Source organism: Capra hircus, chromosome 3, assembly GCF_001704415.2.
Source record: "Capra hircus breed San Clemente chromosome 3, ASM170441v1, whole genome shotgun sequence".
Lineage (NCBI taxonomy): Eukaryota > Metazoa > Chordata > Mammalia > Artiodactyla > Bovidae > Capra > Capra hircus.
Window position 1 is genome coordinate 13649987 of NC_030810.1, and position 144179 is coordinate 13794165.

The 144179-nt window shown below is 42.2% G+C and overlaps 4 protein-coding genes, 1 long non-coding RNA gene, 2 other non-coding genes and 2 pseudogenes across 9 annotated transcripts; 4 read left to right on the plus strand and 5 right to left on the minus strand.

The window, feature by feature from the left end:
* On the minus strand, nucleotides 10942-25474 carry RRAGC (Ras related GTP binding C). Its single transcript, XM_018042008.1, has 7 exons — nucleotides 25067-25474; nucleotides 23141-23344; nucleotides 21986-22185; nucleotides 19397-19511; nucleotides 18297-18439; nucleotides 16464-16612; nucleotides 10942-12479 (listed from the first exon to the last, which is right to left on the minus strand). The coding sequence occupies exons 1-7, from the start codon at nucleotides 25301-25303 to the stop codon at nucleotides 12328-12330; spliced, it is 1200 nt and encodes a 399-aa protein (XP_017897497.1). The 5' UTR covers nucleotides 25304-25474; the 3' UTR covers nucleotides 10942-12327.
* Nucleotides 25529-29149, plus strand: LOC106501986. Its single transcript, XR_001295544.2, has 2 exons — nucleotides 25529-25884; nucleotides 26202-29149. It is a non-coding gene; the product is annotated as an uncharacterized LOC106501986 (long non-coding RNA).
* Nucleotides 28625-35749, minus strand: MYCBP (MYC binding protein). Its single transcript, XM_013962978.2, has 5 exons — nucleotides 35471-35749; nucleotides 35204-35276; nucleotides 31401-31449; nucleotides 31081-31210; nucleotides 28625-29863 (listed from the first exon to the last, which is right to left on the minus strand). The coding sequence occupies exons 1-5, from the start codon at nucleotides 35552-35554 to the stop codon at nucleotides 29819-29821; spliced, it is 381 nt and encodes a 126-aa protein (XP_013818432.2). The 5' UTR covers nucleotides 35555-35749; the 3' UTR covers nucleotides 28625-29818.
* GJA9 (gap junction protein alpha 9) lies at nucleotides 36235-41663 on the minus strand. The gene has a single exon (XM_018042017.1). It carries the CDS (start codon nucleotides 38332-38334, stop codon nucleotides 36796-36798), a length of 1539 nt encoding a protein of 512 aa, XP_017897506.1. The 5' UTR covers nucleotides 38335-41663; the 3' UTR covers nucleotides 36235-36795.
* On the minus strand, nucleotides 41759-103186 carry RHBDL2 (rhomboid like 2). 3 transcript variants are annotated; one of them, XM_018042057.1, is made up of 9 exons: nucleotides 102965-103186; nucleotides 97977-98045; nucleotides 77068-77333; nucleotides 74164-74312; nucleotides 71818-71930; nucleotides 51643-51743; nucleotides 49961-50021; nucleotides 43875-43936; nucleotides 41759-41880 (listed from the first exon to the last, which is right to left on the minus strand). In XM_018042057.1, exons 2-9 carry the CDS (start codon nucleotides 97999-98001, stop codon nucleotides 41866-41868), a joined length of 792 nt encoding a protein of 263 aa, XP_017897546.1. In that variant the 5' UTR covers nucleotides 98002-98045; nucleotides 102965-103186; the 3' UTR covers nucleotides 41759-41865. The 3 variants fall into 3 exon arrangements, with proteins under 3 accessions (XP_017897546.1, XP_005678728.2, XP_017897531.1); XM_018042042.1 differs by lacking the exon at nucleotides 41759-41880 and adding an exon at nucleotides 42532-43104; XM_005678671.3 differs by lacking the exons at nucleotides 41759-41880; nucleotides 97977-98045 and adding an exon at nucleotides 42528-43104.
* LOC102175458 lies at nucleotides 67770-71542 on the minus strand (annotated as a pseudogene).
* Nucleotides 111396-111467, plus strand: TRNAA-UGC. The gene has a single exon. It is a non-coding gene; the product is annotated as a tRNA-Ala (tRNA).
* TRNAA-UGC lies at nucleotides 114381-114452 on the plus strand. Its single transcript has one exon. It is a non-coding gene; the product is annotated as a tRNA-Ala (tRNA).
* Nucleotides 125332-125902, plus strand: LOC102187914 (annotated as a pseudogene).

Consider the following 144179-nt stretch of genomic DNA (forward strand, 5'->3'; position numbering starts at 1 on the left):
GTGTATAGTTATTTATAAAAAGGATACATATTCATTGTAGAAAAATTGGAAAACTATTAAAAAGGTTAAAAAAAGGAAGACTTTTCAAATCTGTTATTTTAAAGAAATACAATAATCAATCACTTTTAAACCATCCTAAAATGATCTGCAAAGAGATCCAACCAGTCCATCCTGAAGGAAATCAGTGCTGGGTGTTCACTGGAAGGACTGATGTTGAAAGTGAAACTCCAATATTTTGGCCACCTGATGCGAAGAACTGACTCATCTGAAAAGACTCTGATACTGGGAGGGATTGGGGGCAGGAGGAGAAGGGGACGACCGAGGATGAGATGGTTGGATGGCATCACCAACTCAATGGACATGAGTTTGGGTGGACTCCGGGAGATGGTGATGGACAGGGAAGCCTGGTGTGGTGCAGTTCATGGGGTCACAAAGAGTTGGACACAACTGAGCGACTGAACTGGGCTGAACTGAACTGACAGCAACACATGTGTGAAAGATCCCATTCTTAGACTCTCATCCAGCATCATCCCTTGGGAAAAAGTGCCCATTTGATAAGGAGAAAGGGAAGCCGGTTGTTATTTTAATTTGCATTTCTTTCTATAACTTGTTATGGGTTTTCATGTTTGGGGCCTCCTCTACTTTGTGCGTCTGTGTCATTTTTTCTCCTCACTCTATTTTGGAATGTGTTTCTTTCAATTTGTGAAATTACATGAAGAATATTAACATTATCTATTACACATTAGTGAACGTTTTCCCTGGTTTCTCCTGTTTTGTTTATAGTACATTTTGACATAAAAAGCTTTCCATTCTTATGGGGGGGGGGGTGGTATAGACAACAAATAGAACTCTGTTAAATTGCCTCTAATACCTTGCTTATTTCTCCTCCCTACACTCCCTGTGTGTCAACAAGCCCCTGGGACCCGGAGTCAAGAGATCATTTAAATAGTCACTTACCAGCGTTTAATTGAGGGCCCCCAGCTTCATGTCTATAAATCTGTTTTCCTTCATCAGCATCCCAGCTTTTATCAGGATGAAATTCAGTCACCACTCTAATGGCAAGAACTTGGCTATCTTGCCTACTGATACATCCTTAGAAAACAGAATACTCAGTAGGCACTCAACAAATATTTGTTAAATGAGTGGATAAGCATCTGGCCTGGACTCTGGCCCAAAGCAGCCAATCAGCACATTGTGGTCACTCACAGCAAGCCTAGATGCCACTATCTTAACCTGTCGGGTTAAGATATCTTGTAGTCCCGCCATTTACATCTTTGCCATGATTCCCCAAGTACAGTAATGTCTGTATTGACTGTCTAGTATGAGAATAGGCCTGTTCTGAGCATCCCTGGTGGATATGAAAGAGGGTTACTGCACAAACAATGCCTTCAGCCTAGTGATGGCTCTTATAGGATTTCATTGTACATACAGAATAATTAAAAGAGGAGATGAAAAGAGCCAGAATGTGGGCCAGGAGTCTCACTGAGAAGTGAGATCAAGAAGGGAAAAGCAGAAACACGGAAGGCTTGTTAAAGAAGGAGGCCCCCAGCAAGAGATTTGAAGGATGAAGACTCTTCCAACATGCAGAGGTGAGGAGGCTTCGAGGCCAGATGATAAACAAGGATCCAGGCTTGCTTTTGCTCTTAACACTATTGGCCTAATGTGCTACTTGACCACAAGACAATTGTATAATATATTCATGATTTCCCTCACCCAGACTATTTTACTTGCTCATTGGCAATCATTCCATATGCTAATGTACTAGTTTCTAGAAAAGCTCTCCTTTTCCTCTTAGGATTGGAAACCCCAGGGAAAAAATGTGAAATCAGAACATTCAGCCAAGTCAGGCTTTCATTTCAGTTCTAAATCAGCCTAAGTGGTTTATGTTCAGATTCACAACTGATTCTTCACTTTTTTGAGTGCAGACACACTGGAGAGTGAGAAGAAAAGTGGGGCTCCTTCTGTCCAATTGGTGCATGTAATTTTGCATACAAATATAGGAGCTCTCAGAACCCCTGTGGCCCATCCAATGACTCCTAGGGTCATACAGTGAACCCCTTGCATCAGAAGTTGACCCTGAAGAGTAGCCAGCAAACTGCAGCCTTCAAATTCTGTAATTATTATAATCTCCTTGGCCTGAAAAGGACTATTTTGGGCATTTTTCAACTGGCTACAAAATTTGCATCTTTCCTGTTTACTTCTTTCAAGAGATGATTTCCTTTCTCCTTCACTACCTGTCCAAGTTCCTACCTACAAATCACAATGGAAAGAGTGTGTAGGTGTATAAGTTAAGATAATACCAACTGCTATAACAAATCAAGTCTAAGGACTTCTCCGGTGGTCCAATGGTTAAGAATCCGCCTTCCAATGCAGAAGATGCAGGTTCAGGCCTTGGTCTGGGAACTAAGATCTCACATGCCCCAGGGCGACTCCTGAACCCTCACGCGCTGAAGCCTACGTGCCACAATTCTTGAGCCCTGCACAACTCAACTAATATCCCGCATGACGCAGTGAAGATCCTGCCTGTCTCAACCCAGACCCGGTGCAGTCAAATAAACAAACAAAAAACAAATCAAGTCTGTCATCGCGGAGACTTCACATCATTTATTCACAGCTTATGTAACATTCCAATGCAACTGTTCCTGGCCAGCAGATGAGGCTCTCACAGTCTGTCTGGGAATCCAGGCTCCATCCACATCAAAGCTCTGCATTTTCTGAAGAGTTGTTTTGCTCTTTTTTCCATCTTGAAAGAACGGATAATGAGTGAGAGGATTTTATGTGTTAGACTTGGGAGTGGTGTGCACCACTCCCTCACATTCTTACAGCCAGAATTCAATCATATAACCATCTGTAATTGCAAGAGAGGCTGGAAATTATACCCCTGCACCCAAGAGGAGAAAGCTTATTGGTGAACAGGTATCCTGCCTCGACCACAATGGATGACTACAGCTATTCTCAAACTGCTCTTGGGCAAGCCATTCAGAGTCCTCACTAGCCATTTTTCTTCCTCCTTTTGTAGACTCAGCCTCTAAGGAGTTCTGCCACTACCAAGAAGGAAGCCCTTTGCTCAGGCATCAGACAAGTGAGACTTCAAATCCAAGCTCTGCCAGTAACAAGCAATATGTTCCTGAAAGTTCATCACTGTACCTCAGTTTTCTCATCTATAAAGTGGACCACAACAATAGCTCTAACCTCATGATATTACTTATTTAACTTCTATGCAGAGTACATCATAAAACTGCTGGGCTGGATGAATCACAAGCTAGAATCAAGATTTCCCAGAGAAATATCAACAACATCAGATATGCAGATGATACCACCCTAATGGCAGAAAGTGAAGAAGAACTAAAGAGCCTCTTGATGAAGGTGAAAGATGAGAGTGAAAAAAGCTGGCTTAAAACTCAACATTCAAAAAACTAAGATCATGGCATCCTATTCCATCACTTCATGGCAAACAGATGGGGGAAAATGGAAACAGTGACAGATTTTATCTTCTTGGGCTCCAAAATCACTGTGGATGGTGACTGCAGCCGTGAAATTAAAAGACACTTGCTCCTTAGAAGATAAGCTATGACAAACCTAGACAGCATATTAAAAAGTAGAGACATTACTTTGCCAACAAAGGTCCTTATAGTTAAAACTATGGTTTTTCCAGTAGTCATGCACAGATGTGAGAGCTGGACCATAAAGAAAGCTGAGCACTGAAGAACTGATGCTTTTGAACAGTGGTATTGGAGAAGACTCTTGAGAGTCCCTTGGACTGCAAGGAGATCAAACCAGTCAATCTTAAAGAAAATCAACCCTGAATCTTCATTGGAAGAACTGATGCTGAAGCTGAAGTGCCAATACTTTGGCCACCTGATGCAAAGAGTCAACTCATTAAAAAAGACCCTGATGCTGGAAAAGACCAAGGATGGGGGGTGAGAAGGGAGTGACACAGAATGAGATGGTTGGATGGCATCATTGACTCAATGCACATGAATCTGAGTAAACTCTTCAAGATAGTAGAGGACAGGGAAGCCTGGTGTGCTGCAGTCCATGAGGTTGCAAAGAGCCAGACACAACTTAGTGACTAGACAACAACAGCAACATAACATTGGTGGACTACATGAGAAGGCACAAGCAAAGTTCTTAGCCTGATGGTTGATGAGTTGTAAGCACTCAAATAATCTAATGCCAATGCTACTGCTAATAATACTTATAACAAAAACAAAGCTATTATTATGGGGCTTCCCTGGTGGCTCAGACAGTAAAGAATCCACCTGCAATGCAGGAGACCTGGGTTCGATCCCAGGGTTGGGAAGATTCTCTGGAGAAGGAAATGGCTACCCATTCCAGTATTCTTGCCTGAAGAATTCCATGGACAAAGGAGTCTGGTGGGCTACTGTCCATGGGGTCACAAAAAGTCGGACATGACTGAGTGACTAACACCTTCGCTTTCACTTACACTTCCTTTCTTTATAGGCTAGTCCAGATTTTGGAAATCAAGAATCTAAGAGATAAGCCAAGGCTTCTGCAAGAATTTTGATAAAATGTGATAAAGGTTTGGCCTGGGGTAAAATGAAAAAGAATTCCAGTGTTCAACAAGTACTTTTATAACCATTAACTTGGATCTGACAGAAATCAAGTATAAATAATTTTGGGACTTCCCTGGTAATTCAGTGGCTAAGACTCTGTGGTTCCAGTGCAGGGAGCAAGAGTTCAATTCCTGGTCAGACAATTAAAATCCCACATGCCACGTGGTGCAGCCAAAAAAAATTTTGTTTTAATAACTGATTTCAAGATTTAACAATACATTAATGGGGAGAGGAAAGTAAAGAACCTATAGAAGTTGCAAATGGTCCAGATCTCCAGTTCAGAGGTTTTTCCAAGTCACCAGTACTTCTAGGTAAAATTAAGATCTATTTATTCTCACCCCTCAGATCTCTTGCTGCATTTCACATTTTACAGTCTACCTGGTTTTCTTCTCACAGTGAGGATCATTCTGACTTCTTCCTCAGCAAGCCTCCTTCCACTGATCAACCTTGGCCTTCACTCAGTGCTGCCCCGAATCCCTCCCTCAAACTTCAGCTCAGCCTCCAGCTCAGCCTTGTCACTCGAGTTGTCCAAGGAACATTTCCACTAAGATCCTGTGACCTTTGACACCTAAATGAGTTCCTTTTTGCCAAATAGGCTGCCTTTCTCAATTATCCGATTGCTATCAATACCCTGCCACAAGAGTTACGCAGTGAGAACACAGAGCTCAGACAACTTTCAGTCTTAACAACTAACCAGGAAGAGCTGCAATGCAGCGTTAAAGCATCCTCCAAGCATGAAATGGCAAACAGCTCTAATTTCCAAAGACAGGTATTAGAAAAAGTCAGTAGGGCTCTAAGCTTACTTCTTAGTTCATCTTGCAAAAGTGCAAAGCCAATACCTTGTCTGGGACAAGGCTCCAGTAGCGAGAGCTCCAGCACTTTTTAGAGTAAGAGAGGCTCAAATAAAGGCTTCCCGGGTAGCATTAGTTGTAAAGAATCTGCCTGCCAATGTAGGAGACACAAAAGAAGTGGATTCGATCCCTGGGTCAGGAAGATCCCCTGGAGGAGGGCATGGCAACCTACTCCAGTATTCTTGCCTTAAGAGTCCCATGGACAGAAGCCTGGCAGTTCTTAGGGTTGCAAAGTGTCAGACACAACCGAAGCAACTTAGCACCCGCACACTCAGGCTCATATAAATTTAACATGCCCTTCTCAGCTGACTCATTACCTAGAACACAGACTTTGCCTGCCTGTTTGAATACAGACAGGAGAGGACAATGAAAAGAAAGGAAGGGATATAGACAACTTACTAACATGAGTGTAACAGCACCTCTCGTAAAAAAACAAAAACAGCAAAAAGAACATTGTAGAAGATCAATATTCCATTTTTACAACCCAAGCTATCTATATTGTAGTAAACCAAATTTTAATTGTCTGCCATGTCCCTTCTGATATTTGATCACTTTAGCTCAAAAGATGCTTTTTTAAAAAAAAATTAAGTATAGTAGATTTACAACTTCGTATCAGTTTCAAGTATATAGCTTCCCTGGTGGCTCAGTCCATAAAGAATCTGCCTGCAATGCAGGAGACCTGGGTTCAACCCCTGGGTTGGGAAGACCCCTGGAGAAGGAAATGACAATCCCCTCCAGTATTCTTGTCTGGGAAATCCCATGGACAGAGGAGCCTAGCAGGCTACAGTCCATTGGATCACAAGACATGACTTAGCAATTAAACCACCATCACCATCAGGAATACAGCAAAGTGATTCAGTTACACAAACATATATATATTCTTTCTCAGATTCTTTCCACTACAGATTATTAGAAGATATTGAATATAGTTCCCTGTGCTATACAGTAGGTCCTTGTTGTTTATCTATTATATATATAGTAGTATGTATGTTACTCCCAAACTCCCAGTTTATCCCTGTCTTTCCTTCCCCTTTGTTAACCATAAGACTGTGTTCTATAGCAGTGAGTCTGTTTCTGTTTTTCAAATAAGTTCATTTGTATCCACTTTTAGATTCCACATTTAAGCGGTCTCCTTTGATACTTGTCTTTCTCTGATTTATTTCACTTAGTATGAAAATCTCTAGGTCCATCATGTTGCTGCAAATGGCATTATTTCATTCTTTTTATGGCTAATATTCCTCTGTATACATATCACATCTTTAGCCATTCATCTGTCCATGGACACTCAGGTTGCTTTCACGTCTTGGCTACTGTAAACAGTGCTGCTATGAACATTGGGTACGCGTATCTTTTCAAATTAGATTTTCCAGTTTTTCCGGCTATATGCCCAGTAGTGGGATTGCTGGCTCATATGGTAGCTCTATTTTTAGTTTTTTAAGGAACCTCCATACTGTTCTCATAGTGGCTGCACCAATTTACATTTCCACCAACATTGTAGGAGGGTTCCCTTTTCTCCACACCTTCTCAGGCATTTATTATTTATAGACTTTTTGATGATGGTCATTCTGACTGGCATGAGGTCATTGTTTTACATTTCTCTAATAATTAGCAATATTGAGCAAAAGGATGGTTTTTGAAGTGCAAGGGTCTTAAATGGGAAATTGCAGTACTTTTTGAATGACACATTGGTAGTGATGGGCACTGGGTGGTCAGAGGGTAACTAGTTTCCTTCTACTTATTTCCTCATTATAATTGTCCTTTTGCAATTTTCTCAGTTATATTTTAAACAGTGCTGAAGCTACATTGATGAATTTAGGTTTTTTTTACATTAAAATTTGTCCTTGTGGAACAAAGTCACAGCTGGGGATTGTAGAAAGATGATATGCCCATGGAAGGATAATGTGCTGCAGCCTTTTTCTTTGCAGTGTTTTAGCTCTCAAGTGTGAAATAATTACAACAAACCTCATCTGAGGCAAAAAAAAAAAAAAAAGTGATGAATGCAGAAATTATCATTCAAACATGTGGCATTTCCTTCCAAACGAGTGCCCATTACTACCCGCCCCCAGTGCCCTCACTACTGGGTCGTTAGAAAAGTACTGCAACTTCCACTTTAAGACCCTTGCACTTCAAAAACCATCCCTTTGCTCAACATTGCTAATTATTAGAGAAATGCAAATTTCCTTCCTTCCTTTAAGAGCACACTCATCTATGGCAGATGGCTCGGTGAGCAAATCGTTCTGCCTGCTATAGGCATAAGGACAGCATGCTCTTATTAAAGCTCCTTTGTAACCCATAGTCCAGTGAAGAAAAGGATGTTATAACCTTCATCCTACCCAACCCCTTGTTAAAAAGCTGATAATAAACAGAAAAAGTGAAAATCACAAACTACTTCGCCTCCAACACAGTGTCTCAAATCAGCACGGAGTATGATTTCAGGGGAAATAACTTCAGCAATTCTTTGACTCTCTAAGTTAGGTGTACACTTGGGTGATACAGGCAATTGAGAAACTTTCAGAACAGAGCCAACTTCTGGGAGCCTGAAAGCTTGAGTTTAAATGATACAACACCGCCACCTAGAGGTCAAGCAATGAGGAACTGGACACTGCAGCGAAAACCGGTAAAAAGCTTGACAAGCTTACTGCCCAGCCAGGAAAAGCATCATTGCCTTCTCATCAAAGCCGCAATGAGAGACATTTAAATGAGTCTGGGTTTTCCTCAACATATGGGATATTGGAGAAATTCTACACAGTAGAAAATATACTCCCCCCATCACTCCCTACAAAGACAGGTGCTGAGCAAGTCACCAAAAAAGAGGGCAGAGAACAAACCCACCCATGTCAAGGTGCTAGAGAGGCTCAGTGGTTAGAGGGCTTTTGTAGAAGTTAGGACAAATATTTAAGTTGACCTTGGTAGGATGAACAGAATTTCTATATGCCAAGGGAAGCAGATTCCGAGCTGAAGGAACAGCATGAACTACTAATTTCAATTATGAAAATATACAAGATTTACTCATCAGCAGTTCATTACAGGTTATATTAAGCCACTTGGAAAATGGAATAAAAAATCACATTTCCAATCCCACAGAAAACATGCCAGTAAAGTATCCTTCTGTGTATTTAACATGCTGTTATGCCTTTCTATCTGCAGCCCAATGAACTATAGCCCGCCAGGCTCCTCTGTCCATGGGATTCTCCAGGCAAAAATACCAAAGAGGGTGGCCATTTCCTCGAAAGGATCTTCCCAACCTAGTCTCCTGGACTGGCAGGCAGGTTCTTTACCACTGAGCCATCTGTGAAGCCCGTGCTCTTGAAAAGGCATTCCTTAAAACAATCAAAGTTAGGGACACGGGCTATAAACCAAGGTAATCAGACTTCTTTACTGCAGGTCTTCTCAAAGAATTTAGTATTTTACTGTACATAGGAAATCTCCGAGAACTAGAGAATGCAGTTTCCAAACCTTACAGAATTTGTTTTCTACACAATTTTCCATGAGCAAACCCTCCCTCCCTATGAAGGAAGTGAGGTAAACTGATGGTTGAAGGATGCAGGTTCTAGAATCGAACTGCAGGGACTTCAACTCTAGCTCCACCACGCCTCCACAGGGCTGTTTCCCCATCTGCAAATAGAACTAGAGGACCTACCTCGCCAGGTACTGTGAAGATTACATGAGGTAATACACACAAACACCTGAAATAATTAGTAGTTGCTACCCCTTCATGTCCCTCCCTCCACGCTCTTTATGGCTAGACCCTCAGCTCCACAGGACCAGTTCAAGCACTGCTAATGGAAATACCCTCCAGCTTTGCCCAGCTGCCGCCTACAGATCCTTGGAAGACTGTGTTCCTTCAAGGTCTCTGGGGGACAAAGGGGGAATGTTTCAAGTTACTGTGGTAGCTTAGATGAAAAATAACAATATTCACTAATTAACCTCTTCTGGATATAACTCCAAGAGCTGTCAGCATTTGCAAAACAAAACAGGACCGATACAGAACCTTAACAAAGCCCACGAATTACACACATTAAGCTTGTGAAAATCATTTTATCTTTCAAGTCATTTGTTTCTGTGTGTATACACAGAACCCTAAATGTAGGAGGTAAATATATACAATTCCAAATACCTTGAGCATTCGGTTATTGAGATATTATTACATGTGTCAGTACACATATGCACATGTATGTATGAATGAATGTGTGTACAGGAGAGGCAGTGTTATGTGAAACAGTTCCAACACCCTGCTGCAGAAGATGATAAGGTATGCTTCCACCATCTCTGCCAGCTGTCTGAGGTAGCCTGGTACATATAAACATCCACGGAGATGCAAAGCATTTCAGGCAAATCCTTAAGTTTTCTGACTTTTTTTTTTTTTTTAAGTTTCCTGACTTTTGTTTCCTTTTTCCTGAGTCTGTTTCACCATTTTCCACTTGTTCTCCTTATCACTCCCTGAATTTATAACTTCCCATAGTAGCAGAAAAATAGTATTTTATGGGCACCCGTGTCCCTCTTAAAGCATTATCTCCACTGGGTCAAAGGGAGCCTGAGGCTGGAAAAGCAGGCAGGCAGCAGAAGGCTGCCAGGTCTGGAGCACAGGCGCCCCTTCACCACTAACTAGATCTGTGACTGAGCTGCCACCTGGCTCACCCCGAACAGCAGAGTACACACCTGCTGCTCTGGTGGTGATTGACGACATCCCTTGTGCTCTCGACAGTACCCTGGACTGAGAGTTTAAGCTACAATGGTCATCCCATCTATTACCCTCGACAGGGCTCTTTATTCCTCTGGATTTCAATCTCCGTAATTTAAAAATGGATATAGGATTAGATAGTACTTTAAGGGCTTTTTTGTTTTAACCTGTTTTTGTGATTTCCATTTTTTTAAATAGCCCAATCACAAAATTAAAGATCTTTCAACCTCTACCTACCTCCCTCCTAATATACACATTTTCCCCAACCGAGATCCAACCTAACTATATAAGCGAAACAGACATTTAAGGGTCAATAATGAATATCTCTGGAGAAGGAAATGGCAACCCACTCCAGTATTCTTGCCTAGAAAATCCCAGGGATGGGGGAGCCTGGTGGGCTGCCGTCTATGGGGGTCGCACAGAGTTGGACATAACTGAAGCGATTTAGCAGCAATGAGTATCTCAGAAACTGGAAGAAATGACAACTAAACTGAAATCAATACATATTTTGTAAAATGCGTTCTATGCTTCCTGGCTTAGATATGATACATCAAATATGTGAGGCCCTGGATAGTCCCCACCATGAACCACCACAACCAAAAGACCCATCTTTACCTCAGTTTAGATCTCCTAAACAGAAACGGGCAAGAGAGAGATGCCTGGACACAAGGCATGAAATTCCTGCACCAGGACAGAACTTTAAGTCCTGAAACATAACCAGCATCTTAACCATACAAGGCAGCAAAAGAAGAAATGGATTATAAAATCACAGTGGGACGAGCCAATGTTTCATTGCCCCAACCCTCCATATCTTATGCAAATAAAAAACTGATTCTGGAGTAAATACATTTATTGATACCCATTTTATATAGTTCAATGAAATAACCTATAAATATAAAAGCATTTTTCTTTTGGATATCACTATGGTCCATGTAAATACTCATCAGTCGGAATCATCTGCAGGAAGCCCTCCAAGTCACAAAGTTGGGTTTACAGACCTGAATACACATATTTCATGTAACAGTGGTACTTATGTACTCAAGCGGTCCAGTGGCTTTGGAATATACGACAACTGGGCATGTGGAGTAAAAGTAATGTATAAGCTTAAGTCAATGGAAAGGGTATCAACTTTCAACAAAACAACCAATTATAAATCAATTTCCTAAGTGAAGAAAGTACCACAGTTGACACTTGGTGTCGGAACACTGGAGACGAAGTATGTTTAATGACACATGTCGTGGTGCCGTACGCTCTCAACCCCCAGTGGACAGTCCACCAGTGCCTTTGGGTCATTCAGGGGCAACAAAACAGCAATTCTTAAAAGAATCTCAACAGCTTAGAATAAAAGGTACGTGGAGACTGGTATCAAGTTTAAAGAAAAATGAGCTAAATATTTCAATGACATGATGAGTTTTTCTCCTAAGAGGAGGAAGAGATTATGGGGAAAACAACTTTTTTAATTCCCTTTTTTTCAAACAGTGATCAGAATCATTTATCAAATGTGAGGGAAGGAACCCAGGTATCTGGTATCCAAAACACAGGTGCAAAGATCTTCTGTCTCAAAGTTTGTTCCTCAACACTTCTGAAGGAACGAACGCAGCAGCCACTGTTGGAGACTTGCTCTTGACTTGATGCAGCATAAAATTTTCTCATTTCTTCAGAAACAAATACAGGAATGTCCTTTTTTGCTGCAGTCAGACCATGTGTCTTGAGTTAGCAAGCAAATGCGTTTAGAAGGTCTGAGGTGTGTAAGGTCCAAAACTGAAATCTGAGAGGCAGTGTTAGAACTCAAGCGAGGCAGGATTTTTAGAGACTACTCAAATGAGAATCTAAGTGAAGCATATAAAAATTCAGTTCTATTATTTTCAACTGGTATTTGATGGCGACATCCCCTGGTAAGGACGGGTTAACGGCTATTATCTCCAGGTCCAAGATGTCCCAACTACTTAAAGTAGGGCCCCCAAGAGGAGAAAGACACACACTTCTGTGGTCTCTGGAATTCTTTTTTGCCTTTTTTTTTTTTTTAAAGAAACAGTAGCTTCAGTTGCACACCACTGGCTGAAGGTGTTTGCATCCAAATGAGAAACTCTACCCCTTGTCTCTAGTGGGACAGGCACCAGGTTCTCACAAGCGGCAACTCCCATGTCCTGCAGCACGTGGCATCTGACCCTGGAGTGAAGAATAAGCTGGCACAGAGCCCCGATCACTGGCGTCCAGGCTAGATGGCGTTTCGTGGCGTGCCGTTGTGTGTCAACGCTTTCAGGCTGGGGGCACTGGTCTGGTGACTACAGCTCCTGTGAGAAGTCACACCCACCTCAAAAACCTCATGAATAGCTTTTCGGAAACAATGGAAGTTATAGTCTATTAAACCTGCAGGAGAGAAAAAGGAAGATCAGGCACCCTGAATGTCAACTATCTGCTAGGAAACATTTGGTGACGGAAAGAAATAATTGGTATGTATTTTAAAACATATATCCAATTGAGAAATTCTCTACAATGGAAGCATGATAAAGCATATGCCCTAGTTGCTAACACTGATTACCTCTGGGCCTGGGAATGAAGAGGGTAAATAAAAAAGCAATTAGGAAGACAAATTTGCTAAGGAAATTTACAATGAACTCTACAAAGTGAAAGTAAAATACTTCGATACATCAAGTTTTTCCTTTTACAAGTCTCTGGGGCAGGCAAAGAAAAGCTAAAGCAAACAGTTGGAACAATAGTTACACGAACTGCTCAGTAGAGCCATGGGGATGGGAAGTTATCAAGAAGGCCCATAGGGCAGAGCCTCAGGAAGCCAGCTCCCCAACCTCAGAGGGGAGGGAGGGCAACTCAGTCCTTTTCTGCTTATTAACTGGCTTCCAAATCAAATTTTAGTCAAAGGGTTCCTTGCAGGTACATATGGATATGTGACCAATTCCAGCCACCAAGAAAAGTGCAAGTGTATAAGACTTCCATGGAGTCTCCTTAAAAGGAAGACCTCCCTATTCCTCCCTCAATCCTCCTTAGTGCCCAGAATTTGGAGGAGATTGCTGGAGATCCAGAAGTCCTTCCGCATCATGAGAAGAACTTGAAACTAGCAGCTAGTACTGAGAACAGCAGAGCTGAAAGAGAAGCACCTAGGTCCTCGAGGATATCATGACACAAAGACAACACACAAGAAACAAACCACAAGCATCTGATGTCAAAGTGCCTACAGATGGGGAAGCAGCCAAAGGTGGGAGGGTCAAGTGCAAGGCAAAGGCAGCCAAGAAAACTTCAGGGTGCAGAGAAGACTCTGAGGATACGGGCAAGATTTTAATAGGCAGGAAAGAGGAGCAAAATCACAAGAAAACAGCAGGGAGTTGGCACTGCGAACGCAGCACACAGGTGGAAGACAGGAAAGAAGCTGGTCTGGCTGGAGACGGGAGCGGACGATTCTTGGGAGCAGTACTGGGAATGAGTCTGAAGAAGCAGGTTAGAGTCAAATTAAGGAGTTCCTTCAGATTCAGAAAAAAATACAGGTTTTGATAAGTTCAACTACAATAAAATTGAGTTCTCTGCAAATGGTGAAATTAAACTGACAATCAAGGAAATCTGAACAATGTGTGGATATGTGATGATGATATGAAATCACTGTTAGTTTTTTTTTCTTTTAACATCTATTAATGGTGATACCATCACGCTTTAAAAAGAGCACTATTGTTTAGAGATACCTGCTGAAATCTCTACAGACAAAATGATTTCATGTCAGAGATTTGCTTCAAAATAACCCAGTAAGAGAAAAGGTATAGAGATGAAATAAGAATGGCTACGATTTTGATAGTTGTTCATTCTGGATGACAGATAAGAAGGGCTTCCTTACTTTATTTTCTCTACTCTTTTATGTTTGACAGTTTCCACAACAAAGGATTTTTAAAAAATGAAGACATACAGGAAACAAAAGACTGACCATGGGTTCACGCAGGGACAGGTATATGGAATCGCCGTGCTGCTCAACTTCTGTGTTTACTTGAAAATTTCCAGGAACCAAAAGTTTTTAAAAATTTTTAAAGATTAGAATGGAAAAAGATAAGAAACTCCTAAGAGGCACAAAAAAGATAAAAGCATAGGAACAAATAAATCACTAGAGAAGCCGAAACAGACATGACCGAGTGCCTACAAAGAGAAAGACGCTGGCTCTAAGCAGTAACTGGAGAAATAAAAATGAGACCCCAACGAGACATTGCTTCGCACCTGCCAGACTGACAACCACTGAACAATCCGACAACATTAAACATGAGCAAGGACGTGAAACGACAGAAACGCCCACAAAGCTCTGTCTGGGGTGAAAACGATAAAGCCACTTTGGAAAGCAATTCAACAATGCCTAGTAAAACTGACATGAACTTGAGCAGGGGACATGAACTTGGGAAAATTTGGGGAGATGGTGAGGGAGACACAGGCCTGAGGGGCTGCAGTCCACAGGGTCACAAAGAGTCGGACTGGGCAACTGACTGAACAACAACAATAAAACCGAATACATATGCCCTCCATAAATTTCACTCCTAAATACTCACTATTCTAGAGAAATTCTCTGTATGTGCAAAGGCAAACTTGTTCATTAATTTCTTGCAGAACTATCTGTAATCTTAAAAATCATCTAAACATACAGTAAGAATATAAACTGTGATATACACATTTCACAGACAGTGACAAATGAGCTGAAGCAACATGCTGTTGATATGGATAAACCTCAAAACCAATCTTGAATGAAGAGAAGCAAGCAAGTTGCAGAAGATGACTTACATTTTGACATGGTTTACACAAAGATACATAATACCCTATATAGTTTAAGGATAGATAAGAACTAAAAGACTAATTCAGACACAGGAAAAAGAAAACACTACATTCAACAGAGCACAAGAGAGGGTTTCAACTGAGAAATACACACACAAAAAAAAATTGGTCACGTTTCAGATCTTAAGCTCAAAGGGGAATATATACATTTTCGTTTTATCAAAAAAACTTTGTATTCTAAAATAGTTCATTAATATGAGCATCAGAGAAATAATATTAACTCATTCAATATTAATTAATATCACAAACCCAGACAGAAAAAGAGGAACTTGTTGCATGAGTAACAGAGCTACCCTAGGTCCTTGAGTAGTTAAATAACATGATAAAAGGAACATTCCGGAAACTAGTCTGCCCTGAGAATAAAGGACGACACAGACTGAGCCCTCGGTGTATCTGCTGAAGGCAGCCCCTTAGGCCTGGAATGGGCGAGGACTTGTACTGGAGACACCAACAGTGGGAAAGGATAGGAAGTTCCACAAGAAACAAACGTGAAGAGTTGGTGAAGATTCAATGAAAACCACAGAAAACAATGGAAAAAGGAGAACAAAGAACACCCTCTGTGAGATGCTGTGCAAGGGCCTTGGAAGCAATTACACCACACGATTAGCAGACTGCACACAGCTAAGCGTGGACACCAGGAAAATGGCGTAACTAGTAACAGAAGCAGAGCAGCCAGGAGAGTCACGAAACAATGGGGAAATAGTCACTGGTTTTTGACATCATGGAAAGGTAAATATTTAGGTAAAGATGCCTTACTAACAGCGTCAAACACGGGATGGAAACAGCCCCACGTCAGAGCTGGAGAGGCGAATTTTTCAGTCAACTACACGGAGATTAACTGAAGCCATAGATGTGATGTGCTCACCAGGAGAATAAGTGAAGAAGTGAGCCAGAAGCCCTGGCTCCAAAGGGCACTCAGAACTGAGAAAAAGAAGAGTAGTTAGAAGAAACGGGTGGTCAGAGAAACAGACACACAAAGAACCCAAAGAGCTCTGCTTTGGGAAAGCAGAGAGAAGAGCGCTTGAAAGAGGACTGGATGACAGGGTCACATGCTTTGGAAGGCTGAAAAGGAAAGGCCACCAAATGTGGCAAGAAGGTGACCTGGTAACTTCTCAAAACACCTCAGCAGATTGGTTCAGGTGGAAGCCAAACGGAGGCAGACAGGTAACAGAAGGATGTAAAATCAGAGGCTGGAATAAAAAATGTGATTTAAAAACCAAAGACCAAAAGAAGGCAGAAGAAAGCACGGACTGTTCATGGAAGGAAAGGCACAAAAGTAGTTGAAAACATCATGAAAGTGAAAGTGTTAGTCACTCAGTCATGTCCAATTCTTTGTGACCCGATAGTAGCCTGCAAGACAACTCTGTCCATGGAATTCTCCAGGCAAGAATACTAGAGTGGGTTGCCATGCCCTTCTCCAGGGGATCAAACTAACTGGTAAATCCTCTAACACTGCAACAATGTTTTCTCTTGTTTTCCAGAACCTAAGAAATTATGACAAAGACCTTTATATAAAGATGGGTTTTAAAATGTCATTACCTTTCCTTTCAAAACTTTCTTCCCTAAGGATGCAAACCAGTGCCAAAAATTTAGTCACCTCCTTTAAATACAGGACAGTTGTGTTATTCAGCTTGATGATGGCCATGGACTCTTTGTCATAAGCACTTCCACTTCCATCTTCCTTTAACCTGTTTTAAAACAAAGTATCGTTCATTATAGGTTTCCCAACTCAGCATTTTGTCACATTTGCACAACAAGGCATTCTACCCAGTTTCCTAAATGTCTTTTGAGAAAACAGGCTGGCTCGACCCCAGTGGAACGGAAGCTGTGTTTAGCTGTGGGTGCCCAGCCCCTGCTGCATAATCATTCCATGTGCTCACACCACCTTGTTGACCTAGGACGCATGGAAAACAGCAGACTTCTAATTTTCCTTCACACTGATCAGTGCTGACACCCTCCGCAAATAAAGAAGGGCCTGAAATATGAAAACTATCAGTAGTGAAAAAGGAGTGAGTACAAAAACTAAAGTAAGTGCGGTCTAGCAGAGATACTGTGGAATCCTGATGCCTGCAAAGTGAGCCTGACAGGGTCTGAAAGCTATTTCATTTATCAGATTAGACTGTCAGAATTACATGGCGCCCCCCTCAAAAAAACACAAATCAAGAGCCAAGTAAGCAACAAACTGAACTTCAATAAAGCATACCAAGATTCACACACAGGTTAATAATAATGAAATAATGGCTGTTTCTTTTCTTTTTTATAATGTACTTTATCATGTGTAATGTAGTTTACAATGTGCCTTATACTGAAAATAAAATTTACAACTAAATTTGATTCTTTTATTATAAAAAATACATTCTATTCATCTCTTTTTAAAATTAGGAATGGGAACATGAAACTTTTCTGTACGATGTACAGACAAAAATCACATTTTCGCTGGGGAAAGAATAAAAACAAAGGCAAGCGTGTAATCACAAAACTGACAGGAATGGAAAACAAGAACAGACAGGTAAAGAAGAGCTAAGACCAGCGCATTCTCCTACCCCGAGGCAGCCAGAGAAAGACACTGACAAGCGAGGCAGAAAGACCAAAGCGCCGGGTAGAGACAGAGAGATGAAACAGGAATTCAGACTAGGTGGAACAGAGGAACAACAGATCAAGGACAGAGGTATCAAAAAGCAAAGGTACTGTCAGAGCTCAGGACAGCGCTTGGGAGGGCCGACATTAACATACAAGATGAACCATCACCATTAGAGGCTGCAGAGGCTACTGGCTTTTCAAATAACTATTAGTGAATCCACCAACGTTTTCACTTGTCTTCTGGACTATTCTACAAAACCCTTTCTTTACAAATTTCTGTATAAAGTGTGGTGAATTTAAATAAAAGGTTTATATTTTAGAGACTTCTTAGCAACTGAGATGCATAGGTCAAACATTCCTTGTTTCCGTGCTCTCTGAAAGATTAAGGACTCCTCAGTTCCACAGAACCTAAATCAAATTAGGAACCAGTACATACTCTTGTTATTCAGTGTTTTAAATAAATTAGTCTAGTTTATTGATCTAACGGTAGTGAAAAGTCGCGGTAGTGAGAAGACATAGTACAAACCCCTGAAATTAAAGCAGGTGAAACTTTCACTGATACAAGTCTGGCACTAGTCATACCTTTTCAACCGCTCTTGTCCATCCACTCAGAAGGAGTAACACCCAGCAGTCCACTCACAGAGAAATTATGCTCCAAACTGAAGCACTATGGTCAGTTCTACTTCATACAGTACTTGCTAGATGCCTCAGAAATTAATCCCCCTAACAAGTCAAACTCGTGGTTTTCCACTTGTCTGAGATCTTACAAAAACATACACGAACACAACTTACCCATATATACAAGACACATCAATTACAACATCAATCATGTCACAGCAAAGTTCATATGACTGCATATCCACAGGAGAACTGTCTGTTGCAATGTAGATTTTGCTGACAACATCGAAGAGAAAAGCTTTTTCAATACCTGAATTCTTGGAAAAAACAAAATCAAGTGTTCATTTTCTACAGAATCACAATTTGTAAACTTATCAAAGATCCTAAATCATTAACATCCAAGAGCATTTTTAACGATACAACCCAATACCAAGAGTAAACAGTACTTTGCTTAGGAGACACTTCTCTTATCCAAAGAAGAAAAGTCAAATTGTTTCTCTGCTCTGATTTACTGACATAATAGCACTCAAATTTGTTCTTCTTTCATTCTCTTTACTTAAATGAATTATTTTCTAAGACACCACAAAAAACAAACAAAAAAAGTCCTCCAAAAATCAATCCATGCTACATTTCTGATAATCCTTTTCTTGACAATAATCAATCTCTGATTCAAATGATCCTGCTACCAGAAAGGTTTGATGTGGCACTTAGCAAACAATGTTTCACATCAACATCTAGCATAGTGCAAAAGCCCAAAGAATCGGGGATCACGACACACTGAGTCCTTCAAAGCAGTGTTTGGAAAACACAGTCGCTGAATGCTAAACTGATGGGAAGAATATCCTCTTTAATTAAGCTGAATCCTCAAAATAAGAAATGTGAAATATGACACTGAGATTACAGTTAACAAGGATCAATTTTTCAGTGTGACCTCCAATAAACCAGAGATTAAACTGAGTCTAATTCCCAACACCCAGTATATCCTAGTTTCTACTCTTCCTTCAGGAAAAAAGATCACGAAGATATTTTTTATTAAGAAAAGCATGAGAAAATTTTTCACCAGAGCCTTTTAAGACAAAAAAAGGTAAGTATTAAGGAAAATTTCAGAAAATAACACAAGCCATTTTTTAAAATGTTCTTATTATTTATTTAATATTTAACTGTGTGTCTTTAAGCTTGACTCGGATTAATTCAAGGCATTTTTGGGAGAATTTGATAATACAAATATATTCAACAAAAACCAGAAACAACACTGAATTAAATAGCACACTTACTGATATAAAGATATTTAATAGGTTTTCCAAGGTCGGTAGCTGTGGGATAAGTTTCTGCACCACCTTACTAAAGGCTTCAAATATTGAATGGTCATAGATACTAGTCAAATAAAAGCTGAAAGACATAACATAGTTTGATTAATTTGAAAAATATCTTAAAAGTCCAACAACAATTATCACAATACATAAAATTTTTAAGTTTCTTCACATTTGATTTTAGTACGTTCAAATAAAGCCTATTTTGTGCACCATCTCCCTCACTCAAGATGACACATGCAATATCCCCACCTGGCTTGTAGCTCTCCATCCCTTTAATACATTTACACAGAGGGCAACTGAAGGAGTACTAGGAAAACATTTTCAGATACGGAAACCTGAACATTCACCTAAGTCCTTGCAATCTGATCCAAAAAGCTTGGGTTCTTAAGCCCACAACTGACCAAAAAAATAAGAGAAAGCTCAGAGGAGACAGGTGACATTTATTAAATAAGAACACAGTACAGGTTTTTGCTAAAAAGTTACCTCCTCAGAAAGTTCCTTCCTGACCCCACCTGAAATGGTACTCCTGTCCCCTCTGCTTTCAACCTCTTCCCCCTTTGTTTTCCTGCATAGCACTGATGAGTACTTAAAATTACATTATATGTTTATTTATGTGCTTTTGAGCTGTCTCCTTCATCAGAATGTAAGCTCCATGAGAATACAGGCCGTCGGCCTTGCTCACAGCTACGTGCCCACTGCCCTGTGGAGTATTCATGAATATTTGTTGAGTAAAAAAATGAATAAAACTGGCACTTAGAATTTATGTAAATAACATGCTAAGGAAGATGAGAGCAGGAGCTCTAGAGAGAAGGGACAGCTATCTGGGGGCCCAAAAAGATACACAAGGGAGTAAATTTGTAGATTTAACAAAACACATACTTGAGAGAGAGAGAGAAGCTTTTAACAATTTAAACAGTGTGGTCAACTATACCTGCTTTTTCATTCAGGAAGTATACTCTTAGTTACACAGCTGTATCCATTATGTAATTATAAACACAGATAACAAAGTCAGAGACACCGAACTGTTTATATCACACTTTTTATCAAAATTCAAAGATACTTTCAATGAGTGCACCTAAGAACCTAACTTAGATGGGGCTCTAATCTAGATGTTAGAACAATGGAAGAGGTAAGACCAAGATTATCCCCCCACAGGCACTAAGGTAAACGTATATTTTAGGTTAGCAATGTAAGAAGGCCCTGCAGGAACTGTGAGATTTGGAGGTGGATGGGGACAGGAAGAACCTCCAAAAGCACAGGGCATTCTAGGAAGCTGAGTTTCTGGAAACTGGAAATGAAAAGAACCTCATCCATAGATCTGCTAGTAATTAATAAAAGTTCAATGCTGTTAACAAGGCCCAGGGCCCCACAGAGAACTGGAAAAAGTGATAGTGTATACCAATGAAGTGGGTGCTCTGGAAAGGGACACTGACATGGTGCTAAGAGGATCAGAAGGGTTCTTATGGGTCCTGGAGAACACAGGACAATCATGGCTTAAAACCCATCATTCATGGTAGAAAAATAAGACTGAGGAGTTTTATTGGAATATACTTTCACTTTCTCCTACAACTGAATTTTTTTAAAAACATGAATTACTTGCACTTATTTTAATCCAGGCTAAAGGTCAATGGGACTTGTCTATGTGGTTTCTTAGGAGAGTAACAAAAAGATCTTATAGCCGGAGGCCCTAGGGAATATTACGGTAAGGATAGGGGCTGGCTTGAGGCTAGAGGGAAGTCATTATAACAAGGCAAGGATAAGGAAATAGCCACGGTTGTCTCTCTGCTGCTTCCCCTTTAAGTTGTTTGCACCATCAAAAGAACATTTTCTTGGGTACTTTTTATTACTCATTTCTACCTAAACCATAAAAAAAGATGCAGGAAATAATTCTCACGTATTTTTAAAATACAAGCATATAAACCACTGAGTTTATCTAGTAGGTGTTCTTTAATATTAATTTTGCAATGAAAATTACAAATCAGCAGTTGTTTAACTTGATAGCAACCCTAAGCAGATTTAATGGATACAATCACTTCACCCAATTTTTAGAGGTTTATAAAAGCATAAAGTGTTTTAAAAAACATAAACAAGAAACATTAGAATCCAAACTTAAAATGTGCCCTCTTCAAAAGGCTCTTCTTACTGAGAAAGGTACTGTGAAAGATTAAGCTACAGAGTTCTACAACAAATGTGAGATTCCTTGAACTGAGGTGGGAGGGGGGGGAATGTAACCAAGAGAGGGGAATCCCAAAGCAGATTTGATGCCATGAGGCAACAGCCTGACTCCAGTCTCTTGAGATGAATTTGTAAACACACCTACAGAAACAGACCTCGCATGACTTCAACCTCTGGGAATATGCAAAAAAGCAGGGGAAGTAACTTCTCAGTAACATCAGGCTCCCAAAACTGCTTGAATTCAACAAAGATCAAAAACATTACACATTTGGGAAGGGTATACCAGTAACAGAGAGCTACGTGTTTGTAATGACAGAGATGGGAATACATTTACACACTTTTCAGGGCTCCCATATCAAACACACAGGTTGTTACCTAAGGTGGAGTTTTTCTAGCCCAGCATCTGCAAGGTCATCATTGGCCCTTTGATGAATGTCCCTCTGTGTTTCTATTTTGTGATCATCAGACAGACCATCAACTTTGTGAATAAAAACCTCAAAATTCATGTCTGGGTTAACTTTGTAGGCTTTAGAAACAGTAATGTGAAGTCTTGTTAAAGCCTCCATGTAGTCATCCTGTAAGTCAGAACAAAATATTTTTTAAAAAGAAATCTTACGTTAGGAAAGCCTCAAACCACCTCTTTCCCCAACCACAGAATATATATTACCCTAATCATTCATAAGTATTCAAACAACTACATTAACTTATACCACTAAATAGATCTTCAATCTCTCTTGTTAAGAATTCAACTACCAAGTTAATGCTTGTAATTTTTAATACTGATAAGAAAAGGAAATGGAAATGGACACTTATTCCCAATAAAAAATTTTTTAAGTAATCCCAGCTCTGCCATTTATTAGATGTGTGACTCTAAGCAGATTGCTTAAATTCTGTGATCTCAGTTTACTCAGCCATAGAATTGTAGTTACAATACCTACCTTACAGCACTGTGAAGAAGAAATTAAATTAGGTCATACGTATGAACGCACTCATAACAGAGTCTGTACCTCAGAACTCATTCCTAGCTAATGCTTAAGCTTAGAAAAAAATTAAGATTCTTAAGGATAGAGACATGTCCCATTTATCTGAGTGTCTGCCACATGCTAGGCCCTCAGTAAGTGCTAGCTGAGCTAAATTGAATTTGGACAACTAAAGAAACTATTCACTTAATATTTACTGACTCAGTTCTCACATTCCTCATTACAGACACTGATAAGAGCTTTTCAGTGGGTGACAACATTACAACAGTTAATAAAAATATAGCAATATCTACTATTAACAAAAATGGAACACTGCTCACTAACTAGAACTCAGAGATATAAACCCTATCTCCTAGTCATCTCATATCCTGTACTTGCACAAAGGCATGCCTGCTCCTAAAGCACCTCTGCAGGTACACCTCTCAGAGTTAGGAAATCTAGTGGCAAAGAAACAAACTGCAAGCAGCACATGACAAGATAAACAACTTTCCTTTGTTCCTACATCTTCCGCCATCAGAGAAGAAAAGTAAACATCGTCATGTCCAACTACCTGTGCATCAATGACGTATATCAACGCTCCCGTTCCCCTGAAGATCATCTCGTAGTCAAAAGTTGGGTCAAAAAAGTCCATTTGCCCAGGAAAATCCCATATTTGGAAATTCACAAAGGAGCTATTAGAAATATCATCTTTGTAAATCTTGTTGGTACTTTCCAAAAAGAGGGTCTCATTGGGTGACATTTTATGAAACACCACCTGTTAAAAGAAAAAAGGACAATTTAATGACTATTCCACTTTTTACTTAAAGTACAAAACTCCACCCAGAATTAACATAAAGAATGTGACCCTACAGCAAAAATTTTAAGAGAGATGAAAAGTGAATGGTGTATCCATTGGTACTCACTATCCTCTAACTTGTAACAGAACAGAAAATACCAAATTACTAAAACCAAATCACCCAGAAAAGCTAAAGCTTTTCTATTTTCTCTGTCTGTATACAATACTAGCAGTAGCAATGTCTCTCCTCAGTCTTTTTTTTCTCCTCATTGTATAAACTCTGCCAAAATCTGCTCTAAGATTACAAAAATTTATAGCTAAAGTTTAAGTAGTTTTGTTCATTAAAATTTTATCAGAATGCCCACATCAGGTTCTAACAAACAATTAGAAAATAAACTGACTGGACTCTGTCCTTCATGGGTTTGCAGTCTTGTGGAAGAAATAAAACAAAGGCAAATTATACCAAATAGGAAAAGGCATATTGGTAGAGAAGGAATATTTGTGAGAAGGGGAAGAATGGGACTTGACAAGGAAAAAGACAGCTCCCATGAGGGAAAAAAAAAAAAAGGTAAACGCAATTGTTAATCACAATTATCACAATCCACACAATTCCAACACAAAACCAATTTCCCTCTCTCTACTCGCTGGATGAGAAAAATGGATAGTTACTCCTGAGGTTTAGACGGTGAGTAACACTGTAACGAATCAAAACCAGTTTGCTAAAAACCTGCCATCAATGTACTCAGATTTTGCTGTAACGGTGAAAAGATAATAAAACATAGTAATCCCGTAAATCTGGAAGGCTACATTTTAAAATTATCATGTCTACAGAATATCACGCAGAGATTTATTTTGGAGAGATCTTTGCCACAGAATGAAAAGCGCAAAAAGCCAGGGATCTGGCATTTTATCGCCAGCTCACCTTGTGTTTAAGAGGAATGGCTGATGGAGGTCGTCAACCCTGCCTCTATTCCCCCTTACTAAAAAAGCGAATAGCCCTCCATCCTCTCCTGCCATTTCCCAAGTAAAAGCACATGTACAAAGGTCTGTAAATATTCTCCAGGTCTCAAGACTTTTGCAGCTACACACACACAGAGGGGAAATCACTACTAATTATACTCACCGGGCTAAAAGTACTAAAACAGGTGGAAGAACAGCCCCCATTCCCACTAAGAAATGTCACAGTGAAGTCTCCTTCGTACTAGCAACAAGAGCAGGCATTACAAACACCAAGGAGTTAGTCACAACTGTTTCTGACGCTGCTCCCTGGGGCTCACCTGGGAAGCCCTGCAAACTCAGGTCACCTGAAGTGAGAGGCGCACACACAACCGGGGTCGGGTAAGGAGTGTGGGAAAGTTAGAACCGGGGAGCAAGTCTCAGTTTCATGAATGGCATGGGGGCTGGGTCCCAGGAAGTGAGGGCCCAGGAGGTGAGGCCACGGGCACCTGCCTCGCTCCGGCCACTCAGGGAGTGCGGGGATCCGCTCGGCCTCGGCTGACCTGGGCGTGGACTCCGAGATCGGGGTCCCGGCGCGTACTGCGCCCGGGCTCTGCTTCCCAGAGAAGAGAAAGAGCGCTGGGACAACCCAGCCGGCCACCCCGGCCGCCGCCCTCCTCAGGGCCTCCCCTCCCGGCTGGCCCCCGGCGCCCCCGAGGAGGGGAGGGAGGGGGAGGGGCGGAGGGCCCGAACGGCCCCACTCACCTTCTGGATGGAGGACTTGCCGCTGCGCCGCAGGCCCATGAGCAGAATCCTCGGCTTGGAGCTGTCAGCGCCCCCCGGGCCACAGCCACCTCCGGCCCCCGCCCCAACCCCGCCGCCCGCGGCTGCCGCCTCCTCTTCCTCCTCCTCCACGCCGTAGCCGAAATCCTTTGGGAACGAATCCGCCGCGCCGTAACTGCCGGCGAGGGGCGTCTCCTCCGCCCCGTACTGCAGGGACATGGTGCTGGAGCCGCCGCCGCCCGCGCCCTGACAGGCCAGGCCAGGCCAAGCCAGGCCGCCGCCTCCCCAGTCCGCCGCCGCCGCCGCCGCCGCCGCCCCCGGCAGCCGCCGCCGCTGTGCGGCCCGCCCCCCGGCGCCCGGCTCTCATAGGCTCCCCGCCCGAGCCTGGCCCCTCATTGGTCGCCCGAGCTGCCACTCGGGAGCAGCAAGGTAGGTGGTGCCCGTCACGTGCCCGGAATCACCTGACTCGGAGCCGTGGAGGGGGGAGGAGGAGTCACGAGGAGGGTGGCCGGGCCGAGCCCTCTGCCCTCCGCCCCAGCCCGCACCTCGGTCCAAGCCAGCCACGCGCCTTGCTCCTCACCGTCCTCCTGCCTTCTTCGGGACTCCGGAGGCCAACGCAATGAGTGACGCTCTCTGGGCACTTGGGAGAATTGATTGTCCTCCTCCTACTATTGTGCTTGCCCAACCAATACTTACTGATGCCCGCGAAGTCCTGGGGCACAAGGGGCACAAAACTGGAACTACCTTGGACCCTGCCTGCCCTCAAGTTGCCCCAAGGTTAATGGAGATCGGACCTCTGAGTAAGTAGCTTCTGTATGAGATAGAAGTGGGAAGGTCAAAGGTGCAGATAGAAATGCTCAGCATGGGTGGGTGAGAGCATCTCTAAGGAGCTGGCGTCTGAACAGGTCTGGAAGGATGGCATTGGTTGAGGTGTTCAAAGGTAGAGACGAGCTAGCCAGAGGGCAAAACCTCAAACGAGGCAGTCATCGGTGAGATAGTTCGTTCTAGCAGGTAGCTGGCCCCTGATAGGAAAGCAAATGCTAGTAAGCTAGAATGTCTTACCCACTTTCTTCAGCAAATCACTGACAATGAATACTGCTACTGTTTGACTTATCAGGATCTGACGACGACTCCTCCCCACCCAGTATCTACTTCTGTAGTAATTCCATCACCCCATGAAACATTGCATCTTGTGTGATTCCTTCAGATCAGAGACCAAAGGCATTAATAATGAAAGCTGACCAGAACAAATGCTTGTCACCAAAATATGGGAAAGCTAGAGGAATTTTACTCTTCACAGGGCAGCTTTAGAATTGGAAATTTAACCAATTTCCTCCTCCAGGGTCCTCCTAAGGGGACATGGGTGGTGATATTGATCTTTCAAGGAAACTTTCTTGATTATGAAGGGAAAGCACGTATGCACATCTAGAAGTTGGTTTTGTCTGAATCTCAGAGTTAAAGGTAGGACATCCTTAGAGGTCATCTAGTGCAACCTCTCACCTAAAAAGAATCTACTGTACAGCGTCTCTGACACTGCATGAAAGACTTGCAGCATACATTTCAGTAGAGCCCAGGGAAGAGAGCTCACTATCTCAGTAGGAAACAATTCCGCTGTAGTAAAACTTGGCTTAGAAGTCTCTTATTCAGGCCAAAAATCACACTCCTTGGAGCTTATACACCACAGTCTATTAGCAGTGGTCATCTTTTTTATGACAGCACCTCAGATACTGGATTACAGTCTTCATTACCCACTGTCTTCTCTGTTCCACATTAAACATACTTCAGCCCAGCCTTCTACAGTAATGTCCAATAGCACTTCGTGTGATGACAGAAATGTTCCACATCTATACTGCTCAACATAGTAGCCAGTGTGGATTGAGCACTTAAATTGCTGCTAGTGTGACTCAGGAACTGAATTTTTAATTTTACTTGCCAGATGTGGCTAGCAGCCACCATGTTGGACAATACAGCTTTGTGGTTTCAAATGTACTCTCCACATTTATATGCAATTGAGCTTGTCAACATCCATCAAATGTCTGACACCTACAACACAATAGGACCAATAGAGACTTCAGGGTGATTGTTTAGCACCTGGACAGTATTTCTATTAGTGCTTTCCAGAATGGAATTTTTTAAAAAAATATACAGACTGTAAGTGGTTCACACTAACAGTCACTGGACCCAGCACATTGTCAGCAATCCCTAAGTGCCTAAACTCGTACAGCTGCATTTTTAACCTCAGTGTAAGACTTGATATTTCAACTTTTTCATTTAGGCCGTGAAGTTTAGGCATTCCCAAGTTGTGAATCATTTTCAAGCTCATCTCAGTATCGTCTACCAACCAGCCCTTCCAACTCTGTGGCAAATAGAGAATTAGCATTACTACCATCTGACCCATATGTAGTCCTTTACAATTTGCAAGGTACTTTTTACATCCGTTATATTTAATCCTTATAACACCTTGTGAGATAGGCAAGATATGAAATCTACATTTTACAGATAAGGCAGCTGCAACAGCAGGAACTGAACAGATCGGATCCTTTTTTTACTCCATTGAGCATCATGTATACTTGTCTTCATCCAGATCCTTGATAGAAACGTTGAAGAGGACCTGCAGAGGCCAGGCTCACCCTGAATTCTTACATAGCACTGACTGATACAGCAGTGTAAGCATGTCATTTCCCCCCAAAAGTCTGATTATCCAACTCACAGGTTGCCATTTTTCAAAAGGATGGTACAGGAGACAATCACCTGATTTACATAAATATTAATACCAGTCTTATTAGGGAAAAAAATAAGTGCTGGCTGCCAGAAAAAATTTCTACTTGCCTGTCCACAAAGGGACTATCACACTAACTGCTTAAAGAAGCCATGTCTCCTCTTCCAAAACCCCCCATGAGGCCATGTTTTATTATCATTTACCATTCTTAGCACATCCTATCCCACACTGTGATTATATACATGTCTTATAGTTAACTTCAAGTCATTCATCTTTGTAATACTCAGCCCACTGCTGTCCCTGTAGGAGGCACTCAAACTGGTAAAAGATAAACCAATTCAAGTAAATGTTCTTCCAGCCATATCTGCTCCTGCTGCTAACTCGCCTCAGTCGTGTCCGACTCTGTGCGACCCCCGAGACGGCAGCCCACCAGGCTCCCCCGTCCCTGGGATTTTCCAGGCAAGAGTACTGGAGTCGGGGGCCACTGCCATATCTGATTCCCCTACAAAAACCAACCTGGGACTGGAAGAAACAGACCACTGCCACATTCCTGCCAATGTGACTGATGAAGATGCCCTTATAATTGGCTTGGTCACAGCTTCTAGCAGGTGCTAAGGCTTCTGCTAGTTAAAAACCAGCTTTCATTGTATTGTTTTCTCTGTGTGTTTTGACCAAAAAATAAGGACATTTGTGTAACACTGGGGATAAAAAAACATGAAATAGGGCTGCTACTTAATAATGCTAGTCAATCAATAAGGAAAATAAGTGAAAAGTAACACAAAAACATCTGACTGTAGGTCTTCCAAGAAAGGAAAAAGGACTAACAAACAAGAATATAGTGCTTTACCATTTACAAATCTTTCACATACATTCCATTTGACCCTCACAACAACCCTGTGAGGTAGGCAGCACAGATATTTTCATTTAACAGGTGAGGAAAGTGAATCTTGGAGCAATTAACTAATGTGCCCCAGGTTCTACAATTGGTGAATAACTGGTATTCACATCAGTCTTTGGCCTACAGATTCAGCACCCCACCTCCCCTCACACTTGCCTACCTACTTCACAGGGATAATGAAGATAAAATGAATTCAAAGCTAGAAAAATACTTTGAGGGAAAAAAGCACTGTATAATTATACCCACGAACTATAATTTTCCACAATATATGGCTCATTCCCCTTGTCATCCAGGCTTGTGCGTGAACCCAGAATTTTATATTGCCTCTGTTCTGTGTCCCGCTAAGCAACTAAGTAAGGCAGGGGAACAGTGTGATCCTCTTTAAGTTTATATAAATTACAATCAGGGTAACTGCTATTACAGGAAATTGAAAAACAACACAGAAAGGTCAATGTGCAACTGGGACCCAGGGAAGCACAGTAAAGCAAGGCAACATTATCAGATAGGGCATGATTGCATAGAAGGAAAGGTGGTGTCAGAGTTCACACTGGCACACACAGTTATCTAAGGCAAAGTGGTGGCAAAGAGTCATTCGTTCCAGCTAATATAAACGAGAGCAGAAGATTCATGAGACCCCCATGAAACAGCATCGTGTATCACACAGATCTCTCCAGCTGCCTACAGAGAATATAAAACAACAGTGTCATCTTCATTTTAAAGAATGACTGTACCTGTGCTCATAATCCTGAGCTAAACCAAGGAATAGCTCTGTACTAATAAACTTCCTTGGCTAAAATACAACCGGTACCATCATTCCTAGTCAGACTGATAGAATGTCTTTTAAGGTAATGAATTCGATGGCTGTGTTTATAGATTTTTTTTTTCTTTCCAGGATTCACTTTTGATTCTCCTGCTTTTTTAAGACCCAAAGAAAGTTATACTGAGTTTTTATTGGTGATTCTAAGTATATGTGTTTATAACAGTTAACGTGTGATAGGTGAATTTAACATATTTAAAAGAGTGCTATAGCATCTGTTCAGAAAAGATTATATACTGTACAAACTATTCGAGTCATACAAAACCATTGTTTTCAGTGTCTTTTCAACTGAGAAGAATCCTATTCAGCACGTTTCTCCTCCTGAGGTGGTTCATACTGAGCAAGCTATGGGGGCAAAGACAGAGGCATTTAGGTGAATTTTATTCTAAATTGGGTTAGAAAAAAAACTTAACAGTAACAAAACAAGTCAACTACTTTGTTCAATGACTGAATCAGTTTATAAAATCCTAGCCTTTTTAAACCAGTGATTTTTTAAATATTTAATACAATCAAACCTACTGAAAGTTTTTTTGTATAAACCTTAAAAATTACTGGTAAACTAAAATTTAATTCCCATTCATGACTGCACTGCACAAACATCTATGCAATAATCCGTATCTTCCCAAAGATGCTGTGGCTTATATAGTAAAGGTACTTTCTTCCTCTCCACCATAAGTTTACTGAAAACTTTCTTCTAGAAAGTATAAAAAAAAAAATCATGTGACATATATTAATCTAGCCAGTTAATGAAAAAGCAGCTAATGTCTTTGACTTTAAAAGGTGTCAAGAAAGTTATCTAGCATTTATACACTGGAATCTTGGATAATTTAAGATACTGAATGCTCTCTTATGCCGAACTGTGGTTTACTGCAAGAACACTTAGATATGAGTTGTTCCAATTAGCTGTCAGATTTGAGAAACTAGACTTAACTGTGCTTTAGTTTCCTCACCTATAAAATGGTCTCACAGAGTCATTGAGAAGATAAAAACACATTATGAGAAATGCCTAGAGTCATGTGAGATGCATTATGTGATTCAGAATGCAGTAAAACCTCAAAAGGCTTAGTTGACAAAAGTTTATGAAAATTCTCATAGGAGTTTAAACAAAGAAAAAAACCAGCACTAGACAAAATTAAGTGCAAACAAATGTACAGAGGTTAAGTGCAAACAAGTTTACAGTTAACACATTTCAGGGCCACCACGTAACGATACAGATCGTGCACTGCACAGTCTTAAGGGGGGCCATTCGCAAAGCAGTGGCCCCGTAATGACCTACTTAACTGCCTAAGACTCCCAGAAATTTCCATTTACTTACAAACCGGTATTTTCATCTTTTTGTTGATGAAGGTTCCGAAGAACCTCTTCTTGACCACACTTTGCTCATCCTGTTTACAATTTGCTTGTGGTTTTCTAGACAGGGTATCAGCTTCTCCTTGCAGTTAACTGAGCTGAGATTGATATTCACCCTCCTCCCTCCTCTACTGTCCATTTTAGTGAGGTTCTGATCATACAATCATTAAAGGTGAAATTATTTTTAACATGAATACTTTCAAAAATTTTACCTTTGTTTTCAGTTTTTTATTTTCTTCTACAATAGCTTCATATTTCTCTTTCATTTCTGCCAATTCTAGGCGAAGCAGCTCTATTTCTGGATTTTCTGGGGTAGCAGCTCCTAAGTGATGCTTTAAAAAACTAATATCAAAGTTAAGGATTTACTTGAGCTCATTAAAATTAATGAAATAGCCCTCTATTGAAATAACTGATGAGAGTCACCCCAACCCTACCACCAATATATTTACCCAGAAATCAAAATCCAAATACTCAAAGTAACTTTTTCAATAGAATAAAGGCCTTTTTCTGACTTGAAAAATGAAAAGGATACTCCAAAGCACTATTAGGTTTCTCTGGTTCTTCATATAAGGCTACCAATACTGCAAATCAAAAAGCAAAAAAAAAAAAAATTTAAAGTCTTAAAATGGCCAAAATTATATGCCATACCTCAGTAAATATTAAGCATCTATTATACACCAAACACATTGCTAGGACATACCATGGTGAACCAGACAGACAAGGTCCCTGTTCTCAATGTATTTACAGTCTAGTGCAAGAGTATCAAGCATCAATAAGGGTAATGGGTGATGGGAGCACACTGGAAGAACACCTAACTCAGCCCAGGGCACCAGGGAAGGGAAATAAGACCTAAGACCTTGGCATTGAAGGTTTCAGACAAAAAGGGAAGGCAAGGGCAAAAGAACAATGTATTCAGGAACTGAAAATTCAAGCGTGGCTAGATGGAGTTGTGAACTGAAAGGAAGCTGAAAAGGTGGTTAGGGAGGAGATTGGAGGATCCTGCAAGTTCAGTCGGGCCTTGATCCTAAAAACAAAATGGCATATAATTAAAACAGTTTTAAGCAGGAGAGTGACAGGATCACTCTTGACTCCTGTGTGGAGTCAAGTAGGCTAACAAGTGGGACAAGGATTTAAATTGCAGGAAGAGCAATTATGGCTCAGTGGTAAAGAATCTGCCTGTTAATGGAGACGGGGTTTAATACCTGGGTGGGGAAGATCCCCTAGAAAAGGAAATGGCAACTAGTAGTGACTTAGCAGCAGCAGCAGCATTCTTGCCTGGAAAATCCCATGGACAGAGGAGCCTGGCGGGCTACAGTTCATGGGGTCGCAGGAATCTCAGACACAACTCAGCAACTAAACAACCACCACATGCTAGTTTAAAAAGAGAGTGACCTGGGAATTCCCTGGCTGTCCAGTGGTTAGGACTCCAAGCTTTCACTACAGGGGGCATGGGCCCAATCCTTGGTCAGAGAACTAAAATCCTGCATGCCACGTGGCATCCCTCACCACCACCAAAAAACAAAAGAGAAGTGACCTGTACTAGAGTAATAGATGAAAACAAGGTAGATACATTTGAGAAAAATTTTTACAGACTCAATAAGGCTGTGGTTAATTGTTGGAAAAAAGAAGCTTTGAATCCAAAATATTCTTCAAGAAAGAAGTTTCACACACTACATCCTAAATAACCACCAACCAAAAACTACCAGTAATCAATGTGCTCAAATTAAAATACATACTTTAGTGGTTTCATATCCGGTAATTCATGTCAGCACTATCTTTTCCATCTTATATTGAACACATTCCTTCTAGGATCCTTCTCAGATAAAAATCTCTCTAAATCAGTGGTTAAGCTTTTGTGTACAAAATTCTGAAAAATCTGATCAAAGACCAAAAGCTGTAACTACATACAAAAAACATGCATATCTAGGCCCCAAGTTAAGAACTCTTGTAAACCAACTTAACATGCTTTGCTCTTTTTTCTATTTTAGTTTTAATAACTAATTATATAAACTAATTATAAAAATAATTTAGACAGCATGAAAAAAGAAGTCAAATGGCCAACTACTACAAACAACTTACATTAAGTTCTGATAGTTATACTTTTAAACATATTTACAGCACTATTTTTTGAGAAATTGGCATATTTATGTCACCACTACCCTCTCCTTGCCTTCCCTCTTCTTTCAGTGTTACAAGACACTTTATTCCTCTACTTACTACCTTTTTCTTCAAACTATATACTCAACCATGTTTCTTCTTCCATTAATTCCCACTGATCCCTACCAAATTCTAATTTTATAAGACATAAATACTCTTACCCATTCTTCCTCTTTTTCTCCTACCCTTTCTTTTAGCTTCTAAATTTCTGTCAGTGGTACTTACAAGGTTAAGGTTGATAATTACAGAACATAATGTAAGTGTCAAGTTTCCTGTGTTTTTCTATAGATGAAATATACTTCCTTTTAAACAGACAAGAACTCTATACCCCGTGTTTCCCTTTTTGTCTTAGCAGCCAGGATTTTTAGAGGTTGATATAGTGCTCAAAATAACTAAAATGGCTTTTCTTCCAAATAACTTATGTTTAGCCATCCTTATAGTGTTTTAATGTTAGAAGCAGTTTCAAATCCTCTTGGAAATGAGCTGGATAAAAATTATGTTAAATCTGTGTGAAGTACACAAAATCAAATGTTAAATAGATCATCATATCAGTAGTTACTCTGTTGTCTGGTGTTACTTAGGAAACTGGAAACCCAGGAAGGTTGAGGGGGAATACCGGTAGATGTCAGCCAGGGAAAAGAAGCCTCCAAGGGTTTCGTTTCTCATGAAGGAAAATCCAAGCATGGCCACAAGGCTTCATATCTTCATTTACCTCCCACAATGGTCACTTCTCTGCCCTTTACCAATGTATGTTTCATTCACTGCATCCAGCCACTCTGGCTTCCTTACACTTCCTGAAACTCAACAGCACACTTCTTTCAGGTCTTTGTTCAAAGGTTACTTTCTTAAGAGGCCTTCCCCTACCACCCTAGGTAAAATGCCACACCCATCACTCTATCAGCAATGTTTTCACAACTCTTACCAGTGGTTGACACTATGTATTTATTATCTGTCTTCCCCAACTAGGACATGTTCATTTAGAGCAGGGGTCTTCCCCCCCACCCCCCACTGTTGTATCCTCAGTGCCTTAACAGACACCTGAATAAAATGGTTAAATAAATGAAAGAAATGTGCTTGTGGAGTTTTTTGAGGGGAGCGGGAGGTCCATGAAATTCCAATGGTGTGATACTTTACAGGCTGACAGCACAGTGCTTTCACACTAACTTAATGTTTACTGAAATTTGCAAAGAGATAGGAAATTGAACCTAAGGTAGGTAGCAATTCAAAATGACCAACCCAGGCCTTGAGAATTAAAAGCCCTGCTTTCTGCTAAGACCCAGAGTTGTTGTCCTCCCAGAGTTTTCAAACTTTTGCTTCTGGACAAAGAGCAGGTACCAAAGTATTTCCAGATACTTAACTACACTTCTCATATGGACCCAAATCATCATCCCTGCCAGCTCTTCTATTCCACACCCTTGAAACGCCCAGCCAGTGAGCTGAGTGATAGATAACAGCATTCACCTTACTGCCTAGCTGACGAAATAAAAGCAGTACCCACACTAGCTCTTGGAACCTTCCAGTGTCAATCACGTTACTCATCTACTTAGATCTTGAACTCCAGATTAAGAAATACAGTGTAACGACTTCCAATTTAAAAAGTAAAAACAACATAACCATTTTGATGTGTCCTCACGTTATTTAAACTGTAATTCTACTTTATGAAATCTGCACAAAGTAGGAATTGATATAGACTACAAAATGGGGTTCAGTTGAAAAGCCACATCCAAAGAGCTATTTCAGAGATTAGGTTCACTTAAGCTACTTTATAAACTGCTTTCAAACTGGTCGTTTTCCCATTTGTCCTTTGTTCTAGGGGAAATGTTTCTGGGGAAGGATTTGGAGGGCTTGGAAAAATTTGTCAGGAGAGAGGAGTTGGGCTCTCCCAAGGTCTCTAGCAACATGCTCACTGCGGCGGCTAGAGGCAGAGCAACGGAAGTTGGAGGGACTTTGCAACAGCTGCAAGAGTTTTACTCACCACGGGGAGGGTGAGGCTACCCGACCCGGGTAGCGTCCGGCAGCCAGGCGTGCGCCGGTCCCCGCTGACCCCCGAGGCCCACCTCGCTGGACCCGGGGTGGGTCCCTCCTGTTCCCCTCCTGCCCCACACCACGGCCCGTTCGCGGCACAGCGCCGAGCAACACGACGACGGCATGAGGAACCCTCTCTTGGCCCATGCTCACCCTTGGTCAGCGTGTCCAGCACCCCCGACTTCTCCAAGTACCTCCGGAACTGCTCGCGCTTCGAGTCGGCGGCCTGAGGAGACACGGCGGGTCAGTGGCCGAAGCCCGGGGGCCAGAGCAGGAAGAAGGCGCTGGGAGTCCGGCAACGCCGCCTCCGCCTCACTACCTCAAGGCCCCCAAACCTACGCGCACGCCCCCACTCCCACCCGAGCCGACCAGCGGCTGGCTACCGCCCGCACGCCCCAAGCCACGCCGCGCCCCCCTCACTTTGTAATGGGCCATAGTGACAGCGGCAGCGGCGTAGCTGGCGCCGGAGACCGTGGCTGGCGGGCTCGGAGCAGCACTGCTCATGCGCGGAAGGGCACGGGCGCCTGCGCACTTGGGATCCCCGGGCCGGGATCGCCGGGGTGTGGCCTGTTTTCATGGCGACCAGGACGCTCTGAATGCCCCATAGCGAGATGAGCCGAGGGAGGCTGCGTGCACCCGCCCCTCTGGTTAGCGAAGCCTCGCCTCTCCTTCCTCTTCCGGTCCTTGCCAAGATTTGGTTGCTTAGTAGGAGGCTAGGTTTTGGTAACTCGGGGCGAGTGTCCAGGTGGGGCCAAAGACGGGCGTGCCGCCAGGGGGCGGGGCCTGCGGAGCCCCGGCGCGCGAGGACTCACTCCAGACGCCGAGAGTGGGCGGGCCCGTCTCAGCTAGGACCTCAGAAGCCGTGGCAGCCGGCGCCTACTGGTGTGTGGAATCTCGTCTTGAAAGAGGGCGCGCGACCGTCGAAGGCAGCCCTTGGATTTCCAGTGGCTGGAAGACTGCTTAGAATCGTCTGTTTGGGCTCCGGCTCTGACGTTTGCAGTCTCCTTATTTTGTGGCCGACTTGATGTGTGTCTCCAGAGGGTGAGCAGTAATGTAATAATAATAGCTAGCACTTTTGAGCGCTTACTGTATGCCTGGCAGCGCGTTAAACACCGGTTTCTTATTTTAATCCTCACACCATCCCTGTAAGGTAGACACCGTTAGTAAACTGTAATGGTTAGATGGCCAGTGTAGTAGAGCCAAGACTCGGCCCCTGGCACTGAATCACAATGCTATAAACTGGTAAAAGAAAGCGACATCTTTTTAGGATTTTATTTACTAGAAGCAACATGATGATTATATCCAGGACACATCGGGTTGCAGTCCATAAGGAAACGAAGAACCAAGCGCAAACAAAGTTCAATCACTGTCCAGAAATAAGATCAATAACTAAAAGAGGGGATTACATAGATCAAGAACAATCAAGGAAGGCTGTTTTTCCCTTCAGGAAAAAACCTGGTTCCATTTAGCTTCAATTCTGCCATAGATTTTCCCAGAATCAGTGTTTTTCTGAAGGGAACCCACAAAAAAGTAATCCTGATTTGCTAACTCTGTGTCTTTAAACTTGAAACTAATCCTTCCCAGTTCAGAACTAGAGCCATTTTCCCTTTTTAAAATGGGTTTGTAGTCGTTTTTCTAAACAGCTGGTCTTTAGAGCTGCCCTATCTATTTTTTCTGTGCTCCACCATCTCTAGACTACTTCTGTGATAATGTAATAGGTAGAATGTCTAAACGCCAACGGATGTTCAGATCTGAAGGTCTGTGGGAGCCCGCCTTCCAATGAGGTTGTTTGTCAGTGACACTAAATGATTTGGAGTACAAGCAGTAGGGTTACCGCAGGTTCTGACCAACTTGGATTCAAAGGACAGCCCTCCCGAAGAATCAGGAGTGTCTGGAACGTCAAGAGGTTGAAAGTCTCCCTGTGAAGGAGGAAGGGTTCTGGTTGTGCTCTCCCTGAGCTGGCCCTTGAGGTTACCTTTAGGAGGTAACGCCTGGTTTTCATTTTCTGCAGAGGGGCCCCGGGTAGCACGAGGCCACTTCGGTTTCCAGGTGCAGTTAGCTGGCAGAGAGAAAGCTGTTTGCGGTGACTGTCCCATGTGGTTGTTAAGCTCTATAGCGTCACCTGGACTAGAACAGTGACCTTTAAAGTAATGATTTCTTTTGCTGTCTTTGCCATAAATTTCTCTTTTTCCCTTCAGCTGGTTACCATTAACTTCTTTTCCAGATAGTTTATGAGTGTCTTCTTTATTACTTGAGCTGATATTTTGAAGATGACCACAGGCCGTACTAAATGTGCACAGCTCAGAAAACAGAGTTTCCTGTTCATCCAAAATGCCTTTGTCATCATTTCCAATATGGTTATCAGGATCTGTCTGAAATGCAGAGGGATTTAAACTAGGATACGCTGCTGTGTGTGCTTCCTTGTCCACTAACAGACTATAATCAGGTGCAGGAGAGAGTCGTTTCAGTGAGTTTGCAGATGTGTTTTGATATTTGGCAAGGTTTTGTTTTGACGTACAAAATTCATTATGTTCATCCTTCAATTTATATTGTCCCCAAAGCCCTCTTTTAATCTTTTTAAAACCTAGATGGAAAATTTCTAAAACATTTAAGAAAAGTGAAACAGTCGCTATGGATTGCATGAATAATAGGAATATCGTCTTTTCTGTGGGTCTAGAGACAAAACAATCAATTGTATTTGGACATGGGTGGCCGTGGCATTTAAATAGAGGCTCTAAGTGAAATCCGTATAAAAGATACTGTCCAATCATGAACCCAACTTCAACCACAGAGCGAGTGAAAATGTGTATCACATAAGTGCAAAGTAAGGTTCCTCTGAGTGGAACTTTATTTACTTTCCTTTGCTCCAGCTGACACAGTTCTTCCTCCAGTCGCCTCCGATCCCCAGGCGTTTCAAGCTCTACCTCCTCCAGTTCACCTCTCAGTTGCGCCTTCTTCATCTGCCTCTGCTTCTCCAGAACTCTCAGTCGGTACAAAGCATGGCCCATGTAGACCAGGGATGGTGAAGACACAAATATCACCTGCAAAACCCAGTATCTAATGAGGGAGATAGGGAAGGCCTGATCATAGCATACATTTCTGCAGCCAGGTTGTTCTGTATTACAGATGAAGCCAGACTGCTCGTCATTCCAGACGTCTTCAGCTGCGACACCCAGAACAAGCATTCGAAATATGAACAGGATGGTGAGCCACATCTTCCCAATCATGGTGGAGTGGATATGAACCTCCTCCAGAATGCCTCCAAGGAAATTCCAGTCCCCCATGTTTACTTAGTCAGTCATCTTATCTCTGAACCCCACCAAATAGGAGGCAGATACATTCTTCCATTTCTGAAGCGTGTGCTATTTCTTAAGCAAACCTGTGGCCAAAATATGAACAAAGCATCACTCTTTTCAGCATGCTGGTTGCTCTCTTTTTTCCCTAGAAAGTTGTAATAATGTGTTACCAAGAATATATTTACAATGTCAAGAATAGAAAGTCATTTACATTTAGACATTATAATGCAGTAGGGAGAAAAAAGATACCTGGAAGAGGGGTGTATGTATTCTCTATGAAGAATAGAATTGTAGGAGTTCCTGGAAGAAAGGAGTCTTACTTGGCTTTTTGCTTTGTTATTTTAAACTGAGAACTCTTAGAGAGGTTCCTGAGACTACTGACTTGATCTTACAAACCTGTTTATTAAGATTATTTTATATGGAAGCTGTGACCGATGTCAATGATTTTAAAATCTCATTTATGTACAAAGGAAAAGGCATGTGTTTCATTTCATAATCCAGTAAGGATTGAAAAGGATTGATGAAACCAAAGGAAACAGATCTGGCTCTTGCTATAAGAATTTAGTTTTTTAATCTACATTTAAATGTCTAAATTCTAGTTTCTTTCCGGCAGTTTTTGAGCATTTTCGGAAATCATTTCAGTAAAAATATTTATGAATATTTATGTAATTATTACCATACTTTGCTATGAAAAATTATTGTGAGGATATTATTAGATATTGCTTGGCTCATTGGTATGTTGGTAGTAGTATAGAAATTTTCATTACAACAGTATTTGACCCTTTTAAGACATACAGCTTTCTTTGTGGAGTGAGCAGTAGGGCGAGTTATAATTTAGATGCTTGGATTATCAGCCAGTAGGTTCCATATTAGAGTTGATAACCCTGGGATATCTAAGAGGAAATACATCCCAAAGGAAAGAAAAAATGGGGGAATGTTTTCATTCATTTTCAGTTTTAATATGTAAATGCATGTCCTGTATTCCTCATAGGGAAATATTACACAATCAAACAACATACTGGGATATTATAGCTACAAGATATATTCATCACAAAACTCCTGTGAGCTAGGTATATTGTTTCCCCATTTTACAGATGAGGAAACTGAGGCACACCTTAAATTACCCAAGATCACACAGCTAGAACTGGTATTCAAAGATCAATGTGGTTCTAAAGTCACCTCTTAACTGTTTTACTAAACTGCTATTTTTCTTCTCTAAACACACTTGAAGTTTTCATGAAAGAGATACTAAGAAATCACCTGTTTTCTCTTATAATTTTAATTATTTAAATTAGGTATGTCAAATAGTGAAAGCTTTGATTTTTTAAATAACAAGTTCTATAGTTTTTAGTTTTTGAAAGCTTTATATAGTTCAAAAGAGTTGCAAAAGCATCAACCTTCTAAAATTTAGTTGTATTCCTGAGAAAGAGAAATTTTGTATTTGACTTTATTATGTTAATAGCAGTATACTCTTTGACCCACAGTCCAAAGCACTTTAAAATAAAAGCAAAGATATTATTCTTATTGTTGTTTATAATAATATCAATACAAGAAAGACTGTATTGTACATATAAATAATAGTACATCCACAGTATGGTACTATGCAACCAGTAGAGATAATAAATATATACTAATATAAAAAGACATTGGATATATTGTTTCACTGACATTCGGATTATAAAACAAAATAATATAGCCCCATTATTGTAAATTTACGTATATGTAGAGATGCATACAATAAAGCCTAGAAGAATATTCATCAAAATATTAACTGTGATTATCTCTGGGTAGAATGATAATAATTGACTTAATTTTTTATAATTATATATATGTTTAATTTCTTTTACCATGAGCACTTTACTTTTAAAATTACCAAAGAAAATTAAAGTTGTTTTTTTTTTTCCTAAAAGGACAAGTGCATAGTATTTTCTGAAAGAGGAAGCACTGTTATGTAGCTTCAAATCTTAGGTCCTAAAGTTTTCATAGCAAATAGCATGAATACTAATATACATAGATACAGTACCATAAAATTCAAAAGAAAAAATATTTCAAATGACTCTTAATTAGCTAAGACAGATTAACACAGACCTTTCTTGATTTAGGTAAATTTGAAGCAGATCACGCTTAAAAGTTATACCACAGCCATCTTCAACGCCTTTCTCAGTGTGTCCCTTTGCAGGTGTAGAGCAGATTCAGTTTAGTTCGGAGCAGTGAGTCAGCCATCAGCTAAGCTCCAGCTCCCTGCCTTCATTCTGGCTTCTCAAACAGCGCCACCCAATGGAAGTTTTTCTAATCCAATGGAACTTTTTGCAGCAGTGTTGGATAGACTGTCTGCGCTGTTCAATAAGATGGCCACTATTAATACATAGCTATTGAGTACTTGCAGCGAGGCTTGTGTAACAGAGACACAGTTTTTAATTTCATTTAATTTTAATTAAATGTAAACAGCTACATATGCCTAGTGGCTACCTTATTGGGCAGCCCACAGAAAGAATATTTCTAATAGTTGTAATTAATACAGCACAGTTTAGAAGACTAAAACTATGAGCACAAAATTAAGCTGAATAAATGGTTCCTCTATTATTTAGAAATGTCAGATTTAAAATGCCAGACATATGTGTGCTTTTTAATGGTAACTTTGCCCCCTGGAGACCCAGAAAGATATCACTGTTTTTGGTAATGTAAACAATGTTTCTAGTACCAAAATAACCTAACTAGATAATAACTTCTTAGTCATCAGTCTTAATAATCAATGGGTCATGTCCGATTTCATAGTTAGATGAATCCTATTTCTCTGTCTAGTTTTCTATTATTAACAATTACTTTGCACTTTAGGTCATTAAAGATCTCCAGAGTACTGACCTGGTGGGTTGGTGATGGCAGATAAATATTTCTTCCTTGGGCTTCTTTGCCATCTAATAGCTACTTTTCAGTTTAAATTCAACCCTTTCATCAGGATATATATATATATACATACACACACATATATATATTCATACTTGCATATTATATATCATGTGTAATATATAAATTATAAATAATAAACTTTAAATGCTAAGCTTCATTAGTGTTACATATGAATTAAAATAAATTATTTTTTAATCAAAATGAAAATTTTTTCAAGATTTATAAAGCTACCTTTTGGCAAATGTATGAGGAAACTGTTACTGTCATATAATATCAGTAAGAATATAAATGGATACAACTGTTTAAAAGGTAATTTGGGGAATTCCCTGGCATCCGGTGGCTAGGGGGCTTCCCTGGTGGCTCAGCAGTAAAGAATCTGACTGCAGTGCAGGAGATGCAGGAGACCCAGTTTCCATCCCTGGAGTTGGGAAGATCCCCTGGAGCAGGGTGTGGCAACCCACTTCAGTATTCTTGCCTGGAGACTCCTATGGACACAAGACCCTGGCAGGCTCCAGTCCATAGGGTTGCAAAGAGTTGAATACAATTGAAGCAACTTAGCAGGCACCAGTGGTTAGAACTCAAAACTTCGTGGTTCAATCTTTGGTTGGGGATCTAAGATCCTGCAAGCTGTGTGGCACAGCACAGCCAAAAAGAAAAAAAAAGTGGTAGTTTAAATCTGTCAAAATTAACATAACATTTCTGCTTCTGGATGCTTGAAATACCCATTCATTCAATCATTCTCAAAGACACACCAACATACCAGGATGATCACATAGCACTGTTGGTACAAAATCAGCAGCAGCTTAAATGTTCAATAGAGGAATGGTTAAATAGAACAAATAGACAAATAGCACAATAGCACGTCTTTTGTTTAGTTACTAAGTCATGTCCCACTCTTTGTGACCTCATGGACTGGAGCCAATCCCGTGTCCATGGGATTCTCCATCCTGGAGTGGGTTGCCGTGCCCTCCTCCAGGGGATCTTCCTGACCCAGTAATCAAATGCACGTCTCCTGTGCCGCCTGCATTGCAGATGGATTCTTTACTCACTGAGCCATCTGGGAAGCCCTGTCAAGTCATTAGCGACCTTTAAGTCCTGCCCCCTCTTAGACAGATGACTTGATTTTTTTCTTTCTTAAGAATTCTCATAGCCTCCTCTCTAAGATGCAGAGTAATAGCTGCCTTTCTGGGTTGTCAACAAGATGAACAATAATGCACACAAAGCACCCCAAAACCTATTGATTGAAAACAGTAATGGAAAGTGATAATCAGTAGTCTGACAGATATGAAAAGTTTTTATTATCAGCAGAGTACATTATTTGTGGATTCTATCAAGCAATCTCTATACCATATCCTCCTAAGAGCAAGTTCTTTTTGAGAATGAATACCCTTGACACAGCATGCCTAGAAAAGAGCCAGTCTCTGGTTCTCACTTCCCTTCCCTTTTCTCTCTTCCTCTTCCCCCTCATTCCCTCGGAAGAGCTCCTTCCTTAAACCCTAACCCCTTTTGTAAGCAGTCTTTGAAACCGACAACTTCAGAGGTGTTTGTTCTCTTTATAAAATTGTTAGCATTTCCTGGGACTTCTCTGTTTCTTCATAGAGAGTTCTCCAGTTTTGATTTTTTTTCCCCGCATATGGCCCTTTTTATTCATTGGTTTGTGTTAGGGGCAAGTCAGTTCGCTGGGGATAGGAAAATGTTGAAAAACACAGCAAATAAAATAAAAGCTAAATAAGCTGCAATCGCTGTCCAAAACCTTGGATCTTTCAGCAGTGCCTGATCAAAGCAGCTGAACACGGTATAACCAATAGACATTCCAGCAAATCCACCCGCAATGTGAGCTGCAAAAGACACCTTGGGAGAAAAGGGGAAAATGAAAATAAGTGAAGAAAATGCTAATTGTATATTTCAGCTGCATCTCTCTTATTAGAGAACAAATACCATCCCAGTCAGAGTCTTAAAAGTCTGAACAGCAAGTCAGTGAGACAAAAGAGACAAGAAAATTCCATCATGCAAAGCTAAAAAAAAAGTCATTTCACTGGCTCTTGAGTATATGCGACAGCCATCCTGTCTCTCTTCGAGGCCATCATTGCATTAGGATGGTTCTGTACAAGGCCAGCCAAGAGAGTAAGAGTTGAGATTAGTGATGGTTCTTTATAGGAGCATAATCTATCCCACATAAATGGAATGTCTGAATTAAAACACAGGTAATAACATACGCACAAATACTCAAGCAGAAATTACCAAATTCAGGAACCAATTTCAATAAAACTGGAAATCTTTGTCAGTTTTCTTTATATTATAAATTTATCTGGACCCATATTATTGCTGGTTTCCAATCTGCATTTTATCCTCCATAGACAGTAAAGTCCCTTCACTCCTGTTTTTTGGAATAGCTACCGGTATAGCAGGTACAGAGAACTAGAGCCAGTTATCTGGGCTATGAGAGAAGTGAAAAGGACAACCCAAAAGGCTGGTTTGCTCAGGAATTTTCTTAACTTCCAAATGGAAATCTGACAGCTTTAAATCTCAGAATTGTTGCTGCCCCTATTTGGTGACCCTTTTTAGCTATTGATATCATGCGTAAACAAATTTTCACTTAAAAAATAATAAACTGAACTCACCGGAGAACCATTTGCAGGAACAAAGAACCGTCTGTAGAGAGCAAATCCCATGTCCGACACAACTAGAAGGGAAAACAGCCTGATGAAGCCCCAAGATCTCCACAACAGCACACCAGTTATTTCTGGTTCCCCTCTAGCAATGGTAACATTTATTGAGACTTACTCTGTGCCAGGTACTGTTCTAAGAACTTTACATGTACTAACTTTGTATCATTAATCCTCATAACAATACCATGAAATTGGTACTGTCATTACCCCATTTCATAGATGCATCGATCCAACAAGTATTTATTAATGGTCTCCCATGTGCCAGCCACTATTCTAGGTGGTGGATATACTGCCATGAAAAGATTAGACTGCCTCATGGAACTGAAAGTCTAGCTGGGGAAGGCGAATGAATAAGTAGGGTGCTTAGTGCTGTAGAGAGTACCCAAAGAGAAGGAGAATTGAGAATGCTGGGAGTAGGGTGTGATGTTTAACTGGAGAGTCAGGAAGGATCTCAAGGAGAATTTGATGAAGATAAGGGAGCAAGCCATGCTGACCTTTGAAAGAGCCTTCTAGGCAGACTGAAGTACAAAGTCCCTAAGGCAGAACCAACAGTGCCTGGTGTGCTTGAGGAATTGATCAAGAGCAATTGATCTGATGGCATCAGCGGTTTTCAAAGGACGGTTCCCTTTCCCACTGGGGATTCCCAGCTTTACTGGGAACTTACTAGAAATGAAAACTCTCAGGCCCACCCCAAACTTACTGAAGCAGAAACTCTACAGATACAATTCAGCAGTCTGTGCTTTACCAAGACCTGCAGATGATTCTGGACTCAAGCTGGGGATGAAGTTGCAGGTGAGGAGATCAAACCGGGGTAGATGCAGATCACATAGAGCCTTATGGACCCTCGTAAGGACTCTGACTTTTAGTCAAAAGCTTTTGAGCACAGAAGTGACATGTCTGGCTTGGGTTTTTAATAATCTCTATTTATTTGTTGATTGGCTGTACTGGGTCTTCACTGATGCATGAGCGGCCAGGGGGCGCTACTCTCTAGTTGCGGTGCACAGGCTTCTCATTGCAGTGGCTTCTCTTGCTGAGCACAGGCTCTAGGGTTCAGGGGCTTCAGGAGTTGCGGTCCCCTGGGCGCGACAGTAGTGGCACAGGCTTAGTTGCTGCATGGCATGTGGGATCTTCCTGATCAGGAATTGAACCGTGTCTCCTGTACTGGCAGGTGGTTTCTTTACCACTGAGCCACCAGGGAAACCCCCTGACTCACATTTTTAAAAGATGATTCTTGCTGCCATACAGAAAACATACTCTAAAGAAGCAAAGACAGAAGCAGGCAGGCAAACTAATGACTACTGTTGCGGCATCTCGAGTGAGGAAAGACCCTGTGTTTAATACATAAAGAAACCAAGACACAAAGGCTAAGTACTCGCCCAAGGCCACATAGCTCTGAGGCAGTGATGGGATCTGAACCTTAAGCCGTCTGACTGGGGGGGGGCTTCACTCTCACCCACCTAATCACCCCAGATTAAAAGATGAAAGCTTACACCTTGTCTTGAACATCCCAAGATGAAAGGTTGTGGCTATTAGCCATGAACGATGCCGGGATTCTTGGCCTCCAGAGGAAAGGATTTTGATGTGGAGCCAGAGATGAGGCCTGACCACTTGGAGTTTTTGTGTAGCCAAGTTTTATTAAAGTATAAGAGAGAGAGGAGAAAGCTTCTCACATAGACATCAGAAGGGGGCAGGAGAGTAGCCCCTTTGCAGTTTTTTGCAAGGCATCTTACACTCTTTAGCAAGCTGTTGATCATAGATAAAAGAAACACCTCAAGGCTGAGAGAGTTGCACCAGGTGCAGCTCTCTCCCACAACAGACACATCTACACACCGGGAGTCATCTCTGGACCTCCATGTCTCTGGCAAGATACTAAAGGAAAACAGACCTCTAGGCAAGATACATAGTTTTATTAACATAGCCTAAGAAAAACATTCGCATGAGTAAGATGTATTGTTTTGTTGGGCAATCAGCCCCTCAAGGTTGGGAAAAAGTAACTTCCAGGAAGAGCGGATTGTCTCATAGCAACAGAATTAAAGGAGCCTCCTACCTGGCTAAAGCGGGAGCAAAGGAATGTAGGGGAAAAAAAGTCCACCACTGCCTTTAGCCATTTGTCTCCTCCTGCAGCTTGGGGACCTCTGGCCCTCTTAGTGAGACCTGCCTACCCATTAACCCTTTCATAATTACCATCAGGAATACAGAAGACAGCCCGAGAAAGGAAGTGATTCCACAGTCACTAATGGAACAGTAAGAGCCAGAACAGACATTCCTTAAATAAGTCATAGTGGTGATGCTAAAGGACCTTCCAGGCTTCTTGGGTTAGAACTCTGCCCTACGTGTGCGCTTGGAAACATCTCCTGCAACTGTCACATTCCACACCCATCCCCCAATACTCTATGCTCTACTTAGTGAGTGTCCCAGGAGACCGGAAGACCTAGTCCTTGCCTTTGGGAAAATAGCATCAGGACCATGTGTTCTGGCCAGCTCCCCTTTCAATACAGTATTGACGCTGAAGTCACTGGGTAGGAATTGAGGTCGAGGAAGTACTCAATATTAATTTAATTGTAAATGACTATCACAGCAAATGCTAGATAAATGTGGCTGTTATTGTATTTTAAGTCATTTGCATTTCCCGATGGACTGTAAATAACAGATGCAGTGCTAGGAAAGTATAAGAAAACCACCACAGGGCAGACTTACTAGAAACAGTTACTTTGGTCTAGTCTTTCACAGTAGGAGGCCTCCTTTCAAAAACTCTCTGTAACTCTTGGCATGTCAGTTTCTCTCCTGCCTTCTGATTTGTATCTGCCTCACCCTTTCTGCTTCCAAGGGGAATACTTCTAAACTGCTGCAGTCTCTAAACTGAGACCTGTCTTCCCACCTGAAAAAAAGCCCTCATTCCAGTAAACCAAATCATTATCTTCAATAAAACCTAACACTCATTTTTAAGGGAGTTGCCCTTTATATGGGTTTTCTGAAGGATGAAAATCGAGATGTCCTGAACTTTTTCCAGGGAAGCTCAGTTGCTTTGTTAGAAAACACATCTAAAAATTGGTGCTTAATGAAGGAAGGTCCTTAAGGCCAACTGTCCTTCACAATTAAGAATAATATTTACCATTTAAAAAAAAACTATAAATTTTCCCAAGGAAACGTGCTTAAAATTAAAATGTATTTGTGTTTCATTAACCTGGAGTTTGTTGTAGGCGTGTGTGCGTGCACGCTCAGTTGTGTCTTGACTGTTTGGGACCCCATGTGCTGTAACTTGCCAGGCTCTTCAGTCCATGGAATTTTCCAGGCAAGAATGCTGGAGCAGATTGCTCTTTGCTTCTCCAAGGGATCTTCCCAACCCAGGGATCAAACCCGCATCTTGCATCTCCTGCATTGGCAGGCAGGTTCTTTACAACTGAGCCACCAGGGAAGCCCCAACCAGGCCAAAGAACTTTTAGAAAAAATGGCATGTGGGGAAGGTGGTTGTTAGCTGTCCGACCTGTGTTTGTAGGATATAATAAAACCCTGTCATTCAGTGACTGTATTACTTACCTCAGGAATGACAGCATGTTACATAAACTGTATTTGGAGATAACTTTGTGCATGAGCAAAGGGTTTTTACTCCACCATTAAAGAGTATTAGAGAATTAAAATTATTTCCCCAGTGAGAGTTTGAGGCTTATTTTATGAAAGTCATTATTTGAAAGAAACAGATCAACTGAAAACCCAGGTAACTTGTGTAAGAATATTTTTCTAAGAGGTTCCTTTGTCCTGGTTATGACTTTAACAACTCAGGTAGCTCAGCCCACACAGTGACTCCTCCTAATAACTCCCAGACATCTGTCCTCCTTCCTGTGCTGACTACTTTCCCTCTTTTTAAATTTTTCAATGTCTATGGAGAAAACCATTATATATGGTATGGTATAAACTACAAGCAAGTCACTTCTTTTCTATCTGGGTAAAATACTGCTTTATAAATATACCATTCATAAACTAAACTTAGTCTCTTTTTTGAATACTTGATACCAATTTGCAGGATCATTTTTTTTCCTACTATGTGGACAGCCAAAATTGTGTGCACATGTGCTAAGTCTCTTCAGTCATGTCAGACTCTGCAACCCATGGACCATAGCCCACCAGGCTCCTCTGTCTATGGGATTCTCCAGGCAAGAATACTAGGGTGGGTGGTGCCCTCCTCCGGGGTATCTTCCCTACCCAGGGATTGAACCCACGTCTCTTAACGCCACCTGCATTGGCAGGCGGGTTCTTTACCACTGGCGCCACCTGGGAAGCCCTGACAGCCCAAAGTAGCCTGTATCAAATGTCACTTCTGTCTTTGTCTTCAAGTCTGAGCCTCAAGGTCAGCCTTCTCCCCACACCCTCTATGCAGACACATCTGCAGCAGGAGCAGGCTCGGATATACAGGTTATAAGCCCTGCCTTGGCTCTTGTTTGCTTCTGCTCTGTATGGCCTGCCATCATCCAAAATCCTGACTTTCAGACCCAGGTGAAATTCCACCTCTTCTCCAGAATGAGCCTTCCTAAGCTCCTTCAGCATGTCATTCTCCGCTGTCATTCTTGAGATTTCCAAAGCCACGTCAGTCATCTTCCTAGTTCCCTGACCCTTCTCCTCCTCCACCTCTGCTCTCATCATCAATCCTCAGACTCTTGCCTGGAAAATCCCATGGATGGAGGAGCCTGGTAGGCTGCGATCCGTGGGGTCACTAAGAGTCGGACACGACTGAGCGACTTCACTTTCTTTTTTCACTTTCATGCATTGGAGAAGGCAATGGCAACCCACTCCAGTGCTCTTGCCTGGAGAATCCCAGGGACGGCAGAGCCTGGTGGGCTGCCGTCTATGGGTTCACACAGACTTGGACACGACTGAAGCAACTTAGCAGCTTATATCCTAGATGAGTTTTTTTTTAATCTGAAAATGTAGAAATTGAAGAAGAAAATGGATAATGTGAATGGTTTTTAAGTTTTCCCTTTCAAACAAAATTGTATACACAATCTAGTTTATGAATGAGAAAAATCCAGTGTCTAAAAAATAAGTGACAGGGTCTTTGGTGGTCCAGTGGGTGAGACTCTGCCTCCCAGTGCAGAAGATGTGGGATCCCTGGTGGGGGGATGAAGATCCTGCATGCCACAGGACAGCCGAGCCCACATACATACCGCAACTAGAGAAGCCCTTGCACCTCAATGAAGAGCCCACACAGTCAAAAATAAATAGGGCTTCCCTGCTAGCTCAGTGGTAAAAAATCCACCTGCCAATGTAAGAGACACAGGTTTGATCCCTAGTCTGGGAAGATCCCACATGCCATGGGGCAACTAAGCCCATTCCCCACCACTATTAAGCCTATGCTGACTGAGCGACTTCACTTTCACTTTTCACTTTCATGCGTTGGAGAAAGAAATGGCAACCCACTCCAGTGTTCTTGCCTGGAGAATCCCGGGGATGGGGGAGCCTGGGGGGCTGCCGTCTATGGGGTCGCACAGAGTCGGACACGACTGAAGCGACTCAGCAGCAGCAGCAGCAGCTGGAGCCTTGGAACCGCAGCTACTGAAGCCCGCACCTCCTAGAGCTTCTGCTCCTCAACAAGAAAAGCCACTGCAGTGAGAAGCCCAAGCACTGTGACTAGAGAGTAGCCCCCACCCCCTCCAACTAGAGAAAAGCACACGCGGCAGCAAAGACCCAGCACAGCCAAAATAAAAAAAGTTAGATGGTTAATTTTTTAATTTAATAAAAAAGAAATGACAGCAGAACATAACACAATGTAAATCAACTATACTCCAATAAAAATTTAAAAAACATAAAAGACATAAGTGATGGTATGGTGGATGAAGTGGACAGAGTACCTCGAGCCCTACTCTCTTAACTCCCCACACCCCAGAAACAGGCACCTCTAAGAGTGACCTACAAGGGTCTGTGAAAACTCCACTCGTATCTTCCTGCATCAGGCCATGTAGGATGTGCTTGGGAAATACGAGAAGGCCTTCTGAAGGTTGGACCCATAAACTTGAAGATGTGAAGTAGTCACAAAACACACTTACTTATAACAATAATGATGAGTAGTCTGACAACTCCAAAAGCAGGAATCATTTCTTGAAAATTCTTGCAAAGAGATAAATGACAGTATTAATAACACAAGTTATCTATTGACAAAGGAAATCTCAACTGTACTCCCCCTCCATCTGCTTTTTCATTTAAAATAAAGTGTGTCAAATGTTTCAATCAAAGCATCAGTGTTAACAGTCCAGTTTTCAAATGGATTTGGGAAGTACAATGCCAGTATACTTTGAAGTGAAAATGAAACATGATATTCCTTGATATAGCAAGAAATACTCTAAATATAAGTAATAAAAAATCAACTCTTAATGTGTTGCAGATAGTTAATAGATGCCGTCAAACTAAACCCAGTGAAAATATTTCCAAGTTTTTTGTTTAATATTCATTTGATATAGCTTTACCCTCTTTCTAAGTAGGAGTTAGAAAAGAAAGCTAAAATTTTAGCATTACCTTGATTTTTTTTTAAGATAATTTTTTAAAAATTTAAAACACTGGTCCAAAAACACTCAGTTTGATTTTAGTTTTGAAAAGCCTCAAACCAGCTTGCTATGTGTTACCAGAGGACCAAGCAGACTCAGAAAGACACCTCCACTTCAACCCAAATTACGTCCCTTCCCTTTAAAGTTATTAACTCTCTTCCCAGAGAGACATGCTAAATAGCTATGTTAATTCTAAATCAGTTATTTTCAAACTGTTGTGACCAAGATGTACAGTAACATAATTTACGTAAAAATCCAGCACACACATAAACAGTACTTACTCTTATTTTACATGGTGCATACTGAAATTTCTGTGTAAAAGGATTTTCACAGTCCCTTCAACTGAGTTCACAACCACTAATATGATGTAACCCAAAGTTTGAAAAACATTTTTCTAAATGACTTCTAGTTTTGGAACAGTTTTTTAATTGCTTCAAATTTTTCCTCTTAGAGTATTTTTAAGGCACACCTACATGGTTAAAGGGTTAATTTAATCAGGATTTTACCCTGTTTTAAAAAGTGATTGCCATCTCACATACTATATATCATGGTTGTGTAAGATGGTATGCCAACTTTGGAGGCATTTATATATAAAAATGTAAAGCCTTCATCCAGTAAATCCACTTCTAGGAACTTGCCTACAAAAGAATCACACAAATGCAAAAAGACAGGTGAAAGAACATTCCTGACAGCATTATTTTGAAATGTAAAAAGCTGTGATCACCCTGGATCTTTTCTTTCAATGAAAAATTGAATAAGTAGGGCTACTATATAGAAGGTGCTATGGAGCACCTGAAAAGACTGGGGTGGATTTCGGTGTCCTACTCAAGTATCCTATGAGTAGATAGGATACTGTATGTTAAGATGCAGAATAATGTAAGGGGAGTTCCATTATTGTCATGTTACTATTGGTAGAATTTTGCATACATACAGAAAACATCTGAACGGTTGTAATATCAGACTGGTAACAGATACTAAATTGGGGGCTTTGACTTTTCTATTTTTCAATTTTGAACTTTCTTTAGTATTTATTCCTTTTGAGATCAGAGATGAAAGGAAAATTCTTGTGGTCAGATGGAAGATGTGTGCTTAGTAAATACTGATAAATAAGATTCCCTGAACCAAATACCAGTAATTATTTTAAAATTTTTTCTTAAGGTCTATAGATTCATCCCCAAAATTCTTACCACTAGAACATTCATAAAATAGCCTCCCATCAGAGCATAGACTCCTCCTGAAGCACCCACAAGAGATTTGAGTGGGTCAAAAATGGAGCTGGCAAGGGATCCTAAAGAAAGAAAAAACAAAGAATCATGAAGGGATCCTAAAGAAAGAAAAAACAAAGAATCATGAAGGATAAATCTTTCTAATCTGAGGTAAAAGTTGGGGAAGCTTGGGCCATTATATTAACAAACAACAAATTCACTTTGTTGCTTCCATACTAGAAAAGTATAGCCGTGTGATCTCTCTGAATTATTATGAAACATTAAATGTTCAATATGAAGACAATATAACAGTGACAAAAACAAATACTCTGAAGCCAGAATTAGCCACTGTGTGACTTGAGCAAGTTTTTTAATGTCTCTGTGCCTTTGTTTCCCTTTCTATAAAAATGGAGGTGTTAAACAGAACTTAACTTCAGTAGGTTGTCAGGGGAAATAAACGAGTTTACAGGCACATTATGATTAGAATACTCCCTGACGTGTTAAATACTTGTTAGCTATTGTTTCAAAATATCCTACACATTTAACCAAAACTATCAAAATACATGAGACATTCCAACATTTTATTATCTATGGGCTAGCTTTTCTCATGGAGTCAAGATGTGTCAGAATCCTTCTTAATATACCATTCAATCAGTTTTACCAAGCAAGATGAAATTCTGTGTGCTAATTCAATCTTACCTTGTCTGAACCAAAACAAGGCTTTAGAACCACCTTATGCCAACTCGGAAGTGTTCTCCATACTGCTTAGTTCTATTTTTCCCTTGCCTTCAAGTCCCTCCTTCATTGTCTAAGATACAATACAGTTCAGTACCTACTTTAGGGCTGCTCTAGTGGTCCAGTGGTTAAGAATCTGCCTGCTAGTGCAGAGACAGAGGTTCAATTCCTGGGCCCATCCCACATGCCATAAGACCACACCCTAGAGCTCATGCTCTGCAACAAAAGTAGCCACTGCAGTGAGGAGCCAACTACAGAGCAACCCCCCCACAAACACACTAGAGAAAGCCCAGCAACAAAGACCCAGTGCAGCCAAAAAGAAATCAAATAATTTTTTAAAAAAGAAGTTCTCGTTAAAAAGTAGCTACTTAATGCAAAAAAGGGGAAGTGTCTGACCTTAGGAATCTTACAAATGTATGATCAAACAGTTATCAAGAAATGCAGACTCTAATTACTGTGATTTTTTTTTAATGTGATAAATTTGCTATGGAAGCACTTAGGAAAGAATGACTTTCTGAGCAGAAAGGTGGAGGCCCTGCTACTCTTGAGAGGAAGGAGACAGCATTTTTTTAAAATTTATTTATTTATTATAATTGGAGGCTAATTGCTTTACAGTATTGTGGTGGTTTTTGCCATACATTGACATCAATCAGCCACTGGGCTGGATTGTCCCAGTGTAGGAGCTTTGAGTGCCCTGTTTCATGGATCAAACTTGGACTGGTGATCTGTTTCACATATGGTAATATACATGTTTCAATGCTATTCTCGCAAATCATCCCACCCTCGCCTTCTCCCACAGAGTCCAAAAGTCTGTTCTTTACATCTGTGTCTCTTTTGCTGTCTCGCATATAGAGTCGTTGTTCCCACCTTTCTAAATTCCATATATATGTGTTAATATACTGTGTTGGTGTTTTTCTTTCTGACTTACTTCACTCTGTATAATAGGCTCCAGTTTCATCCACCTCTTTAGAACTGACTCAAAGCATTCTTTTTAATAGCTGAGTAATATTCCATTGTGTATATGTACAACAACTTTCTTATCCATTTGCCTGCCGATGGACCTCTAGGTCGCTTCCATGTCCTAGCTATTATAAACAATGCTGCAATGAACATTGGGGTACATGTGGGGAGACAGGATTTTGGTTAAATTCTGAAGACACTTTAAGATCTGGACAGGGAGAAAAGGGGGAAGAAGGCCAGGATTTAGGGATCTGGAAAAGCAAAGACAAAGTTATATGGGTTACTGAAGATCAGTGAGAAGCAGTCCATTAGGGTTAAAGCAGTGGTTCTCAAATGTTAACCTACAAGCTAGACCTGGGGTGGTTGTATCTTAGTTATGAGAAATTTATTTTTAAAATATAGATGTCCACTTCTGGCCACAATGAAGTAACAGGACAAGATTTTTCCTCCTGCTTGAAAGCAGTGGACAAACAGTGGTCTTAAAGATACTGGACATCAGATAACAAGGGACAATGAACCCTAAGAAACAAGAAATAAATGAGTTGACTAATTGCCTAGCTACTGCCTTGAGAGAGACTGCAGGTAGCCGCGCATGAAGGGCAAACCTAGGCAGATAACAGTAAACTTCAAGTTGATGAGATAAGAGTCTAGGTCTATATAGAGCTCAGCAGCTACAGTTCAGACTCTTTGCAAGTAACTTAACTGAGTTACAGAACACATCTAAAGAATACTTACATAGGTACAATAACACCCACCATCCAAAGATAAAATGCCTAGCATCCAAACAAAAACTCAAGACATGCAAAGAAGCATGAAATTATGACCCATACTGAAGAGAAAAAAAATCAATTAAAACCTACCAAAACTAAAAAAAGAAACCTAAAAGTAAATTTATTTATGATCTAGCAATCCCACCCAGAGGGAACTATATCTTGAAAAGATGCATGCACCCCAGTGTTCACTGCAGTAATAGTTACAATAGCCAAGACATGGAAGCAGCCTAAATATCCATGACAGATGAATGGATAAATAAGATGTGGTATATATACACAGGGGAATATTGTTGTTTAGTCGCTAAGTCATGTCTGACTCTTTTGCGACTCCCTGGACTGTAGCCCTCCAGGCTCCTCTGTCCAAGGGGTTTCTCAGGCAAGAATACTGGAGTCGGTTGCTATTTCCTTCTCCAGGGGATCTTCCTGAGTCAGGGATTGAACCCACAGTTCCTATATTGCGGGCAGATTCTTTGCCACTGAGCCATCAGGGAAAGAGTGAGATAATACCATTTGCAGCAACACAGGTGGATGTAGAGATTATTAGACTAAATGAAGTAAGCTATACAGAGAAAGACAAATACATGATATTGTCTATATGTGGAATCTGCAAAAATGATACAAATGAACTTATTTTTAAAACAGAAATAGACTCACAGGCATAGAAAACAAACTTATGGTTACCAAAAGGGAAGAGGGAAGATAAATTAGGAGTCTGGGATGAATATATACAACTATTATATATAAAATAGATAACCAACAAAGACCTACTGTATAGAACAGGGAACTATCCTCAGTATCTAGTAGTAACTTATACGGGAAAAGAATCTGAAAAAGAATGTGTGTGTGTGTGTGTGTGTGTGTGTGTGTGTGTGTGTGTGTTCAACTGAATCACTTCTGTATTCCTAAAACTAACACAACATTTTAAATCAACTATATTTTAATTTTTTAAATAATCTACCCAAACTGACACAGGTGTAAGATTTAGCAAATAAGGGCAATAAATAATTATTTCAAATATATTCAATGTGTTCAAAAGTTAAATAGCAATAAAACAGGCTCAAATCAAACCTCTAAAGATGAAAAGTACAACATCTAAGATGAAATAATAAACTCGTTGAGTTGATTGACCAATTAGACATTGCAAAAGAAAAGTTTAGTGAACATGAAGATGTGGCAATCAAACTGTCCAAAATAAAACACACAGAGGACTTCCCTGGCAGTCCAATGTGTAAGACTCACCACTTCCACTCCAGGAGACACAGGTTCAATCCCTAGTCAGGGAACTAAGATCCCCCATGCCGTGGGGTTTAAAAAAAAAAAAAGAATATTTTTAAAAATACATACAGCATCAATGAGCTATAGGTCAATTTCAAGCAGCCTCATAATATCTATAATAATTGCTTAATCAGAATCCCCAGAAAAGAAGAATGAAGGCAGATTAAAAATACTTGAAGACACAATAGCCAAATTTTTTCCAAAGTTTTGTGAAAACTATAAACCCACAGATCCAAGAACCTCAACAAACCCAACACAGGAATCATGAAGAAAACCACAACAAGGCATAACAGAATCACATCTTCAGTGAAAGTCTCAGAAGCATCTAGAATAAAAAGACATGCTTCATACCGAGAAACAAAGATAAAGATGGCAGGAGATTTATCATCAGAAACAATGCACATGAGAACAACAGGAGAGCAGCATTTTAAAGTAAAGAAAGGAAAGTACTGTCAAGCTAGGACTCCAGACCAGAAAATGCACTACAAAAATGAAGGCAAAAGACGGATTTTCTTTTTCAGACATACAGAGGCTGAAATAATTGATGACTAGCATTTCCATGCTATAAGAAAGGTTAAAGAAAATCTTCAGGAAGAAGGAAAAAGAGATGGAAAAATAAAGCTACACAAAGGATAGGGAGCATTAAAAATGGTAAGAACATGGGCAGATATACAGGATTTTGTTATTATTTAAATCTCTTTAGAAGTTCATTAACAGTTAAACTATTGAACTACTAGAAATAATAAATGGCTTTATCAAGCTTAGAGGGTACAAGATCAATACCAAAAAAATCAACTGTATTTCTATGTAATAGCAATGAAAATCAGAAATAGAAAATTTAAAAATAGTACCATTTCCAGTACATCAAAAATATGAAACGTAGACATAAATATGACCCCCAAAATGTGCAAGCCCTAAACACTGAAAGCTAAAGACGATGCTGAAAGGAATTCTGAAAGACCTAAATAAAGAGAAGTCTATACCTTGTTTGTCAGTTAGAAGACTCTGATATTGTTAAGATGTCAGTTCTCCCCAAGTTGATCTAAAGATGCATTGCAATCCAAATCAAAATCCCAATAGACTATCTTGTAGAAATTGACAAACTGATTCTCAAGTTTACATGGAAATGCAGAGGACCTAGAATAACCAAAACAACTTGAAAAAGAGCAAAGTTGGAGCACTGAGGTGTCCCAATTTCAAAACTTAGTAGAAAACTACTTAATCAAGATAGTATGGAATGGATGTTCAGTTCAGTTGCTCAAGTTGTGTCCGACTCTCTTTGACCCCATGAACCGCAGCACACCAGGCCTCCCTGTCCGTCACCAACTCCCGGAGTTTACCCAAACTCGCGTCCATCGAGTTGGTGATGCCATCCAGCCATCTCATCCTCTGTCGTCCCCTTCTCCTCCTGCCCCCAATCCCTCCCAGCATCAGGGTCTTTTTCAAATGAGTCAGCTTTTCGCACCAGGTGGCCAAAATATTGGAGTTTCGGCTTCAACATTAGTCCTCCCAAAGAACACCCAGGACTGATCTCCTTTAGAATGGACTGGTTGGATCTCCTTCCTGTCCAAGGGACTCTCAAGAGTTCACCAACACCACATTTCAAAAGCATCAATTCTTCGGTGCTCAGCTTTCTTTATAGTCCAACTCTCACATCTACACATGACCACAGGAAAAACCATAACCTTGACAAGATGGACCTTTGATGACAAAGTAATGTCTCTCCTTTTTAATATGCTGTCTAGGCTGGTCATAACTTTCCTTCCAAGGAGTAAACGTCTTTTAATTTCATGGCTACAGTCACCATCTGCAGTGATTTTGGAGCCCCAAAAACTAAAGTCAGCCACTGTATCCACTGTTTACCCATCTATTTCCCATGAAGTGATGGGACCAGATGCCATGATCTTCGTTTTCTGAATGTTGAGCTTTAAGCCAACTTTTTCACTCTCCTCTTTCACTTTCATCAAGACGCTCTTTAGTTCTTCTTCACTTTCTGCCATAAGGGTGGCATCATCTGCATATCTGAGGTTATTGATATTTCTCCCGGCAACCTTGATTCCAGCTTGTGCTTCGTCCAGTCCAGCGTTTCTCATGATGTACTCTGCATAGAAGTTAAATAAGCAGGGTGACAATATACAGCCTTGACGTACTCCTTTTCCTATTTGGAACCAGTCTGTTCCATGTCCAGTTCTAACTGTTGCTTCCTGACCTGCATACAGATTTCTCAAGAGGCAGGTCAGGTGATCTGGTATTCCCATCTCTCTCAGAATTTTCCAGTTTATTTTGATCCACACAGTCAAAGGCTTTGGCATAGTCAATAAAGCAGAAATAGATGTTTTTCTGGAACTCCCTTGCTTTTTCCATGATCCAGTGGATGTTGGCAATTTGATCTCTGGTTCCTCTGCCTTTTCTAAAACCAGCTTGAACATCTGGAAGTTCATGGTTCACATATTGTTGAAGCCTGGCTTGGAGAATTTTGAGCATTACTTTACTAGTGTGTGAGATGAGTGCAAAACACAACAGAAGGTCCAGAAATAAACCCACATATATATGGACAACTGATTTTGACAAGATGCAAAGGCAATTTAGTAAAGAAAAGATTGTTTTCTCAACCAATGATGCTGGCACAATTAGACATATACATGCAAAAATGTGATATTTCAGTCCATACCTTGCACCATGTATAAAAATGGATCATATACTTATATGTAAAGTCTAAGATTATAAAACTTCTAAAGCAAAACATAGAGAAAATCTTTGTGATTTTAGATCAGGCAAAATTTCTTAAATGTGACACTAAAAGCGTAATTCCTAAAATTTAAAAACTGATAAATTATAATTAATCGAAATTCAGAAATTTGAGTCTTCAGAATGTACTATTATGAGAAAAGCAACAGACTCGGAGGCAATATTTATAAGTCATATATCTGGTAAACAACTTAGAATATATAATAAGGAATGTAAATCAATTTTTAAAAATATTTGTTTGTATCTGTGTCAGGTCTTAGCTGTGGTTCATTGCAGCCTTAGTTGTTTTGCGGCGTGTGGGATCTTAGTTTCCCAACCAGGGCTCGAACCCGTGTCCCCTGCATTGAAAGGCAGATTCTTAACCACTGGACCACCAGGGAAGTCCCTAATTCAGTTTTTAAATTGGCAAAAGATTTAAATATATACTTTACCAAAGAAGATATATGGGTACCAACTAAGCATATTAAAAGATGCTCACCATCATTGTCATTAAGAAATGCAAATTTAAACCCAATGAAATACTTTTATATACCTAATAGATTGGCTAAAATTAAAAGACTGATCATACCAAGTGTTGATGAGGATATAGAGGAGCGGAAACGTATGGTGGGGATGTAAAACTATACACTTTGTTACCATATGACTTAATTCCACTCACAGATATTAATATATGCACAAGAGATTCACACAAAAACTTGTACACAAATATTCATGACAGTGTTATTCATAATAGACAAAAGTGAAAACAACCCAAATGTCCACCAAATGGTGAATGAAAATGTGGTATATCCATACAATGGAATATCATCCAACCATAAACAGGAATGTAGTACGGATACATGATACATCATGGGTGAAGGTGGAAAACATTATGCTAAAACATTATGCTTTAAAAAAAAAGGCAAGAAAAGACCACATAGTTTATTATTTCATTTATATGAAATGTCTAGAATGGGTAGATGTAAAGAGACGGAAATTAGATCAGTTGTTGCCTAAGGCTAGGGAAGGGGTGTGAGGTAAGGAGTGGGGAGTGACTGCTAATGGCTACAGGGTTTCTTTGGAGCACAAAAGTGTTTTAAATTTAGATTGTGATAATGGGTGCTTAACCTGTAAATCAACTAAAAAACACTGAATTATACACTTTAAATGGGTGCATTATCAGTTAAGTTCAGTTCAGTTCAGGCACTCAGTTGTGTCCAACTCTTTGCGACCCCATGAATCGCAGCACGCCAGGCCTCCCTGTCCATCACCAACTCCCGGAGTTCACTCAGACTCACGTCCATTGAGTCAGTGATGCCATCCAGCCATCTCATCCTCGGTCATCCCCTTCTCCTCCTGCCCCCAATCCCTCCCAGTGTCAAAGTCTTTTCCAATGAATTAACTCTTCTCATGAGGTGGCCAAAGGACTGGAGTTTCAGCTTTAGCATCATTCCTTCCAGAGAAATCCCAGGGTTGATCTCCTTCAGAATGGATCTCCTTGCAGTCCAAGGGACTCTCAAGAGTCTTCGCCAACACCACGGTTCAAACGCATCCATTCTTCGGTGCTCAGCCTTCTTCACAGTCCAACTCTCACATCCATACATGACCACTGGAAAAACCATAGCCTTGCCTAGATGGACCTTAGTCGGCAAAGTAATGTCTCTGCTTTTGAATATGCTATCTAGGTTGGTCATAACTTTTCTTCCAAGGAGTAAGCGTCTTTTAATTTCATGGCTGCAGTCACCATCTGCAGTGATTCTGGAGCCCCAAAAAATAAAGTCTGACACTGTTTCCACTGTTTCCCCATCTATTTCCCATGAAGTGATGGGACCAGATGCCATGATCTTCGTTTTCTGAATGTTGAGCTTTAAGCCAACTTTTTCACTCTCCTCTTTCACTTTCATCAAGAGGCTTTTTAGCTCCTCTTCACTTTCTGCCATAAGGGTGGTGTCATCTGCATATCTAAGGTTATTGATATTTTTCCCGGCAATCTTGATTCCAGCTTGTGTTTCATCCAGTCCAGCGTTTCTCATGATGTACTCTGCATAGAAGTTAAATAAGCAGGGTGACAATATACAACCTTGACATGCTCCTTTTCCTATTTAGAACCAGTCTGTTGTTCCATGTCCAGTTCTAACTTGCTTCCTGACCTGCATACAGATTTCTCAAGAAGCAGGTCAGGTGGTCTGGTATTCCCATCTCTCTCAGAATTTTCCACAGTTTATTTTGATCCACACAGTCAAAGGCTTTGGCATAGTCAATAAAGCAGAAATAGATGTTTTTCTGGAACTCTCTTGCTTTTTCCATGATCCAGCGGATGTTGGCAATTTGATCTCTGGTTCCTCTGCCTTTTCTAAAACCAGCTTGAACATCAGGGAGTTCACGGTTCACGTATTGCTGAAGCCTGGCTTGGAGAATTTTGAGCATTACTTTACTAGCATGTGAGATGAGTACAATTGTACGGTACTTTGAGCATTCTTTTGCATTGCCTTTCTTTGGGATTGGAATGAAAACTGACCTTTTCCAGTCCTGTGGCCACTGCTGAGTTTTCCAAATTTGCTGGCATATTGAGTGCAGTACTTTCACACCATCATCTTTCAGGATTTGAAACAGCTCAACTGGAATGCCATCACCTCCACTAGCTTTGTTCATAGTGATGCTTTCTAAGGCCCACTTGACTTCACATTCTAGGATGTCTGGCTCTAGGTGAGTGATCACACCATCGTGATTAGCCGGGTCGTGAAGATCTTTTTTGTACAGTTCTTCTGTGTATTCTTGCCACCTCCTCTTAATATTTTCTGCTTCTGTTAGGTCCATACCATTTCTGTCCTTTATCAAGCCCATCTTTGCATGAAATGTTCCCTTGGTATCTCTAATTTTCTTGAAGAGATCGCTAGTCTCTCCCATTCTGTTCTTTCCTCTATTTCTTTACACTGATTGCTGAAGAAGGCTTTTTTATCTCTTCTTGCTATTCTTTGGAACTCTGCATTCAGATGCTTATATCCTTCCTTTTCTCCTTTGCTTTTCGCTTCTCTTCTTTTCACAGCTATTTGTAAGGCCTCCCCAGACAGCCATTTTGCTTTTTTGCATTTGTTTTCCATGGGGATAGTCTTGATCCCTGTCTCTTGTACAATGTCACGAACCTCATTCCATACTTCATCAGGCACTCTATCTATCAGATCTAGGCCCTTAAATCTATATCTCACTCCCACTGTATAATCATAAGGGATTAGATTTAGGTCATACCTGAATGTCTAGCGGTTTTCCCTACTTTCTTCAATTTAAGTCTGAATTTGGCAATAAGGAGTTCATGATCTGAGCCACAGTCAGCTCCCAGTCTTGTTTTTGCTGACTGTATAGAGCTTCTCCACCTTTGGCTGCAAAGAATATGATCAATCTGATTTCGGTGTTGACCATCTGGTGATGTCCATGTGTAGAGTCTTCTCTTGTGTTGTTGGAAGAGGGTGTTTGCTCTGACCAGTGCATTTTCTTGGCAAAACTCTATTAGTCTTTGTCCTGCTTCATTCCACATTCCAAGGCCAAATTTGCCTGTTACTCCAGGTGTTTCTTGACTTCCTACTTTTGCATTCCAGTCCCCTATAATGAAAAGGACATCTTTTTTAGGTGTTAGTTCTAAAAGGTCTTGTAGGTCTTCATAAAACCATTCAACTTCAGCTTCTTCAGCGTTACTGGTTGGGGCATAGACTTGGATTACCATGATATTGAATGGTTTGCCTTGGAGACAAACAGAGATCATTCTGTCATTTTTGAGATTGCATCCAAGTACTGCATTTTCAACTCTTTTGTTGACCATGATGGCTACTCCATTTCTTCTGAGGGATTCCTGCCTGCAGTAGTAGATATAATGGTCATTTGAGTTAAATTCACCCATTCCAGTCCATTTTAGTTCACTGATTCCTAGAATGTCGACGTTCACTCTTGCCATATCTTGTTTGACCACTTCCAATTTGCCTTGATTCATGGACCTGACATTCCAGGTTCCTCTTTACAGCATCAGACCTTGCTTCTATCACCAGTCGCATCTACAGCTGGGTATTGTTTTTGCTTTGGCTCCATCCCTCCATTCTTTCTAGAGTTATTTCTCCACTGATCTCCAATAGCATATTGGGCACCTACTGACCTGGGGAGTTCCTCTTTTAGTATCCTATCATTTTGCCTTTTCATACTGTTCATGGGGTTCTCACGGCAAGGATACTGAAGTGGTTTGCCATTCCCTTCTCCAGTGGACCACATTCTGTCAGACCTCTCCACCATGACCCACCCGTCTTGGGTTGCCCCGCGGGCATGGCTTAGTTTCATTGAGTTAGACAAGGCTGTGGTCCTAGTGTGATTAGATTGACTAGTTTTCTGTGAGTATGGTTTCAGTGTGCATTATAGGTTGTATGAATTATTGATATATCTTAGAAAAGCTATTTTAAAAGTTTGATAGTTTCTTAAAAGTTAAATATAACCCTATATGTCGATTATCCCTCTCCAAGGGCTTCCCTGGGAGCTCAGTGGTAGAGAGTCATCCTGCAATGCTGGAGACTTGCAGGAGATGCAGGTTCGATCCCTGGGTCAGGAAGATCCCCTGGAAAAGGAAATGGCAACCTGCTCCAGTATTCTTGCCTGGGAAATTCCATGCAAGAAGCTTGGCGGGCTGCAGTCCATGGAGTGGCAGAGAGAGACGTGACAGAGCGACTAAACAGCACCAAAAACCTCGCTGAACAGAAAGATGAAAAAAAAACCACACAGATCCTAGGGCCATGGTCTTGGAGATTCTGATTCAGTAGATCTGGGTGTGATCTAAATAATATTTTAGTTGTAACAGGTTCTTCAGGTGCTTCTGATTGTCAGTCAGATTGGGGGACCCAGGGCTGGAATGTAGGCCAGTGGTCCTCAATTTTTATGAATCACCTGTGGACTTGTCCAAATGCAAATTCTGATTAGTAGGTCTGGTGTGGGGCCCTAGAATTCTGCATGTTAACATGATCTCAGCTGAGGCCAGTGCTGCTGACTCGGTGACCACACTTGGCCAGGAGCAAGGATAGGCAAACTAGACTTATGTTACATATGAAGGAATCCAGGAAAAAAAGCAAAGCAATGGAAGAAATAGGTGAAAGGGGCCAAAAGGTAAAAATAAAATATTACTGCTTCCCTCATTTAAAAATAAAAAGCAAAGCAAGAAAGACACTAGCAGGAAGAAACTTTCATAGATGGTATGTTGACGGCATAGAATGTGGTGATGGCTTTATGGGTGTATACTTTTCTCCAGATAGTTTGGAAAACTCAACAGTGGTCACAGGACTGGAAAAGGTCAGTTTTCATTCCAATCCCAAAGAAAGGCAATGCAAAAGAATGCTCAAACTACCCCACAATTGCACTCATCTCACATGCTAGTAAAGTAATGCTCAAAATTCTCCAAGCCAGACTTCAGCAATACGTGAACCGTGAACTCCCTGACGTTCAAGCTGGTTTTAGAAAAGGCAGAGGAACCAGAGATCAAATTGCCAACATCCACTAGATCATGGAAAAAGCAAAAGAGTTCCAGAAAAACATCTATTTCTGCATTATTGACTATGCCAAAGCCTTTGACTGTGTGGATCACAATAAACTGTGGAAAATTCTGAAAGGGATGGGAATACCAGACCACCTGACCTGCCTCTTGAGAAATCTGTATGCAGGTCAGGAAGCAACAGTTAGAACTGGACATGGAACAACAGACTGGTTCCAAATAGGAAAAGGAGTGCGTCAAGGCTGTATATTGTCACCCTGCTTATTTAACTTCTATGCATAGTACGTCATGAGAAACGCTGGACTGGAAGAAACACAAGCTGGAATCAAGATTGCCAGGAGAAATATCAATACCCTCAGATATGCAGATGACACCACCCTTATGGCAGAAAGTGAAGAGGACCTAAAAAGCCTCTTGATGAAAGTGAAAGAGGAGAGTGAAAAAGTTGGCTTAAAGCTCAACATTCAGAAAACGAAGATCATGGCATCTGGTCCCATCACTTCATGGGAAATAGATGGGGAAACAGTGGAAACAGTGTTAGACTTTATTTTGGGGGGCTCCAAAATCACTGCAGATGGTGCCATGAAATTAAAAGCTGCTTACTCCTTGGAAGAAAAGTTATGACCAACCTAGCTAGTATATTGAAAAGCAGAGACATTACTTTGCCGATTAAGGTCCTTCTAGTCAAGGCTATGGTTTTTCCAGTAGTCACGTATGGATGTGAGAGTCGGACTGTGAAGAAGGCTAAGCGCCGAAGAATTGATGCGTTTGAACTGTGGTGTTGGAGAAGACTCTTGAAGGTCCCTTGGACTGCAAGGAGATCCAACCAATCCATTCTGAAGGAGATCAACCCTGGGATTTCTTTGGAAGGAATGATGCTAAAGCTGAAGCTCCAGTACTTTAGCCACTTCATGAGAAGAGTTGACTCATTGGAAAAGACTCTGATGCTGGGAGAGATTGGGGGCAGGAGGAGAAGGGGACGACAGAGGATGAGATGGCTGGATGGCATCACTGACTCGATGGACGTGAGTCTGAGTGAACTCCAGGAGATGGTGATGGACAGGGAGGCCTGGCGTGCTGTGATTCATGGGGTCGCAAAGAGTCGGACACGACTGAGTGACTGAACTGAACTGAACTGATACATTAAATATGTACAAAATTTTGTATGTCAATTATACCTCAAAAGTGATTTTTAAAAATGTTTTATGTTACATAAACATGTCTAACATCTTTATATATATTCTTCTCTGAAGAAAAAGGAGAAAAGAATAAAAAGCAGTGGGTCCAGATGGTGGAGGGTAATACAAAGCAATCTCAGACATTTCAGGGACTTTCTGGTCCAGTGGTTGAGAATCCACCTTCCAATGCAGGGGACCTGGGTTAATTGTCCCATGGCAACTAAAGCCCACCTGCCACAATGAAGACCCAGCCCAGCTCCCCTTCCCCACCACCCCCCCCCCAAAAAATCTTGAATGTTTCAACTTTTTATCAGCCACTGTAAATGTTTTAGGAAGGATGTGTTTGAGGAAGGCGACCAGCAGCAGTGTGAAAGAGAGACCGATACAGCAAAGATATACCTGCCAAAAGGTATTGCAAAAATAGGCAGAGGATGTGAACAGGTTATTCACGTTCTCTCCTCTCTCTCTCTACACTGAAACTGGGGCACAGCTGATTCCACAGGTTGAAATTCAGCTGTGAGGAAACAAGCATAGATACTGGAGCCAGGAAGAACGAGTGCGTGCAGGAACACACGGAGGAGGTGGAATCACAGCATGCACAAAGGCAGGGAGGAAGTAACTTGGGTAGCTGCGTCACTAGGCCTGGCCAACCCATCTCTTCACCCTTTACCAAGGCTTCCCACTCTCCATCCCCACTGCTCTAGGAAGCAGGCACAGCTGTGATTGGTAAAGTTTTGAGCACTGCCATGGGTCAGATTGGGTCCTCCCCCTCCCCAAAATACGTTTAAGTCCTAACCCCCAGCACCGCAGAATGTGACCTTATTTGGAAAATTGTTACAGATGTGACTGGATAAGAGGAGGTCATATTGGCCTTGAAAACTAATACAGGCACCCCCTGCAATACAGGTATATTCACTTATAAATTACATATATCAATATATGTACCACGTCTTTAATGTTTTGTAAAATCACAAACATAGAATTGTAAAGGATGGGACTTACTGGTAATATGATATTTTAAAATTACTTTTACTTCATTAATGATACAAAAAATTATTATCAAGAAATAAAAAGACATGGGGGAAACTGAAAAGCATGTTACTAAGTGAGACCAATCTGCAAAGGCTACCTAGTGTATGACTCTAACTATATGACATTCTGAAAAAGGAAGCAATGGAGACAGTAAAAAGATACCCTTTATAATACTATAATGGTGGATACGTGCCAGTATGCATTCGTCCAAAACCACAGAATGTACACCACCAGAGATGAACCCTAGTTTTAAAGGACTTGGGTGATTATGATGTCATCAGTGTAGATGCATCAGTTGTAACAAATGTACCATTCTGTTGATAATGGAGGAGGCTGTGCAGGTGTTGGGGCAGGGGATGGATGGGAAACTTCAGTACTGTCCCTCTCAGTTTTGCCGTGAACCCAGAACTGCTCTAAAAATTAGTCTTAAAAAAAAAAAAACCTTTCAATGAGCAGTGTTATTAAGTAAGAGCTTCCCAGGTGGCGTTAGAACCGACCTGCCAATGCGGGAGACACAAGAGACACAGGTTACATCCTTGGGTCGGGAAGATCCCCTGGAGGAGGGCTGGCAACCCACCCCAGTATTCTTGACTGAAGAATCCCATGGACAGAGGAGCCTGGTGGGCTACAGTCCATAAGGTCACAAAGAGTCAAACATGACTGAGGCAGCTTAGCACGCATGCACATTATTAAATAAGCATTATTATATTTTAAAACCCTGGTTAAATATCATGCCACAGAAATGTAAAGATTTTTTTTCGACTCAGCAAGTTTTACTTTAATGTTATGTTTGCTCATAAATGACTCTGGAAAAGCCGATATGCAAGAGACTAACATGCTGCGGTCTAAAGCAACGTCAAGGCCACTGAGAACGTCCTTCAGGAAAGAGACTGTACTCTAAATCTCCCTCACCTGGGGCAAGAGCAGAAGAAGGGGGTACTGGGACAGACAAATAAATACACATGGTCTTAGCTTTGCCACCCGGGCTGGTGGCCCAGGACCCCAAGGCACATGATCGGAAGTTGATGGCTTGGAACTTCCAAAGCCTCTCAAATGTTTGGGTCTTTGAGGGAAAGGCTGAGGTTTCGGGAGGGCTCATGTGCCAGCTGGAAGGGCCCTCAGCCAGCTCCCTCCTCCTGCTCCAGCCCCAGGGAGAGCCTAACTCGCTGCTGGCCAGGCCTGCTGGGCCCTGGGATGGGGGTAGACTTTCACCCCAGCAGCCCCTGTCAAAGGGACATTTTGGTTTTCCTGCCATGCAGGGTCAGGTGCTGAGGCCTGGCGGTGGCCCTGAAGCAGAAATAAGACAAATGCACATGAAAAATGGTGATTGCCCAAGACACCCTTAGTTACACTGGCACAGGGTTGTGATTGCTGGGCCTTAGGAAGAGGGAGTGGGGGCCATTGAGGCTCCTTGCCAGGGTGGAATGGCAGGTGGGAAGAGGAGGCAAGGGTCCCTAGGCAGGGGGTACAGGCTTAGCACCTGCAACTACGGGCTACCAATACCTTCATATTTATTTCCAGAGTGCAGGGTGCTTTGGGGAGGGTGGGCCGCATGGTGCTGGCAGCCTCTACCCAGTAGTGTGTGTGTTGGGGGCGAGAGTGGGGCGAGGAAGGGCAAGGGCCCAAGCGTCTGTGGCGAGGCCCAAACAGGAATCTGCCCTAAAGGTGGCTGAAGTAGCCCACCTGTAACAGAGCCCTGCTCCCAAAGGCAAAGTGCCAGCCCAGCAGGGTGACCTCCCAGGCATGGGCAAACCAGGCTGAACCCAGCCATAGAAGGAGATGCGAGGGAAAGTGGTGGTAATGAACAGTGGTAGAAGTGGGTGCAGACAGGGCACAGTCAATGCGGGGTGGGCCCAGCGGCCAGGGCCCATCCATCAGAAGGCAAAGTAGCACTCCTTGGGATGGCCCACATGGTCAAGGCAGGTACACTGGCTCGTGGGCAGGGGATTGCACATCTGTACCAGCAGGCTCCTCCTCCAGGGATGGAAGGTGGTAGGGATGGAAGCCCTGGCTGTAGTCCCAGGCTTCAGGGGCTCTGTCCACCATGTACCAGAGCTTGAAGCATGCAGAATGTTCATTCCTCCGTTTCTGCAACTCAGGCTGCAGCACGATGTCCTTCTCAGTCTGGTTGGCCAACAGCAGGTGACACATGGTGTGATCCCTGGGGTCCTTCATGATGACATGGGTCACCTGCAGCACTGAGGTGGTGCCGGTCCCTGCAGCAGTCGTGCCCACAGACTTCAGCATCTTGAAGATAGGGTTGGGTTTCTTGTCCAGACAGATGGCAAACTTTGCTTTGCCCTGGTAGACCAGCAGCCCACTGGAGCCCCAGCACTCAAATGGTGTCTCCAGTCTTTCTGCTTTCCATGTACTGGGACATCTTTCCTCCAGAGGGAAACGTGGGATGGGTGTCTTTAAAGTAAACCTTGATGACCAGGTCCACAAAGCCCTGGTCGTCATCACTGGAAACGGGCAGCCGTAGGGCCAAAGGACCAGGTTCCTGTTGCTTCAAGCAGAGAGGTAGATGTGCTGGCCAACGGGGAGGCCCAGGATGTGCTGGGGTAATGGCAGAGCAAAGCAGAACTGCCAGACATCCTGGCTGATGACCTCCTTGTTGATGAGCCACAGCGGGTACTTGATGTCCCGACTCTGGAGCATGATGGCCGGGGTGGAGCGCTGAAACAGCTTCCCGAGGAGGCTGCAACAGGAGCCAGACTGGGGAGAGGACCCTGTGGCCCAGTGTGCCCAGCTGGGCCCCTATATTGGCACCACTCTGCACTCACTCCACAGCCGCCGCCACCAAGACCCACAAAGAGGTACTTTTAAGGTCAGTTATTTTCCATAGAAATTTTTTTCTTAGTCACTTAAAATATGATATTAAAAAGTGATGTCCAGTTTCAACTGGAAGAATTGCATCATTGTGCGTGCGCGTGTGTGTGTGCATATGTGTGTGTGTGTGCGCGTGTGCGTGCGCATGCACTCAGGTCTCTTCAGCTACACCTGACTGTGAGGCTGTGGACTGTAGCCCGCCAGGCTCCTCAATCCATTGAATTCTCCAGACAAGAACACTGGAGTGGGTTGCCATTTCCTCTCCCAGGGGATCTTCCCCACTCGGGGATGGAACCCGGGTCTCCCGTGTCTCCTGCATTACAGGCAGATTCTTTACCCTCTGAGCCACCGGGGAAGCCCCATCATTGTCTAAGCTTATTCCAATTATCCAAAAAATTTGTTGTAATATGGCTGTTGATTCCTACCTTCCCTAACATCAGTCAGTTGTTCTTGCAAAGTAATCAGGAAGTGTTACAATCAGTTAAATTTAAAATTTACTAAAACTCTCCACTGAGAAATTTTAAATCAGATGAGAAAAGTGTTTGCTGGCTTTTTTAAGTGTGAACTTAAAAGAGTTACTTCATCTTCTTCAGCAGCAAAAGTCACATAATGATGGAATGCTTTCCAATAACCAGTTTTCAAAATGCCCTTTTCAAAGCATGAGTGTTTTTGGAAAAGCAGTTACATTCTCACTTCTTAAGAGAAAAATACTACTGTGTCTTCAAAGGGACATATTTTGTGTTTGTTTTTCAACATCTGTAAAGAGCTTACCAGTGAAAGCCTTTTGTTATCACAGAAAAAAAAAAAAAGACACCCAACTGTTTTTAAAAGAAAAATACATAAACTAATCAGTAAATGAGCAAAAAATGAGAGGAATCCCTCTCGCTCATTTCAGGACTTACAGCTACAGTGGTACTGACTGTGTGGTATTGGTAGAGAGATAGACACATTGATCAATGAAACAAAAAGGAGAACCCAGAAATAGTTTCATGAAACTACAACCACCTGATTTTTGACGAGGTGTAAAAGCAACTCAGTGAAGGAAGAATGGTCCATTCAGCAGTTTATTCTGATATTCACAGACAAACAGAAAATCTGAACCTCATGCTTTAACTAACCAACTCAAATAAATCACATATTTAAATGTAAAGTGCAAAACATAACTTTAGAAGATAACATAGAGAATAAGTTCAAGACTTAGGGCTCAGTGAAGAGTTCTTAGACATGACACCAAAAGCATGGCTCGTAAAAGGAAAAAACTGATAAACTAGACCTCATCAAAACTAAAACCTTTAGCTCTGTGAAAGACTCTGCTAAGACAATGAAAACATAAGCTACGGACAGAGAGAATATCTGTAAACTACATATTCTATAAAGGACTAGGTCTGGGATATATAAAGTCTCAAAATTTAACAGTTAAAAAAAAAAGTCTAATTAGATAAGTGGGCAGAATTCATGAACAGAGATTTCACTGAAGAGGATACATAAATGGCAAATAAGCACATGAAGAGATGTTTAACATCATTAGCCCACTAGGGAAATGCAAGTTAAGACCATGATGAGATCACACACATGCGAGCACAGCTACAATTAAAAACAGTGGACTTCCCTGGTGGTCCAGTGGTTAAGACTCCACCTGCCAACTTCAGGGACACAGGTTCGATCCCTGGTCCAGGGAGATCGCACATGCTGCGGGGCAGCTAAGCCCATGCGCCACAACTCCCGAAGCCTGTGTGCCTAGAGCTCGTGCTCTACAAGAAACGCCACCGAAATGAGAAGTGCGCACACCACAGCTAGAGAGTAGCCTCCACTCGCCACAACCAGAGGAAGCCCAAGTGCAGCAGCAAAGACCCAGCTCAGCCAAAAATAAATGGTTTTAAAAATAGTGACAACACCAAATGCTGGCAAGGATGTGGAAAACTGAATTGTTTACACAGTACTGGGAGGAAAGTGAAACGGAACAGCCATTCTGGAAAACATTTTGGCTGGTTCTTAAAAAAACTAAATATGCAACTACCATACAACTCAACCAACTTGCTCTTGGGCATTTATCCTAGAGAAATGAGAACTCAAGTTCACAAGACTATGCTTATGTTTTAAAAAACCTGTACACAAATGCTTACTGGAACTTTATTTGTAATAAAACTGGAAACAATACAGATATCCTCCAGTAAGTGAATGATTAAACTAGTGATAGTATACCATCCGTACCATCGAATACTACCCAGCAATATAAATGAATAAACGGTTGATAAATGCAACAACCTACATGATTCTCCAGAGACTTATGCTGAGTGAAGAAAGCTCATTCTAAATGGCTGTACTCTGTATTATTCCATTTATATAACATTCTTGAAATGAGAAAATTATAGAAATAGAGAACAGATTAATGGAGTTGCCAGGGGGGTAGAAGAAAAGGGGGTATGGCTATAAAAATGAAACTGTGAGGAATCTTTGTGATGTTGGAAATGTTTTGTACTTTGACTGTATCAGTGTGGATATCCTGATTAGGATACTGTACTGTGGTTTTGTCAGCTGTTACCATTGGGGGTAACTAGTTACAGGGTATGTGAGACCTATAGGTATTTATTTCTTAGAGTGTGAATTTGTAATTATCTCAAAGTAAAAAGTTTTATTTTTTAAAGTTTCTAATAAATGGATAGATAGGGGTTCTAATATTTCCTGCCCACACCCTAATGAATTTTTGGCATACCCAATTTGAGAGATCATTGGCATATGCTTCCAGTCCCAGGATGCTAGTCCCTACCCAGTCTTTGGGTCCCTTTAGCTATTCTCAACGTTCTCTTGAAGTTATCTTTCTTAAATGCAAATTTGATCACGTTATTTCCCAAAATCATTAGTCTTGGGACATAAGGACCTTCTGGCTTTAGTCCTTTATCCAATACCTGGACACCAAACTACTCACAGTTTCCAATCGTGTAGAACTCGTACCTGAGAATGGGCACAAAGACCTCTCGATATGCTTATCTCTAGTTAACTTATTTCTAAACTTACCAGGTGCCCTAGCACATATTAGAATGCAGTAAATCTTGATGTAAAAGTGTATTACCTTTGCTTATTACCTCCTAAGAGTCCAGAGATGTTGATTCTGTGTTATATTCGGAACACTGACCTGCTATCACTCCTGCCAGGTACACCAGCCCCACTCGGAGGCCTTTGTGGACCATTTCCAAGGGGATGCCCAGACCGAGCTGCATAATAAGATTCCCCAGGATGTGCTGAACTCTGCAGAGACAAACACCATTGTCAAACATTATGACTAGCCCAGGCAGTTATTTCCTTGGGAGGTTAACAGGCATTGATATGTTGTTTCTAGTTAAGAACATGCTTAATGTGAATTCCATTTTCTAATTTTGTTAGGTGACTTTTTAAAGAGATAAAATCTTGAGCTTCAGTATGTGAAGCAGATAAAAGGACATTTTTAAAATATACATTTACTTTATAAGTTTTGTTTTACAGTAATTACTGATAATGTCAAACAGAGCAGTGAGGAAGCTTTAAGGAATGGAATATAAGCTTGCAGTTATGGGTTTAGCTGACAGTTGCCATCACATGTCAGCCTTAACACTTGATTTTGTTTTAGTCGCACAGTAATGCTGAGAGAATACTAATTCACTCATATTGAGTTGAAATTTCAGTAGGTTTTTAAACATCTCTTGCAAGCTCAGGGTAGTCTTTAATAAAACAGATGGTGGGACTTCCCTGGTGATCCAGTGACTAAGATTGCACTCACTCCTAATGCAGGAGGCCTGGATTTTGATCCCTGGTCAGGAAACTAGATCCCACATGCCACAGCTAAGACCTGGCACAGCCGAAGAAATAAATAAAACAGATATGGCAAGAGAAACCTCATTCCCAGTTCTGTATTTAAAAGGTTTTAAATTTACCAGAATGGAAAAAAAAAAAATGTTTACCTAGTAACACTAGCTAAACTTGGTTTCTCTCATATAAATATACTATAATTTGGTATATAACATTGTTGAATACAAATGCTTTTAAAGTGAAATTGACATTATTTTGCTTGTCAAACCCCACAAGCATCTATGGAAACTCTCTGAATGTCATTTGGCAAATTTCCTTGTAACAGTAATCCTTGATTTAGTTGCTATGTAGCAAAATGCTTTAGTTTTTTTAAGTGGGTATGGTGAATCAGAATTCTGAGTGAGGTCATAAAAGACTATTAGCATTGAAGAGACTGTAACCAAAACTAAAAGGCAGGCACCTATTGCTTGTATTATTCTAAATAAACTATTTTACACCCATCAAAATGTTGATGAATTACATTTTTAACTTTGGCAGAGGTGGGGAGGAAGGCACTGGCAATTCACATTTTAAAGGGAACATTTAACAACACCACACAACTTGGGGGACACAATTCTGGTTTGGTGATAATTTGGTCTCTTCTCACGATGAAAGTGAAGTCACTCAGTTCTGTCCGACTCTTTGTGACCCCATAGACTGTAGCCTACCAAGCTCCTCTGTCCATGGGATTTTCCAGGCAATAGTACTGGAGTGGATTGCCATTTCCTTCTCCAGGGGATGTTCCCAATCCAGGACTCAAACCCAGGTCTCCCACATTGTAGACAGACGCTTTACCATCTGAGCCACCAGGGATATTGATATTCCTACGTAAATACCAATATTAGGCAATTACAATACAAAGTACACTGGACTTGGAGTTAGCACTAATGGGTTGAGATCCTCACTCTACAAATGACTACTTCCCGTAAGCCTCACACAAAACAGCAGGAGCAGTGCTTGCCTCCTAGGGTTGCCAGGAGCATCAAACAAGATTATGGATATAAAAGTGCCTGATCAATACTAAGGGCTTCCCTGGTGGCTCAGAGGTTAAAGTGTCTGCCTGCAATGCAGGAGACCAGGGTTCAATCCCTGGGTCGGGAAGATCCCCTGGAGAAGGAAATGCCAACCCACTCTGGTATTCTTGCCTGGAGAATCCCAGGGATGGAGGAGCCTGGTGGGCTACAGTCCACAGGGTCGCACCACCTATAGCACAGGGAACTGTGCTCAATATTCTGTAACAACCTCACTGGGAAAAGAATTTGAAAAAGAACAGATACATGTACATGTATAACTGAATCACTCTGTTGTACACCTGAAATTAACAGCATTGTTAATCAACTGTGAAAGTGAAGTCACTCAGCCATGTCCGACTCTTTGCGACCCCATGGACTGTAGCCTACCAGGCTCCTCCATCCGTGGGATTCTCCAGGCAAGAGTACTGAAGTGGGTTGCCATTTCCTTCTCCAGGAGATCTTCCCAACCCAGGGATCAAACCTGGGTCTCCCGCATTGCGGGCAGATGCTTTACCATCTGAGCCACCAGGGAAGACTCATAGTCCAATATAAAATAAAAAGTTAATAAAGTACCAAACAAATGTTCAGGGCTATGGTTACTTACAGTCACCTCTGACATCAGTGACTCAACTGTCATTGCTTACCCAGCATGAACCAGCATGTACGAGATAAATCTCCAGGCTTCCTCCCGCTTCTCAGGACGGTAGATAAAGGGACTCTTCAAGATGCCTGTGTCCAAGGTGATCCACTGTTTCTGAGGCTTCCATACAGCATAGTAAATAAATACCGCCAGCTGACAGGGAGGGGCAGACACTAAAGTTAACCATACCTGCTGCAGAAAGCAGCCCCATTAAAGCCCACGGGCACTATCTCTGTTTGAAAGAATTTGCTCTTAAGATTACCGCTCCACAGCATGTGCTCAGATGGCAGAATTCAGTTCCCTGCTGTATATCTGACCGTGTAACTGTAGGCGTCTCCTGCTTCTTCCAGCAGTTAGGCGCAGCCCTAGACCAAACTTCAAAGAAGAGTCCCTCTTGAACCCACTTTCCCCTCCTGTGCCTTCCACTTCCCACCTTCACCACTTGATCACTCATCTGCAACTTAATCACTCATCTGCAACTTAATAGGAAATGAGGCCACCACTGGCTTCTGAAAAACAGAGGAGGAAAAGGGGAAAATAGTGACTTTACAGTGGGAAAACCTGGCAAACAGGACCTGAACCAAGTGACGAAGGCCCACGCACAGGGAGGGCATGTGGATGCGCCCCATTCCCGAACGTGGTGTGATGAGAAGGGCCCTTCACTCCTGTGGTCTTCCTCCCCCAACCCCACAACTCCAGTCTAACCATGAGAAAAAGTATCGGACAAACCCAGACAGAGGGACATTGCATAGGATACCTGGCCAGTACTCCTCAAGACTATCAAAACCACGGAAAGCAAAGGCTGAGAGAGGGTCAGAGGTCAGAGGTCAGAGAGGAGTGGGGAGATGTGACGAGTAAACACAGTGCGACACCCCGGGTTCGAGGTCACCGATGGAAAGACGGGCGAGATTCAAATTAAGCCTGGAGTTTAGCTAATACTGATATCTCAATATGAGTTTCCTAGTTTTGACAAGTGTAAAACTATGGAAATGTAAGATATTAACATTGGGAGAAACTGGGTAAGGGGCATAAGGAACTCTCTTACTATCTCTCTAACTTTTCTATGAAGCTAAAATTACTCCAAAATAAAAAATTTGCTTAAAAATCATTTTTGGCAGCACCACTGGTCTGCAGGATCTTAGTTTCTTGACCAGGGATTGAACCCAGGCCCCTGCAGTAAAAGTATTGGATTCTAACCTCGGAACTGCCAGGGAATTCCCCCTTTCCTTTTTTTAATGTACAGTCTATCACATCCAGCAAAATACTGAGTAGAAATGGTGATGGTGGGCCTTCTTGTCATTTCTGATTCTAAAGGAAAAAATGATTTTAACATTTCACTGTTTGTACTAATAAGCCCCTAAGATGGTCCTCAAGGTTCCCCACCACTTAATATTCACACCCTTGAACAGTTTCCTCCTTCAATGAATTAGGGCTGGTTTCTCTGTCTCCCCCAATCAAAGCTGCACTGACCAAAGCTTCTTTCAGGAACGCCACATTTTGGCCTTATCTTTATATAAGCCGTAAGAGGCCAGGTCCCTATGATAGTTAAATTTATGTGTCAACATAACTAAACCACAGTATTTGGTCAAATATCATTCTACATGTGTCTGTGAATAAAGCAGACTACCCTCTGTAATGCGGGTGAGCTCCTATCAGTTGAAGGCTTAATAGAACAAACATTCCTTGAGCAAGAAGGAATGTGCCAACAAATGGCCTTTGAACTTCAACTTATCCCCAGGTTGCTAGTCTGCTGGCCCACCCTGTAGATTTTAAATTTGCCAAGCCTCTGCAATTACATAAACCAATTCTTTAAATCAATCTCTCCCTCTCTTCATATATGTGTATAGACAGATGATAGATAGTGTGTGTGTGTGTGTGTGTGTACATCCTATTGACGCTGCTTCTTTAAAGAACCCTGACTAATACAGTCCTTGATAAGAAAGTTGAGGCATCGGTGGGAACTAAGAGAATAACAGCAGCAACTTTCTCATACTCTTAAGTCGGGGCTTCCCTTCTGGCTCAGAGAGTAAAAGAAATCCACCTGCAATGCAGGAGACCTGAGTTCAATCTCTGGATCAGGAAGATCCCCTAAAGAAGGGCATGGCAACCCACTCCAGTATTCTTGCCTGGAGAATTCCATGGAGAGAGGAGCCTGGAGGGCTACAGATCACAGGGTCGCAAAGAGTCAGACATGACTGAGTGACTAACACACACAGTGCCCCTAAGTCACATCCCACAGGCGGCCATACTCTGTCAATTCCTTTATGAGGCATCATGGTGTGGGAGAAAAAGCTGGGTGAGATAAGGCTCAGGAGAAGCCCGGTCCTGGTCAAATAACTAAGTATGCGGCCTTGGGCAAGTCACCCCACTCTTTTCCGGAAAACAAAACAGCTGACAGGACCAGAGTCTGATACTCACTACATGCTGCCCAGAGCCAACATCACTAGAAGATCCCAATCCCATTTTTTCCTACTGAAATCTGGAGGCAACCTATAGCTCTTTTAAACACAGAGCTCCTGATAGACCTTACCAATCAATCAAAGCTGGTTCATGAGATCAAACCAACTGGAAACCCAGAGATTATTTGATCTCTAAAGCCCCCACCAACTAAAATGAAATGAAGCCACTGCGATTGTGGTCACTGCTGGGCAGAGGAGTTGTTTGAAAAATAAAACTCAACACTTGACTGCAAGTCCTGGGAAGGCAGGAGGAGCCTGGGAGGGGGCTCTGAAGAGGACAAAGTCGGGCTCTGAAGAGGACAAAGTCGGGCTCTGTGTGCGCTGTGCTTGCCGCCCCAAGCTCTCTTCATGTGTTCCCCAGTCTTCCCTCCAGGTGTGAGCTGAAGCCCCAGTGTATCTGCAGCCCCCCAGGAGTCCTTGCGCCAGTGCCCACCACCCGGCACGTTTACCTCGGCGATGCTGACGCAGATGATGAACACGGGGGGCGGGAGGCAGTTAGCTCTTTCCAGGTATGTTCTTCGCACCGGTTCAGGAAGCATCCATTTTGAGACAATCCTGTGGACCTTTCTAGGCTTGAAGGGGTCTTTATCTGCCCTGCCCTCTCTCATTTTCTCCTCTTCCAGCTCTTCTTTCATCTCTCTATCCATATTCAGAGTCACATCCTCCTCTATCTCCAAATCATGAGCAGCAGCCATTGTCCTGGGTCCTCCTCCACCTGAAAGGAACAAGACTGTCAGGGGGAAACAGATGACCCTATAGTCTTCAGGCCATAGCTCTTTCCTGGGCTCTCTGGCCATTGCTTTCCAGTGCCTTCCCAGTGAGTCAGTAGAAGGTGGCTGCAGATCTGTTACCCAAACTCATGCAATATCCATATCCTCACCATCCGGATATAATTGTGAAAAAGTACTAAGTTCTCCCCAGCTGCGGAAGAGGACTCCCCAGAAGTCACTTATGGAATTGTCACCACCCAAAGGGTGGACTGGAGCTTTGGGGTGGCAGCTCTACCACATACACCCTTTCCTTGCCCTCTGCCACTGACTCCCAAGGCAATTATTAGTGTTTAAGAGATAGCTTTGCCACGAGGTGATACATCTCAGAGTCTAAGCCACACACACACGTAACCGAATTCAGTTTTGACTAGCTTAAGTAAGTAGTCTCCTCTCAACTCTTATTAGTTTCATCTTACTTCTACTCCCAAGCCAAACACAGGTCTCTGGTTTCTGATTCCGAATCAAAAATTATTTAATGAGCATCGACTATGTATCCGGTACTATGCTGAGAGGTACTATGTATCAGGCACCCATTTTAGTTTAAAAAATTCCCCTCCCCTCAAAAAAGATTTAAAACCACACCTTCTCTTTTTAAATTATCAGTGTCCTTTCCAACATGCCACCGCTGCATTCTGTGGCACAGGAGTTAAGTAGGCCATTGCTCACTGGCCCTCCAGGTGCAGCACAGCCACTCTCGCTAAAACACATCTTCCCAACAACTCTTTGACATCTGACACTCTTGGCTGAGTTCCTACTAATTTCTACACCCAGTATCCCCTTGAACTCAATCCTCAATATCTAGACACTCAAGCATTTATTCAACAGATATCTGCTGAACACCTACTATGTATCAGGTGACCAATCCTATCCCAAAGTGTTTACAATGTCATGGAGGAGGCTGAGGTCAATAAAGATCACACAAATAATTGCATAATTACAGCTGTGCTAAGAGACACCAAGCAGACGCATAAGTCACTGAGGCGGCGTGTCTGTAACTGAGGCCTGAACTACGTACTCCCTCCTCTCCATGTGTCTGGTGCGATCTGTACGGTCTTTCTCCTTTTGGCTTAGTTCTGTTACATTTTGCTTCTGGTTGAACTATTTAATCAAATATTTTCATAATCAAAAAAATGGGTGCTGCTGCTTCTTAGTCGCTTCAGTCATGTCCAACTCTGTGCAACCCTATGGACTGCAGCCTGCCAGGATTCTCCAGGCAAGCGTACTAGAGTGGGTTGCTGTGACCTCCTCCAGGGGAGCTTCCCAACCCAGGGATCGAACTCGGGTCTCCTGCATTGCAGGCAGATTCTTTACCACTGAGCCACCAGGGGAGCCCCTGGCAGGGATGGGGGAGGCTCAAATACATTAGAGGAAAAAAATAATGTTGCCAGACACTACATAGAGTACAATCCCTTCCTGAAAAAAGTAATGTATTGACACACAGGGAAAACATCTGGAGAATTAACCATGATTATATTTGTATGATGGGATTTCACTAGATTTTTTCCCCTTTATGCAGGAGTGGGTCTACATTTTGTGTATGCTGAAGCTTAAACAATATGGGAGGGGGGGGTGCTCTTTGGAAAAAATAACATTAAATTAAAATTATAAAATAGAAAAACTCTAAAAGTACTTAGAGTGCTTTAGAAGAAGCCTGTGTAAGTAGAAATCTGAAGCTTAAGCTTTGTTAGTATCACAGATAACCCAGCCAAAACAATTAAAAAAGAAGAACAAAACAGGAGGCACCGCATTCTCTGATTCAAACTATAATTTAAAAAACTACAGTAATCAAAACAGTATGGTACTGGCACAAAAACAGATACAGATCAAAGGAACTGAATAGAGAGGCCAGAAGTGAACTCACACCTATATGGGCAATTAGCCTAAGGAAGCAAGAATATACAATGGGGAAAAGATGGCATCATACCACATATGAAAATAAACTCAAAATGGATTAAAGACTAAAATGTAAGACCTGAAGCCATAAAACTTCTAGGAGAAAACACAGGCAGTCTGCTCTTTGACATCGGTCTTAGCGATATTTTTTCTGGATATGTCTCCTCAGGAAAGGGAAACAAAAGCAAAAATAAACAAATGGGACTATATCATACTAAAAAGCTTTTGCACAGCAAAGAAAACTACCAACAAAAGGAAAAGGCTGCCTACTGAATGGGAAGAGATATTTGCAAATGATAGATCTGACAAGGAGTTAATATCCAAAATATACAAAGAACTCATAATATAACCCAACATAAAAAACAAACAACCCAATGAAAAAATGGGCAGGGGACCTGAATAGATACTCTTCCTACAAAGAAGACATACAGATGGCCAACAGACACATGAAAAGATGCACATCACTAATCATCAGGGAAACACAATCAGAACCACCATGAGGGGAATTTCCTGGCATCTCAGTGGTTAGGACTCTACATTTTTCACTGCTGTGGCCCAGGTTCAGTACCTGGTCAGGAAAATAGACCCAACAGTCATGCAGTACAGCCAAAAACAAACAAAAAAGCCACAATGAGAGTCACTTCACACCTGACACCATGGCTTTTATCAAGAAAGACAATATAACAAGTGCTGGCCAGGGTGCTGAGAAGAGAGAGCCTTCGTGCACTGTTGGTAGAAGTGTACTTTGCTACAGCCACTATGCTAATAGTACAGGGAGGTGGTTTAGTCGCTAAGTTGGGTCCAACTCTTGAGACCCTGTGGACTGTAGCCTGCCAGGCTCCTTTGTCCACAGAATTTCCCAGGCAAGAATACTGGAGTAGGTTGCTGTTTCCTTCTCCAGGGGATCTTCCTGACCCAGGGATCAAATCAGAGTTTCCATGGAAAACAGTATATGGATTCCTCAAAGAAAAGCAGAATTACCATTAGATCCAGAAATTCCATTTCTAGGCACTTATCCAAAGAAAATTAAAATGTACCTCTATGTTAAATGCTAAATGATTTACAGTAGCTAAGATATGGAAGCAATCTAAGTGCCCATCAATAGATGAATGGATAAAGGTATGTGGTATGCACACACACGCACACACACACACACAGAGGAATATTTCTCAGCCATGAAAAAGAATAAAATCTTGCTATGCAACAACACGGATGGAATGAAAGGGTAGTATGCTAAGAGAAATGAGTCAGGCAGAGAAAGACAAACACTGTATGATTTCACCTACATGGGTAATCCAAGAAACATGTGAACAAACACAACCAAACAGAAGCAGAGTCATAGATGCAGAGAACAAACAGGTTTTTGCCAGAGAGGAGGAGGTTGGGAGGAGGCAAGAAAAAGATGGGAGATAAAGAGGTACATTTCAGTTACAAAATAAATGTCACAGGAATAAAATGTAGTGTGAGGAATACAGTCGATAACTGTGTAATAGCCATGCATGGTGACAGATGACAACTAGACTTTTCCTGGTGATGATTTTGTAATTATAGAAATAACAAATCACTATGCTGTACTCTTGAGGGTCCCTTGGACTGCAAGGAGATCCAGCCAGTCCATTCTAAAGGAGATCAGCCCTGGGATTTCTTTGGAAGGAATGATGCTAAAGCTGAAACTCCAGTACTGTGGCCACCTCATGCGAAGAGTTGACTCACTGGCAGACTCTGATGCTGGGAGGGGTTGGGGGCAGGAGGAAAAGGGGACAACAGAGGATGAGATGGCTGGATGGCATCACTGACTCGATGGATGTGAGTATGAGTGAACTCTGGGAGTTGGTGATGGACAGGGAGGCCTGGCGTGCTGCGATTCATGGGGTCGCAAAGAGTCGGACACAGCTGAGCACTGAACTGAACTGATGCTGTATACCAGGAAGTAACAGTGTTGTGGGTCAGTTATTTCAAAAACAAATAAAGTCATAGAAAAAAAGATCAGCCACATCAGATATATGTGACTACCAAAGGTGGGGGTGGGAAGGGGAATTAGATGAACGTAGTCAAAAGGTGCAAATTCCTGCTGCTGCCGCTCGCTCAGTTGTGTCCGACTCTGTGATCCCGTGGACTGTAGCCTGCCAGCCTCCTCTATCCATGAGATTCTCCCAGAAAGAATACTGGAGTGGGGTGTCATTTACTCCTCCAGGGGGATCTTCCCAGCCCAGGGATCGAACCCACATCTGTTACCTCTCCTGTGGTTATAAGATACATATGTACTAGGGATGTAACACTATAACATCATAAAGATAATTAACACTGCTGTACATTATAAATGAAAGTTGTTAGGAGAATAAATCCCAATAGTTCTCATCATGAAGAAAAAAAATTTTTTTCTTGTTCTTTAATGTTGTATCTATATGAAATGATGGTTGCTCACTAAATGGATATTCAATAATCATTACGTTGTACACCTTAAACTTCAAAAAAAAAAGATATAATAAAAACAGAGCCATATGTATGAGACCTTTTCTGGGTCCAACTCTTGAGACCCTGTGGACTATAGCCTGCCAGGCTCCTAAAGTCTCAAGCAATGTACTATTTCTTCCCTCCCCTTGTGGATCAATGTCTTAAAGGATGAGTTTGTACCCACTAAACACCTTGTCATCTGCAACTCCGATCGAAACTGCTCTGCTAAGGTATCCCTTTAAATAAATCTACTTCTGTTGTAATGTGAGTTCTAACGAAGTGTGCAGAGCAGCCCAGTCTCTTCAAAGCACATCCTCATGCAAATACTCACGTACCCCTCTGAACAATCTGGGAAGAAAAGCAAGCAATATGTTCCCAATTCTCACCTTCCACTTTCCTAACTGAGCTTCCTGTTGAAAACCCTGCATCCCTGCCTTTCATCCCAACCACATTCCATTGGCTGACTTCTTTTTCCTACTACCCAGCCACAGGCATCCCCTCTGCGCACTTCAGCAACACTGTCCTCCCGCAATTGGCCTTCTCTAACTTGGTGGGAAAAGGCAGTGTGAAGGTCGCTAAAGGGCAGGTACACAGGCTAGACAGACCTGGGGAATGGCCATGTCTTAGTTTTATATGCCGCCCCAGTAAATAGCCCTGGATCTGGGACTGTGAACCATAGAATCGGGGCTTCGAGGGATGGGAGGCAGGGGAATGGAGAAGTTTATGTTTAATGGGTACAGAGTTTCAGTTTGGGAAGATGAAAAAGTTCAGGAGATGGATGATGGTGATGGTTGTACAATAATGTGAATGCTATGAATTAATTATACACTTAAAAAGTTAAAATGGTAAGTTTTTTGTGTGTTTTACCACACGCACAAACTAAATAATAATATTAAATTTTCAAGGTCACTGTGGAGACTAGATAGAATATACTATTTATCATTAGCATGTGCTTAATCAACAGTACCCAATGTCACTGACATTTTCAGCTTAGTCCAGTGTATCTAAACTTCCTCTCATGCACATGCTCAGATGCTCAGTCATGTTTGGCTCTTTACGACCCCATGGAGTATAGCCCAGCAGGCTCCTCTGTCCGTGGGATTCTCTCAGCAAGAATACTGAAGTAGGGTGCCATTTCCTTCTCCAGGGGATCTTCTGACCCAGGGATCAAACCCACATCTCTTATGTCTCCTGCACTGGAAGTGGTACATCTTCCCAAGTGGTACCACTAGCACCACCTGGGAAACCCTCTAAGTATTTTCCACTGGAATTTTCTTTTTTTGAGGGGGCTGGGGGACCGCATCAAGCAGCATGGGGGAATCTTAGTTCCTCAAACAGGGATCAAACCCAGGCCCCTTGCAGTGGAAGCACAAAGTCCTAACCACTGGACTGCCAGGGAAGTCCGTAAAATTAACCATTTTAAAGTATATAATTCAGTAGCATTAACTTCCCTGGTGGCTCAGACGGTTAAGCATCTGTCTGCAATGCGGGAGACCCAGGTTCGATCCCTGGGTCGGGAAGGTCCCTGGAGAAGGAAATGGCAATCCACTCCAGTACTATTGCCTGGAAAATCCCATGGACAGAGGAGCCTGGTACACTACAGTCCCTAGGGTCACAAAGAGTCGGACACGACTGAGCGATCTTCACCGTGAATATGTTTATAGTGTTGTATAACCATCACCACTATCTATTTCCAAAATTTTTTCATCACCCCAGACAAAACCCTCATACTCAATAAGAAGTCACTTCCTTCTTGCTCCATCCCTGCAGCCTCAGACAACCATTAATCTGCTTTTGGTCTCTATGGATTTACCTATTCTAGACATTTCATACAAGTGGAATTATACAAAATGCGGCCTTTTGAGCCTGGCTTCTTTCACTTAAAGTCTGCAAGGTTCATCCATGCTGTAGCACGTGTGGTACATCACTCCTTATGGCTGAATAATATTACATCACATAGATAAATAAATAAAACCACACTGTTCATCCATTCATGGGTTTAAGGGCATTTGGATTGACTCCACCTTTGGGCCACCGTGAATAGAGCTGCTATGAACATCCCGATACAACTTTTTAGTTAAATACATGTTCTCAATTCTTTCAGGAATATACCTAAGAGTGGAATTGCTGGATCATATGGTAATTCTGTGTTTATCAGGAAATCTTCAGATCCCATTTTTAAGTGGTTAAGACTGCGCTTCCACTGCAGGGGACACAAGTTTGATCCCTGGTTGGGAAATTAAGATTCTGCAAGCCAAGTAATGAGGTGGAAAAAAAAATTAAAGTGGGGATAAGGATAGCACTTACTTCATAACATTTTTAATTGTTTTTTATTGCAGTATAGTTGATTTACAGTGTTGTGCCAATCTCTGCTGTGCAGCTAAGTGACTCAGTTATACACATATCAGTTCAGTTCAGTTCAGTTCAGTCGCTCAGTCGTGTCCGACTCTTTGCAACCCCATGAATTGCAGCACGCCAAGCCTCCCTGTCCATCACCAACTCCCAGAGTTCACTCACACTCACATCCATCAAGTCAGTGATGCCATCCAGCCATCTCATCCTGGGTCATCCCCTTCTTCTCCTGCCCCCAATCCCTCCCAGCATCAGAGTCTTTTCCAATGAGTCAACTCTTTGCATGAGGTGGCCACAGTACTGGAGTTTCAGCTTTAGCATCATTCCTTCCAAAGAAATCCCAGGGTTGATCTCCTTCAGAATGGACTGGTTGGATCTCCTTGCAGTCCAAGGGACTCTCAAGAGTCTTCTCCAACACCACAGTTCAAAAGCATCAATTCTTTGGCGCTCAGCCTTCTTCACAGTCCAACTCTCACATCCATACATGACCACTGGAAAAACCATAGCCTTGACTAAACAGACCTTAGTCGACAAAGTAATGTCTCTGCTTTTGAATACGCTAGTGTCCTTTTATTTGTATTATTTTTTATTATGGCTTATCACGGTATATTAATTACAGCTTCCTGTGCTATACAGTAGGCCCTTGTTGTTTATTCATTCTAAATGTAATAGTTTGCATCTAGCAATCCCACCTCATAGCATTTTGGGGAAGATTATTTGAGATAATCCATATAAAGCCTTAGAACATTTTCTGGCACATAGTAAACATGCCTTAATTATTAGTCTTATTGGCTATGGATGGATGAGTGGGTATGTGGATAGGCAGATAGACGGCTAGAAGGGTGGGACTGAGTCTGGGGTCTATTTTCACACTGCAAGTTACTAGGAATTAGGTCACTTTTTTTTTTTCAAATGCACTCCATTAGGCAAGGTTGCACATTGTAATAGATTATAGTTAATAAATTTAAGGAAGTCCCCTCTTATTACTTTTTTCCCAGTAACTTTGCTGAAAATAAAGGCTTCTCTTACACTCACCCAGTCCCTGAGGGTCAGACTCTAAGTGTATAGAAATAACTATGGGGTTGGGCAAAAATTTAATTCGGGCTTTTTGCAATGTTTTGTGGAAAACCTGGATGAACTTTTTGGCCAATCCAGTATTTTACTAATTTTCCTTGCATATTGATGACTATTTCTAGTTTGTTTCATGTCTCATAAATGGCAAAACAGAGTATGGATTTAAGATCAGCAGCTCTTAAATGCAAATACTAAGGCATTTTAAAAGAAGTTCAGGGACTCCCTGGTGGTCCAGTGGCTAAGACTCCACACTCTCAATGCAGGGGGCCTGGGTTCAATCCCTGGTCAGGAAACTAGAGCCCACAAGCCACAGTTAAGACTCAGTGCAGCAAAATAAATGTTTTTTAAAAAAGAATAAGTTCAAGTAGGAGTGATTAACATTGTGTTAATAAGCCCTAGTCATACACGATCAGTTCATGAGGAAATAAAATTCCTCATTGTTAATAACACAACTTTATAGTTGTAAAAGGGCTTCCCTGGTGGCTTAGACAGTAAAGAATCTGCCTGCAATGTGGGAGACCCACGTTAAATCCCTGAGTTGGAAAGATCCCCTGCAGAAGGGAATGACAACCCACTCCAGTATTCTTGCCTGGAGAATCTCATAGACAGAGGAGCCTGGCGGGCTACAGTCCACAGGGTCACAAAGAGTCAGACACAACTAAGTGACTAACACACACACACACCCCTATAAAAAGAGCTAGAAAAACAAGGATTACATTTCTCCCCCAATTTTTCTCTTTTTTCCAGACTTCAGAATTTCCAGAAATTTTATGACCTCAAGGCCATCATTTTATTTATTTTAGTGAAATATATTTCCTGTGTTGCCAAAGTATCTGACCCATTCAGTCTGGCTGAGCTCACTCTGTGTGTGCTTTCTTCCTTGGTGTGTGTGAGTGTGTACTAGTCACTCAGTTGTGTTCAACTCTTTGAGACCCCATGGACTGTAGCCCGCCAGGCTCCTCTGTTCATGGGATTCTCCAGGCAAGAATACTGGAGTGGGTTGCCACTCCCTTCTCCAGGGGATCTTCCCAACCCAGGGATCGAACCCGGGTCTCCTGCATTGCAGGCAGATTCTTTACTGTCTGAGCCACCAGGGAAGACCTTCCTTGGTACATGCAGTAAAGGGATCTGATGTCTAGGTCTAAGTAGATTCTAGAAATAGATGAACATGTTGGTAGAGATGGTGGCATTTTGGTTTGATCTCTCTTCTCAAACACTATCGCGCTTTGACTTCTGTACCCTGTGTGCCTGTTGCATGAATATTGAGGCCTCTCTCTGGTTCATCTCCACAGGTGCTGCTTCTCATCTGACACTCCCTGTCCCTCCCACTCCTGTTTACCTTCTGCTCCCACAGCTGAATTTCTGAGCACAATTCACCACCATGGAAACACTACTGACCAGATTGGCAACAATGAAAAACACTGATCCACACTTATGAGGCTATATGGAAATGGGTGCCGTTTATAAGGTGTAATTGATGCAGGCTTTTCACAAGGCAATTGGGTAGTTTCTATTAAATATGAAACTCATATACCTTTCAACAGACTTATTCTACTTCTAGAAATCTACTTTAGAAATGTATTTGAGCAAGTACTCAAGGCTATCGTTCAAAGATGTTCAGAGCAGAACCATTTAGAGTAGTGAAAAATTACAAAGAACCTTAAAGTACGTTAATCAGGTTGTTATATTTTCTGATAGTTCTCCTTCCTAATACTGTGCTGAAATCTGCTCACCAGCACTTCCTGGGTCAAAGGTTCCCCTCCCCAGGGCCTCACAAAGCAAGTATAAGCTAGGGTCATGTCATTAATCATGAGGGTGTAGCCTATATAGGCTATGAATTCTATAAGTCAAAGTTGGGATAGATAATCTGAATTTCCTGGATTACCAGAATTTTCAGAGGCTCAGTCCATAGCACAAGATCTCAAAACAAGTCAGCAATGGTTACAACACATTATAGTCTCAGAAATATAAAAACATCTACAGCTATCAAATTATTTACTTGGTCACTCTCATCACAGTGTTAACTCATGGAGTGAACTGTTTACTACATAGACTACTTCCTTATTCATTAAGCAAAGATGATGCAGGTTTCTTAAGCTTTCTTGAATGTAGACTTGATATTATGCCTCAGCTCCTACCTTTTATCTGCAGCAAGTGGCTGTCAGCTCTTTGTTGAAATCACACACACACGAACACACACACACATTCAGATCAAAACTGGGTGGAACTGCTGTGAAATGTTCTCATCCTACACTTAGAGAACAACTGGGGTAGATTATTAAAAAGAATACTGGAAAAGTGGAAAAGACTCAGAGCCTTCTGGTTAAAAATGGAGATGTTTCCCTGCAAACAAGAACTGAAGACCTTCCCTTCAAGTTAGCAATTATTCTCAAGAAGAGGAAAAATGGAAAGAACTTTTCTACTTCCTGACCTTACCTGGTATAAGCATTGCTCTTGTTATGAATCACGGAGCCAGTGTGCTGGCCAAGGATTGGAAAGGGGAGGGCTCTGCTCATTTACCCAGAATAGTGATCTGCCTTTAAAATATATATATCTGTAGAAAAAGAGATTTCCATAAGAAGATTTACATAGGAGACTCTAGACATTGGCAAGGGATTTTTCTGAAGATCGCTTGTGAAGTGAAAGTCGCTCAATCATGTCCGACCCTTTGTGACCCCATGACAATACAGTCCATGGAATTCTCCAGACCAGAATACTAGAGTGAGTATTCTTTCCCTTCTCCAGGGGCTTGAACCCAGGTCTCCTGCACTGCAGGCAGATTCTTTACTGGCTGAGCCACAAGGGAAGCCCAAGAATACTGGAGTGAGTAGCCTGTCCCTTCTTCAATGGATCTTCCCAACCCAGAAATTGAACTGGAGTCTCTTGCATTGCACGTGGACTCTTTACCAACTGAACTATCAGGGAAGCCCAAAGACCTCTTCAGTTCAGTTCAGTTCAGTTCAGTCGCTCAGTCGTGTCCGACTCTTTGCAACCCCATGAATCACAGCACACCAGGCCTCCCTGTCCATCACCATCTCCCGGAGTTCACCCAGACTCATGTCCATCGAGTCCGCGATGCCATCCAGCCATCTCATCCTCTGTCGTCCCCTTCTCCTCCTGCCCCCAATCCCTCCCAGCATCAGAGTCTTTTCCAATGAGTCAACTCTTCCCATGAGGTGGCCAAAGTACTGGAGTTTCAGCTTTAGCATCATTCCTTCCAAAGAAATCCCAGGGTTGATCTCCTTCAGAATGGATTGGTTGGATCTCCTTGCAGTCCAAGGGACTCTCAAGAGTCTTCTCCAACACCACAGTTCAAAAGCATCAATTCTTTGGCGCTCAGCGTTCTTCACAGTCCAACTCTCACATCCATACATGACCACTGGAAAAACCATAGCCTTGACTAGACGGACCTTAGTCGGCAAAGTAATGTCTCTGCTTTTGAATATGCTATCTAGGTTGGTCATAACTTTTCTTCCATGGAGTAAACGTCTTTTAATTTCATGGCTGCAGTCACCATCTGCAGTGATTTTGGAGCCCAAAAAAATAAAGTCTGACACTGTTTCTACTGTTTCCCCATCTATTTCCCATGAAGTGATGGGACTGGATGCCATGATCTTCGTTTTCTGAATGTTGAGCTTTTAAGCCAACTTTTTTGCTCTCCTCTTTCACTTTCATCAAGAGGCTTTTTAGTTCCTCTTCACTTTCTGCCATAAGGGTGGTGTCATCTGCATATCTGAGGGTATTGATATTTCTCCTGGCAATCTTGATTCCAGCTTGTGTTTCTTCCAGCCCAGCGTTTCTCATGACGTACTCTGCATAGAAGTTAAATAAGCACGGTGACAATATACAGCCTTGACGTACTCCTTTTCCTATTTGGAACCAGTCTGTTGTTCCATGTCCAGTTCTAACTGTTGCTTCCTGACCTGCATACAGATTTCTCAAGAGGCAGGTCAGGTGGTCTGGTATTCCCATCTCTCTCAGAATTTTCCACAGTTTACTGTGATCCACACAGTCAAAGGCTTTGGCATAGTCAATAAAGCAGAAATAGATGTTTTTTGGGAACTCTCTTGCTTTTTCCATGATCCAGCAGATGTTGGCAATTCGATCTCTGGTTCCTCTGCCTTTTCTAAAACCAGCTTGAACATCAGGGAGTTCACGGTTCACGTATTGCTGAAGTCTGGCTTGGAGAATTTTGAGCATTACTTTACTAGCATGTGAGATGAGTGCAATTGTGCGGTAGTTTGAGCATTCTTTTGCATTGCCTTTCTTTGGGATTGGAATGAAAACTGACGTTTTCCAGTCCTGTGGCCACTGCTGAGTTTTCCAAATTGGCTGGCATATTGAATGCAGTACTTTCACAGCATCATCTTTCAGGATTTGAAACAGCTCAACTGGAATGCCATCACCTCCACTAGCTTTGTTCGTAGTGATGCTTTCTAAGGCCCACTTGACTTCACATTCCAAGATGTCTGGCTCTAGCTTAGTGATCACATCATCATGATTATCTTGGTCGTGAAGATCTTTTTTGTACAGTTCTTCTGTGTATTCTTGCCACCTCTTCTTAATATCTTCTGTTTTTGTTAGGTCCATACCATTTCTGTCCTGTATCGGGCCCATCTTTGCATGAAATGTTCCCTTGGTATCTCTAATTTTCTTGAAGAGATCTCTAGTCTTTCCCATTCTGTTGTTTTCCTCTATTTCTTTGCCATTGATCGCTGAAGAAGGCTTTCTTATCTCTTCTTGCTATTCTTTGGAACTCTGCATTCAGATGCTTATATCTTTCCTTTTCTCCTTTGCTTTTCGCCTCTCTTCTTTTCACAGCTATTTGTAAGGCCTCCCCAGACAGCCATTTTGCTTTTTTGCATTTCTTAGGTGCCCTTATTCACTATTGAGAATACGGATAGGGACAAAGTAAAGAGACAAAGTTGGTAATTAAACAGTTAATCCCACTAAGGGATTATAAGTCAAGAAAAAAGTATGGGAGACCCTTGTAAGTTAATGATCACTCAAGAAAGCAGGTTTGCTTAACCACAAAACCAAGCAGGGCTGCTTAGCAACAAAACCACACAACAGAAGCATGAGACATGCCCCCAGACAGTAAAACCACGGTGGCATGAGATCCACATCCTGCCCAGTGAGCCTGGTGAGTTAGTGACCCCGAGGACATGCTCTCTGCACACACAAAAAACAACAATTTATGGAAAGGTAACATTTCAAAGTGCAAGATCCTCAGTGGACTGAGATCTGAGATAATTCTTCCATAGTGTCATGACAGTCATGCTGCTGCTGCTGCTGCTGAGTCGCTTCAGTCATGTCTGACTCTGTGCGACCCCACAGACAGCAGCCCACCAGGCTCCCCCGTCCCTGGGATTCTCCAGGCAAGAACACTGGAGTGGGTTGCCATTTCCTTCTCCAATGCATGAAAGTGAAAAGTGAAAGTGAAGTCGCTCAGTCGTGTCCAACTCTTAGCGACCCCATGGACTGCAGCCCACCAGGCTCCTCCATCCATGGGATTTTCCAGGCAAGAGTACTGGGGTGGGGTGCCACTGCCTTCCCCGCATGACAGTCATAGTGACAGTCATAGTATCTTGACCATGTAGGGACCAAAAAAACTCCCCCACCTGACCTAGAGGAGGAGCTGACGATGGAACCATGACATTTACTCAAGAATGAGGAAGAAAGTGGTTTTCTCCCTTTCTGACTTCTCCTTTGATTATAAAACTGTAGCCCACTAAGTTCTTGCGGTGGGGCACCTTCTCGCCTGCCCACTTATAAGCCTCACAAGCACCCTGTTCTAATAAATTACTTCTTACCCATTACTTTGCCTCTCACTGAATTCTTTGTGCCCTGAGACGTAAAGGACTGGAGCTCCTTGGAGTCCCTCAAAATGCCATGTAGCATTTTCAATATCACATAGTGTTTCTCAAAATTATGTTATAAAGTAAGTCCCCAAAATTTAAGTTAAGGACTTCTGTAACTGAGCAGAACCGTATGGGGCTTCCCAGGACAGACCTCTCTGCCATTTCCTCTGCTTCAGCTCCTCTCTAAAGCACCTAGATAACAGTATCTGATGCACATTTCCTGAGTTGTTTTGCAGATACTAAAAACCCCACCAAATGAAAGACGTTAACTACCTGATGACCATGAGCAGAGCCCCCAGGCCTAGTGAACCTAAGGGTTGATAACGTTAACCCTGTGACTCCACCCTGTTATCTCATCAGAGAACTGTGTGCCAGCTGATCACATACCCTGGGTCGCCCCTTCCTCGTCTTGCCTTTTAAAAATGCTTGCCTGAAACCCATCAGGGAGTTCAGGTGTTTCGAGAACTAGCCACCCTGGACTTCTTGCTTGATGCCCTGCAATAAACACAGCACTTTCCTTCACCACAACCCAGTGTCAGTAGACTGGCTTTCGTGCATGGATGAGTGGACCCAAGTTTGGTTCTGTGACACTTCCACTGTATTCTTTTGATAATGCTTATGTAATGGTCATTGGTTAATTTTCTCAGCCAATTACTCATTTCACGAATCTGGGTGGGCAGCAAGGACCACTTCCCAGTACAAAAGCTAAAAATGTCCAATACTCACTTTTCCAGGTTCTTAGGCTCAGGTATGTGACCTGGGCTTGAGCAGTCAGCTGCATTTGCTTAGAATTTGGAGGACTGGAGCTGCGGATGGGGAAGATTCTTTACATGGTGCACTTTGAAGCAATGGCAGCAGTGTCTCGTGTCCATCCAGCTGTGCCACTGCAGTCAGTGTGGCACCCAACATCCGATGCCCGCTGTGTCTTTCATGCAGGTTGAAGCAATGAGCATGCAGCAGCGACAGTGTGGCTCTTTTTGCCTGCCTGGCTCTGTACCTCTAACTGCCTGGCCTCCCTTTGTCTCTGCTTATTTCCTTCCAGTGATCTTGTAATCTACCATGACATTGTGATATATTAAGAAATATATACATTTGGTCTTCCTCCCCAGCTCCCAGCACTGAGCTTCTAATACCCCTGAAATTTCCTGAGTGATAAGTGTGAGAGGAGCATCTTTTGCTATTCTTAATAAGCCTCTTTCAACTGTACCTGAGTTTATGCAAATGAAGTTATTCTTAGAGGATGGGGACTGGTCACCAGAGGAAACAACCATGTGATTAGAGGGTTGGAACTTTCAGTCCCCCACCTCTGGGATGGGAAGAACTGCTCGAAACTGAGTTTAGTCATCGGTGGTCAATAATTTAATCCATCATCCCTATGTAATTGAATCTCCATACAAATCCTAAACAAATGGGTTTGAAGAGCTTCCAGGTTAGGTGAACAGTTCAAGGTGCTGGGAGGGTGATGCATTTCCAGAAGGTGTGGGGGCTCTACGTCCCTTCCCACATCTCTTCCATTTGGCTGCTCCTGAGTTGTAGTCTTTATAATAAACTGATAATAGTAGGCAATGTCCTGTCCTGAGTTCAGTGAGCTGCTCTAGCAAATTATGGAACCCAAGGAGGGAGGTGCCAGAAATGCTGAAATTATAGCCGTTTGGTCAAAAGCCCTGGAAGCCTAGGCTTGCAACTGCATCTGAAACCGGGAGCAGCTTTGTGGAACTGAGCCCTTAATCTGTAGGGTAGTCAGCGTCAGAATTGCTTGACATGGAAAACCCACACATTTGGTGTCAGAAGTGTGAGTACTATTAGAGGTCCACTCTGTCTCACAATCTCTGTGATCTTCCAACAGGAGGCTGACACAGTTTTGTCGCTGTATTCCACAAGCCCAGAAAGTTCCTGATGCATCAAAGGTGTTCAGAAAATACTTATATCTAAGTAAAAGGTAAACAAACTCTCTGCAACTTTGATGTATTAGTAAATCTACAATTGTTCCAAAATACAGTTTATTTAAAAGAATACTGGAGGGAGGAAGGGAAGGAGAGAGGAATTCCGTGTACACCGTATTAACTAAGAGTTTTGGGTTACTTCTCTTAAACCAAGAAGCACTTCGCCTCATCCTTTTCCTCTGCACACCCACCCACCCCCATTGTCATCATTCTGCCATCACTGAGCCTTCATCGAGACCTGCAGAGCTACCATGCTGCACTGGTTACCAAAGGGACTGTCACCTGTCTTCAGGGAGCACTATTCCTTGTGCTTGGCACTGTGAAGACTCGAGTTCTACTCCCCTCAATGTCTTACAGAATTATTGTAAGAATCAAATGAAGTTGTAAGAGTTGCCATAATGGTGAGCACTTAGTGTGTGCCCAGTTCTATGCCAAACACTTTAAGAGCGCGCTCTCCTTTACTTCTTACAACAGTCTTGTAAGTTGGGATAATAACGTCCCCAGTTTGTGGATAAGGTAACTCGGGCTTCCCGAGCACCTTGCTCAGGGTCATAGAGCTGGTGAGAAGGTGGAGCAGAAGACGAAGGCGTCTGACTCCAAAGGCCCCGTGCGTGCCTCTGCCTTGTGATTCCCATGTAACGAGTGTGCAAGAAGTGTGCATAGTTCTGAGTATTTTCATCCCATCCTTCCTTCTTTCCTCCTCCCACTTCCTCCTCCAGCTCTCTGATCAGATCCCGACTAGACTCTGGGAGTTCGCAGATGGGAGCCGTAGAAGAACTGGCAAGCCGGGCTGGGAACACCCACCACTCCCATACTGCTGCAAGGAGTCAAGATGGAGAAAGACGTCCAGGAAAGAAAAAGGATGTGATTCTCTGAGAACCCGAGGACTAAGTCAGGCTCACCTTCCCTTGTCCACCTCACCCAGGAGAGCACTGCCACGGCCACCAACCTTAGGACAACTCCTCTCTGGCAGAAGAGGCTTTCGATCACTAAGCTGTGCTGCTTTCCCAGCTGCATGTGAACAAGTAGTTTCAGACATCTGAATTGTTTTTTTAAACAGCTGGCCCCACCCATTCATTGGTACCAGGCGGGCCCTTGCAGAGGCTGAGTCCGGCCTTGATGTGGCTGGGGTGTCCAGAAGGCTGGGCAACAGACTATGCTGGGTGTACCCAATTGCTGCCCAGCTGGGCCTGGTGGGGAGGCTTTGGGTGGTGTTGCTAGGCAACCTGGGTAATTGGAGAGGCCACGGATTGGGCTTCTGGGCCACAGAGACGAACAGCCTCCTTCATCACACTGCAGACCATCATTATGCCTCATTCCAGAGTCCTGCAGCAATCTCTCTGTGGTTATAGCCTGAAAGAGTGCTTTTTTAGCAACAGAAATTAAGAACCAGCCTTTCCAACTTATGGGTTTGTGGTTGTGGTTGTTTTCTTTTCGCTACATCTCCAAGAATACACTTGAAATAAATAGGCAAAAGATTTTAAAACAAAATAGAAAGTACCTTTACAAATCCCCTTTTCCAAAAGTGTTCCTTATTCCTGAAACAAACAAAGCACACTTGCCCTCAATTGTGAGGGCACCTAAGGTAGGGATGCTCTTCTTCCTGAGGTCTCTGCATGCCCATCATGTGTTAAAAGATTCTTCTTTGGAATCCCACAACTGTGGCTGTGGTTCAAGGTGAGGGGACCAAGACTCTGGTCATGTACAAGACCTCTCAGTGGAATAATTTCTTTGTGTCTCTCCCATTCAAAGACTATCATGACTGCCCCTTCCCAATCCACAGAACCACTTTCACTTGCGGGGTTTTTAGTTTGTTTTTTGTTTTTGTTTTTGTTTCATTCCGCCGTGCCTCAAGGTTTGCAGAATCTTAGTTGCCTAAACAGGGATCGAACTTAGGCCCACAGCAGTAAAAGTACTGAGTCCTAACCACCGGACCATCAGGGAATCCCCAGCACTTGTGGTATTTTGATGAATCCTCCTAGCTGCCCTGTGAAGAAGACACCATTTTTATTCCCATTTTACAGATGAACAACAAAGGCAAAAAGAGGTACCTGGGATTGCACATCAAAAGCAAAGCCAGAGCACTGTCCCATTCTTGAGGCTAGATCCTGAGCCACTCCACTATTAAGATACCCACTGCCTCCCCACAGAGCTATTTAAGCACTCTATTATAACATTTTTGTTTTCTGTTATAATAAATAATAGTAACAATAATATATACTGTAAAGACCAAAGCTTTATGTTGTATCTCATACTGTCCTCAACACATTTTCCTTGTTGATTGTGATCAGACTTTCAAAGCTGCCTCATGCACACTAAGAAATAGAATATGGAAGAAGTCCCAAAGACAGACACACTATTTAACTAATGACCTAGCCCGCCAGAGCACAGCGCTAAAGGAAAACTCCCAGATGGTGCCAGGGGTAAAGAACCCGCCTGCCAATGCAGGAGACATAAGAGACACAAGTTTGATCCCTGCGTTGGGAAGATCCCCTGGAAGAGGACACGACAACCCACTCCAGTACTCTTGCCTGGAGAATGCCATGGACAGAGAAGCCTGGCGGGCTACAGTTCATGGGGTCACACAGAGTCAGACACGACTGAAGTGACTTAGCATGCAACGCAATGACCTAGCCCACCAGAGCACAGGGCTGAAAGAAAACTCCCAACCTCCTTAATTCAAGGAGTTGGCTCTGTTTGATAACATGATGATACTATTTCAGTCCCTTCAGTAAGGAGGCAGAATCACTGCTCTCAGTAGGTATTTGTAGGTATTCTTCAAAAAGGCTTTCACTGCCTCATCTTCAGTGTTTCTTAAATAATGGTCCATTGATGATAACCAACTGTGCTGCTTTGCACGGGACGAGGGATATGTGATTCAGTGTGCTAAAATTAGGACAGTCCTGGGCACATCAAGGACAGCTGGCCACCCTGACGTAAACCAGCTACAGAATCATCTGGAAAAGTCAAGTGGAGATGGCTGGTTTTAATCCTAGGGCAGTGGTTCTTAACCCTGGCTACACATCAGAATTGTCTCAGGAGATTGTAAAGCAGTGTAAATGTCTGAGCTCACCCTTGATCAGCTGAACTAAGGCCTCTGTAGCTAGGGCCTGGGCATTGGGATTTTTTGATGTGCAGCTAAGATTGAAACCCCCTCCCCTAGAAATGTGGATTCTGGGCTGGGGTCTGGCCCAGGAACCTGCCTGTCTTTGTAACAGCTCCCCAGGGGATTCTCATGTACACTATGATTTGATAACCAATGAATTCTTACGTGATGTGTGAATTTATTGGACAACATACCCTGAATGCCTTGTATATGCTATACACTGGAAACACACAAAAAAGCAAAAACAAAACCACTTCCTATTCCCCAGGCCCTCTTTATTCCCCAGTGGAGAACAAAGACCTATAAATTGTTCCAACACAGTACACAGTAGTCTCCCCTTATCCACAGCAATACATTCCAAGTCCCCAGGGAATATCTAAACCTGTGGGTAGCACCAAATTTTATCTATACAATGGTTTTTCCTATACACACATACCTATGGTAAAGTTTAATTTAGAAATTAAACATTAACAACAATAACTAATAATAAAATAGAGTTAAAACAATATTCTGTAATAAAAGTTGTGTGAATGTTGTCATCATTCTCTCTCTCTCCAAATCTTATTGTACAAATTTAAAGCTGTTTCCATCTTAACTAAGCACTTATCATACATAGTGGCTGTAACTTTTGCAGTTTGAGGTGAGATAGCAAACCTAGCATGCATTTTTTTTTCCTTCTTCACAATTTCATAGATAGATGATTCATTCTTATCTTAGCAGCCTCAGAATGCAATTCTTTTTCTTACCATTTTTGTTGTTGTTGTTGTTGGTCACACCATGTGACTTGTGGAAGCTTAGTTCCCTGACCAGGACTCGAACTTGTGCCCCCTACAGTGGAAACAGAGTCCTCACCATTGAACCACCAGGGAAGTTCCCTTTTTTCTTTCCTTATTAAGTCAAGAAGTTTCACCTTTTAGCTTAAAGGAAGCACTTTACAGCTTATCTGCGGCATATCCAAATTGCCAGCATTATTACCCTTGTGTTTTGGGGCCCTTTGTAAGCAAAATAAGGGTGACTTTAGCATACCTCAACTGATAACCAACACTGCAGCTAGATGACTGGGCAGGATACACTAGACAAAGAAATGATTCATGTCCCGGGCCAGATGGAGCAGGACAGCTTGAGATTTCATCAAGCTACTCAGAAGAGTACACAATTCAAAATTTATGAATTGTTCATTTCTGGAATTTTCCACTTAATATTTTCAAACCAAGGTTGACTTCAGGTAACTGAAACCGGGGAAAGCAAAACCTCGGGTAAGAAGAGGGTGCTACTGAACTGTGGTTTAGATTTTAAAGTGGGCCAGTCTCATCAGGGCAGTTGTGGTTATTCAGTTTCCAGAAGCCCAGTGTGGTAGATTAAAGACGGAGCATATTACTTGCTGTCTCTCCACGAAAAGGTGGTTTTGTTTCCCCACCTTGAATCTGGGCCAGACTTGTGACTAGTTTTGACTGATACCATGAGGCAGAAGTAGTGCCGGATACCTCCAAGGCCAGGCCTGCAGAGATCTGCAGGCCTACTTCCGTTCCTCTTGGAATGTTCCCTCTTCGAGATCTGACATCATATAAGGAGAATGACCTCCACTGAGGCCACCATCCCATGAGGAAGTCCAAGCTACTCACAAGGAGAGAGAGACCATAGAGAAGAGCACCAAAGTGCCAGACCTATGAGTGAAGCCTTCTTGGAGCCCAGTTCATCCACCAGCTGAATAGCGCCGAGGGAATGATCTCAGCTGACACCACACGCAGCAGAACTGCTCACTTTAACCCAAATTCCGGACCCACAGACTCATGACAAAATCAAATGGCTGTTGTTGGAAGCTACTATGCTGTATAGTGATTTGTTGTATAGCAATAGTTACCAGCACCCCTCATCAGAACCAGAGGACGACATGACATTCCATACCATTCTGCCTTCCCTTGAACACCATTCATCTTCACAACCCCTCAGCAGAGTAGACAGCAGCTGTCTCACCTGAAAGAGCCTCTCAGTTAATCTCCATCTCTGTTTCCATTCCTGCCCCCCTTCCAAAACAAAACACAATCACTGTCTGCTTAAAAATCCTTCAGTGGGGGGGGGGGGGGTTTCCTGGTGGTCCAGTGGTTGGGAGTCCACTTTGCAATGCAGGGGACACTGTTCAATCCTTGGTCTGGGAGCATCTCACATGCCCTGGAGTAAGTGGGCCTGTGCGTCACAACTACTGAAGCCCACGCTCTAGAGTCCATGCTCTGCAACAAGAGAAGCCACCTCAATGAGAAGTCCTCACAAAGCAACTAGAGAGTAGCCCCTGCTCACTGCAACTAAAGAAAGCCCACGCACAGCAACAAAGACCCAGCACAGCCAATATACATGAATAAACAAAACCCTCCAGTGTTTCCCATTGTCTTCAAGGTAAATACAGGGTCCTTGGCATGGCTGGTAAATCCTGCACCACCTAGCTCCAGCCTTCTTTTAACCTTCTGCTACTCTCCCAGCATCTCTGTGCTGCAACCACAGGGGCTTCTTTCTGTCTCAAGCACACACCAAGCTCTCTCCTATCTCAGGGTCTTTGCACTTGCTGTTCCCTCTACCTAACCCTTTCTCCTCCCCACCCCCCACTCCCCAAACCCCAGCACATACACCCAAGGCTAGCTCTTTTTCTGGCCTCTCTGTAGTGGCAGCCCAACCTCTGCCCACCCCATATACTCTATCACATCCCCGTTCACTTTTAGCACTTAACTATCTAAAAATACCTGGTTTGGGGATTTCCCTGGTGGCCTAGTGGTTAATAATCTACCTGCCAATGTAGGGTACATGGGTTCAATCCCTGGTCAGGGAACTAAGATTCCACATTGGTTGGTTGGTTGGTTTAGTTGCTAAGTCGTGTCCGATTCTTGCAACCCTATGGACTGTAGCTCGCCAGCCTCCTCTGTCCATGGGATTTTCCAGGCAAGAATACTAGAGTGGATTTGCCATTTCCTTCTCCAGGGGATCTTCCTGACCCAGGAATGGAACCCGGGTCTACTGTTTTGCAGGCAGATTCTTTACTGACTGGGCTATGCGGGAAGATTCCACATGCCACGGGGCAACTAAGCCCGTATGCCACAACCACAGAGCCTACACACTGCAGCTACTGCGCCGGAGCTGTGGAGTCCATGTGCTGCAACAAATTGAAGCTCACATGCCATGATCAATATTGATCCCGCATGCCGCAAAGAAGATCTCCGGTGTGACAGCTAAGACTCAGTGTTGCCGCTGTTGTTGTTGTTTTCAATCGCTAAGTTGTGTCCGGCTCTTTGAAACCCCATGGACTGGAGCATGCAAGCCAGGCTTCCCTGCCCTTCACTATTTCCTGGCGTTTGCTCAAATTCATGTCCGTTGAGTTGGTTATGCTATCTAACCATCTCATCCTCTGCCACTGTCTTCTCCTTTCGCTGCCTAAGACTCAATGCAGTCAAATAAATATGTAAAAATAAAAATTTGGTTTGTTTATCTGTTGTCTGTCTCTTTCTACTAGAATATAAAGTAGGAAATTTTCTTTTTTATCCTATCTAATGGTGCTTACTGTTTGCTGAATAAACCACTGAGTAGAAGAAGGAAAAAGGAGGAAATTTGGAAAGAACACTGAATTACTACACTCAGAAAACCCTGGTTCTTGCTCCAATTCTGCCCCCTGCTTATCTCCAGACAAGCCTCATCGCCTCACCTGATCAGTCCCCACTGTGATGTCCCTGGACAATGATGTTGTGTGTGCCATACACCTGTAGTGTTCACATTTGTTGCTCATGAAGCCACATAAGAATTTTGGACAAGCTATGTTACTCTCATACATTTTTAAGTCAACAATAAATTATTTCTCACAAATTAAAATCAGTTGCAAGATAGAACTTTCTAGCATAGTCTTTATTAGAGACATGCTTTAGATATATCTTCCTCTAAACCTTGGAGCTACAGATTTAGCTTGCTCACTTTATGGAAAATGTCTGCCATATAATCCAATTGTCAAAACCAGTCCTCACTGTCAAATAGATCAGCCAAACCAGAATAATCTTCTGTCTGTAAGAGAATCCGCCTTCATTCTTTTCTTCCTTGTTACCTCTAATTAATTTTTTATTGAGGTATAGTTGCCTTGTGATACTATGTTAGTTTCAGGTGTGCAACATAGTAATTCAAAAATTTTATAGGTTGTACTCCATTTAAAGCTGTTATAAAATATCGGCTATATTCCTTGGGCTATATAATATATCCTTGTAGCTTACTCATTTTACACATAGTAGCCTGAACCTCTCAGTCTCCAACTCCTATCTCGCCCCATCCCTTTCTCTCTCCCCACTGGTAACCACTAGTTTTGGTCTTACTGAGCACCTAGCAATTCTAGCTCCCACCCTCCACTAGGCCTTTTCATGAGCGACTCTCTCTGTTAGAACATCTTCCCTCCCCAATTTGTTCTCTTGGCCAAGTCCTAACACCCCCTCCAAGACTCTGTCCTAACATTTCCTCTGCAAAGCCTTATTAAGCCTCTACTATGACTCTGATGCTGGGAGGGATTGGGGGCAGGAGGAGAAGGGGATGACAGAGGACGAGATGGCTGGATGGCATCACCAACTCGATAGACGTGAGTCTGAGTGAATTCCGGGAGTGGGTGATGGACAGGGAGGCCTGGCGTGCTGCAATTCATGGGATCGCAAAGAGTCGGACACGAATGAGCGACTAAACTGAACTGAATTGAACTGATGCACCTGTCATTGTGCTAAGCAAGGGATACAGTAAGGAATAAAGCAGACATGGAAGAAATAAATGCCCTTAGGGTACCACTGTCTTCTTTGTATTATCACTGTCTCCTCCACAAGGCTGTGAAAGCCCTGAAGATAGAACTTGTTTTATTCATCTTTTAAAGTTATTTATTTATCTAGGTTGGGCTGTGCTGGGCCTTCGTTGCTGCATGGGCTATTCTCTAATTGTGCTGTGCAGGCTTCTCATTGTGATGGCTTCTCTTGTTATAAAGCATGGGATTTAGGGCGAGTGGGCTTCAGTAGTTGCAGCTCCCGGGCTCTAGAGCATAGGCTCAGTAATTGTGGCGAATGGACCTAGTTGCTCCACAGCATGTGGGATCTTCCCAGATCAGGGAATCAAATCCGTGAATCCTGCATTGGCAGGCGTATTCTTTACCACTGAGTCGCCAGGGAAGACCTATTTTATTCATCTTTGAATCCCTATTATGGAACCCACAGAATGAATCAGATTATGTTTGTTGAATTAACAAAAGATTCCTCGAACATTTCTGTATCAGGGACATACAGGGTGCTCACTATAAGCTGTGAACATAACATAGGGCCAACAGAGCACATGACTGAATGAATGAAGTATGACTGAGTGACAATGAATGAATCAGGGGAGGACTGCGCTCTTTCCCACTTGGATGAAGCAGCCCAGAGCAGATGTCCTGATGTACGGCCAGTGAGAAGCCAGTGTCTAGGAAGCTGGGGGAAGGCTGATGGCCTTTTGTTCTTTCTGATACACAGAAATTTGAAGGACAATAAGGATTTGAACAAAGTGTGGAATCCAGAGTCTGACCTAGATATGAATTCTGGATCCATTACTTATTATTAGCCATGTGACCTTAGGCAAATCCCTTTGTATCTTCATGTTCTCAACTATAAAATGGGGCTGAGGATAATACAAACAGGGTTACGATTAAATGACATTACGCATTTAAAAGGCTGTAACCTGAGACCAGGCGGAGTTGGTGGTAGGAACTGACGGTTCCCACCACTGACAATGCAAATTCAGAAACACAGCGGAAGAGCCTTCCTTTCCTTGCAGCTTGAGGTCCCAGCCCTGATTGCTGTTCTAACCTCAAACGGCAGGAGGCGCTTTTCCTATTCAGCCCCTCCCTTCACCACCTGCCCCTTCACTCCCAACTCAGTGTTTGCAGGTCGGCCCAAGTGCCTTCAAGACCAAGGGCGTCTGCTACATCTTTACAAGATAGAGAGGGGAGGGTGGCAGTTAGGGCAGGGCATGGCAGGAAGCGGGCCAAAGAAGCGCAGGTGTTTCTGGAGCCGGCCTTGCTGTGTGCCCGGCACTGGGCTTGGTGTTTATTATGTATCCTCTCATGTCCATGGAGTCCCAACAACAAAACATCTCATGTCCTCTTCATAACAATACTATTTAGAGATAAGGAAACTGACCTTCAGGGAGAGGTGGGATATCAATCCAAATGCCTCTCTAAGACTCTAAAATGTTTCCGCTCTGCCACGCTGGCCACCGCTTACAGATGATCACCGTACATTTGTGAAATAAATGTCAGTTCTCTTACTCCCAGGAAGAGCGAAACTGTGTGCCCCACCCCTAACTTCACCCCTGCCCCACCCCATCCCCCCACCCCCCGCAGAGAATCATGAATAAAGAATAAAAAGTAACATATTAAGGAGTGAACAGAATCCTTCAGACACCCATACCAGGAAGGAGGAAACAACCTCGGAGACTTGCTGGGCAGGAAGCAGCCAGAGACTGTCCGGCCCTGGCTGTGGTCTCCCGGGGCAGAGGTCTAGAGAGGACTAGGATCTGGCTCAGTTGGAGGGAGGAGAGAACTGTGGGACTGGAGTTGGGGACAGGTTACTGAGGAGAACGGGATGCAGGGAGAGAAGATTGACCAGGGCTCAGAGGGGCAATGGCATTATCTGGTCCTCCCACCGTCGGGGAGAGGGGTGAGTCAGAGACAGCCCCTGACTCCTGGCCCAACCTGCTGCCAACTTTTAAAATGAAAGTAGCAGGGGCGGACACTCCTGAAGCTCCTGCGGAAGGCGGTTGCCAAGGGAGCACTCGTCGGTCGGCCCTGGGCCTCGGGCGCTCCCTGCCCGACAGAGGGACCCGGTCGACGGCTCCCCGCGCCCTCACCAGCGCCCGCAGCTTACCTGGGGGAGGCCAAGGTGCGTCCCAGGCAGGACAGGCCAAGGGGCTGCCTCAGGTATCCTGGAGTTCCCGCCCTGCCACACACTCCGAGGTCGCTCCTCGAATTAAAATCCTCCGCACAGGTTCCCGCTCGCCCAGCCCGGGGGGAGGGAGCCCGAGGAAATTCCCTCCCAGCCCTGAGAGGGCCTGGGCCGGGCCAGCCAGCTCGGCAACCTCAGCCCTGGGCTGGCCCTGGATGAATGAGCCCTTCCGCTCCGCCTGTCTGGGTTTGAGCCAGCCAGCCTGTGACCGCCCCTTTGCTCTTTCTCCTTGGCCCTGGCCCTGAACTCCGATCCTCTTCCTAGTCCTACCCTCCCAGGTCTCTTGCTCTGCGTTCTCAGCTCTCTGGAGAAAGACCTCAGCCAGAGGACTCCTTTCTCTTCCCACCGTCTTATTTCCTGATTCCTTGTCAAAAAGATGCCAGAGAGCAAGAGAGCTTATTGATGCATCCCAAAGTGGTCGGCGCCCCAAGACCCAGAGCAAGACAGAGCCAGATAGAGCATGGATGGAGGGGGGGAGGGGGTCTAAGGGAAAACCAGTCTTCCCTCCTGTGTTTCTTCCTTACTCACATAGGAGTACCATCCAGCACTTCTGACACCAGATGTGTGGGTCTAACCCACCCCAAACAATTCTGCAATAGCAGCTGGGTATCCTCCGTTTAACTCAGTTCTGACACAATCTACCTGAAGTGAATGTCAGATCCCCCAGGTGAAGGGCTCAGACTGCTGCCCGCTTCAGAAGCCAGTTGCAAGAAGTAGGTCCCCAGGCCCCCCACAACTTTCATCCAACTTAGCTACACATCAGAGGTTCCTGTGTCCCCTTCCTGAGATCTAGGGTGAGGTCTGGATGATTACCAAGCACAGGAGTGTCTGTCCTCGTGGAGTTGGGATGCAACACCCTACCCGTAGGTGGATGCGTTTACCAACCTGGAAACTCCCTGAACTCCTAATGCTGGGATTTTATGGAGACCTCCTCACATAGGCATGATTAATTATTAATTCCATGTCTAGCCCCTCTATCCTATCAGAGTATAGAAAATTTCATTCCTCTAATACTGCCTGGCTTGGTCTTTCTAGTAACCAACTCCCATTCAGGAGCTCACCCAGAGTGGCCTTGTTAAAACAAAAGATGTTCATTGTGCTCTTATCTGGACTGAGAAGTTTTACAAGTGTTTTAAGAGCCTTGTGTCAGGGACAGAGTCAAAAACCAAATAATAGAACAAAAAGATGCTGGCAATGCTCTTATCACTTGGGAAACTACAAGACTTTTAGGCGCTCTCTCTAAACCAGGAACCTGGGACAGAGACCAATATATATACATTTTTGTATTATCTCACACAAGGGAACAAAACAGCTGGAAAAAAGATATTTAGAAGTGGTCCAGAAATAGCAACTGAAGCCCTGGGAATGGGTGAGGTCACTCAGGGAGAGGAACCAGAGAAAGGAGAAAAGGGAATCTAGGACAGGACCCTGGTAAATACCAAGGGACATGCAGAGGATGGGGCAGGAGAAAGAAAGAGGAAAGGGGGCTTGCTTGGTGGTCCAGTGGCTGACTCCACACTCCCAATGCAGGGAGCCCAGGTTTGATCCCTGGTCAGGGAACTAGATCCCACATACCACAACTAAGAGTTTCAATGCTGTGACTAAGACCTGGCACAAACAAATAAATGGATAAATAGGAAATAAAGAAAGAAAAAAGGGCCAGAAGTGAGAGCCAAGCGTTTGAGTCAGTTTGGGCTCCTACAACAACATATTATAGGGACCTGGCAGTGCAATGGTAAAGACTTCACCTTCCAATGAGTTGGCTACTTGGTTGGGGAACTGAGGTCCCAAAAGCCGCAGGGTGCAGTCAAAAGTTACAAACAAACTACAGACTGGATGGCTTAAACAATGCTCGTTTTTCAGTTCTGGATGGCAGGAAGTCCAAGATCAAGTTGCTGGCAGATCAGTGTCTAGAGAGGGCCTTCCTGGTTTGCAGACAGTCACCTTCTCTCCAGGTCTTCACCTGGTGGAAAGCAGAGAGAAGCAAGCTCTCTGGCATCTCTTTACAGAAGAGCTCTCATGTCATCATGAGGGCTCCACCCTCCTGACCTAATTACCCCCCAGAAGCTCCATGTCCAAGACCATCATATGGGGGCTTGAGGCTTCAACACATGAACTGGCTGGAGAGGGAACACAACCCCACTATTGAGCAGAAAGGCCAGAAAAACAGATGCAAATTGGAGCGGACAGAGCAAGTAGGCTGAAGTGGGAAGGGGTGGCCCTGGGAGATGCCCCAAAGCACTAAAGATGGATAGCTGAGCCTTTCCTCAGGAGCTTAAGGGAGTAGCACCCCACCCCTACTTCCTAACTAAAGTAGGGGCCACGGTCACCTGTTAGGAGTTAGAGGAATAAAGGTTGGATGGAAGATTGCAAGGAATTGTCAAATCTTTGAAAAAAACTGTTGAGATGAGAGAAACTTGACCCAAGTAATGTAGAGGCTCACAGAGGAGTATGGAGAGTCCAATCAGAACCACACACATACGTGGAGACTTCCCTGTGGTCCACTGGTTAAGAATCCTTCCAATGCAGGGGACGTGCGTTTGATCCAGGGTCGGAAACAAAGATCCCAAGCCTGGGTGCTGTAAATACTAAGCATGTGCACTCTGGAGCCTGCGCCTTTAAAGAAAAAGAACAACACAGATTAACAAGGAGGCAAGGTTGAGGGGCCCTCAGGGCAGCTCCTGTCCTAAGTGACATGATGGTAAGATCAAATGGGAAATGGATGAGACTCATGGGGAATGCTACCAACACCGTTCAGCTCCCAGATCTAGGGGGAGATTTTCCATAAGATCGGAACTGTCTACAGAGAAAAGGTCCTGCTTTAAGGGACTGTGGGCAGCCATGAAAGTGCAAAGAGCACCCGAGGCCAGCAGTGGCAGTGCTGGGCTGCAAAACTGCACAGGAACAGTGGCTGTGCCAACTCAACTCCAGGATCCAGTTCTCCCCACCAAGTAAAGCAGGGCCCAGGCTGCCAGAGACACCACTGAGCAGTCCAGCCTTCAACCACCCTCCCTTGTTCTTGTCTCACCCTCAACAAGCTGCTTCCTGACTGTGAGTTGGTTTCTCAAGCTATGTGATTTCAGAGAAGGAAGGTGTCTGCCCACAGCCAACACACACAAAAGTTAGGGAGCTCTCAGAGATCAAAGCCTGTATCTAATTTATCTCTATGTCCCCAGCACTCAGCACTGGGTTCAGCATTCAGTTGGGGTTCAAAACGGTATTTGAAAAACAGACCTGGGGAAGATATGCCTTTAAATACACTTTGTAAATTAATAAATTCTCATTTAGGATTTGTGTATTGGTTGTTGTTGAAACCCCATTCATATGGATCAGTGCCTACAAATCATGTCAGTTCTGAAACATTGACAAGCTCATGTTTCTAAATCTGCAAAAATCAGAGCCTGTCCCTGCATTGTGGTGAATTCACCAAAATCATACTCATTTCCTTTTTAAAAATTTATTTAATTGAAGTATTGTTAATTTACAATTTGTGTTAATTTCTGCTGTACATCAAAGTGATTATATATATATATATACTTATATATATACACACATACATTCTTTTTCATATTCTTTTCCATTATGGTTTATCAGAAGATACTGAATATCCCTGTGTTATACAGTAGGGCCTTCTTATCCATCCTATATATAATAATTTGCATCTGCTAATCCCAAACTCTCAATCCATCCTCCCCTATTCCCTCCCCCTTGGCAACCACAAGTCTGCTGTCTGTGTCTGTAAGTCTGTTTCTGTTTCGCAAAGAAGTACATTTGTGTCATACTTTATATAAGTATATAAGTATCATATATAAGTGATATCATATGGTATTTGTCTTTCTATTTCTGACTTACTTCAATTTTAGTATGTTAATCTCTAGCTCCATCCATGCTGCTACAAACAACATTATTTCATTCTTTTTTATGGCTGAGTAGTGTTCCATTGTATATAAAGATCATGGCCCTTCGAGGTCCGTGAACCAGGCTTCTTCTTTGTAAAGTAACATACCCAGCACCATCCCTCCTCATCCAACCAACATCATGAGAGCTAGATCTTTTGCCTGGGAATTCCCCGGGCAGCCCAGTGTTTAGGACTGGGTTTTGCTGCCCTGGGAAAGAACATAGTAGGATGGTAGGACTGATTTGGGTTTGGGCACTATAGGAATGCAAGGACCACGCGTCTTTCCAGCTCACCACACCCAGCTCCTCCTCATTCATCCCTCCAAACTTTGGCTGTCGGATATGTAATCTGTGCCCAGAATTTGTTTCATTGGTTTTTCAATGTCCTCAGAAAGAGGACATTTGACTCAGGCTGGGCCAATTTGTTTCCTTTTCCTAAAAATGGCCAAAGGGGAAGGGAGACTGTACTTTGTCTCTGCTTATAGCTGTAACTAAAAGAGGTAAGCCTGGGAGCTACAGAGAGTTCCTTACGAAGAGACGCAGAGTTAACGAATCTTTGCCATGGCCCTCTGAACTTGCCACACAACTTCTGACACTGCTGGTCACCACATGTGTGACCACTAAGCAATTCTCTGTAACCCCAGCTGGGCGTCCTGCAGTTAACTCTGTTCTGACACGATTGCCCTGAAGAGAGCATCACATCACACAGATGAAAGGCTCAGACTCATGAGACTGTCCCCGCTTCAGATGCCAGTCCCAAACAGCAAGTTACCCAGGACTTCCAAACAACTTGGTTACAAACTGGAAGTTCCCACATTCCTGTACTCAAATTTGAATAACTTGCTACAGTGGATCACAGAACTCAGAAACACATTTACCAGTCTGTTAAAAAATTATATGATAATGGATACAGATGAAGAGGCAGGTGAAGACATATAGGATGAGGTCTGGGAGGGTCCCAAGAGCAGGAGCTTCTGTTTCTATGGAGTTAGGGTGCATACCTTCCCAGCATATGGCTGTACTCACCAACATGAGAGCTCTCAGAAGCCCATGCTATTGACATTTTACAGATGCTTACTTGGATAGGCGTGATCAATTATTATCTCCCATTTCCAACCCTTCTACCCTCACTAAAGAAGTGAGGGTGGAGGCAGGGCTGAAAATTCCAAGCTTCTAATCATGGCTGGTCTTTTTGGTGACCAGCCCCGAACCAGAAGCCCACTCAAAGTTGCCCCATTAAAAAGAAAGATGCTCTTAACTATTAAGAAACTACAAGAGTTTCAGCAGCTGAGCCAGGAACTGGCTGCAGAGACCCATGCATATGCTCTATTTTCTCACACACACCATAACACCTACCACAATGTAGTTAAAATACCCGAATATGTGTCTTTCTCTTTCACTGCTAAAGAGATTATGAGCTCTTCAAGAACAGTAACCTTCACTGTTTCATCTTTGTATCCATGCAATTTAGCCCCAAATCTGACACAATGAATGTTGAGCTTTCAAAATGGGCAACAAAAATGAGGTTCCCACCTTTCCGAGGTGAAGACTCCCTCAGCCACCAGCAGGTGTCAGGACATGTCTCTGTGGCTTCTGACTACCAAGCTCCTTGTCCGATCCATAGCGATTGGTAAAAGTACAGGTGAATCACTGAAGGTATGAAGAGTGACCACCTGAACAACTCTAAGGCCAGGGTGTCAGGCTCTAACAAGAAGTGGTATAACCGAGGCTGCAACAAACTACTCATTGTATTCCTCCAGATTCCCGATAGCATGTTTCCTGAATGCTGAGCTCTTGCCTAAACAGGTTGTGTGTGTGTGTGTGTGTGTGTGTGTGTGTGTGTGTGTTAGTCGCTCAGTCGTGTCCGACTCTTTGGGACCCCATGGACTGAAGCCTGCCAGGTTCCTCTGTCCAAGGGATTCTCCAGGCAAGAATACTGGAGTGGGTTGCCATTTCTTCCTCCACCTAAACAGGTTAGATGAACTGCAAAGAGAAGTCTCCCAATAAGTGATCTTTCCTTATGGGTTTTAGCATTCTGTGTCTAAAGGAAAAATAAATTGTTAAAAAGATACTCATCTATGAAAAAGTACAGAAAATCTGATACAGAGGAGCTGGTAAATAATCTGCCTGCAATGTGGGATACCTGGGTTCGATCCCTGGGTTGGGAAAATCCCCTGGAGAAGGGAACAGCTACCCACTCCAGTATTCTGGCCTGGAGAATTCCATGGACTGTATAGTCCATGGGGTCGCAAAGAGTCGGATATAACTGAGGGCTTTCACTTCACTTTGTCAGGCGAGTGTATTACCCTTGGTTCTGTCTCATCACAACAAAGATTTGGAGTGACGGACATTAAAGCCCTCAGCATGTCACAGCCCTTGGGTCTTGAACAGACCGTGTTATAGCTCTTAGACAAATCAGTGTTACAGCTCTGTGTTACAGCTCTATTTTATTTAGATAATAACAGGAAAATCCACCCTCAAGGCGTGAGGGCATGTCGACCCAAAGACACGGGGAGAGGAGAAGAGAGCCCCCGGCGCACCGAAGGAGCGGGGAGAGAGAGAGAGAACCCCAGCCCTTTCACTCCTCTTTTTATATGCTCCCCCCGCCAAGCCGCCCCTGGGGCCTGCCCTGTGTAAATTGGGTTAGCCAGGAGTGTTGTTTGTTTTACCTGAGGTCCTCACTCCAGTCCTCCAACCTTCCTTTGTTCTATTTTCACGGGCTTTTCTCTTCCTTATCTTTTAGCCACTGCCATTCTGGACTCCTTTTCCCTATTCTACCTACCTAACAACTTCAAAAAAAAAAAGCAAAAACAAAGCAAACAAAAGAAACTAGATGAAATGAAAAGAAAATCTTTTAAATGCATGGCTGACCTTGACCGGAATGTGAGGAGTCTCTAGGAGAAAACAGGAGTAGGCACGTGTGAGAGTCATATTTGTGCCAGAGTCATATGCAGATTCCTAGTGACCCAGCATCTGTGTTTTCATGGACCATGGAGGTAAGGAAAAGTAAAAGTTACTCAGTCATGTCTGACTCTTTGCAACCCCATGGACTATGATGAATTCTCCAAACCAGAATACTGGAGTAGGTCTGCCATGCCCTCCTCCATGGGATCTTTGCAACCCAGGGATCAAACCCAGGTCTCCCACATTACAAGTGGATTCTTTACCATCTGAGCCACCAGGGAAACCCAAGAAAACTGGAGTGGGTAGCCTATCCCTTCTCTAGGGGATTCTTCCCTACCGAGGAATCAAACCAGGGTCTCCTGCATTGCAGGTAGATTCTTTACCAGCTGAGTTACAGGGAAACACACCCTTGGCCTAAAGAGAGCAGAAAATAAAGTCAGAGGGCAAGGCTGAGCCTCTCCAGTACCCAAGCCACTAATAGCCTCAGTGGACAGCGAGCAAACCGAAAACAAAAACTGGGAGAGTGGGAGTGAGGATGCAGGCCTGTCTTCACTTGGATCAGAGAAGAGGGAAAAATAAACATAAAACCATTTCTCCTGAGAATTCTCTATCCCACGCCTCCACTTATACGTGTTTACCTTGGGGCATACTCTCCTTATCTGTATGAATCAAACACTCCAAGATGAAAATTTAGAGTGTTTCTGGATTGGCAGGACAGAGAGACAGTTGGGAGAAGCAAACCCAAACTTCCTCTTGAAGAATGAGTAAACTCGGGCCTCAAATATTTCCCACAAAGTTTCAACATGACTCATAATTTTTTTTAAAGGCCTCTGATTACTCGAAGAAACAAATCCCTATAAGCAGAAAAAACCAGCTAGAGGATCATACCCGTAAAGATCAGAAATATGTTTTTTTTTTAATTTTAAAAAATTTTTTTGGCTGCATTCAGTCTCCATTGCTGCACATGGGCTTTCTCTAGTTGCAGTGAATGGGGTCTACTCTCTGTTGTGGTGCCTGAGCCTCTCATTGCAGTGGTTTCTCTTGTTGCAGAACATGGACTCTAGACACTGGGGCTTCAGTAGTTGCAGCCCCCCAGGCTCTGGGGCTTAGGCTCAGTAGCCGGGATACACAGGGTTTAGTGGGATGTGGGTGGGGTCCTGCGCCATGTGGGATCTTTCCAGACCAGGGATTGAACCTGTGTCCCCAGCATTGCAAGTTGGATTCTTAACCACTGGACCACCAGGAAAGTCCCAAGATACTGCTAGTTTGAACTATAAACTATAGTTTAATTATCTTTAATATGCTGAAATAAATTAGAAGGAATTAAAAGTATAACCAAGAAAAAGCAAATAGCAATGACTGGAAGTCTAGGCAAGTAACAATAGAGTCTAAAAATCCTGGATATTTTCCTTTGTTTAATTTCACTAGAGAAATTTAGGAACCCTTGACTGCCAGAAAAACCAACAGTAGGGTAACTGGAAGGACTGGTATATGCAGCAAGATTCCTGGCTGTATTCACCATATTGTAATTCACCGTGCTAAAAGTTGCTCAGGGGATGTAGCTCAGTGGTAGAGCGCATGCTTTGCATGTATGAGGCCCCGGGTTCAATCCCCGGCATCTCCATATTTTGGGCTTCCCACTGGCTCAGTGGTAAAGAATCTGCCTGCTAGTGCAGAAGATGCCCAAGAGGCAGGTTTGATCTCTTGGCTCAGGAAGATCCTCTGGAGTAGGAAATAGCAACCCATTCCAGTATTCTTGTCTGGAAAATTCCATCGGCAGAGGAGCCTGGCAGGCTACCGTCCATGGGGTCACAAGGAGCTGGACATGACTGAGTATGCGCGTGCACACACACATACACACACATGCCTGCAAGTTACAGAGATTGGTGAAGGTTTTAATTTAGAACTGCTGACCTTAGTTAAGCTTCTCAGAACTTTCTTTGATAAAATATATGTAATATAGTATTTACCATTTTACCCATCTTTAAGTGTACAACTCAGTGGATTCTCATTGCTTTTTAAGTCTTCTCTTTGTTCTTGATGTTTCATTGTTCAGTCACTAAGTCATTGCCTTCTCCTTATAGGATAAAGCAATGGCAACCCACTCCAGTATTCTTGCCTGGAAAATCCCATGGACAGAGGAGCTTGGTAGGCTGTAGTCCATGGGGTTGCACAGAGTCAGACATGACTAAAGCGACTTAGCAGTAGCAGTAGCACTAAGTCATGTTCAAATCTGCGACCCGATGGACTGCAGCACATGAGGCTTCCTTGTCCTCCACTATCTCCTGGAGTTTGCTCAAACTCATGTCCATTGAGTCAGTGAGGCTATCTAACCATCTCATCCTTTGCCTCCACCTTCTCCTGTTGCCTTCAGTCTTTCCCAGCATCAGGGTCTTTTCTAATGAGTCAGCTCTGTGCAACAGGTGGCCAAAGTATTGGAGCTTTACCTTCAGCAACAGCCCTTCTAATGAATATTCAGGATTGATTTATCTAGGATTGACTGATTTGATCTCCTTGCAGTCCAAGAGACTCTCAAGACTCTTCTCCAGCACCACAATTCAAAAGCATCAATTCTTCTGTGCTTAGCCTTCTTTATGGTCCAACTCTCACATCTGTACATGACTACTGGAAAAACCGTAGCCTTAACTAGACAGACCTTTGTTGGAAAAGTCATGTCTGCTTTCTAATAGTCTGTTTAGGTTTGTCGTAGGTTTCCTTCCAAGGAGCAAGCATCTTTTAATTTCATGGCTGTAATCATCATCCGCAGTGATTTCGGAGCCTACAAAGAGAAAATCTGTCACTACTTCCACTTTTTCCCCTTCTATTTGCCATGAAGTGATGGGACCAGATGCCATGATCTTAGTTGTTTTTTTCTTAATCAGTTCAGTTCAGTTCAGTCAGTTCAGTCGCTCAGTCATGTCCGACTCTTTGCGATCCCATGAATCGCAGCACGCCAGGCCTCCCTGTCCATCACCAACTTCCGGAGTTCACTCAGATTCATGTCCATCGAGTCAGTGATGCCATCCAGCCGTCTCATCCTCTGTCGTCCCCTTCTCCTCCTGCCCCCAATCCCTCCCAGCATCAGAGTCTTTTCCAATGAGTCAACTCTTTGCATGAGGTGGCCAAAGTACTGGAGTTTCAGCTTTAGCATCGTTCCTTCCAAAGAAATCCCAGGGCTGATCTCCTTCAGAATGGACTGGTTGGATCTCCTTGCAGTCCAAGGGACTCTCAAGAGTCTTCTCCAACACCACAATTCAAAAGCATCCATTCTTCGGCACGCAGCCTTCTTCACAGTCCAACTCTCACATCCATACGTGACCACTGGAAAAACCACAGCCTTGACTAGAAGGACCTTAATCGGCAAAGTAATGTCTCTGCTTTTGAATATGCTATCTAGGTTGGTCATAACTTTTCTTCCAAGGAGTAAGCGTCTTTTAATTTCATGGCTGCAGTCACCATCTGCAGTGATTTTGGAGCCCAAAAAAATAAAGTCTGACACTGTTTCCCCATCTATTTCCCATGAAGTGATGGGACCGGATGCCATGATATTCGTTTTCTGAATGTTGAGCTTTAAGCCAACTTTTTCACTCTCCTCTTTCACTTTCATCAAGAGGCTTTTTAGCTCCTCTTCACTTTCTGCCATAAGGGTGCTGTCATCTACCTATCTGAGGGTATTGATATTTCTCCCGGCAGTCTTGATTCCAGCTTGTGTTTCTTCCAATCCAGCGTTTCTCATGATGTACTCTGCATAGAAGTTAAATAGGCAGGGTGACAATATACAGCCTTGACACACTCCTTTTCCTATTTGGAACCAGTCTGTTGTTCCATGTCCAGTTCTAACTGTTGCTTCCTGACCTGCATACAGATTTCTCAAGAGGCAGGTCAGGTGGTCTGATAGTCCCATCTCTTTCAGAATTTTCCGCAGTTTATTGTGATCCACACAGTCAAAGGCTTTGGCATAGTCAATAAAGCAGAAATAGATGTTTTTCTGGAATTCTCTTGCTTTTTCGATGATCCAGCAGATGTTGGCAATTTGATCTCTGGTTCCTCTACCTTTTGTAAAACCAGCTTGAACATCAGGGAGTTCACGGTTCACGTATTGCTGAAGCCTGGCTTGGAGAATTTTGAGCATTACTTTACTAGCATGTGAGATGAGTGCAATTGTGGGGTAGTTTGAGCATTCTTTGGCATTGCCTTTCTTTGGGATTGCAATGAAAACTGACCTTTTCCAGTCCTATGGCCACTGCTGAGTTTTCCAAATTTGCTGGCATGTTGAGTGCAGCACTTTCACAGCATCATCTTTGGGAATTAAAAGTACAACCAGGAAAAAGCAAATAGCAATGACTGGAAGTCTAGGCAAGTAACAATAGAGTCTAAAAATCCTGGATATTTTCCTTTGTTTAATTTCACTAGAGAAATTTAGGAACCCTTGACTGCCAGAAAAACCAACAGTAGGGTAACTGGAAGGACTGGTATATGCAGCAAGATTCCTGGCTGTATTCACCATATTGTAATTCACCGTGCTAAAAGTTGCTCAGGGGATGTAGCTCAGTGGTAGAGCGCATGCTTTGCATGTATGAGGCCCCGGGTTCAATCCCCGGCATCTCCATATTTTGGGCTTCCCACTGGCTCAGTGGTAAAGAATCTGCCTGCTAGTGCAGAAGATGCCCAAGAGGCAGGTTTGATCTCTTGGCTCAGGAAGATCCTCTGGAGTAGGAAATAGCAACCCATTCCAGTATTCTTGTCTGGAAAATTCCATCGGCAGAGGAGCCTGGCAGGCTACCGTCCATGGGGTCACAAGGAGCTGGACATGACTGAGTATGCGCGTGCACACACACATACACACACATGCCTGCAAGTTACAGAGATTGGTGAAGGTTTTAATTTAGAACTGCTGACCTTAGTTAAGCTTCTCAGAACTTTCTTTGATAAAATATATGTAATATAGTATTTACCATTTTACCCATCTTTAAGTGTACAACTCAGTGGATCGCATTGCTTTTTAATCTTTTCCTTGCTCTTGATGTTTTATTGTTCAGTCTAAGTCATGTCCGACTCTGCGACCCCATGGACTGAAGCACACCAGGCTTCCCTGTCCTTCACTATCTCCTGGAGTTTGCTCAGACTCATGTCCATTGAGTCAGTGAGGCTATCTAACCATCTCATCCTTTGCCTCCACCTTCTCCTGTTACCTTCAGTCTTTCCCAGCATCAGGGTCTTTTCTAATGAGTCAGCTCTGTGCAACAGGTGGCCAAAGTATTGGAGATTTACCTTCAGCATCAGCCCTTCTAATGTATATTCAGGGTTGATTTATCTAGGATTGACTGATTTGATCTCCTTGCAATCTAAGAGACTCTCAGGACTCTTCTCCAGGACCACAATTCAAAAGCATCAATTCTTCTGTGCTTAGCCTTCTTTATGGTCCAACTCTCACATCTGTACATGACTACTGGTAAAACCATAGATTTGACTAGACAGACCTTTGTTGGAAAAGTCATGTCTGCTTTTTAATAGTCTGTTTAGGTTTGTCATAGGTTTCCTTCCAAGGAGCAAGCATCTTTTAATTTCATGGCTGCAATCACCATCCGCAGTGATTTCGGAGCCTACAAAGAGAAAATCTGTCACTACTTCCACTTTTTCCCCTTCTATTTTCCATGGAGTAATGGGACCAGATGCCATGATCTTAGTTTTTGTTTTTGTTTTTGTTTTTTTAATAAAATCTCTTTATTTAAAAAAATAAAATTTGATTAACTTATCATCTTAAAAAAATCTTTGCACATTCCATTCACATTGGGCCAATATTAGTGTCTTTTTAAAATTATTTAATTGGCATTTTATGAAATACAGAACCATGTGGAATATTTTTGCAAATTTATGAAGATATTAGAAAGACCAACTATATAAAAAGCTATGTTTTAAACAAATGAAACCATACAGAAATATCTTTCATAACACAAAATGGAAGATAATATAAACAATGATGTATCTGTAAACCATTCATTTAGAAATGTCTAATCATCTTAAGATCTTAGTGTTTTGGTGATGGTTTTATTGCATGGTGAATATAACCAATAACACTGAATCGTATATTTAAAACTGCTTCATATGGCAAATTTCACATTATGTGTATTTTACCAGAATGATAAAATATGTAAGAAAAATACCAAACAGATCAATTTAAAAATCTGGAAATTTAAAAAACGTAGTTTCAAATGATTGATGGTCAAGGAAGAAATCATCATGGAAACTAGAAAATAGATCATACCACTGTAAATCATCTACACTTCAATTTAAAAAGTAAATTAAAGAAAATGGTTGAAACTAAAATATTACAGGTCAAATTTTTTTGACATGCAGCAAAAGTAGTACTTATAGAGAAATAATATATTTAAATAGTGTATTAATGACCTATTGCTATATAAGTGATTGCCCCAAAACTTACTGATTCAGTTTTAGCAGCAAACATTTATTGTCTCTTACATTTAATTTCAAAAGCAGCTTTGTTGAATGGTCCTCGGAATCTCTAATGAGGCTGCAGTCATCTGAAGGATTGACTGGGGCTAGAGGACGCACTTTAAGTGTCTCACTCATCTTGTTGGCAACTTGGTACATGCTGTTAGCAGGAGGCCTCCATTCCTTTCCTTGTGGATTTCTTCACAGGGCTGATTGAGTTCACACAACCTAGTGGCTGATTTACCCCAGAGCAAACATCCCAAGGTACTGAGGTTGAAGCCACAATGCCTTTTATAATCTAGTCTCAAAGTCACACATCATCACTACTACCGTCATAGAAACCAACCCTGATTCATTGAGGGAGGAATCTACTCAAGGGTGTGAATGTTAAGTGGCAAGGACCTTCAAGGACTGTTAGGAGCTTACTACTAGAAATAGTGAAAATATTAAAAACATTTTTTCAAGCTTCCATCATGGTCCACTGGCTAAGACTCCATGCTCTCATTGCAGGGGACTCAGGGTCCATCTCTGGTCAGAGAACTACATCCTACATGCTGCAACTAACAATTCACAAACTGCAACTAAAGATTCTACATGCCACCACTAAAACCTGCTGCAGCCAAACAAATAAAATAAAAGCATTTTTAAATTAAAGTCCAGATATACAAAGAACCGAAACAAATAGGGCAAAAAGCCCAAACCTTTGGAAGAAAATATAACAAAATGTCTTTAAGAACTTTGGCTAAGAAGAATTTCCCAAAGATGTAAATAAATGCATAGCGTTAAGAAGAAGACTGATGAATTTAGCCACTTTAAAATGAATGGCTTCTCAACAGAGAATGAAACGAAAAGCAACCAATCAGAAAAATGGGCAAAAGACGTTTTTAAAATTTATTTATTTATTATTGAAGGATAATTGCTTTATGAATTGTGCTGTTTTCTGTCAAACCTCAACATGAATCAGCCATAGGTATACATATATCCCCTCCCTTTTGAACCTCCTTCCCATCTCCCTCCCATCCCACCCCTCTAGGTTGATACAGAGCCCCTGTTTGAGTTTCCTGAGCCATACAGCAAATTCCTGTTGCCTATCTATTTTACATATGGTGATGTAAGTTTCCATGTTACTCTTTCCGTACATCTCTTCCCTCTCCTCCCCTCTCCCCATGTCGATAAGCCCATTCTCTATGTCTGTTTCTCCATTGTTGCCCTGTAAATACATTTTTCAGTACCATTTTTCTAGATTCTGTATATATGCATTAGAAAATGATCTTTATCTTTCTCTTTCTGACTCACTTCACTCTGTATAATAGGGTCTGCTGCTAAGTCACTTCAGTCATGTCCGACTCTGTGCGACCCCATAGACGGCAGCCCACTAGGCTCCTCTGTCTCTGGGATTCTCCAGGCAAGAATACTGGAGTGGGTTGCCATTTCCTTCTCCAATGCATGAAAGTGAAAAGCGAAAGTGAAGTCGCTCAGTCGTGCCCGACTCTTAGCAACCCCATGGACTGCATGCAGCCTACCAGGCTCCTCCATCCATGGGATTTTCCAGGCAAGAGTACTGGAGTGGGGCGCCATTGCCTTCTCTGCTTCATCCAACTCATTAGAACTGACTCAAATGTGTTCCTTTTTATGGCCGAGTATTGTTACATTGTGTATATGTACCACAACTTCTTTATCCATTCATCTGTCAATGGACATTAGGTTGCTTCCATGTTCTGCTGTTGCTGCTGCTGCTAAGTCGCTTCAGTCATGTCCATGTTCTAGCTATTGCAAATAGTGCTGCAATGAACAATGGGATACATGTGTCTCTTTCAGTTTGGTTTCCTCAGGGTATATGAGTAGGAATAGGATTGCTGGGTCATATGGTGGTTTTATTTCTAGATTTTAAGGAATCTCCATACCATCTTCCATAGTGGCTGTATCCATTTACATTCCCACCAACACTGCAAGAGGGTTCCCTTTTCTCTATATCCTCTCCAGCATTTATTGTTTGTAGACTATTTGATGAGGACCATTCTGATTGGTGTGAGGTGATATCTCATTGTAATTTGATTTGCATTTTTTACTAATGAATGACATTGAGCATCTTTTCATGTGTTTGTTAACCAACTGTATGTCTTCTTTGGAGAAATGTCTGTTTAGGTCTTTTCCCCACTTTTTGACTGGGTTGTTTGTTTTTCTGGTATTGAGTTGTATGAGCTGCTTGTATATATTGGAAATTAATCCTTTGTCAGTTGTTTCATTTGCTATTATTATCTCCCATTCTGAGGACTGTCTTTTCACCTTGCTTATAGTTTCGTTTGCTGTGCAAAAGCTTTTAAGTTTAATCAGGTCCCACTTGTTTACTTTTGTTTTCATTTCCATTACTCTAGGAGGTAGGTCACAGAGGATCTCACTTTGATTTATGTCATTGGGTGTTCTGCCTGTGTTATCCTCTAAGAGTTTTATAGTTTCTGGTCTTACGTTTAGGTCTTTAATCCATTTTTAGTTTATATTTTTGTATGGTGTTAGGAAGTATTCTGATTTCATTCTTTTACCTGTAGCTGTCCAGTTTACCCAGCACCATTTATTGAAGAGGCTGTCTTTGCCCAACAAAAGACATTTTACAGATTCCTCTGTCCATGGAATTCTATATGCAAGAATACTGGAGTGGGTAGCCATTCTCTTCTCCAAGGGATCTTCCCAACCCAGAGACTGAACCCAGGCCTCCCCATTGCAGGCAAATTCTTTACCCTCTGAGCCACCACAGAAGCCCAGGCTGTTCATAATATCTCCATTTTCTTTGAGAGTTCTATGATTTCATTTTTCTATTGCCATGTTTTGCAGTTTTATAAAATTTAAAGCTTTCTTTGCAAATTGAAGTACTATTAATTTACAATGTTGTGTTAGTTTCAATTCTACAGCAAAGTGATTTGGTTTTATATGCATTTTTTTCAGATTATTTTCTAGTATAGATTATACAAGAAAAAATTTAAACTTCTATTTGTTCTATATACTTGAAGCAGACACACACACAGTTATCTCAGAAGGTTCTGAAAGACAATATTGATAATAGGGGGATTATACAGTATGGGTCATTTCTCTTTGGCCAGTGTCCCAAGTATATTCCATGAATTTTAGTCTCATTAGATGATTCCCAAAAAAGGGGTTTCTTGGTTAATTAAGTAAAGGAAGTGTTTCGTATTGTAATCCTCCCTTAAAGATCACAGTGCATGTCAGCATCATGAGGCTCTAAGAAGTCCTGTATCAAACAGAGAAGTCTGTTCAACTTTGCTTCACCTATACTTCCAAGTTGTCCTTTTGGCGAGTATTGTTACATTGTGTATATGTACCACAATTCTTTATCCATTCATCTGTCAATGACATCTAGGTTGCCTTCCATGTTCTGCTGTTGCTGCTGCTGCTAAGTCGCTTCAGTCATGTCCATGTTCAGCTATTGCAATATGCTGCAATGAACATGGATAACTGTGTCTCTTTCAGTTTGGTTTCCTCAGGGTATATGAGTAGATAGGATTGCTGGGTCATATGGTGGTTTTATTTCTAGATTTTAAGGAATCTCCATACCATCTTCCATAGTGGCTGTATCCATTTACATTCCCACCAACACTGCAAGAGGGTTCCCTTTTCTCTATATCCTCTCCAGCATTTATTGTTTGTAAGACTATTGATGAGGACCATTTCTGATTGGTGTGTATATCTCATTGTAATTTGATTTGCATTTTTTACTAATGAATGACATTGAGCATCTTTTCATGTGGTTTGTTAACCAACTGTATGTCTTCTTTGGAGAAATGTCTGTTTAGGTCTTTCCCCACTTTTTGACTGGGTTGTTTGTTTTTCTGGTATTGAGTTGTATGAGCTGCTTGTATATATTGGAAATTAATCCTTTGTCAGTTGTTTCATTTGCTATTATTATCTCCCATTCTGAGGACTGTCTTTTCACCTTGCTTATAGTTTCGTTTTGCCTGTGCAAAAGCTTTTAAGTTTAATCAGGTCCCACTTGTTTACTTTTGTCTTCATTTCCATTACTCTAGGGAGGTGGGTCACAGAGGATCTCACTTTGATTTATGTCATTGGGTGTTCTGCCTGTGTTATCCTCTAAGAGTTTTTATAGTTTCTGGTCTTACGTTTAGGTCTTTAATCCATTTTTAGTTTATATTTTTGTATGGTGTTAGGAAGTATTCTGATTTCATTCTTTTACATGTAGCGTCCAGTTTACCAGCACCATTTATTGAAGAGCTGTCTTTCAACAAAAGACATTTTACAGATTCTCTGTCCATGGATTTATGCAAGATACTGGAGTGTAGCATTCTCTTCTCAAGATCTTCCAACCAGAGACTGAACCCAGGCTATTCAGGCAATTCTTTACCTCTGGCCACCAGAAGCCAGGCTGTTCATAATATCTCATTTTCTTTGAGGTTCTATGATTTCATTTTTTTTGCATGTTTTGCTTTTATAAAATTTAAGCTTTCTTTGAATTGAAGTACTATTAATTTACAATTTGTGTTAGTTTCAATTTACAGCAAAGTGATTTGTTTTATATGCATTTTTTTCAGATTATTTTCTAGTATAGTTATACAGTTTAATTCTATTTTTTTTATTAAGCAGACACACACACAGTTATCTCAGAAGGTTCTGAAGACAATATTGATAATGGATTATACATATTCATTTCTTGCATGTCAAGTATATCCATCATAGTCTAAGATGAACTCTAAAGAAAAGTCCTGTATCAAACAGAGAAGTCTGTTCAACTTTGCTTCACCTAGTACTTCCCAAGCTTGTCAGACCTCTTTCCTGTGACATTTTCCATAATATCTGCTAAATAGTTCCCCTCAAACTAGCAATGCCTTCTTGGAATAGTTCTGGGGACTAAATAGGATATTTTTTCCCAAAGTTACTTACAACATAAATGTACTGTTGTTTTATACGTCTTTGGGGATAAATTTGGAGACGGCAATTTTGTTATACTGTTACAGACCACATTACGGCTAGGCTCCCCTGATTACCATTACTTTTCTTTTTTTGGAACAACACAGATTTATTATCTCACAGTTCCCACGAGTAAGGAGTATGGGTACAGGTTAGCTGAGTCATGTGCTCAGTATCTCACAGTGTTGAAGTGGGATACAATCAAGGTGTCCAAAAGGGATATAATCTCATCTGAAGTTCACTGAATGTTGCCAGTTCAGTTCCTTATGGTTATCGGCCTGAGGTCCTTGCTTTCCTGAGGGTTTCTGTCATTATTCTTGAAAATGGAGATTAATTCATTATCTATTGCTATATGAAAAATTACCCCAAAATTTAGTGGCATAAAACAACAATAAACTATTACATCTCATAGTTCCTGTGGGTCAGGAATGCAGGAGATTTTGGCAGGGAAGTTCAGAATCTTTCATGAGATTGCAGTTAAGATGTCAACTAGAGTTGTAGTCATCTGAAAGCTTGACTGGGGTTATGGGATCTGCTTCCAAGTGGGAAACTTGGTGTCAGCTCTTGGTAGGAGGCCTCAGTTCCTTTCCATGTGAGTATCTCCCAGAGTTACTTAGAATCTTCATAAAATAGTGACTTATTCCAAAAAGCAAGTTACCCAAGAGACTAAAGCAGAAGGCCTACTCTATGACCTACACTCACTAGGTTCATATGACCACTTCGGGAGAATTCTAAAGATCTCACAAGTCAGTCTTGATTAAATGTGGAGGGGAAAAACACAGGAGAATGAATATCACAAGGCCAGGAAAGTTATTGAGAGTAAATCTTAAATATTCCCACCTCCCATACATGCACAAAAATGAATTATGTAGTTTCAGTTCTGTTCAGTCACTCAGTTGTGTCTGAATCTGTGACCCCATGAATCACAGCACGCCAGGCCTCCCTGTCCATCACCAACTCCCAGAGTTCACTCAGACTCACGTCCATCAAGTCAGTGATGCCATCCAGCCATCTCATCCTGGGTCATCCCCTTCTTCTCCTGCCCCCAATGCCTCCCAGCATCAGAGTCTTTTCCAATGATTCAACTCTTCACATGAGGTGGCCAAAATACTGGAGTTTCAGCTTGAGCATCATTCCTTCCAAAGAAATCCCAGGGCTGATCTCCTTCAGAGTGGACTGGTTGGATCTCCTTGCAGTCCAAGGGACTCTCAAGAGTCTTCTCCAACACTACAGTTCAAAAGCATCCATTCTTCTGCACTCAGCCTTCTTCACAGTCCAACTCTCACATCCATACGTGACCACTGGAAAAACCATAACCTTGACTAGATAGACCTTAGTCGGCAAAGTAATGTCTCTGCCTTTCAGTATGCTGTCTAGGTTGGTCATAACTTTTCTTCCAAGGAGTAAGTGGCTTTTAATTTCATGGCTGCAGTCACCATCTGCAGTGATTTTGGAGCCCCCAAAAATAAAGTCTGACACTGTTTCCACTGTTTCCCCATCTATTTTCCATGAAGTGATGGGACCAGATGCCATGATCTTTGTTTTCTGAATGTTGAGCTTTAAGCCAACTTTTTCACTCTCCTCTTTCACTTTCATCAAGAGGCTTTTTAGTTCCTCTTCACTTTCTGCCATAAGGGTGGTGTCATCTGCATATCTGAGGGTATTGATATTTCTCCCGGCAATCTTGATTCCAGCTTGTGTTTCTTCCAGTCCAGCGTTTCTCATGATGTACTCTGCATAGAAGTTAAATAAGCAGGGTGACAATATACAGCCTTGACACACTCCTTTTCCTATTTGGAACCAGTCTGTTGTTCCATGTCCAGATCTAACTGTTGCTTCCTGACCTGCATACAGGTTTCTCAAGAGGCAGGTCAGGTGGTCTGGTATTCCCATCTCATTAAGAATTTTCCACAGTTTATTGTGATCCACATAGTCAAAGGCTTTGGCATATTCAGTAAAGCAGAAATAGATATTTTTCTGGAATTCTCTTGCTTTTTCGATGATCCAGTAGATGTTGGCAATTTGATCTCTGGTTCCTCTGCCTTTTCTAAAACCAGCTTGAATATCTGGAAGTTCATGGTTCACATACTGTTGAAGCCTGGCTTGGAGAATTTTGAACATTACTTTACTAGCATGTGAGATGAGTGCAATTGTGCGGTAGTTTGAGCATTCTTTGGCATTGCCTTTCTTTGGGATTAGAATGAAAACTGACATTTCCCAGTCCTGTGGCCACTGCTGGAGTTTTCCAAATTTGCTGGCTTGTTGAGTGCAGCACTTTCACAGCATCATCTTTCAGGATTTGAAATAGCTCAACTGGGATTCCATCACCTCCACTAGCTTTGTTCATAGTGTTGCTTTCTAAGGCCCACTTGACTTCACATTCCAGGATGTCTGGCTCTAGGTGAGTGATAATACCATTGTGATTATCTTGGTCATGAAGATCTTTTTTGTACAGTTCTTCTGTGTATTCTTGCCACCTCTTCTTAAGAGGTGTTAACTAAATTATTAACAAAATTATTGTGACAATCATTTTGCAACATATGGTGGTGGTTTAGTTGCTAAGTCATGTCCAACTCTTGTAACCCCATGGACTGTAGCCTACCAGGCTCCTCTGCCTGTGGGATTCTCCAGGCAAGAATACTAGAGTGGATTGCCATTTCCTTCTCCAGGGGATCTTCACAACTCAGGAATCGAACCCGGGTTTCCTGCATTGCAGGCAGATTCTTTACCAACTGAGCTATAAGGGAAGACCTTGCAATATATAGGCATAACAAATTATCAAGTTATAGCCCTTGAGCTTGCACAGTATTACATGTCAATCTGCTCTCAATAAAACTGGGAAATTTTTTTTCTGAAAAATTATTCTGTTGTATAGAATTACTATATTTTATCCATATATCGATTGATGGACACTTGGGGTGTTTAATAACTTTTGGTTGTAACATTTTTAAAATAACAAATAAATAAATATCAAAAGGAGAGGATTATTGGATACCATCTTGGAGCCTAGCTACCAAAGTTGTTGGACTATACTGAAAACAAATATTTCCCTCTCACCTCAGTCTATGGCATAATAATCTGGAAAATAATGTGTACATACAATTGAATGGGACTAAAGAATGAAGAATATTGAGAGTTAATGAAAGTGTCTTGAATCTTCTTGGCAAGCTACTATTGCTCAAGGATTCCTTGAAGTTCTGTCTTGATTATACCTTGAAAGATAAATCTGTCCTCATTTTCTATCAGATTATTTATAAGCAAAAATGGATTCCATCTATTCTACGTTTCATGTTCTTTAAGTGAACCATGTTCTTTAAGCTTGTGGTTGAAGAATCAAAAACTAAAATGAAACAACAAAGACTTTTACTAGACTGATAGGACGCAAGTTACATGCAAAATGGAATATAGTAGAAGATATTTAGGAATTCAAAGTTTATCAATATCTCAGTGAGGGCATGCATGCTAAGTTGCTTCAGTCACGTCCAACTCTTTGCAACCCTACGGACTGTAGCCAGCCAGGCTCCTCTGTCCATAGGATTCTCCAGGCAAGAATACTGGAGTGGGTTACCATGTACTTCTCCAGGGGATCTACCTAACCCAAGGACTGAACCCATGTCTCTTACCTCTCTTGCATTGGCAGCTGGGTTCTTTACCACTAATGCCACCTGGGAAGCTCTATTAACATTTCAGTGTCCTCAAGCAAATCAAGCCTAATAATCCTTTCTTATAGGAGACTCTGTGCTTGTGTGTTTAAGGGGAAAAAAATCAAGCATAAGTCAAGGTGAGTTAAAAAGATTTTTATAAATTATTTCTGGAGGAGGCTTTATAGTATTTTCTCATTTAGATCATTTGCTTAAATATGTTGAAGTAAGTAAAGAAATAAGGACCATTCTGTTGCAGAACATTTAGACTGTTCTGACTAATGCAATGTTTCTCACTTTTTTTTTAATATGGAACACTTCATGAATTTTTGTGTCATCATTGAGCATCACTGAAGCCACGCTAATCTTCTCTGTATTGTTCCCATTTTAGCATATATACCACCAAAGAGAGCATCACCTACCTATTTACCTGAATTCCACAGATTTCATGTCAGCTAAATGAACTTGAAATTTAGTCTATCTTGGAGAAGCACTTTCTGTGCCAGGGCTCCGTCACTTTATCTTAAGCCTGCACGTCCCCTTGCAAGTTCAACAGGCGAGAAGTGTTATTTCTGTTCAGCCCTGTTTGCCCAGGCCACAGCATCATGTTTGTTTCCAAAGGTGTTCAGATTCTGTAAAACCAAGTGTCATAAAAACTTCAAAAAGTATGAAATCCTAGCAAGATCAGACTAAAGCATTCCAGATAGCAACTATATAAAACTCACAGCAGTAATTCACTTGAATTTGAAAAACATATTCCGTAGCTCTCACTGTCAAATAACAGAGAGAGCTATGGAATAAAACCACTGATGCAATGAACAGAGTTGAAGAGACCAAACAGAAATGCCAAGCTAAATTTATAATGAACAAGTTGAAGAAAAATAAAAAACTATGTAAAGTTCAGAACATTAAAGCAGTCGAGCAAAGCATCCATCTTATCTGGGCCCTTCTTTCAGGTGAAGGAAAGTAGCTGGAAGACAAAATGGTACAGAATTTACAACAGTATGTTGACATGGAAAATAGTTCTTAAAATTCTTACTGCTTGAAACCATTTCTTTAATCGAATCTGGAAATCTCCTATGGAGACGTAGAACTTCTACATTATTGATTTTTTCACATAAGATCACTCAGAAATGGATGGAAGTACTTCTTTCCTACATCGTCATCTGTGGGACAGCAGGTAGTATGGATGCATCTCAATATTAAACCTTCGCTGAGAGACACACTTCTATAATTCATGAAAATTACGTTTGCAAATACAGAAGTGAACTGTGGACACAAAATGGCCATGCCATTTGGTCAACGGCGGTAGACAGCATTTATGTAGTTTAGCCCAGTTCAGTCGCTCAGTCCAACTCTTTGCGACCCCATGGACCGCAGCACACCAGGCCTCCCCGTCCATCACCAACTCCCGGAGTTCACCCAAACCCATGTCCATTGAGTCAGTGATGCCATCCAATCATCTCATCCTCTGTCATCCTCTTCTCCTGCCTTTAATCTGTCCCAGCATCAGGGTCTTTTTCAATGAGTCAGTTCTTTGCATCAGGTGGCCAAAGTATTGGAGCTTCATCTACAACATCAGTCCTTGCAATGAACACCCAGGACTGTTCTCTTTTAAGATGGACTGGTTGGATCTCCTTGCAGTCCAAGGGACTCTCAAGAGTCTTCTCCAACACCACAGTTCAAAACCATCAATTCTTTGGCACTCAGCTTTCTTTATGGTCCAACTCTCACATCCATACATGACTACTGGAAAAACCATAGCTTTGACTAGATGGACCTTTGTTGGCAAAGTAATGTCTCTGCTTTTTAATATGCTGTCTAGGTTGGTCATAGCTTTTCTTCAAAGAGGAAACATCTTTTAATTTCATGACTGCCGTCACCATCAGCAGTGATTTTGGAATCCCAAAAATAAAGTCTGTCATTGTTTCCATTGTTTCCCATCTATTTGCCTTGAAGTGATGGGACCCAATGCCATGGTCTTAGTTTTCTGAATATTGAGTTTTAAGCCAACTTTTTCACTCTTCTCTTTCACTTTCATCAAGAAGCTCTTTAGTTCCTCTTCACTTTCTGCCATAAGGGGATGTCATCTGCATATTTGAGGTTATCGACATTTCTCCTGGAAATCTTGATTCCAGCTTGTGCTTCATCCAGCCCAGCATTTCACATGATGTACTCTGCATATAAGTTAAATAAGCAGGGTGACAATATACAGCCTTGATGTACTCCTTTCCCAATTTGGAACCAGTCTCTTTTTCCATGTCTGGTTCTAACTGTTGCTTCCTGACCTACATACAGATTTCTCCGGAGGCAGGTAAGATGGTCTGGTATTCCCATCTCTTTCAGAATTGTCCACAGTTTATTGTGATCCATACAGTCAAAGGCTTTACCATAGTCAATGAAGCAGACATTTTTTGGGAAATTCTCTTGCTTTTTCTATGATCCAACAGATGTTGCCAATTTGATATCCAGTTCCTCTGCCTTTTCTAAATCCAGCTTGAATATCTGGAAGTTCATGGTTCACATACTGTTGAAGCCTGGCTTGGTAAATTTTGGGCATTACTTTGCTAGTGTATGAGATGAGTCCAATTGTGGAATAGTTTGAGCATTCTTTGGCATTGCCTTTCTTTGAGACTGGAATGAAAACTGACCTTTTCCAGTCCTGTGGCCACTGCTAGAGTTTTCCAAATGTGCTGGCGTATTGAGTGCAGCACTTTCACAGCATCATCTTTCAGGATTTGAAATAGCTCAACTGGAATTCCATCACCTCCACTAGCTTTGTTCATAGTGATGCTTCCTAAGGCCCACTTGACTTCACACTCGAGGATGTCTGACTCCAGGTGAGTGATGATCTCACCAACGTGGTTATCTGGGCCATTAAGATCTTTTTTGTATCGTTCTTCTGTGTATTCTCTTCCCTGGTGGCTCAGATGGTAAAGCGTCTGCCTAAAATGTGGGAGACCTGGGTTCGATCCCTAGGTTGGGAAGATCTCCTGGAGAAGGAAATGGCAACCCACTCCAGTACTCTTGCCTGGAAAATCCTATGGACAGAGGAGCCTGGTAGGCTACCGTCCATGGGGTCACAAAGAGTCAGACACGACTGAGTGACTTCACTCACTCACTCACTCTGTGTATTCTTGCCACCTCTTCTTAATATCTTCTGCTTCTGTTAGGTCCATACTGTTTCTGTCTTTTATTGTGCCCATCTTTCGCATGAAATGTTCCCTTGGTATGTCTAATTTTCTTGAAGAACTCTCTAGTCTTTCCCCATCCATTGATTTCCTCTGTTTCTTTGCATTGATCACTTAGTAAGGCTTTCTTATCTCACCTTGCTATTCTTTGGAACTCTGCATTCAGATGCTTATATCTTTCCTTTTCTCCTTTGCCTTTCACTTTTCTTCTTTTCTCAGCTATTTGTATGGCCTCCTCAGACAACCATTTTGCCTTTTTGCATTTCTTTTTCTTGGGGATGATTTTGATCACAGCCTCCTGTACAATGTTATAAACCTCCATCCATAGTTCTTCAGGCACTCCGCCTATCAGATCTAATTCCTTGAATCTATTTCTCACTTCCACTGTATAATCGTAAGGGATTTCATTTAGGTCATACCTGAATGGTCTAGTGTTTTTCCTACTTTCTTCAATTTAAGTCTGAATTTGGCAATGAGGAGTTCATAATCTGAGCCACAGTCAGTTCCCAATCTTGTTGTTGCTGACTGTATAGAGCTTCTCCATCATCAGCTGCAAAGAATATAATCAATCTGATTTCGATATTGACCACCTGGTGATGTCCATGTGTAGCGTCATCTCTCATGTTGTTGGAAGAGGGTGGTTGCTATTTGTGTAGTAATTAATGACAAATTCACGACAAGTAATGTATAAAATAAAATTTTCTTTGCAGTAAAATATTCCCTTAATGTTCTAGAAAGGATAAATAAGGAACTAGCAATCTATATGATAACTACCCTCAGGCAGTATCTCTTCTTTTGATTTTAGTATTTTCAATTTTGGTTTATTAGCATCTTAGAAGAACATAATGGTTTGATATATTGAGGCCTAATTATGTTGGACTGTTTTGATCTGGCTTGAGTATGAATATTATGGTAGGCATTTGTGAATATTGGGGATCAGTTGAATAGTCTGTTCCTGAAATAGCACTATATAATTTCCACTTTGGGAAATACTTAATTCTTTTTTAAAAAATATGTTTCATTTATTTTATTTGGGTGCATTGAGTCTTAGTTACAGCATGTGGGATCTAGTTCCCTGACCAGGGATCAAACCCAGGCCCCCTCCATTGGGAGCATAGTCTTAGCCACTGGACCACACAGGAAATCCTGGGAATACTTAATTCTTAGTTAAGACTCCTAGTAGAATAAGCTTTATTCTCCCAGGACTCCAGGACCTATTTAAATTTTTTTTTAATTTTTAAAAACTAGTCATTGTTTTTGAATTGCACATATGGGTAATACATTATAGATTATTTGCACATAAAATTGTTTCTAAAGTGAAAAATAAAGGAAAACAATTTAGTCTTTCTTAGCTACAAAAAGAAGGCTTTCTGGATCATAAAGCTAATTATGATGCTTATTTCATTTAAAGATCATGTACAGAAGACCTAAGCAGACATTTCTCCAGAGAAGACATACAGATGGCAAATAGGCACATGAAAAGATGCTCAGCATCTCTAATTATTAAATAAAGGCAAATCAAAGCTGCAGTAAGGTACCACCTCACACCAGTCAGACTGGTCATCACTAAAAAGTCTACAAGCAACAAATGCTGGAGAGGGTATGGAAAAAGAGGAACCTTCCTTCTGTCTTGGTGGGAATGTAAGTTGGTACAGCCAGTATGGAGAACAGCATGGCAGCTCCTTAAAAAGCTAAAAATAGAATTACCATGTGATCCAGCAATTCCACTCCTGAGCATACACTTGGAGAAAATTATAATTCGAAAAGATGCAGGCACCCCTGTGTTCATAGCAGCACTATTCACAACAGCCAAGACATGGAAACAAACTAAGTGTCCATCAACACATGAATGGATAAAGAAGACGTGGTACATATATACAATGGAATACTACTCAGCCACAAAAGAACAAAATAATGCCACTTGCAGCAACACGGATACAGCTAGAGATTATCACAGTAAGTGAAGCAAGTCAGAAAGAGAAAGACAAATACTATCAGATGTGGAATCTCAAGTGGTGTGAATGAATCTATCTAGAAAACAAACTTACAGACAATGTGGGCAGATTTATGGTTGCCAAAGGGGAGGGGAAGGGGGGAAGGGATGGACTGGGAGTTTGGGATTCACAGTTGTAAACTATTACTTATAGGATGGATAAGCAACATGGTCCTACTGTATAGCACAGGAACTATATTCAATATCCTAGGATAAATCATCATAGAAAAGAATATAGATATGTGTACAACTGAGTCATTTTGCTGTCCAGCAGAAATTAGCACAGCATTGTAAATCAACTCTGTGTGTGTGTGTGTGTGTGTGTGTGTGTGTGTGTGTGTTAGTCACTCAGTCATGTCCAATTCTTTGCAACACTTTGGATAGCAGCCCGCCAGGCTCCTCTGTCCATGGAATTTTTCAGGCAAGAATACTGGAGAGGGTTGCCATTTCCTACTGCAGGGGATCTTCCCAACCCAGGGATCGAACCAGAATCTCCTGCATTTCCTGCATTGGCAGGTGGATTCTTTACCTCTGCACCACCTGGGAAGCCCTTTGTGTATACACTTACTCATCAATTCAAAGACAGAGAGAGATTACGTGATTCTAGCTGGTGAGTGGCAGAACCCAGGTAAACTGGTATGAGATCCTGGCTCTCCTTAGCAAAGTTTTGATCAAGGGTTTTCAGGTTGTATTTTACAGCATCGGTTGCTGTGGTGAAATAAAGACGGCTGTAAATTCTTTGTCAGTGTTCCCATTGAGATCTAAATCTTATTTCCTCTCCCTTGGAATCTAGCCTGGCCCTGCAATTTTCTTTGACTGAGAGAATGTGAGGGGATTGACGTTGAACTTTTGAGGCAGGGGTTAAGAGATCTGTACCATCTACTTCCTGTACTTGGAACTCTTCCTCTCGGAACCCAGCTGACACGCTTTAAGAACCTCAAGACTGTGGAGAAGCCATGTGAAGGATGACTGAAGAACTCTGGCCAACAGTCCCAGATGTTGAGCTCCCGGCCAACTGCCAGTCAGATGAGGGAGCATCTTCAAATGTTTCTGCCCATTTGAACCTGGGATCACTGAAACCCTAGCTAATCCCACAAAGCAAAGAAGAGCTGTCTAGCTGAGCACAGTCAACTCAAAGAATTGTGAGAGATAAATAGCTATGGTGGTTGGTTTAATTCACCAAGTTTTAGGAGCATTTGTTATGGAGCAATGGACAATCAAAACCGTTGACAATAATAGGATTTCCCCTAAATGAAGTTAAATGGCAACCAACTAATTTAACGCTTAGGGAAATTGTATTGCCAAGAAACAAAAACAAAACATAACAGGGATCTATTATGCAACCCTTAAGGCAATCTCCAGTCCTAAATATTTCACCAGTACAACGAGTGACACTAAATTGGAACAGCTCCCTGGAGAGGAATTCTCTCTGTTTCCTCTCTCAAGGAGTGTCTCTGAAGGATCTTGGACAAGGAAAATCACTTGGTGGTTATAACCTGGGATCCCCAGATTCTTTAACAAAGGGATTTACTTACTGGAAGGAACCAAGCTCTACGCAGAGCTGCACAGGTTGCTCAGTGCCCACCTGCTGGAGGCACCATTCATATAAACTGTCATGTGAAGGGTATTCTAGAAGTATAAATGTGGTGCCCCTATCAGGAAAATGAGTTAATGAATGAATGAATATGAAACATGTAGGCCTTCCTTACCATATTCTATCAGGGCTTGGAATATATCTGTATGTTGTACCTTAACTTCCCCCTTTTTAAAATGAGAGATTTAACTGATGTCTCTACTACTTTGCTAGGAATACCATGACAAAGTACCACTGACTGGATGGCTTAAACAAGAGAAAGTTATTTCCTCATAGTTCTGGAGGCTAGAATTCCAAGATCAAGGTGCTGACAATATTGTTTTTTTCCAAGCTTCTCTCGTTGGCTAATAGTTGACTGTCTTCTCCCTGTATTTCTACACTGTACGTGTTTATGGCCAAATTTCCTCTTCTTGTAAGCCCACCAGTCTTATTTAATTAGAGCCTGCCTCTAATAACCTCTTTAACTTAATTACCTCTTTAGACCCTATCTCCAAATAGTCACATCCTGAAGTCCAGAGACTTAGGGCTTCAGCGTATGAGTTTTTGAAGACTGTAATTCATCCCAGGCTTCCCTGGTGGCTCAGTGGTAAACAATGCATCTGCAATGCAAGAGACCCAAGTTTGGTCCCTGGGTTGGGAAGATCTCCTGGAGAAGGGAATGGCAACCCACTCCAATATTCTTGCCTGGGAAATCCCATGGACAGAGGAGCCTGGTGGGCTAAGAGTTGCACACAACTTAACTACTAAACAACAACAACAAATAATTCTGCCCACAAGGTAACCCCATTTTTCCTGTACTGTTGTATATACAATGTATTGCTTATAATTAAACATATCATGTTAGCCACAAATTGTAAGATCTGAATCTGATTGAGATTCAGTTCAGTTCAGTCGCTCAGTTGTGTCTGACTCCTTGCGACCCCATGAATCACAGCACACCAGGCCTCCCTGTCCATCACCAACTCCCAGAGTTCACTCAGACTCATATCCATCGAGTCAGTGATGCCATCCAGCCATCTCATCCTCTGTCGTCCCCTTCTCCTCCTGCCCCCAATCCCTCCCAGCATCAGAGTTTTTTCCAATGAGTCAACTCTTCGCATGAGGTGGCCAAAGTACTGGAATTTCAGCTTTAGCATCATTGCCTCCAAAGAAATCCCAGGGCTGATCTCCTTCAGAATGGACTGGTTGGATCTCCTTGCAGTCCAAGATTGAGATTAGACATCACCTAAAGATTCTGTACTCGGAGATGGATGCAACAGTCAGATGTAATTTTGAATGTGGATGCTTTTGAAGTTGTATATGGCTTAATTGCATTGTATTATATAGGGAATTTGGGGGAAAGTATGTGTGAGAAGAAAGAGCACGTGTGTGTGCCTTCCGTATATGTGTGTTTGATCACCAGGTATACCGTAAGAAATAGCTGTGGTATTGCACATCTAGCACTTCTCCCTTCTTTTGGAAACGAACTCCTCCCTTCTCACCATTCATGGGAGACATCATGGCAAAGACCATATATTTACCGAACTACATCCCTCCTGGCCACAGCAAATTGGTCTGAGGAGGGCACTTCATTCTAGTCAAGCCAACTAACCTCCTTCTCCAGGATTCTTCAGGCTTGAATTGATAGCATTTGTTCTTCCCCAAGGTGGAAGTTGTACACTGAAAAAATTAGGACCCGCTGATCACATTTCTCGCTATGTAGAGAAAGCCAGTTTCCAATGAGGAAGAAATGAAACCAATGTGCAAAAGATAAAACCAAAGTAAAACAAACAAAAGCCCTAAAAGCAGAGACAAAATAGGGAAAGAGCCCTGCACGCCACCTGTATTCCTGCTGCTGCTAAGTCGCTTCAGTCGTGTCCGACTCTGTGCGACCCCACAGACGGCAACCACCAGGCTCCCCCGTCCCTGGGATTCTCCAGGCAAGAACACTAACGTGGGTTGCCATTTCCTTCTCCACTGCATGAAAGTGAAAAGTGAAAGTGAAGTTACTCAGTCGTGTCCGACTCTTAGCGACCCCATGGACTGCAGCCTGCCAGGCTCCTCCATCCATGGGATTTTCCAGGCAAGAGTTGCTGGCGTGGGTTGCCATTGCCTTCTCCGACCTGTATTCCTAATTCACTTCAAATCAACAGATTTGCATGAGCCCCAAATATTTTTCCCATTGTGCCTAATATGGTTTGAATTGAGTTTTTTTTTAAACCAAAAGAATCCTCATTGATGTAGTATATCATGGTCAATTTTATGTGCCAATTTGACTGGCTATGAAGTGCCCGGATTAAATATTATATCTGGATAAGTGGATAAGATTTTCTGGATGAGATTAGCACTTGAATCAGTGGACTCAGCAAAGTAGCTTGCCCTCCCCAATGTGGGTAGACATCATCCAACCTGTTGAAGACCTGAATAGAACAAAAATTTGAAGAAGGAGGAATTCCTCCCTTTTTGCTTTGTACTTGGTTCAACTAAGACATCTCATCTTGTCTTCTCTGTTGCTCAGGCTGAGATTTAAACCATTGGTTCCCCTGGTTCTCAGGCCTTTGGACTCAGACTGAATTGCATCACCATCATCAGTTTTCCTGCATCTGCAGCTTGCAGACAGCAGATTATGGGACTTCTCAGCCTCCATAATTGCATGAGCCAATTTGTTACACCCACACACACATATATATAATTAACAATTTGTTATACAGATATATAGATGTATCCAAAGAACCCTAACTAATATAAGTAAGACGTACAATAGCATAGACGGATCCATGCTATCAGTTGGCCATACTTCAGTAATGAAAAGTGTGTTCCTTAAGTTTCAAATCTTGCTGGCAAAAACCCTACCTAAGTGATAGGATGTTTCTTCTTTCTTTGTATCCATCAAGATTCTTTTTCTTTTCAGCCACTTGGGATGTGGGATGTTAGTTCCCTGACCAGGGATGGAACCTTTGCCCCCGCAGTGGAAGCACAGAGTCTTAACCACTAGACTACCAGGGAAGTCCCTCCATCAAGATTCTTAATTTCAAGCAACAAAAACTAGTTCTGAATGTTTTAGGCAGAAAGAAATTTATTAAAAGGATATTAAGGTGCTCACAGAATCAGTGGGAGAACTGAAGAGAAGACTCACATTCTGGGTCACACAACGAGAAACAGCTAAAGTCAAGTTACAGAATTGGTCTGGTGACAAGGACACGAGCACCATGGCTGCAGAATGCTGGATGTGAAGCCTGTGTTGATGATTCAACCAGCATTGAGTGTTAGACTGCTCACTACCCCTGCGGCCACTGCTTTTCCAGCAAGTGATCTTCCTGAAACCATTTTTTCTAGCTATCTTTGAGGCTGGTGTGCCAGACTGGCAGAGCCTGGTCCGTATACTGATTTTCTGGCTGCAAGGAATGTGGGAAAGAAAGTTCCTAGCACTTCGGCTTTTATAGAGGATGATAAGCCCTATAGGTTAGATTCATAACCGGAGGGAATTTCACAAATGCAGGACAAGGGGCCCCAATGATGAGGGACAAGAAGAAATGCTGTATCTACTGTGCACTTAACATTCAAGAGCAGCCCTGCTTGGGCCATCAGCTCAGGGCTGGACCAGTATACTTCACAGAGCCTACTGCAAATAAGACTCACAAATTGTAGTGATCTATACTTAAGCCTGGGCTTCCCAGGTGGCGCTAAGGGTAAAGAACCCGCCCTCCAATGCAGGAGACTTAAGAGACAGGAGTTCGATCCCTGGTTGGGTAAGATCCACTGGAGGAGGACACGGCAACCCTTCTCCAGTACTCTTGTTTGGAGAATCCCATGGACAGAGGAGCCTGGCGGGCTACAGTCCAGAGGGTCACAAAGAATTGGACACACCTGAAGCAACTTAGCACGTGTGCGTGCTTACTTGGAGCTGGTTATTGAATGAGGACTGATGCAAGTCAGGCACAGCTTTCACCAAGAAAACTATTATCTCTGCCACATTAGAGAAGTGGGGAAATAGGAAGTTGTCCTAACTATTGGTTCTGAGAACACAACACCTTAGCCAAGATCTAGGGAAGGGGAAGCCACAGCCAGAGTGATGACTTCCTAAGTCATCATATGTTGCTTCACTTCTCTGTCACTTAACTCAGTTCCAAATTCAACAAAAGCTTCTTACACACGTACTGGGGAATTTAAAACACACCCAGGTACAAGAAGGTCTAGGAAATGCAGTCTTAGGTTTCTAGGCTGTGCAGTATAGGGAGGCAGGATAGGAAGGGATTGGCAATAGCTGTCTACTCTACCTGCCTGAGATACTGTTCATTTCACCTTTTTTCAGTCTCTGAATGCTATTTTTTTTAAATCAATTTTACAAAAAGATGCTCAATATTGCTAATTAATAGAGAAATGCAAATCAAAATTACAATGAAGAATCATTTCACACCAGGATGGCCATCATTAACAAGTCTACAAGTAACAAATGCTGGAGGGGTGTGGAGAAAAACACCTACACTGTTGGGGGGGATGTAAACTGGTGCAACCATTGTGGAAAACTATGGATGTTCCTCAAAAAAACTAAAAACAGTGTTACTATATGATCCAGCAGTCCCACTCCTGGGCATATACCCAAACAGAGCTATATATAATTTGAAAAGATATAAGCACCTTTATTTGGAAGGAAAGTTATGACCAACCTAGATAGCATATTGAAATTCAGAGACATTACGTTGCCAACAAAGGTCCGTCTAGTCAAGGCTATGGTTTTTCCAGTGGTCATGTATGGATGTGAGAGTTGGACTATGAAGAAAGCTGAGCACCAAAGAATTGATGCTTTTGAACTGTGGTGTCGGAGAAGACTCTTGAGAGTCCCTTGGACTGCAAGGAGATCCAACCAGTCCATTCTGAAGGAGATCAGCCCTGGGATTTCTTTGGAGGGAATGATGCTAAAGCATCCAGTACTTTGGCCACCTCATGCGAAGAGTTGACTCATTGGAAAAGACTCTGATGCTGGGAGGGATTGGGGGCAGGAGGAGAAGGGGACGACAGAGGATGAGATGGCTGGATGGCATCACTGACTCGATGACGTGAGTCTGAGTGAACTCCGGGAGCTGGTGATGAACAGGGAGGCCTGGCGTGCTGCGATTCATGGGGTCGCAAAGACTCGGACACGACTGAGCGACAGAACTGACTGAAGCACCTTTGTGTTCACAGTAGCGCTACTTACAATCGCCAAGTCATAGAAGCAACCTAAATGTCCATCAGCAGATGAATGTATAAAGAAGATGTGGTGTACATATATATATATATGTACACATACATGTACATATAATGGACTACTATTCAGGCATAAAAGAGAACAAAATAATGCCATTTGCAGCAACATGGACACAACTGAGATTATCAAAATAAGTAAGCCACATAGAGAAAGACGAATATCATCTGATAGCCCTTCTGTATGGAATCTAAGAAAAATGAAACAAGCAAGTTTACAAAAGAGAAACAGAATCATTACAAAGGGAATAGGTAGTGGTGGGGGAGGGGACACAAATAAGGAGTTTGAGATTAACATGTACATACTACTGTACATAAAATAAGTAAACAATAAGGACCTACTGTACAGCACAGGGAACTATATTCAGTATCTTGTTATTGAGAACATATAATGGAAAAGAATCTGAAAAACAATATGTATATATTTATATATACCTTCCTGTAAACCTGAAACTAACACATTGTAAATTAACTGTAATTCAGAAAACCGCTAGACCATTCAGGTATGACCTAAATCAAATCCCTTATGATTATACAGCGGGAGTGAGAAATAGATTTAAGGGCCTAGATCTAATAGATAGAGTGCCTGATGAACTATGGAATGAAGTTTGTGACATTGTGCAGGAGACAGGGATCAAGACTATCCCCATGGAAAAGAAATGCAAAAAAGCAAAATGGCTGTCTGGCGAGGCCTTAAGAATAGCTGTGAAGACAAGAGAAGCGAAAAGCAAAGGAGAAAAGGAAAGATATAGGCATCTGAATGCAGAGTTCCAAAGAGCAGCAAGAAGAGACAAGAAAGCCTTCTTCAGTGATCAATGCAAAGAAATAGAGGAAAACAACAGATTGGGAGAGACTAGAGATCTCTTCAAGAAAATTAGAGATACCAAGGAAACATTTCAAGATGGGCTCAGTAAAGGACAGAAATGGTCTGGACCTAACAGAAGCAGAAGATATTAAGAAGAGGTGGCAAAAATACACGGAAGAACTGTACAAAAAAGATCTTCACGACCCAGATAGTCATGATGATGTGATCACTAATCTAGAACCAGACATCTTGGAATGTGAAGTCAAGTGGGTCTTAGAAAGCATCACTACGAACAAAGCTAGTGGAGGTGATGGAATTCCAGTTGAGCTGTTTCAAATCCTGAAAGATGATGCTGTGAAAGTGCTGCACTCAATATGCCAGCAAATTTGGAAAACTCAGCGATGGCCACAGGACTGGAAAAGGTCAGTTTTCATTCCAATCCCAAAGAAAGGCAATGCCAAAGAATGCTCAAACTACCGCACAATTGCACTCATCTCACATGCTAGTTAAGTAATGTTCAAAATTCTCCAAGCCAGGCTTCAGCAATACGTGAACCGTGAACTCCCTGACGTTCAAGCTGGATTCAGAAAAGGCAGAGGAACCAGAGATCAAATTGCCAACATCCGCCGGATCATGGAAAAAGCAAGAGAGTTCCAGAAAAATATCTCTTTCTGCTTTATTGACTATGCCAAAGCCTTTGACTGTGTGGATCACAATAAACTGTGGAAAATTCTGAAAGAGATGGGAATACCAGACCACCTAACCTGCCTCTTGAGAAATCTGTATGCAGGTCAGGAAGCAACAGTTAGAACTGGACATGGAACAACAGACTGATTCCAAATAGGAAAAGGAGTATGTCAAGGCTGTATATTGTCACCCTGCTTATTTAACTTCTATGCAGAGTACATCATGAGAAACGCTGGACTGGAAGAAACACAAGCTGGAATCAAGATTGCCGGGAGAAATATCAATAACCTCAGATATGCAGATGACACCACCCTTATGGCAGAAAGTGAAGAGGAGCTAAAAAGCCTCTTGATGAAAGTGAAAGAGGAGAGTGAAAAAGTTGGCTTAAAGCTCAACATTCAGAAAATGAAGATCATGGCATCTGGTCCCATCATTTCATGGGAAATAGATGGGGAAACAGTGGAAACAGTGTCAGACTTTATTTTTTGGGGCTCCAGAATCACTGCAGATGGTGACTGCAGCCATGAAATTAAAAGACGCTTACTCCATGGAAGAAAAGTTATGACCAACCTAGACAGCATATTCAAAAGCAGAGACATTACTTTGCCGACTAAGGTCCATCTAGTCAAGGCTATGGTTTTTCCTGTGGTCATGTATGGATATGAGAGTTGGACTGTGAAGAAGGCTGAGCGCTGAAGAATGGATGCTTTTGAACTGTGGTGTTGGAGAAGACTCTTGAGAGTCCCTTGGACTGCAAGGAGATCCAGCCAGTCCACTCTGAAGGAGATCAACCCTGGGATTTCTTTGGAAGGAATGATGCTAAAGCTGAAACGCCAGTACTTTGGCCACCTCATGAGAAGAGTTGACTCATTGGGAAAGACTCTGATGCTGGGAGGGATTGGGGGCAGGAGGGGAAGGGGACGACAGAGGATGAGATGGCTGGATGGCATCACGGACTTGATGGACGTGAGTCTGAGTGAACTCTGGGAGATGGTGACGAACAGGGAGGCCTGGCGTGCTGTGGTTCATGGGGTCGCAAAGAGTCGGACACGACTGAGCAACTGAACTGAACTGAACTCAATTAAAAAATAAAAAATTATTTTACTAGCTAATACATTCCCAAGAAAAAGTAATCAAAAAGGCAAAATGGTTGTCTGAGGAGGCCTTACAAATAGCTAAGAAAAGATGAGAAGCTAAAGGCAAAGAAGAAAAATAATAATGTACCCATGTTTCAAAAATTAGCAAGGAGAGATAAGAAAGTCCTCCTCAGTGATCAATGCAAAGAAATAGAGGAAAACAATAGAATGGGAAAGACTAGAGATCTCTTCAAGAAAATTAGAGATACCACGGGAATATTTCATGCAAAGTTGGGGACAATAAAGGACAGAAATTGTATGAACCTAAGTTACTCCTTGGAAGGAAAGTTATGACCAACCTAGATAGCATATTCAAAAGCAGAGACATTACTTTGCCAACAAAGGTCCGTCTAGTCAAGGCTATGGTTTTTCCAGTGGTCACGTATGGGTGTGAGAGTTGGACTATGAAGAAAGCTGAGTGCTGAAGAATGGATGCTTTTGAACTGTAGTGTTGGAGAAGACTCTTGAGAGTCCCTTGGACTGCAAGGAGATCCAATCAGTCCATTCTGAAGGAGATCAGTCCTAGGTATTCATTGGAATTACTGATGCTAAAGCTGAAACTCCAATACTTTGGCCACCTCATGCAAAGAGTTGACTCATTGGAAGAGACCTTGATGCTGGGAGGGATTGAGGGCAGGAGGAGAAGGGGTGGACAGAGGATGAGATGGCTGGATGACATCAACGACTCGATGGACATGAGTTTGAGTAAACTCCAGGAGCTGGTGATGGACAGGGAGGCCTGGCATGCTGCGATCCATGGGGTTGCAAAGAGTCGGACATGACTGAGCAACTGAACTGAACTGAACAGAAGCAGAAGATATTAAGAAGAGGTGGCAAGAATACACAGAAGAACTGTACAAAAAAGATCTTCAGGACTCAGATAACCACAATGGTGTGATCACTCACCTAAAGTCAGACATCCTGGAATGTGAAGTCAAGTGGGCCTTAGGAAGCATTACTACGAACAAAGCTAGTGGAGGTGATGGAATTCCAGTTGAGCTGTTTCAAATCCTAAAAGATGACACTGTGAAAGTGCTACACTCAATATGCCAGCAAATTTGAAAAACTCAGCAGTGGCCACAGGACTGGAAAAGGTCAGTTTTCATTCCAATCCCAAAGAAAGGCAATGCCAAAGAATGTTCAAACTATTGCACAATTGCATTCATCTCACACGCTAGCAAAGTAATGCTCAAAATTCCCCAAGCCAGGCTTCAACAGTACGTGAACCATGAACTTCCAGATGTTCAAGCTGGATTTAGAAAAGGCAGAGGAACCAGAGATCAAATTGCCAACATCTGCTGGATCATTGAAAAGGCTAGAGAGTTCCAGAAAAACATCTACTTGTGCTTTATTGACTACGCTAAAGCCTTTGACTCTGTGGATCCAAATTGGAAAAGGAATACGTCTAGGCTGTATATTGTCACCCTGCTTATTTAACTCATATGCAAAATTCATGCAAAATTCTGGGCTAGATGAAGCACAAGTGGGAATCAAGATTGCTGGGAGAAATATCAACAACCTCAGATACGCAGATGATACTACCCTTAAGGCAGGAAATGAAGAACTAAAGAGCCTCTTGATGGAAGTGAAAGAGGAGAGTGAAAAAGTTGGCTTAAAACTCAGCATTCTAAAAACTAAGATCATGGCATCCAGCTCCATCACTTCAAGGCAAATAGATGGGGAAACAATGGAAACAATGACAGACTTTATTTCAGGGGGCTCCAAAATCACTGTAGATGGTGACTGCAGCCATGAAATTAAAAGATGCTTGCTCCTTGGAAGAAAATCTATGACCAACCTAGACAGCATATAAAAAGCAGAAATATTACTTTGCCGAAAAAGGTCCATCTAGTCAAAGCTGTGGTTTTTCCAGTAGCCATGTGTGGATGTGAGAGTTGGACTATAAAGAAAGTTGAGCGCCGAAGAATGGATGCTTTTGAACTGTGATGTTGGAGAAGACTCGAGAGTCCCTTGCCCTGCAAGGAAATCCAACCAGTGAATCCTAGAAGAAATCAGTCCTGAATATTCACTGGCGTGACTGATGCTGAAGCTGACGTTCCAATACTTTGGCCACCTGATGTGAAGAACTGACTCACTTGAAAAGACTCTGATACTGGGAAAGATTGAAGGCAGGAGGAGACTGATGACTGAGGATGAGATGGTTGGATGGTATTACTGACTCGATGAACATGAGTTTGAGCAAGCTCCAGGAGTTTGTGATGGACAGGGAGGCCTGGCATGCTGCGGTTCATGGGGTCACAAGAGTCGAACACGACTGAGCGACTGAATTGAACTGTCATTCACACAGTAAGACAATTCAAACATTGTCAACTGTATACCATGTAATGTAAACCTCTTACATTACATTACCTCCAATCCTCCAATCCCCCAGTTTTCCTCCAGAGAATCATTAACTTCTACCAGGTTCGTATATATATTTTCAAAGATAATCTATGGGTATGTGAATGTGTGCCTCTCACTTTTTGTTTTACTTATATGGAGTATCAAATACACTGTTTCCAATCTACCTTTTTTTTTAGTCCATTTACTGTTAATAGTCAGTGAAAGACAAGAGTCCTGGAGAAGATAAGAAGAGGCTGACAACAAGGAAAACTCCATTTCTTTTTCACACAGTTTCTGTTTTTTAAAAATGCTTTATTTCTTATAAAATAATGCAAAATATTTAAACAACACAAAAAATGAAAACAACAAAAAAAATGAAAGCATCCCTCAAGTAAATTCCAAAAAGCAACTATTCTAAATAGTTTGCATATCTATCTATCTATCTGTGTGTATGGTTTTTATAGCTTTGAATTTCTTTCTCTACATTGCTTTAAGTTTTTTGTTAGCCAGAGTGTTGGTTCTGAATTTACCTCACAGCCCTGTAAGCTATTAAGACAGTGGTACCAGCCTTAATTGATTCCTTAAATCTTATGTCTCTACTGAGACTCCTCAGAGCAAACAAATATGGTTAATCTAACTGGGCACTTGCTGTTCCTTGGTTATAAACTCCTGATACTCATGGTCCAATATTCCCTCTTGGATTCTCTCCACAATTTCTGCAATTAACTCTGCATGTATTCCCTAACACAATGGAAGCCTGTTTTTGGTCCCCTCAGACTCCTCCCTCTCTTCTGATCACAGACCTGTGATCTTCCCAGGACACAAAAGGATTCCAGCATAACCCAAAACAGGTGACTCAAGACTTTCTTTGAGATTTGTCAAAGCAGAGTTGGGAGAAAGATGCTCCTTTCTTTTCCAGTTAAAATACTGAGATTATGTGACTCTGGAACTGCTGGCAGCTACAGATCCACCCTTATGGTGAAATCAGAGCTATCACCCATAGCAATGCTACCATATATTAATACGTCTTTATTTTAACTTGTTGAGATATAATTCACTTCACAGGGACAAAGACCAGCAAATTGTTTAGTATGCATTTAGTTCCTCAGTTGTGTTAGACTCTTTGTGACCCCATGGACTGTAGCCTGCCAGGCTCCTCTGTTCATGGGATTCTGCAGGCAAAAATACTGGAGTGGGTAGCCATTCCCTTCTCCAGAGGATCTTCCAGACCCAGGGATCGAACCCAAGTTTCCTACATTGCAGGTGGATTCTTTATCATCTGAGCCACCAGAGAAATCTCATTCTTTAGTATACAACAAGTAATATTTGCCCTTTTGCCATATACACGGTTCTAGGGATTAGGAAGTGGTTATCTTTGGAGGCCGAAGTTTAGCCTACCACACTGTATACTAAAGGCAACATTTCCCATGGAGAGCTATTGTGAGCCTTAACAAAATTAACACGTGTAAAACTCTGTAAGTTGCTCTCAAAAAATACTGGCTATTGTTTTGATTATTCATTTCTGTAATGGACATGTTGGTTTCTGGCCTGAGCACCCTTCTTATTTTGAGGAAATGTCTCATTTATGGTCGCAGCTCAGGAAGGGATCATAAGCGGTCTCAAAGCAGTGATATCTGCCAAGACTGGACAATTTCTGTAAACCAACAAAGGAAGCTGGAGGGACCTCTGGCAAAATAAGAAGAGTCCCTCTTCCTACACCACATTGAGAGCTAGGAAGGGACCCTTTCCTCTTCTGTCTTGGATGGAGAAGGGGCGGGAGGGAAGACTATACAGGTGCTACCAAATAATTATTCCCTCTTTGTTCCATGCTGCTTTATACATTCATGATATTAGCCATCTCACTCTTTTTTTCTCTCTTTTATTTGTCATCCTCTATCACCACCCCCCCTTTTTAAAAAAAAAAAAAAGACCACGATGCTGGGAAAGACTGAAGGCAGGAGAACAGGACCACAGAGGACAAGATGGTTGGCTGGCATCACCGACTCAATGGACATGAGTTTGAGCAAGCTCCAGGAGACGGTGAAGCCTGGAGAGCAGCCTTCCATGGGGTGGCAAAGAGTCAGACACGACTGAGCAACTGAACAACAACCTCAAAATCAACTTTTTATTCATTTCACTTCAGAAGGAACATAGGACATGGCTGAATTCACGGACTCTGACACAGACTTTTTGAATCCTGACCCTAACTCTTTTTAGGTGTGTGATCTTGGATGGTTTACGTAAATTCTCCATACGACAGTTTCCTTTAAAAAAATCCTACCATGTAAATTTGCATACTTTTGATCCATGCTTTTTAATAGCTGCATTAAATGTA

Excerpts from the sequence above, each read along its gene's own strand:
- RHBDL2 (XM_018042042.1), bottom strand. The coding sequence starts at position 98,001 with ATGGTGTTCAAGGGAAGGCAGAATG. Across the intron at positions 77,334-97,976 it reads GTTCAAGGGAAGGCAGAATG|GTGGAGGAGGACCCAGGACA; the intron begins GTATGGAATGTC and ends TGTTCCTTTCAG. Across the intron at positions 43,937-49,960 it reads ACTCATCATTATTGTTATAA|TTGTGTCGGACATGGGATTT; the intron begins GTAAGTGTGTTT and ends TTTCCCTTCTAG.
- MYCBP (XM_013962978.2), bottom strand. The coding sequence starts at position 35,554 with ATGAGCAGTGCTGCTCCGAGCCCGCCAGCCACGGTCTCCGGCGCCAGC. Across the intron at positions 35,277-35,470 it reads TCACTATGGCCCATTACAAA|GCCGCCGACTCGAAGCGCGA; the intron begins GTGAGGGGGGCG and ends GTGTCTCCTCAG. Across the intron at positions 29,864-31,080 it reads ATAAAAAACTGAAAACAAAG|CTTGCTCAGTATGAACCACC; the intron begins GTAAAATTTTTG and ends TTGCCCCCATAG.
- RRAGC (XM_018042008.1), bottom strand. The coding sequence starts at position 25,303 with ATGTCCCTGCAGTACGGGGCGGAGGAGACGCCCCTCGCCGGCAGTTAC. Across the intron at positions 19,512-21,985 it reads CTAGAAAAACTCCACCTTAG|CTTTTATTTGACTAGTATCT; the intron begins GTAACAACCTGT and ends TATGTCTTTCAG. Across the intron at positions 12,480-16,463 it reads AGAAAGTTTTGAAAGGAAAG|GTTTAATAGACTATAACTTC; the intron begins GTAATGACATTT and ends TCTCTCCTGCAG.
- GJA9 (XM_018042017.1), bottom strand. The coding sequence starts at position 38,334 with ATGGGGGACTGGAATTTCCTTGGAGGCATTCTGGAGGAGGTTCATATC.